General features: G+C 35.4%; 1 protein-coding gene and 1 pseudogene across 1 annotated transcript; one reads left to right on the top strand and one right to left on the bottom strand.

The window, feature by feature from the left end:
* Nucleotides 1–5,042: 5,042 nt before the first annotated feature.
* On the bottom strand, nt 5,043–100,937 carry LOC140847837 (serine/threonine-protein kinase TAO1-like). The gene is made up of 15 exons (XM_073229226.1): nt 100,818–100,937; nt 95,983–96,072; nt 85,305–85,376; nt 82,593–82,694; nt 81,278–81,322; nt 80,627–80,723; nt 78,967–79,080; nt 76,445–76,536; nt 61,016–61,109; nt 59,404–59,485; nt 56,831–56,998; nt 54,774–54,977; nt 51,046–51,282; nt 5,749–5,829; nt 5,043–5,142 (listed from the first exon to the last, which is right to left on the bottom strand). The coding sequence occupies exons 4-14, from the start codon at nt 82,594–82,596 to the stop codon at nt 5,785–5,787; spliced, it is 1,182 nt and encodes a 393-aa protein (XP_073085327.1). The 5' UTR covers nt 82,597–82,694; nt 85,305–85,376; nt 95,983–96,072; nt 100,818–100,937; the 3' UTR covers nt 5,043–5,142; nt 5,749–5,784.
* On the top strand, nt 23,483–45,754 carry LOC140845198 (signal transducing adapter molecule 1-like; annotated as a pseudogene).
* Nucleotides 100,938–101,939: the final 1,002 nt, after the last annotated feature.

Here is a 101,939-nt window from a genome sequence, read left to right as displayed (position 1 = left end):
CTTATATATTTTAGTTACGTTCCCACAATTGCCTCTCTTCATCTGCTCTAGTATATAAATAAGCACTAAGATTTTACCACTCCTGTGGGTCTTCGTTGTCCTATGGAGCTCCCTTGTTTGTGTGAAAATCCCTTACCTTTCCTCCTGTTAATCTGTCTTCTGTCCTTTTAACTGTCATGCCCAGCTGGACACCCAAACAGGGTAGAACTGAAGTTTTGTTTCCCCTACAACATGAAGATATTAATGGCATGGTTGTTGTTTATGATATTAGAAAGAGTAAATAAAGGCAATCTAAAAAAACAATGATAGGGAAATGGTTAATTATGTTTGAGTCACTGGACAGAATATATTCAGCCAATAAAAAGTAACTATGAAGTGTGGAATAGAATAATACGTTGTAATTTTTAAATAAAAACAGGGGATGTAGAGGTATATCTAGTATATTCAGAGTTATGAATTTAAGAGATTTCATAGGAAAAAGATGATATCAATGAATTAAAGTGTCTCCATGTGGTCAGACTTTAGGTATTAATTTTTTTTACTTATATTTTATAATTTTTTAATTGTGAAGTGTTGAGCTTATATTACATTTATAGCACAAGGTAAAGTACGTTTAGTTTTAAAAAGGGAAAGAAGTTAGGGAGCAAGATGCCTGTAGTTGATAACTACCTCTGTTCTGCCTTATCAGACCCTTATCCCCAAATTAAGAAGGAAATACTGCTTTGTAGCACTGAAAGTAAAACAATACAGAAATGTCCTCTGGGGACTTGGTAAAAAATTTATTTTAATAACATTTTGGCACTAAAGTTTCAAAATATTATCAGTGGAAGCAATGGGGGCAAGGGTAGGGATTTAAAAAGGAGTATTGAAAATGTGTGTGTGTCTGTGTGTGTGCATGTGCATATGTGTGTTTTGGGGAAAATATTTCTAAAGGACTAAAATACATATTACAGAGATAATATATGTATATAAACATACATAATGAAGTATACACATTAAAAATTTAACAGTAACAGCTAGAAGTACTGAAAAGTGTCTTACAACTTTCAAACCACTAGAGGAAAAATTGTAGTACAACGAAAAGTCAATCAATCTATCAAATGGGAGGAAAATATGGAAACAACAGAAAAGCATAGTTGAAAGCATTAAGAAATAGAAAACTTCTATTAATGGAAAACCCAGCCAAATGTAGGTAATCACAATAAAAGTGATTACATTGCATTTTCCCATTGAAAGACAGAGACTCTCACTATTTTTAAAAGAGACACATCCAAAACAAGTTTAAAAATAAACAAATGGAGTTCTAGCTCCTGTAATATGATGCAATAAGTTATCGGGACCATTTTGATTAAGTAAAACAAAAAATGCTGACTAAAGTGCAAAAGAACATCTTGAGGCTTTGATGAATAAGATAGTAAAGAATTATTGGGCCAAATCTTGAGGAAATGAGAAGATAAGTGGGGGCCAGAAACTCCTTTTATGTTAAAGGTACTTTCCAAACAGGGAAATTTCAGTGTTCATGGACTTAATTGGTGCAAGGGAGAGGAATCAATGCCCAGAGCCCGATCCAAGGTAATTTAAAAGGAGACTTTTCACCATACAGTTCAACCACCAAAATACTTTCAGAATAAGGGTAAACCCACCCACCTCCTCAACACCCATGAGACCACAAGGGGGTTTTCCTTGGTATTGAGCAGGGCTGGGCATTAGGAGGGACTGTCTCTCAGAAGCTGTGACCACAAGCTGGCACTAAGACCAGTGGGCAACCGAGAATCACATCACTTGGATGGTCTGAAAATTAAACAAATATATTTAAACAGATAAACATCCCTTAGGTGTCTTGTTGAAAATGCAAATGCTCTCTGGAGAACTACACTTTTATCCCAGACTGCAGAGACTTCCCTCAAATAATTTTTCAAGGAAAATCACTGGCTCACACACAAAAAAACCAAGCAGATAAGGAAAGAAGCCACTGCTGGTAAGAGTCAGAAGACGTAATTGACAGAAAAAAACAGACCTGCAAAGATTTTGTCTGCATAATCAGACAGAAATGTTTACAATTGCTATGTCAAAAGAAATAAATGACAAGATGGAAAATATCTTCAGGAAGTATACAATTACAAAAAAATAAGCTTAACGGAGCAGATTTGAAAAAGAACTTAGAAGAATTTGTAGAAATGAAAAAAATACAGTAATTCAAATAGAAAACTCACTGCATGACTTTAAAAGATTAGATAAAGCCAAAGAAAGACAGTGAGTGAACAGGATGATAGTTGGAGAAATTAACCAGAATGTAGCATAGACATTCAGATTGGAAATAGAAGATGTGAAGGACTCTACAAGGTACAGCAAAAAGGTCTAACAAAAAGGAGAGGAAAGGGAATATGGGAAGGAAGCAATATTTAAAAAATAGCGACTGAGGACTTTCCAGAACTCAAGAAAGACATGAATCATCAAGCCCAACAGATCATTAAACCCAGCGAATCCAGAGCAGAACAAATAAAAAGCAATACACATAAAGACACATTACGTAAAACCAAAGAAACCAAGGACAAAGACAAAAATTCCAGAGTAGCCAGAGAGAAAAGACCTTAAAAGGAACAAGATTTATACTGACAGCTTCTCATATGCAACAGTAGACTGAGGAATAAATACCAGCATTGAAATCTACCCAGTGAAATACCTTTCAAGAATATGGGTGAAATAAAGATATTTTCAGTCAAAAGCAAAAAAAAAAAAAAAAAAAAGTTTGTGACTGAAAGATGCTCTCAAAGAAAGTCTAAAGGATTTACCTCAGGCCCAAGTAAGAAAAGTAAAATCTGAAATGGGAGAAGGAATACAAAGCAAAGAAAGTGGTAAATATGTGGGCGAATCTAAAACATTGTATATGACAACAATAAAAAAAAACATAAGGATCATAAATAGAATTTAATTATTCTAAGGTCTAAGAAAAGGGTATTGTGCAAGAAGAGCGTAAAGATTTGATTAAATTTGGATATGTTGTAGTATCTTGGATAATTGCTGTAAATGGAATTACATAATATGTGGTCATTCTGTCTGGCTTTTTTCACTTAGCATGCTTTCAAAATTCATCCATGGTGTACCACATATCATTATCATTCCTTTTTACTGCCAAATAGTATTCCCCTGTATGGATATACCACTTTTATTTATCTATTCACCAGATGATGAACATTTGAATTATTTCCACTTTTGCCCTTACAAATAATGCTGCTATGAATGTTTGTTTACAAATTTTGTGTGGATATACGTTCTCATTTCTTTGGGGTAATGAAGCATTTTTATTGTTCCTTTTTCCCTTATTCTATTTGAAAGCTAAACACTCCATTTCTATTTTTAGCAATTTTCCAAGATATTACTACATATCTAAATTTAATCAATATCTCTACACTTTTCTTGCAAAAGATAACCTAGGATATGAGGACAAACAGCACAGAAGTAAACACTATATCTAAACCCAACTATATGAGATATTGCATTGAATGTAATGGACTAAATTCTTCAAGTTAAAGACAAAAATAGAAAAAAAATCATAGTGTGTTTATAAAGGACACATAAAAAATGTGCGAACAATGAAGAATGTAAAGAATGTAAGAATGTAAAAAGTGGAAAAAGATATTCAAACACTAACCAAGAAAACTACATTAAAGTAGTAATTCTTTATTAATATTCAGTAATATTAATTGTAGTTCAATAGTGTTAATATTCAATAATACAAACTTTAAGGCAAAACCCCAGTTAACTTAGTTATTTTAAAATGGTAAAAAATGTTTGAATTCTGTAGGAACTGTAACAATTTAAAATTCACATGCTCTCAATAACATATTCTGAAAATAGATAAAGCAAAAATTGTCAGATAAAGAAATAATAGAAAAATCAACAATCATAAAGGGAAATTTTAATATATCTTTAAAAATAATCGGTACTCAAAATTCAAACTACACAATAAATGAGTTTGATGTAATGGAGATGCATATATCTCCATTGCATCCAATAATTCCAGAATACACATTCTTTTCAAGCATTCACAGAACATTTTTAAAAATTGACCGTATAGCAGAATATAAAGGATGTCTTAAGTATATAAAGAGAGAAATTATTTAGAGTATGTTCTCTGAACTTAATGAACCAAAAAAAATGTATTATATAATTAAAAATAAAATAAATAATAAAAAGTTAGACTATCCCCATATACTTGGAAGTGGTGGTGGTCCAGGTGAAAGGGTGAAAGGTAGAGGTAAAAAGGCCACTTTTTTGTTTTGCTTTATGTATTAGGGATTGTTTGAATCTTACTTACGGAAAAGATATTTAACAGTACTTAAGCAATAAAAAAGAGCTCCTTGCTGGCACAGCAGGATTCTGCTCAGACACTTTCCTTTCTCCATAAGGATGGATTTTTTAAAAATGCATTTGTTATTTTCAATCCAGGGATAAGCTGGAAGGAATTCATCTGCAGTCGTGCACAAACTTAGTTCAGGGTGTGTTCAAGCCCACCTCCAATTACTCTGAGGACTGAACTGACAAAACGGCGAAGAGGTCTGTAGCTGCTTTATGTGGAGCAGGTGTCTCCAGTCCGCAGGTGGGTCATTTCCTGCCCTGTGATAAAGCTGACCTGGGGTGCACTTCTCCGTCACTCCTGCGGGCAGTGGAGCAGCTTCCCGAGGGCATGGTAAGTGGCTACTGTACTCCTCGGGTACCGGCAGTGTTGCTTTTGCTCTTTATAGCAGGTTTTGACTCCGAATTTGGCCCTCTTCCCCACCAAACAATTCTTTACTTAATTCTTAATTACGTGAGAAGACAATTTGGTTCTTGCAATATCCATGTTGGGTGCAGATCTGGACAGGCTCTCCTCTATTCATCTTCACTTTTGCTGCTTTGGGAAAAAGTTGTTGATTTGAAGTTGTTCACGTAAATTGAAGGCTGAAGCGAGCACCTCTGCTTCCTTCAGTTTCTGTGCTTGTTTGAGACCTGGTGTGCTGATATTCCTATAGGAATCAATCGTTTCACTTTTAAAACATGCTTTTTAGAGTTTCTGGGGACTTCAGACACACGTTTCCATTGCTAAGCTCATAAATGCCTGGCAGGGTAAAGTGCAAGATCTTCTCTGTCCTCTCTGGAGTTCTTTGGGGACAATAATGACAATAGTTACTTACAGTGATTCTGTTTGGGGCACCTTTTAAGATCCACTGTCTCTTTAATCACTTATGTGTCAGTTACAGAAATGTTTAACATCTTAGAATTTTTAATTCTTAAATGGAAACCTTTCAAACTGCTTTTTCATCTTTGATCTTCTCACCCCATTGGACCCTCTCTTTGACATTGTAAGGACGTTTACGTTGTTTTGCTCTTAAAATTATGCTTTCCCACATGAGGGATGGAAATATCCTGTCTTAAGTGTATCAATGTCAGTATTATGGGTGTGATATTGTATTATAGTCTTGCAAGATATTTCCATTGGGGAAAATGGCTAAGGGGCACATGCTATCTTTTTGTACTATTTCTTACAACTGTGTATGAATTTGCAGTTCCTATTTATCTAAAAAAAAGTTAACTAGAAGATTATGCCTTCCTAGTAATTCAAAGAAGCTTTGTAGTAGCATTTATTAATGTGCTGTGAGTTACCAATGTTGATATTCAGTGGACATTTTACAGTCTTAGAGTGTGACTATTATTTTAACACATAGTTTGGAAAGGAGGGAAGAATAAGGTGAAGACAGCCTTCGGTACCTTGGAACAGAGTGATGTTGTAAGCTCAGTTGCTTCTCAAACCAGGAAGGGCAAAGTCGATTCTTCTTGGGCCAAGTATTCCTGCCAAATTAAAAAAAGGACAGTATCACTCCTCTGTCTGAACTACGTGGGTAGCAGATCACATGCAAAGCAGCAGTGGTTTTTTTATGTTGGTATTGTGAGCACATGGCATGTGTGCATCCCACACGACTGGGTGGTAAACAGCTGAGGAAGACTGCTGTGAGAGAAATCTACATGTACATGGTTTCAATGATGTAGAGACACAAAATGCCCCCTAACCTTTAAATTTTTACCTACATCTAGGGATTTAGGTGAGTCTGATCTGTTTACAGTAGCTTACAATGTACTGAGATCATTTTAAGTCCCACAGGTGAAAGGAATGAAACTGTTCTTTGCAGATAGGGGTGGTAGAAAGCTGTTTATGATGGAATGTATTGTTTTGATTTTTATGTGCCAGGTAAAGGTGGGAGTATTGATTGGTACTAAGTGCATTGCAAATTGAGTTCACAATCACATGAGAGACTGATAATTGCAGAGAAGTAGAACAAGAGGGAAGCTCTGCTCAAGTAATGAACATGAATTCTTCAAAGAGGAGAGAGAGCTGCGTTGTGCCTTGAGAATCAAGGAGACTAAGTACAAGGTTTGACGGGGCTGAGCAGGAAGAGAGTCCAAGTCAGATTGCAGGGGTGTGACCAGCCAGAGCTCCCTCCCACCTGCGACTGGTAGGCTTTTTGTAGCTGAAGCTCAGACCTTGGGAAAAGGGGGTAGGGTTACCTAGCACATCAACAGGCAAACCTCCTGAAGGGCCCTGATGATGCAGAAAATGGCCTTCTCGCTCTCTAAGACCTCCTGTGTAGATTTGTTCCATGACCCTTGCAATCAAAGCTCAATGATATTAAAGTCAGTGATTGTAATCCCTTTAGATTTTCAGGATTTAACTTTTCCTTTCCCTCTCTTAGATGTCTACTAAAACTGTGTATGTTTAAATAACAAAAAGAGTTGTTTGCTCTTTTAAAAAATGTGGATAGTGATTTAAAAGTGGGATAGGAGATGTGGGGTCTGATATGGGTGAAAGAAAACAGTGAAGTTTAAACCAAAAAGACCACTTACTACCCAGATATAACTAGAGTTAATACTTTGCAATTTTTTCATTAAGGTATCATTGATACACATAAAGGTTTCACATGAGCAACATTGTGGTTACTACATTCACCCATATTATCAAGTCCCCCCCCGCCAATACTTCACATTTTTCAAGACAGTTTTCAATGCTTAGTTTTAAATGTATTTGACATACTTTATATACAATCAACAAAAAGCTTATATACTCTGTACTTAGTATGTTATGAGCATTTCCCACTTCATACCTTTTTGGGGGTAAATATTTAAGATAATATTAATTAAGGTATTATTAAGGGTAATAAATGCACAACATACTACTGTATTGATGATCTTCCTTTAAATGCCCAGCAGTAGGTGAATGATTAAGTTGATGTTTTCACTCATTTAGTTAATAAATCTGTGAATGCCATTGTGCCTAAACTTTGTGTTTTAGATTCTTTCTTTCTTTTGTAATTCATTTGTTTATGTCGTTTGCCTGTTTATCTAGTAGATGTTGCAAGTGTTTCTTTTGTAACTGATGAACATAAAACTGGTTTATATATAACCCTTATATATGAAAGGCTGTATATAAATCAATTTTTGTATGCATCGGTATTTATTATGGTATAGAATTTTTACATTTGGAGTTGTCAAATCTATTGCATGTTTCCTTGGTGAAATTTTCACTACTTTTAAAAATCTTTTTTTTTTAATTTTGACATCATTAATATACAACCACATGAGCAACATTGTGGTTACTAGATTCCCCCCCCCCCAATTAATTTTTCACTACTTTTAAGCTTAGGCCATCCTTCCTTATCTAGAGCATATATGAACAGTAAATGTAAAAATCTTAAGATATGAAAAGGTAACATCTTTAATTTATCTGTAGTGGGTTTTAAACTGTGTCAAGGCTATACATTGATTTTGGTTTTATACCTTTCCAATAACTAGCTAATTTTTGGGGGGATTAAAACAGCTTGATTTTATACATATATGGTATATAATATATATATAGTCTTAACTTGTTCTTAGCCCATTACACAATAGGTGCGTAGTTTATGTTGTTGAAACTTTGAATGGAATTGTTGTCTTTAATTCAACTGTTCTTGTACCCTGGCTTTTGGTTTCCATGAGACACCTTTAATCAGCCTTATAACACATTTCACCAAGGCTAGCTCGGTGTCTGAATGCTGAGTGATGAAGCTCATGTTATCTGAGAAGGCCTACTCAATGCTAACTTACTATGGCTTATTTCAGAGGGAGTGCCTTTCCATTCGTATTGGCCAAGCTGGCATCCAGAGTGGGGATGCTTGCTGGGAACTCTATTGTCTGGAACATGGAATTCAGCCGGATGGCACTGTTCTCAACAGTAAAAAGGATCAGTTGGAAAGTGCTAGAATGGATCATATGGATGCATCTTTTGATACCTTCTTTTGTGAGAGAAGAGCTGGGAAGCATGTGCCCAGAGCACTCTTCATGGACCTGGAGCCAACTGTTATAGGTAATATAAGTTTACGTTCCAGTGCACTTTTCAGGCCCACAATCAAAACAAACACACCAAGTATCCAATGGTGGGGTTATCAGATTATACAAATCTATCGAAATGGCGTCATGTGGACCTTTTCCAAATTTAGAGGATCACTCGATGGCACTTATGCTGAGCAGTATGGCAAACACACCCAGAGGGAAGACTGGTGTAGCCTTTTTGTGTGGCAAAGCAAATTAATTCTTAATTTCTCAACACACATCTATCATAGCAAAACTTTTAATTTTCTCCTGAATTTGAAAGCCAATTGCCAGAAGCTTCTGACAAACAACCTGAAATTTTACATTAGCTGCTTATAAAGGATAGAATATTTGAAAATGATCCCACAGAGGCAAGGAGCCAAATAAATCTAATTGTGGGGAAAATCAATACAATTCTATTATGAATAATGGCTGCCTTTGTAGTATCTTGTGCAAAAAACACTTGAAGTGAAGCTGGAGCAATCCTGGGTTGAGAAGTGGCCACAGTATGGAGAGGAGGGTGGATTTGGGTTTGGGACTATGTATTAATTAGTTATTGCTGTGTAATAAACTAGCTCCAAGCTGAGTGGTTTAAAACAATAATGATCATTATTTTGTCCATGAATCTGCAATTTGGACAGGGCTCAGAGGGGACAACTTCTCTCTGTTCCATGTGGTATCAGCTAGGAAGGCTCAAGTGGGACCTGGAGGATCTGCTTTGAAAATGGCTCATCTACTTGGTGGCCAGCTGTTTCAGGCTGTTGGCTGAGAGCCAGGCCAGGGCTGTGGGGGACATGGGCCTCTCTGTGGGCTGCATGGGCTTCCTCACAGCATTGCGCTGGATGCCAAGAGCAAGCATTCCCGTGAGAACAAATCAGAGGTTCATTGTACTGTAATAACCTAGCATTGGAAGTCACACGATGTCACTTCAGATATTTTTACATGGTCAAGGTGGTTACAAAGATCTACCCTGGAAGGGGTATAAGCCTCACCTCTCGATGTGGAAATAGATAGGTTCTAGAAGCACATGAGAGATGAAAAATCTTGTTGTGGCCTCCTTTGGAAAATGCAATCTGTACATACTGGACTGATTGGAGTCCATTTCCCTGTCAGAACAAAGTCAGTCCACCAGAACAGTGGATTGATGTCAACATGAAGGAAAAGTTAGAAGGTTTTATTGAAAACGGAAGTTACAAATTGTCGAGGCCAAGATGCTTCAATGAAGATATAGTGTTTACTCTGCTGGATGCTGTGAAAGAATTAAAAATAAGGGGACATTGATAACTTCAAGAACAGAGGACACTGGTACAGAGGTGAGGAGGAGCAATTGCGGTATGTTCTGATTTGAGTTATCAGTATCCTCAGAGAGTATCTGAGTTTTTGTTTCAGACACATGGGAGTTAGCTGGAGTCTGCTGTCCTAGGAACCTCAGCAGGGTGGAATATACAAATCAAGTATAGTTTTTGAATATTCCATTGAATATTCATTTCAGTTCTGATCCCTTTCATATTTTATATTAGAGTTTCTTTATAGTTAGTGTAATGCCTTTATACTTTGGAAAGGCATCCCCTAAATTAGACTCCTCTCAATATTTAAGGAGGTCTTTGCTATCTGTTAATAGGGTAAATATATTTTTGTTAACTCAGCAAAGATTTGAGTTCCTATATCTTTTAATGTGTGACTGCTAGGTACTCGCATATACTTAGACTTATAAAAATGATGCATACACATTTACCCCCTCATATAGATATACATAAGTACTTGAATGTAAATTGCAGTAAAGCACTTTTTATAGCTTGTACAATGAAAACGTAAAGTTCTAATCACTCTAAAATAGCTTTAAAAGTGAAAGTTGTAAAAGTAACTTGATAGAAGAATAAGATATATCTGTGCTTTGTTGTAGAAACATTGTTGAATGTCTCTAAATCCCAGGCATGATTCTAGGAATATTGTAATAATATACTGATAAGGAAGCATTGAACTCTCCTTTTAAGATGAGGTCTGTCAAGCTTTAGATATTTTTCTTCTCTATCACAGTGGTGCTTTTGTCTAGCCCTGGTGGTATTGTTCTATTAAGGATGGTTTTGGTTATCACAGTGACAGGGGTTATTAATGACACTGATTGAGTGGGGACCAGGGGTGTGATTGTCTTACACTACAAAGAATTATTCTACCCTGAACACCCAGTGGTGCCCCTGTTTAGAAACAAACTGCTAGTGTCTTTGTACTTTTTCATTCTTTCTTTATAGGTGTTTAGAGGTTAACTATGCAAGTATATTCATTAACTGTTCTTTATATGCTTATTACTATTAGTTTTTGTTTGTTTGTTTATACTGTTTTTCTTTTATATTTGCAGTAATTTAAGGAAAATGTCCTATTATTCTTCTCTCAAGCCCCATGAGGGAAGTAATTAAGAGGAGGTATCCTCATTTTTATTGATCTAAAATCATTGATGGATTTGAGTAGTAGATAAAATAATTAGAATTTAAATTTTCTCTTTTCAATAGTAATAATTTCCTTAAAAGTATAAAACTTATCACAGTTTAACCTGTCATTTTTATGATACAAAAGTACTTTTCAAATGAGATATAGCAATCAGATGTATTTGAAACAAACTTTTACAAAGTTTTATAAGGCATAAGATACCGCAAATCTTGACTCATTCAGAATCATTAAATATTTTTGGTTTTCTCTTCATATATTAATAGAAAGACTCAGGTAGTCTCATTGACTGGTGATTAGAGATTAGTGTTGTCATAACTACAACATACCTAAAAGTAGGTAAACATTTATAAATAATGTGATGATGATTTTAGAAATTTACTTGGGGGCTATTCAGAGATCTGAAATTTCATTATAGTAACTCTGGGGGGTAAATCTGCCTCCCAGCCTGGGGCAAATTACCTTTGAACCAAAATCAGTCAAAGGTAGAAATAAAGTGGGAGAAACCCATTTATTGCTTATAAGCAGTCTTCCACTTCTGCACACCCAAGAATGTCTCTCGCATCCCGGTTGCAAAAAGGGATACCACCCAACCTCTCAGGTCCAGGTATGCCCTCTCACTCCCCTATGTGATCACCTATTGATAATCACCTGTTGATGTGGCGATGGATTACTTCTCTCCACCCCTTGGAAACAGCTATTGGATATGGAGATGTACTAAGGCCAGGTAAGAGATTCTGGAACTACTGCAATTTTACCCACAATTATTCTTTGAAAAGAGAATTGCAGGAATGCAAAATCAGTCTTAGTTTTCTGTATATTCTGAGTATAGATTTGAGCTGTTATATGCATGTTTAACTTGTTGAATTTACCTGCATTCTTTTGCAGCCCCTCAAATTGTATTTCTCCTAAAAACTTGTTCCTGCTCTTCACTTAGTGAGCTTGTATGTGCTGCCTCACAGTTACAGCTGCCATGAGTGTAATTCTTGCTCTGAGTATGCATGTTTAAAGCAACATGGCCCTATATGCAAACACACTGTGTTAGAGGTGAGTCTAGTGACCTATTGCTACCTAACACACCATCCTAAGACTTAGTGGCTTAAAAGAGCAAGTTATTATGTTCACAGTTCTGTGGTTAACAGATGGGCATTTCTTGCTTGGGTTCTGTCATGAAGTAATCAGATAGTGGCTGGGACTGGAGTCATCTGAAGGCCTGACTGGAATGTGTGCTCATTATGGCTGGCAATTGATGGCTGGTTATCACCTAGGACCCTAGCTGAGTCCATCATTTAAAATGTTTACTGAGGCCTCCGCATGTGACTTGAGTTTCTCACAGAGTAGTGACTGGGTTCCCAGAGGGAGCATCCTAGGAGCAAATGTTCTAAGTGATGTACGTGTAGTCTGCATGGCTTCTTATGAACTAATAGTCTCGGAATGTCACTTCCTACATTCTTGTGGTCAAGCAGGTCCCTGAGATCTGCCCAGATTCAAGGGGAGAATTATTAGACTTTATCTCTCTTTGGGAAGTGGCAGGGTCATATCATAGAAGAACATGTGGGAATGGACTTATCATGGTTATCTTTGGAATATATAATTTGCCACAGAGGCCTATTAGTTCTGTAAATATTGTATCAGAACTTTGAACTATATAGCAAAACAATGAAATATCTATTTAGAACAAAGCAGTAGATCTTAATAAAATAGTAAATTCCATTTTTGATACTTGAGACACATAAGAATTTGAATGTAATGTAAAGGTTTACTTTCACCTAACACTTATTTATGACTTTTCACAGAAAAATATTATTCCATGTTGAAAGAGTTTTTCCCATGTGTACATATTTATAAACAGGGACAGCCAACATATGAAATCTTAACTTATTTGGTAGTCATGAAGATTTACATTAATGGTGTCCTTTTATGGTTTTGCTTTGTATGCATGATGTAATAAAACTTTCAGTGTATGAAAAGTCATAAAAGGCAAAGTGAAGATAATGGCATAACATTAGTTTATGAAACCATTATCAACCGAGTCATTTGCAACTGTTGAATATTTTTTTGCAATGTAATTTTAATTTACATGGAGCAGGTGATTCACTCTGATGTTATTGGTAACCAAACTGGATTTATCATAAGGGTCAATATTCTTTAGCACTGACATAAACATATACCACTATATGTGGAGGACTTTTGCTTTCTGGGTACTTTTCCAGTGGAGTGAGTGAGCAAGAGTGAGATGTTTTCTTTATTCATTTTTAGATCAGAGGAATGACTGCTGATAAAATTCATTTAAAGAATATATTCTTTCCACAGTTGCCATAGAGCTTTACGTTCTTCAGCGTCGGTGTTTTGTATGGGATATTGGAAAAGTCTGAATTGCAGATTAAAGCACAGTAGCATGGCTCTGTGATATTTGGGTCTGAAGATTAAGGAGGGTTCACACCTTAATTTTAATTTATCTTTGAGCATGAGGTAGCTTATTTCTAGTAGCTATGACTTCTCACAGAAACTGAATGGCTAAGAGTGGTATGACGGGAGGGAAGTGGGAATAGAGAGGGTTTGATAGAGAAAGAGCCCCCTCTTAAAGCTCTGTTTCCTTTAAAGCCCACAGTACAGTTTGTTGAAGGGGATTGGAGTAACTCTTTGAATAATGGAGTTGACTTTGATGCTTTAGTTCATCAGAGTTGACATATGCAAAGGCAGTATGTAGATTCCGGAAATGTCTATTTTCTGTCCTCTGATTAGAGAAGACATTAGAAACCAAAACTACATGAAAGTACAGGTGTCCCCTGCCTTTTGAAAGTTCATGTTATGCCATTCCCTTTAGGAAAGAACTACATGAGTACCTGTTTACACTTTATGAAAAAAGGTGGAAAGTGAAAATAGCATTCAGCATTTGTTTTGCAGTGAGTTGTTAGAGAGGCAGCTGTGCACCCCCAGCAGTAAGAGTGGCCCCACCTAGCTCATTCCCTGGGAGCAACACTCAGCACCTCACATCAAGCACTGGAGCTTTGAATTGTGTCTGTGAGCATCTGTGCTTTATCTCGTCTTAGTTTATGTATCCCTCAGCAAGATCTGTCAAAAAAGCTAAGTTGAGGTTAATTTGGGGGTCTGGAAATGCTCAAAAAATTTTCCATATAAATGAACGGTAGTTGCTTCTTTGCTTCATGCCATTTCAACTTCCTAAACGTTTCATAGGAACATGCTACTTCGGACAGTGGGGGAAACCTGCACTAGCTTTTTATTCTCACCCTCTTATGAACTACATTTCCCGGATCTATGCATAAAAAAGATGGTTTTGTGGGTGATCATAGTTTTGGCTGGTGTGACCATAACACTCAGTTTGCTTTGGATAATTTCACTTCATGCCTGCTGTTATCTGTATTATGCCCAGGTAACAACCCGTTTCACTCTCAAAAAGGTACTTGTACAGATAAGTTATATAGACACTGTGTTTGTAGTCAACTTCCATTTGTCATTGACGTGATGATATCCATACTAACCTTTGAATATACTTAGTCCTAAACCTTTTAAAAAACAATGCTCTGACCATAATCTTCATTAAGTTACAAGACTTAATAACAATGTATATATATTACTTCAGGTTCACTTCTGTGTTTTGTGGAAATACTGAAACACTGAATTGAAAAAAATGCATGGAGCAGAATGAGATAGTTAATAGATTTTTGTGTATCACTTCTGCTGTTGAGTAGTGCCGGTTTTGTACACAATTCTGAAGGGGTTTTTGGCTTATGTGAGATATTGCTGTGCTAGGATATGTAAAGTGTTCATCAGCACTTATAAGTATTCTAATTGGCTTTTTATGGCATTATCCTTTTTTATAGTGCTATAGCCAACTTTGTTTTGGTGCCAAAGATATCTTTGCCTTATCCATGAGCACGGGATGTGTTTCCATTTATTGGTATCTTCTTTAATTTCTCAGAGTAATTTCTACCTGTATTTTTCAGAGTATAGGTCTTTCAGTTACTTGGTTAGGTTTATTCCTAGGTATTTTATTCTTTTTGTTGCAATTGTGAATGGCATTGGTTTCCTGATTTCTCTCTCTGCTAGTTCATTCTTAGTATATAGGAGTGCCACAGATTTCTGCATGTTAATTTTGTATCCTGCAACTTTGCTGAATTCAAATATTAAATGTAGTAGTTTTGGAGTGGATTCTTTACGTTTTTTTGTGTACAATATCATGTCATCTGCAAACAGGGACTGTTTGACTTCTTTCTTGCCAATCTGGATTCCTTTTATTTCTTTGTGTTGTCTGATTGCCAAGGCTAGGACCTCCAGTACTATGTTGAATAGAAGTGGAAGAGTGCTTGTCTTGTTCCCGATCTTAAAGGAAAAGCTTTCAGCTTCTCACTGTTAAGTATAATGTTGGCTGTGGGTTTGTCATATATGGCCTTTATTATGAGGTATTTTGAGGTATATTGAGGTATTTGCCCTCTATACCCATTTTGTTGAGAGTTTTTATCATGAATAGATGTTGAATTTTGTCAAATGCCTTTTCAGCATCTATGGAGATAATCATGTGGTTTTTGTCATTTTTGTTGATGTTGTTTATGATGCTGATGGATTTTTGGATGTTGTACCATCCTTCCATCCCTGGAATAAATCCTACTTGATCATGATGGATGATCTTTTTGATGTATTGTTGAATTCGGTTTGCTAATATTTTGTTGAGTATTTTTGCATGTATGTTCAGCAGGGATATTGGTCTGTAATTTTCTTTTTTTTGTAGTGTCTTAGCCTGGTTTTGGTATTAGAGTGATGCTGGCTTCATAGAATGAGTTTGGAAGTATTCCCTTTTCTTCTACTCTTTGGAAAACTCTAAGGAGGATGGTCTTCACTAAATGTTTGATCAAATTCAGCAGTGAAATCATCTGGTACAGGAATTTTTTTCTTAGGTAGTTTTTCGATTACCATTTCAATTTCCTTGCTGGTAATTGGTCTGTTCAGGTTTTCTGTTCCTTTCTGGTTATCCTTGGAAGGTTGTATTTTTCTAGAAAGTTGTCAATTTCTTCTAGGTTATCCAGTTTGTTGGCATATAATTTTTCATAGTATTCTCTAATAATTCTTTATATTTCTGTGTTGTCCATAGTGATTTTTCCTATCTTAGTTCTGATTATGTTTATGTGAGCAGACTCTTTTTTTCTTGGTAAGTCTGGCTATGGGTTTATTTATTTTGTTTATTTTCTTGAAGTACCAACTCTTGCTTTCATTGATTCTTTCTATTGTTTTATACTTCTAGATTTCATTTGTTTCTGTTCTAATCTTTATTATGTCCCTCCTTCTACTGACTTTGGGCCTCATTTGTTCTTCTTTTTCTAGTTTCATTAATTGTGAGTTTAGACTGTTCATATGGGATTGTTCTTTCCTGAGGTAGGCCTGAATTGCAATATATTTTTCTCTTAGCCTGGCCTTCACTGTGTCCCACAGATTTTTGTGGTGTTGAATTATTGTTGTCATTGTTCTCCATATATTGATTGATCTCTGTGTTTATTTGGTCATTGATCCATTGGTTATTTAGGAGCTTGTTGTGAAGCCTCCATGTGTTTGTGGGATTTTTCATTTTCTTCGCATAATTTATTTTTAGTTTCATACGTTTGTGGTCTGAGAAACTGGTTGGTACAATTTAAATCTTTCTGAATTTACCGAGGCTCTTTTTGTGGCCTAGTATTTGATCTATTCTTGAAAATGTTGCACGTGCACTTGAGAAGAGTGTGTATTCTGCTGCCTTTGGGTGTAGAGTTCTGTAGATGTCTGTTAGGTCCATCTCTTCTAATGTGCTGTTCTGTGCCTAAGTCTCTTTACTTATTTTTTGTCTGGTTGATCTGTCCTTTTGTGTGAGTGGAGTGTTGAAGTCTAGAATGAATGCATTGCATTCTATTTCCCCTTTTAATTCTGTTAGTACTTGTTTCACATATGTAGGTGCTCCTGTGTTGGGTGCATAGATATTTATAATGGTTATATCTTCTTGTTGGATTAACCCCTGTATCATTATGTAATGTCCTCCTTTGTCTCTTGTGACTTTGTTTTGAAGTCTATCTTGTCTGATACAAGTACTGCAACTCCTGCTTTTTTCTCCCTATTAGTTGCATGAAATATCTTTTTCTATCCCTTCACTTTTAGTCTGTGTATGGCTTTGGGTTTAAAGTGAGTCTCTTGTAGGCAGCATATAGAAGGGTCTTGTTTTTTTATCCATACCGTGACTCTATGTCTTTCGATTGGTGCATTCAGTCCATGTACATGTAGGGTGATTATCGATAGGTTTGTATTTATGGCCATTGCAGGCTTTGGATTCCTATTTACCAAAGGTTCAAGGTTAACTTCCTTACTATCTAAGAGTCTAACTTAATTCATGTAATATGCTATTACAAACATAATCTAAAGGTTCTTTTTTTCTCCTCCTTTTTCTTCCTCCTCCATTCTTTATATATTAGGTATCATATTCTGTACTCTTTGTCTATCCCTTGATTGGCTTTAGGGATCATTGATTTAATTTTGCATTTGCTTAGTAATGAACTGTTCCACTTTCTTTACTCTGGTTTTATTACCTCTGGTGACAGCTATTAAACCTTAGGAACACTTCCATCTATAGCAGTCCCTCCAAAATAGACTGTAGGGATGGATTTTGGGAAGTAAATTCTCTTTGTTTTGCTTATTTGGAAATTGTTTAATCCCTCCTTCAAATTTAAGTGATAATCTTGCCAGATTAAGTATTCTTGGTTCCAGACCATTCTGCTTCAGTGCATTAAATACATCATGCCACTCCCTTGTGGCCTGTAAGGTTTCTGCTGAGAAGTCTGATGATAGCCTTGTGGGCTTCTCTTTGTATGTGATCTTATTTCTCTCTCTGGCTGCTTTTAATAATCTGTCCTTATCCTTGATCTTTGCCATTTTAATTGCTATGTGTCTTGGTTTTGTCTATCCTTGGGATATCTGTGCACTTCCATGGCTTGAGAGACTCTCTCCTTCCCCAGATTGGGGAAGTTTTCAGCAATTACCTCCTCAAAGATACTTTCTATTCTTTCTTCTCTCTTCTTCTTCTTCTGGTACCCCTATAATGCAAATATTGTTCCATTTGGATTGGTCACACAGTTCTCTCAATATTCTTTCATTCTTAAAGATCCTTTTTTCTCTGTGCCTCAGCTTCTTTGTATTCTTCGTCTCTAATTTCTATTTCATTCATCGTCTCCTCCACTATATCTAATCTGCTTTTAAAACTTTACATTGTATGTTTCATTTCTGATACTGTGTTCTGTATCTCAGAACCTGGATTCAGTTCTGGATTTCAGACTGCAATTCATCCCTGAGTTCTTGAATATTTTTTTGTACCTCTATGAGCATGTTAATGATTTTTATTTTGAAAGCCTTTCAGGAAGATTCATGAGGTCGATGTCATTTGAATCTTTCTCAGGGGTTATATTCATAATTTTACTTTGAACCAGGTTCCTTTGGCATTTCATATTTGTACATGGTGCCCTCTAGTGTCCAGAAGCTCTACTCTCTGGAACTGCTCAGCGCCTGCAGCAATGTCAGGGGTCTCAGAGGAGTGGTATTAGTGCCTGCGGGGAGGAAAGAGCTGTTTCCTGCTTTCCAGCTGCTGTGGACCGAGCACACAGCTATAAGCCTCTATGCTTTGTGTTTTCTTTTTTTTTTGCTGTATACAGGTCTTTTCTCTGGCTGCCCTAACGCCAGGGTAGGGTTTGCTTATTTGCGAGCCAGGTGGGGCTGGCTGGGGGAAAGTTGCAGTAGGCTGTGTATCACGGCAGGGGGTCCTTGGAGCTGTGTGGCCAGCCAGGGAGCAGGAGCACCTGAAGATCGTGAAAGTTCCCAACATGCTGGGCAGATTGCTACCCAGAAATTTTGTCTACCTGTCCATTCTCCTGAGCAGTAAGCTCTGTGCAGTCTTTGCCCCTTAGCAGCCCTCTTGCTGTTAGTAAATCTCTCAGACTGCCCGCCTTTCTTTTGTCCCAGAGCAGTTGGATATGGATCACTGCTTCTCATAAGCAGCTGGAACCTCAGTCTCTCCAGGAATTCTGTGTGTCTTAGCTTTCCAACCCCCAAATCACGAGAGTACCATGCAAGCACCATGAAATGTAGGTTTGTGCTCCCAGAGCAGATCTCCAGAGTTAGGTATTCAGCAGTCCAGGCCTCCACTCCCTCCCCGCTCTGTTTCTCTTCCTCCTGCCAGTGAGCTGGGGGGGGGGGGGAGGTCTTGGGATCTGCCCGGCCAGGTACATTACCCTGTTCCGTGAGGTTTATTCTTTTCTCCAGATATATGCAGTTTGGAGCAGTCCTTTTTCCTGTTGCTTTTTCAGGATTAGTTGTATTAATTATATTTTCATATTATATGCAGTTTTAGGAGGAAGCCTCTATCTCACCTCTTATGCTGCCATCTTAACCCTCTAGATCCATACGTCAATTTTATGTTTAACTTTTTGTGGAATTCCCAAACTTTTCCTTAGTGGCTACACCATTTTACATTCCCACCAAAAATGTATAAGGCTTCCAATTTCTCCACATCTCCAATACTTGATATTTTCCTCTTCTTTTTTCTTTTCTTAAAATAATAACCCATTCTAATGGGTGTGAAATGGTATCTTATTGTGGTTTGATTTGCATTTCCCTAATGAGTGGTGATGTTGATCATCTTTTCCTGTGCTTATTGGCTATTATGTATGTTCTTTAGAGAATGTCTGTTCAAGTCCTTTGCTCATTTTTGAATTGTGCAGTTCTTGCTGAGATGTAGGAGTCCTTTATTCTAGACATTAATCCCTTATCAGATACATGATTTTTAGCTATTTTCTCCTGTGTTTTCTTTTCACGTTTGATGGTGTCCTTTGGTGCACAAAAGTGTTCAATGTTGATTAAGTCCAGTTTGTGTATTTTTTATCTTTTAGTAATTCAGCATTTGTACTTATTATGTAGGTGTGTTCCAATTTTTGTTTTTTCTGAGAGTTGCAAGTGTTTCTTTGAGGAAATTATCCAGTTCATCTAGGTTATCTGATTGGTTGGCACAGAATTGTTCATAATGCTTTTTTCAAAGTCCTTTTTTACTTCAGTAAGGTTGGGAGTATTGTTCCCTGTTTTCTGATTTTAGTAATGAGGGTCATCTTTTTTTCTTGGTCATACTAACTAAAGGTTTGTCAATTTTGTTGACTGTTTTAATGAATGAACTTCTAATTACATTGATTTTGCTTTGATTTTTCTATTCTCGATTTCATTTTTCTCTAATATTTGTTTTTTCCTACTTTCTTTGGGTTAGTTTGCTCTTTTACTAGTTTTTAAAGGTAAAAGTTTAGAGTATTAATTTGAAATCTTTTTTTAACATAGGTATTTATGGGTCAGTAACCTTTATGCTCCTCTTTTACTTCATGCCATAAATTTTGGTGTGTTTTATTTTCCTTTTTTTGTTAATCTCAAAGTATTTTTTGAGTTCCCTTGTGATTTTTTTCTTTGACCCATTGGTTATTTAAGACTGTTTAATTTTCTTATGTTTCTGAACTTTCCTAATGTCCTTATGTTACTGATTTTTAATTTCATCAATTGTGGTTGAAGAATACAGTTTCTTTGACATGTATCCTTTTACATTTATAGACATTTGTTTTATGGTCTAACATATTGTTAGTCCTGTATAATGTTCCATGTGCCTTGAGAAGAGTGCATACTGCTATTTTAGGTGGAGTATTATATAAATGTTGGTGATGTTTTTAATATTAAGTAAAGTAAATATATATCATTTCAATCTCATCAATTAATATTTTGAGGCTTTCTTCCTTTGGCTTATATGAAGAACATTTAGCTTGTAATATCTTACTATGTTTTAAGGCAGTAATGAGGTCAGAACATAGAGTATTAAGAGTCAGCCACACCTGGTTTGAATCTTGTTTGTACCAGTTACTACCTGGTAACTGATATGGGCAAGTCTGAATTTACTGTGTATGCTTTGAATATTGAACGAGTTCCTTATCATATAATATTTAGAGAACCTAAACACAGGTGTTCCATGGTTGTAGTTACTTCCTCTTATTATTACTGTTAATTATATAACATCCCCAAGAAATACATGTTTACCACATGCATGGCCTGCTATTTAAAAAAATCTGTTTTACTGATTTATCTATTGTAAAATGCATTCCTTTTCAATATACAGTTAGCTAATTTGGTTGATTTGAACAGATATGAACGCTATGTAAGTACCGTGTATATCAAGACAGAGAGCATTTAATCACTCTTAAAACTTCCCTCTGCTCTGAACAACTGCTGATCTGCTTTCTGCCATTATAGATTAATTTTCCTTTTTCTTGAATTTCATAAAATGAAATCATGTAGTATGTACTCTTGCATCTAGCATAGAATGTTTTGAGATAAATCCAAATTTTTGAGTGTATAATAATACTGTTTAATGCCAAGAGATATTCCATTATATGACTATCTTACAATTTGTTTATCCATCAACCTGCTGATGGACATTTGATTTGTATCCAGTTTTTAGCTGGCCTTCTTCATGTACAAGAGTGAACATTCTTGTATAGGATAACTGACAGTGTGCTTTCTTTTTCATTTCTTTAAGTGAAGTTATGTTTCTGTGATTTCATTTGATGCAAGAGTTATTCAGATATGTGTTGTTTCAATTCTGGATTTGTCTATTTCTCTTTTCAGTTTTAACCATGTATTTTGAAGCTCTGTTTTTAGAGAAGAATACACACTTATGACTGTTGGGTCTGCATGGAGAATAGATCCCCTTATTATTATGTAACTTTCCTGTTTGTCCCTGGTAATATTACACAAAGTATACTTCGTCTGATATTAATATAGGTACTCCGACTTTCTTGTTCGAGCTCGTATGACGTTATATTTGTTTCCCTATCCTTTTACATTTGAGTTTTATATGTGTGATATTAATATAGCTAGCTATTCAAGCTTCCTTGAAGTTCATGTTTGCATGATATATATTTGTTTTCCCCCACCCTTTTGCCTTTAAGTTATATGTCTTTATACTTAAAAATTTCTTGTAGAGAGCATTTAGGTGGGTCCTGCTTTAAAAACTTTATTTGTATCCAATCTAGCATTCTCTGTCTTTTATTTGGTATGGTTAGACCATTTGTATTTAATATATATTGATATGGTTGGAATAAAATATTAAAATCTTTTTTTTTTACATATTTGTTTCTTCTGTTTAACTTTTGTTTATTTCCAATTGTTTGGAAAATCTTTTTTAGGATTTTTAAAATTTCCATATCGCTTTAAAAAATATTTTTAGTGACAGCCCTGTATTAAAGTTTGTTAGTCTTTTTTTGTCTGTAGTTAAGTTCAGGTACTTGAAGCATGTCTTCAGATTTACTAATCTTGCATTCTTATCTGATTACTTCCATCCAATTAATTTTTCATTTTATATGTTCTTTGTTTCTTGATGTTTTATCTAGTTCTTTATTATATACCATTTCTTTCCTCATTATGCTGATGATATCTTTTGCAGGATTGAGCATACTTAAAATAGCTTATTAACTAGATTGCTAATGCCATTATTTCTGCCATTTCTGCATTTTCAATTGACTGAATTTTATCCTAGTTATGTTACTTTTTCCTGCTCCATATTATACCTAGTAATTTTTTATTGAATGCTCAATGTTATGAAGTTGTATTGTTGAGTGCCAGGTTTTTTGTATTCTTGTTAGTAGTATTGTAGTTTATCTGTCAGAAATGAAGTTACATTTGAATCAACTTTATTCTTCAGTGGCTTGCATCTAACTTTTATAGGATGGATTTAGAGTAGTCTTTTGGGAGAGTTAGTACCCTTACCAAGGTTTAAATCATCTGGAGTACCCACTGAATGCTGTAGATATTCCACAAGAATCTCTAACATTGGTATGAGGGCTGAAAACTGTGTGAGCTTTGAGAAGTCTTCAGTATAGAGCTCTCTGTCACTTTTTGCCCAGCCTTGGGGCATTTTTAATCTATTCTTGTGTGGCTTTTTCCACAACAGACTTGTGGATCCCTATGCAGGTGTCTAGAACTCTTCTTTGTCAAGCTCCTTGTAGTCTGTCTTGCAAATTCTAGCTCTCAGACTTCCTGAATTCTGATTCCTTTCCCCTCAACTCAGTGAGACCACCATTGTCTTGGGATCATCTTTGCACTAAGATCCGGAAAGCCTGTACTGATGTGTGGAAAAGTACCTCCAGGTAGAAAGTTGAGGCAAATATCTGGCTTACCTAATTTGTATTCCTTCTTTGGCATTACCATTCAGCACTGCTCATGGCCTAATATCCCATGCAGTTACCTCAATATATACTCTAAATATATTTTTCTGATTGTTTATAGCAGGAATCTGTTTCCAGTTTTTCCATCATAACTGGAAGTGGAAGTCTTGGTCTACCATTTTATTTTCAAAACTTTTCTTCACCCAGAATTATCCCAGAATACCTAATCTATAACTGCCAAGAGAGCCCATTAATATTGTTTGAAAGTTTTAAGTAAACTTGTTAGTGTACAGTTTAATTGAATCACTAAAAAATAATTAAAATAAAAATTAAATTTTTCTACAGTATTCTCCTTTGTGTAGTAGTGCACCTATTACAGTTAAGCCAAAAAATAAGAAGCTGAATATACTACTAACTGATTGTTAGATTTCTTATTTTTTAGACCTAAAGATTGTCTTTGGTCTATTATGAGGAGGGTGAACCATAAAGATCCTCATGTTGCTATGCAAGCTCTGACTGTGAGTGATTTCATTTTAGGTTCTACCACAAAATTGTCTGCTGAAATTGAGCCCTTTTAACGTCTGGTTTTGTGCTTTTAGCTTCTAGGAGCATGTGTATCAAACTGTGGCAAAATTTTTCATTTAGAAGTATGTTCAAGAGATTTTGCTAGTGAAGTAAGCAATGTATTAAACAAGGTAAGGAACATTATTTTCAGAAGTGAATTAAGACAGCCTTCTTGTATTTTATTGTTCAGTTCTTCACATTTCAAATCCCAAAGGACTCTAGTCTGTGCTTTTTAAAAAAAAAAAAACTTTCTAGGTTACATCTATCCATTATCTAAGTAAATGTTACATTTTGCTTGAATAGACTACAAATGTTTAACTATGAGAGTTGGGTTTTTTACAAGCCAAATTAGAGTACATACAAGCTTTTCTTCAGCACTCCTTTCATTTGATACAAAAACATGTGATTTCTTTATTTGATTAAATAATGCCAGTCCATTTTAGGCAGTTTTTGTAACAATTTTTGTAGGCACAGAGGTATTTCCCATTGTAGAACTATTCAGAAATAATGCCAAAATGTGGCATTGTTAAGATTTCATCTTACCATGAATGAAAAAGGACACTACCTAACCATCACAGGGTTTTAATACTGTACTTATTATCTGCTTAACTGAATGTAGAATTCAAATCCTATAATTTCAGAAATTTAAAACAAATTAAATTATGAAATAGCATGTGAGTTTTCTCAGTAAGAATTAATGCAGTCTGTTCTAAAGGAAATCATTTCTGGCTTTTTTGGGGAGGGTGGTATTATATATCAAGAAAACATTTTAAAGTGTTGAAAGGGAAACTGCCTCATGTTCAGTGAGAAAAATAAGTATTTCCAGGTTTTAGTAGAAAACAGTATAGAAATGAAATAAGAATTTAAAATTCTGTAGTTCTTTTCAAACATAATTATGTGATAACTTTTTCTGTTTTTCATTCTGTTATATTTAGTTATTTCTTACTTAATAACCACTCTTTCAATGTTCTTTAAGTCCGTCAAAATGTACAACTATTTATGAAGGGATTCTAATAATGGTTTCTCTAATTTACTTAAAGATAATGGTACTCAAAAGCTTGTATTTAGTGACATGAGCAGCTATTATGAAAAGTAAACAGCTGTATATTGGAGAAAGGACTTCTCTTTTTTCCAAATGTTTTACAGTTTACATATCAATTTTGTGCTTAATGGGGACATGTTATTTTGAAGAATTAAGTTTCCAGGAATATTGACATGCAGTGGACCTCAAACTGGGCCTCAGATAATTAAATAGCTTGAGGAAAACACAGTCATGCATATTAGAAGACAGGTATTAGGCATAAAGGAACTGTACCATTTATTCTCTTTTACCTTATTTTTATTGGTTTGCAAAAACCAAAGTAAAAAAAATGCTTTCCTGATGTACAAAGATTGCTTAATTGCAGAATGCTCTGTAAGGTGTTGTCTTTCTGACCTCCAAAATAACAAATTAAAATTACATATTTTATCTGTTTGAATTTGCTGTGAGATATATATTATGGTATCTCCCATTGTTATTTTCATAGTGTAAAAATAAAATTAGTGTATTTCTAATAACCAACTATATTATGTGTCATCTATAGCTAGGAGTAATACATAATTCAAAAAGAGATCTATAACACTATTATATTTAAGGTATCTGTGTTAAATTGTTAGCCAGCAAACAAGCACTTTTTTTTTCTCTATATTTTAGGGTCATCCTAAGGTGTGTGAAAAATTAAAAGCTCTTTTGGTTGAATGGACAGATGAATTTAAGAATGATCCACAGCTTAGTCTGATATCAGCAATGATTAAGAACCTTAAGGAGTAAGGAGTTACATTTCCAGCTATTGGCTCTCAGGTGTTTTGCATTCTTGTGTGTGTGCTACAGTTTGTTTCTCTAAAGTAGCCATGTTTATTTGAATTTTTCTTTTTTTCCTTTAAATGCAGCTAGTTTTTACTCCAGAGGAAATTTTATTAATAATTTTGCATTCAGATGTGCCCCAAAAAATGTAGTGGAATATTGATGTGTTCCAGCTTCTTCTTCTTTGTAAATGAATTGGTTTAACGTTTTGCATTAAAATTTTGTTTTCTGGTTTTTATAATACAAAATTGCTTATTATATCAAGTAATACTGGCAGTCTTATTAAATTGTCTTACTGCTGTAATTCTGTCAAAGAATGACAGCTCAAAAATCAGGATATTCTTAAAGCTAAATGGTGAGTTTAGAGTTTCTTTTGTGAAATTATGACTACTTATATTAAAAATGCAAAGGGGATGTAAGGGCATCCGTGGAAAGAAAAGCACACAGTGCATTTCTCCCCTTAATAGGAGCTGAGCAGTGTGTAAGTCTTCTTCCTCGCTACTAGTAAATAAGTTGATTGAAAGGCTTAGCTTCCCTCACCCCAAAATTTTTTATGTAATTGATGTCATATAGAAAAAAAATGAAAGGTATCTTTTTTTCTTTTTCTATTCTGGGTAACCATCCTTTAGGATGCCCCGCTAATCAAGGGCACTTAAAATGTGTTGTAATCTACTGTACTGTCTTTCCCCACTGTGTGGATGAGGGTACAATATAATGAGTAGAGTGAAAGCATGAGCACAGCTGTGGAGGCTTCATTCACGGTTGTGACCAGTTCAGGGAATCATGAAGTGAATCGTCGAGACTTACCTAGATTTTCCTCCCAAGGCACTTCTAGTTTATCTGAATATTCCTGAGATGTGGAGTTCTAGAAATATATTCAGGGGATGAAGGTAGGATAGGTATTTTTCCTCTTTCTTGAAAAAAATTGGTTTATGAATAGTTTTACGATGATAAATTATGTCTTTGAGGAGTATTCATTCATAATTGATGACTGGCCTTTAATACTCTTAGAATAATTTCCAAAATCTGAATAATTAAGGAATAATTTTATGCAGAATAATCCACGATATTTAAAAGTTCTTTGACAGCAGCAATGTTTAATTTTCAAAGAGTAGACTCACTACAGAGAACCAAAGAGTGTAGATGCTCAATTTGCAGTTTCTGTACTGCGAACCTGTACTAGAGCTTGTTACTTAAAATGTGGTTTGTTTCCCGTCATCGTCATCATCACCACCAGCTGGAAGCCTAGATAGAAATGCAGCATCTCAGGTCCCATTCCAGACCTATTGATTCATTATCTCCATTTTTGCAAGCTCCCTGGTTAATTCTTTATGCTCGTTAAAGTTTGAGAAGCACTGCTGATGAGTACAGCTTGCAGTGCAAGTAAAAACTGCATTTCAGTGCATGAGAGGACTTGTTCTAATAACGAAGGAAGAAGAAGAATGATCTGATAAACTTTGTTTGGTTAACCTAGAATCTCAGATAGCTGTGGGAACAACTTATAGGAATTCTCTAATACAACCCCCTCATTTTACAGATGAGGAAACAGAGACCCAGAAGGGTTAAGTGACTTGCCCAGGGCCACAGCTAGTAGTTGACAGAGCTGGAACTAGAACACAGGCCTCCTGATTCTCAATCCAGTGTTCTTTCCACTACACGATCCTGCCTTCCGTTTGATATAGAGGTTAGTGGATATGTGTTTGTCCAGACTAGGTTTCAAAGGACAAGAGTGGAGTGAACACTGGCAAGAGCATTTACTTACTGACTGGCATAGAAATTTGGTTACTGTCCTGTTCAAAAGATTTAGGACATAGATCAGCCATAGTAAAATTCATAGTTACTTTCCTTTTTATCAAGATGTTATAAAATAAGTGAAAGGTAATTTTGAGCTATTTTCCAGCCCCAATAAATATTTTAAATTCGTATAAAGTAAATATGAGGTAGAATGACAGTTTTTTATACTGCTTTCTGAAAAGCTTGTTATCAAAAGCCCTGTTTGCAAAGAGCATCATGTTTAATGAAAAATGTATTATCTAGGATCAATTGCACAAGTTCATCTAGCAGTTAAGTCATTACCACATTTTACTCAAAGTAGGTCTTTGTTAGCATACTTAACAAAAGCCTTGAAAATGTGAAGATTACTTTTTTTATTAAAGTGTCATTAATATACAATCTTATGTTGGTTTCAAATGAACATCACAGTGGTTCAACAGTCCCCATGATAAACTTACATTGTGACCTTGAATTATTGTGCCCCTTCATTCCCCCTCTCCCCACCCCAACCCAACCCTTCCCCCTTGGTAACCACTAGTCACTCTTAGTGTTTGAGTCTACTGCTATTTTACTCCTTCTGTTTTGCTTTGTTTTTATATTCTACAACTAAGTGAAATCATACAGTATTTGTCTTTCTATGCCCTACTTATTTCACTCAGCACAATACCCTCTACATCCATTCATGTTGTTGCAAATGGCAGGATTTCTTTTTCTTTTTATGGCTGAATAATATTCCATTGTGTCTATGTACCACGTCTTCTTTGTCCATTCATCTATTGATGGACACATAGGTTGCTTCCATATCTGGACTGTTGTAGATGGTGTGGTGATAAATAAAGAGGTACATATGTCTTTTCAATCAGGAATTTCATTATCTTCAGGTAGATTTCTAGGAGTGGATTACTGGGTTAAGTGGTATTTCTATTTTTAGTTTTTGAGGAACCTCCATACTGCCTTCCACAACATTGGCACTAGTTTTCATTCCCAACAACAGTGTAGGAGGGTTTCTCTTTTTCCCACATCCTTGTCAGCATTTGTTGTTTCAGGTCTTTTGGATAGTGGCCATTCTAACTGGTGTGTGGTGATATTTCATGGTGATTTTAATTATTATTTCCCTGATGATTAGCAAGGTGAAACATCTTTTCATGTGCCTGTTGTCCATTTGCATTTTTTCTTTGGAGAAGTGTCTGTTCAGGTCTACCACCCATTTTTTGAAGAGGATTTTTGTTTTTTGGGTGTTGTGACATATGAGTTCTTTGTATATTTTGGATGTTAACCCCTTAATCAGATGAGTCACTTACAAACATTCTCCCTTTTTTGTTCTGCTGATGGTGTCCTTTGCTGTACAGAAGCTTTTCAGTTTGCTGAGGTCCCGTTTGTTCATTTTTTATTTTTCCCTTGTGCAAGGAGATGTGTCCAGGAAAAAAATTGCTCATGCTTACATTCAAGAGTTTTTTGCCTGTGTTTTCTTCTAAGAGTTTTATGGTTTCATTACTTACACTCAGGTCTATGATCCATTTTGAGTTTACTTTTGTGTATGGAGTTGGACAGTAATCCAGTTTCATTCTCTTACATGTAGCCAACATCAGTTGTTGCCAACATCAGTTGTTGAAGAGGCTATCTTTTCCATATTGTATATTCATGACTCCTTTATTGTGTATTAATTGATCATCAATTTGTGAGTTTATATCTGGGCCCTCTATTCTGTTCCATTGATTTATGGGTCTGTTCTTGTGCCAGTACCAATTTTTTTTGATTACTGTGGCTTTGTAGCAGAGTTTGAAGTTAAGGAATGTAATTCCCTCAGCTTTGTTACTCTTTCTCAGGATTGCTTTGGCTATTTGGGGTTTTTGGTGGTTCCATATGAATTATAGAACTGTTTGTTCCAGTTTGTTGAAGAATGCTGTTGGTATTCTGATAGGAATTGCCTTGAATCTGTAAATTGCTTTGGGCAGGACGACCATTTTGACAATATTAATTCTTCCTACCCATAACCATGGGATGTATTTCCATTTATTGGTGTCTAATTTCCTTCATGAGTGTCTTATAGTTTTTAGAGTATATGTCTTTCACTTCCTTGGTTAGGTTTATTCCTAAATATTTTATTTTTTTTGGTGGATTTGTAAGTGGAGTTGTTTTCCTGATTTCTCCTTCTTCTAGTTCATTGGTCGTATATAGGAAAGCCACAGATTTCTGTGTATTAATTTTGTATCCTGCAACTTTGCTGAATTCATGTATATGTTCTAGTAGCTTTTTTGTGGATTCCTTATGGTTTTCTATATATAATATCAAGTCATCTGCAAAGAGTGATTGTTTAACTTCTTCCTTACCCATCTTTTGTTTTCATCTGATTTGTTACCCTCTTTGTTTTCATCTGATTGCTGTGTCTAGGACCTCTAGGACTATGTTGGATAAAAGTTGTGAGCATGGACATCTTTGTTTTGTTCCCGATATTAAAGGAAGAGCTTTCAGCTTTTCGCTATTAAGTGTGATGTTGGCTGTGGGTTTGTCATATATGGCCTTTATTATGTTGAGGTACTTACCCTCTATACCCATTTTGATGAGAGTTTTTATCATGAATGGATGTTGAATTTTGTCACATGCTTTTTCAGCATCTATGGAGATGGTCTTGTTGTTTTTAATCCTTGTTTTTGTTAATGTGATGCATGATATTGATGGATGTAGAATATTGTACCGTCCTTGCATCTCTGGAATAAATCCCACTTGGTCATGATGGATGATCTTTTTGATGTATTTTTGAATTTGGCTTGCTAATATTTTGTTGAGGATTTTTGCATCTTTGTTCTCCTGGGATATTGGTTTATAATTTTTTTGTGTGGTGTCTTTGTCTGATATTGGTAGTAGAGTGATCCTGGCCTTATAGGATGAGTTTGGAAGTATTCCCTCCTCTTCTAATTTTTGGAATACTTCAAGAAGGATGGGTATTAGCTCTTCTTTAAATGTTTGGTAGAATTTGACTGTGAAGCCATCTACCTGGAGTTTTGTTTTTGGGGTTTTTTGATTACCAATTTCATTTCATTCCTGGTAATTGGTCTATTCAGGTTTTCTATTTCATCCTGTGTTAGTCTTGGGAGGTTGTACTTTTCCAGGAAGTTTTCCATTTCTGCTAGGTTGTCCAATTTATTGGCATATAATTTTTCATTGTATTTTCTAATAATTCTTTGTATTTCTCTGATATCTTTTGTGATTATTCCTTCTTCATTTTTTGATTCTTTTTATGTGTGTACATTCTCTTTTTTTCTTGATATATCTGGCTAGAGGTTTATCTATTTTGTTTATTTCTCAAAAGAATCAGCTCCTGGTTTCATTGATTTCTTTTTCCTATTGTTTTATTCTCTACTTTATTTATTTATTCTCTTATCTTTATTATGTCCCTCCTTTTACTAACTTTGGGATTCATTTGTATTTTTCTGGTTTCTTTAATTTTGATTTTAGACTGTTTATTTGGGATTGTTCTTGTTTCTTGAGGTGAGCTTGTATTGCTATGTACTTTCCTCTTAGTATTGACTTTGCTGCCTTCCACAGATTTTGGGCTGTTGTGTTTTTGTTTTCATTTGTCTCCATGTATTGCTTGGTTTTTGTTTTAATGTGTTCACTGATCCATTGATTATTTAGAAGCATGTTACTTAGCCTCCATTTGTTCGTAGGCTTTTTTGTTTTCTTTGTGTAATTTATTTCTAGTTTCATATTATTGTGGTCTGAGCAGCTGCTTGATACAATTTCAGTCTTTTTTAATTTATTGATTTGTGGCATAGTATGTGATCTATTCTGGAAAATGTTCCATGTACACTCAGAAGAATGTGTGTCCTGTTGCATTTTGGTGGAATGTTCTGTAGATATCTGTTAAGTCCATTCTATCTAATATATGGTTCAGTGCCTCTGTTTCCTTACTTATTTTCTGTCTTATTGATCTGTCTACTGATGTGAGTGGTGTGTTAAAAGTCTCCTAAAACGAATGTGTTGCCATCTGTTTCCCCCTTTAATTCTATTAGTACTTGTTTTACATATTTAGGTTCTCCTGTGTTGGGTGCATAGATATTTATAATGATTATATCTCTTGTTGGACTGATCCCTTTATCATTATGTAATGTCCTCCTTTTTTCTCCCTATTAGTTGCATAGAATATCTTTTTCCATCCTTTCACTTTTAGTCTGTGTATGTCTTTGGGTCTGAAATGAATCTCTTGTAGGCAGCATGTAGATGGGTCTGGTTTCTGTATTCATTTTGCTGCTTTTTGTCTTTTGATTGGAGCAACATTTAAGGTAATTATTAATAGATACATACCTCTTGCCATTTTATTAATTGTTTTCTGGCTGTTTCTTACAGGTCTTCTCTGTTCCTTTCTTTCTCTCATACACTTTTGTTATTGATGGTTGTCTTTAGTATTGTAATTGGATTTCTTTCTTTTAAAAAAGTATTTTTATTTGTGTGTATTTATTGTAAGCTTTACTTTTGTGGTTTACAAAAGTTCAAGCATAGCTTCCTTACTATATAATAGTCTCTCTTAAATTGCTGATTAGTCTATTTCAAACACAATCTAAGAGTACTTTTTTCCTTCTTCCTTCTCCACATTTTTCATATTAGATGTCATAATCTGCATTTTTTTTGTGTATTCCTTGACTGATTTTGTGTATAAATTGATTTTGCTCTTTTGTTTTGTTTCAATTTTGTACTTGCTTGGCAGTTAGTTCTACTACCTTTAGTGTGGGTTTATTGTCACTAGTGAAAGCTATTTAGCCTTTGAGTCACTTCCATCTATAGCATTGTCTTTAACATACCCTCTAAGGCTGGCCTAGTGGTGGTGTATTCCTTCAGCTTTTGTTTATGTGGAAATTGTTTAATACCTGCTTCAAATTTAAATGATAATGTTGCTAGGTAGAGGATTCTTGGTTGAAGGTCCTTCTGTTTCAGTACATTAAGTACATCATGCCACTCTCTGCTGGCCTGCAGAGTTTGTGTTAAGTAGTCTCCTGATAGCCTGATGGGATTTCCTTTATAAATCATCTTTTTTCTCTCTGTGACTGCTTTCAGCACTCTCTGTTTATCCTTGATCTTTGCCATTTTTATTATTATATGTCTTGGTGTTTTCTTCCTAGGTGTGGGTAAAATTGTAATACCTCCAGAATATCACGCCTGGTTTTAGTATATTTGCATATCAATGGGAGCTCAAGGGTGGAGAGAAGTATGGTTTTAGTGGATTTGCATAAGGGGTGGAGAGAAGTTCACCTCCATATCAATGGGTATTACCTGGGCAACTGAGGGACTTATCTGTACCCGAGAGGAGAGAGGGGTGCCTGTTTTGCTGCTCCTGGAGCAAGAGAGAGAGATAGGCTGGACTGCAGTGTGTAAGAATAAACAGATTTTTAACTTTATTTCTCCCTTTGGCTGATTTTGTATTTAGAGGTATTTTGCCCTGGGATTTCCTCCCCCCAGACTTACATTAGGGTTATTTTTGTTAGGGGATCTCTGTGCTTCCATCACCTGAGTATCTATTTCCTTTCCCCAGATTGGGGAAGTTTTCAAAAATTACTTCCTTTAAGAAACTTTCTAACTCTTTTTCTTTCCCTTCTCCTTTTGGTACCCTATTTATGCAAGTATTGTTTCATTTGGATTGGTTACATAACTCTCATCATTTTTTCATTCCTAGAGATCCTCTCTTCTCTGTGTTCTTCAGCTTCTTTGTTTTCGTATTCTCTAATTTCTATCTTTTCACCATCTCCTCTACCTCCTCTACTAATCTAGTCTTAAATCCCTACATTGTATGTTTCATTTCAGATACTGTATTCTTCAGCTCTTAGTAGCTCTTTTTCAGGTCTTCTGTCTCTTTGTTGAAGTCCTCCCTGAGGTTTTGAATAGCTTTTTGTAAATCCATGAGCATGTTATGACTTTTTCTTTGATATGCTTATCTAGAAGATTGGTGATCTGTTTTGTTTAATCGTCTTTCTGGGATTCTGTCTTGTAGTTTTGTTTGATCATATTCCTATGCCTACTCATTTTGTCAAGGTTTCTGTGTTTCTTTCTTTGTATTAGATGTCTCTGCTATGCTTCCTGGCCTCTGGAGTAACAGTTTTATGAAGAAGACATCTTATGGTGTTTAGAAGCTCAAGATTCTTTACTCTCTAGGATCTGGTTCTATTTCTTGGGTCTCCAGTTCTTGGCATGCAGTGGGTGGAGTCTGTCTGTTTTGACAGTTTGCTTCAGCCACTGCTTTTGTTATCAGCTCAAGAGTCTCTGCTGAGCTCACTGTGGGCATAGCCTCCGTCTGCCTGGCTTACAGAAATGGCAGGGCTGCAGGGATGATGGGGTGGGCAGGGTGAAGTGCAGCTCTGCACAGGCTGGTCATGCAGCACCGTGATTGTACACCCACAGGGAGGAAGGAGCTCTTGGGGCTGGCTTATGCAGGCACCTCCCTAGTTGGGCTGAAATGAAGCCAAGGAAGCTAGGAGAGTCTCCCTCTGCCTGCCAGACAGCAAAGTCTGACGCTGCTGCTGTGCCAAGTGGGTTTTCTACAAGCAGCACTTGCAGGGAAGAGCCTTGGGGCTGCATTGCCAGCAAGGGGAATGGAGTGTGGGGCTCCCGAGAGTTCCCAATCTTTTGGTCCAAGGAACGGCTGGGGAGGTATCCTCCACCTTCCCTTTCTCCTGAGGAAAGAGCTCCATCCAACCCTCACCCCTCTGGTACCCCTCCTGCTGCTGGCAAGTCTTTCAAACTGCTTCCTCTGTTTTGAGTCTCAGGACTGACAACGGAGCATGCCTGTCCTCCACAGTGGCTGGAGTCCTAGCTTCCCAGAGTGTTCCACCTGTCCCTGGTGTCCAGCCCAGCTAATCATCGGAACCCAGTATAATTGGCTTGTGTTCCCAGAGCATATCTCCAGGGCCAGGTGTGCAGTGTTCTGGGTTCCTACCCCTCCCTGATCCATTCCTCTGTTTCCCACCTGTTGGCTGAATAGTGGGAAGGGCTTGGGTCCCATTCTATCTTGGTTCTTTCACTTTACCCTTTTCTGTGTGGTCGTATCTTCTTCCTCAGGTGTAAGTAGTCTGTTCTGCAGTCTTCAGGTCGTTTTCAGGTTTAGTTGTATTTGCTGTATTTTCTTTTATGAGCTTTTGGGAGGAGGTTTCTGCCTTGCCTTCCTATACTGCCATCTTTTTCCACACATCAAGGATTATTTTAAGGTATATTTTTTCATCCAAGTACAGAAGAAAATAATATAAAAATTTGAGAAAATTCATACTTTTGTCACCTAACTCAGGTTGTTGCAGTTCTTTTAGTACTAATTTTTGTATGTGTGTGAATTATTTGCTATTTATTCTCTTGGTATCCTGTAAGACTACTTGGAAAGCTTGTTATATCAGCATTGACACACCTTTTAGCACTAACTTTTGACATAAGATATGCTCTCCCTGCTATTGCATTTGACATTAAGAAGAAAAGTATCATTGCCATTTGTAGAACCTGATGATAGAAGAGAACTTTGAAGAGTGTGTAGTTCAGGAATGTACATCTTACTATAGCTTGTTTCTGCACTTCCTTCATTTTTTTATTGAAGAATAATTGAGATAGATTATGTTATATTAGTTTTAGGTATAAAGCATAGTGATTTGAAATTTATATACATGACAAAATGGCCACCACAATAGGTCTATTTACTGTCTATCACAATGCAAAGTTATGACAATACTGATTATATCCTCTGTATTGTACATTACATCCCTGTGTCTTATTTATTTTATAACTGGAAGATTGTACCTCTTAATCCCCTTCATCTACCAATGAAAAAAAATAGGTATGTCGACTCAGGTACTCTGTCCAATTGCCCAATTTTTTTTTTTTTGCTATGAAGTCCATCAAGTCTCATGTGTTGTTTAAGGCTAATGTTTATTCACTAGGTTTTTGAGGTCCATCTATAGTATTTTCCATTGCAATTGCACTAATTTACATTCCTAGCAAAGGTGCACAAGGGTACCCCTTTCTCCTCATCTTTGCCAACACTTGTCTTGTTTGTACAAGCCATTCTGACAGGTGTGGGTTTATATTTTTGTGGTTTTGATTCACATCACCCTGATGATTAGTGATACGTGATATTGGGCATCTTTTCATGAGCCTGTTGTACATCTGTATGTCTTCTTTAGTCCATTTATGTTAAAGTAATTATTGATAGGTATGTATTTATTGCCATTTTCTTCGTTGTTTTGTGTTTTTTTATAGTTCTTCTCTGTTCCTTTCTTCTTCTCTTGGTCTCTCCCCTTGTGAATAGATGACTTTCTTTAGTGTTATGTTTGGATTCTTTTGTCCTTGTTTTTTGTATGTCTCCTGTAAGTCTTTGGTGTGTAATTACCATGAGGTTCATATGTAACAACCTATGTATATAGCAGTCTCTACTAAGTTGGTTACTTAAGTTCAAATGCATTCTAAAAGAACTACAGTTTTGCTTCCCCTCTTCTACATGTTTTGGTTTTTATCTTTTTTTGTGTATTCCTAATTATGATACATATAGCTAATTTTACTACTCTTGTCTTTTAACCTTCATACTAGCTTTATAAGTGGTTGATACAGTATTTTTACTATATGTCTGCCTTTACCTGTGAGTTTTTTTGGTCCTGTATTTTGTTATTTCTAGTTATGGCCTTTTCTTTTCCACTTAATCCCTTTATTATTTCTTGTACAGGCAGTTTAGTGGTGATGATCACATTTAGCTTTTATCTGGGGAACGAATTCTTGATCTCCCCTTCAATTCTGGATGATAACCTTGCTGGATAGAGTGTATGTGGTTGTAGGTTTTTTCCTTTTAATACTTTGAGTATATTGTCTCTACTTCCTTTCTAACCAGTAGAGATTCCTTCACAGACCACAAAAGATCAATGTCTGTTTTGTGAAATTAACCATATTGTGAAAAAAATTCATGTATAATGAAAAACTGCCTCTGATGAAGCATTTCAGATATGAATGATAATTAAAACATTATCTGAAGATGATTACAACTAGTGATGGATCAGAATTGAGAATGCTTAAAGGTGTATTCAGTGAACTACAAAGAGCTTTTTTCTAATCAGCTTTACTCAATATAAATGCCATGCTCATTTGCTTGCAATTAGAATGTAATGAGTGAAGAATATAGAACTGTATTTTACTATAATGTTGAATATTTTGCCTTTTATTACTCAATAATCTTCTATGGATTGTTTGTAATTAATATTTAGGCACATACACCTTCAAGGCATATACAGCCTGGTTATGGAGTCAGACATGTAAGCAGATAATTTTAATAGAAACTGAGATTTACTGTCTGTCACTTTGTGTAAGGCATTATTCTAGATGTTGTACATGGTAGTTTAAGTATTTTTTAGAATTCCAGTTTTTATTTATTGGTTATTCTGGAATTTATAATATACTTGCAAGTATATTATACTTGTAAGTGTGTTTTGAGGTAGTATTCACGTAAAATGTAGAAACCTCACAACTGTACAGGATTTACTTCCCATTTCAGCATTCTTTATGCTATAGTTATTATATGTATGACATGCATTAATTCTACATATATTATAAATATCAGGAAATAATGTTCTTCTTCTGAATGGGTCCCCCACCCCTCCCCCACCCCAACCATTCCACCTGATCTTGGAGGCTGCATGTTAATTTAATCCCCTCAACGTCTATCCTTGATTTGTAGATGAACTTAAGGCACAAAAAGGTCAACATACCAAGCCAATACTTTAGAAAGTGGTGGATCTGGGATTTGAATCCATGTTTCCCTGACGCCACAATTTGCATTTTTAACTACCCATATTATAGTACCTTGTGGAAGTGTTATTAACAGAACACAGAGGAGGGGATCCTTATTGAGCAAGTATTATTTTAGCTGTTTACTGACCAGTGAATTGAAACTCAGTCAGAAAAATGTGGATGGAATAAAAGGAGCCAGAGAAGATATTATAAGTAGAAGCAAGTGTGTGTTAGAGGTGTTGAAGTGCCAGTAGATATATATATATATGCTGCAGTTTCCAGTAACTGACAGAATGGTTGATGGTGAGGCTAGAGTCTGATTTGTCTTGATAGCCCTGCAAAAAACCTCAGAGGCCATTGAGGCTTAGAAGCTTGTAATTGTATAAGTGTGAATCAATTCATGTACATATTTACTTGTATACAACTTTGTCTACAAAATATGCTTAAGAAAGGAATATATTGTCAGAATTAAGTACTTGTGTTTGGTTTACAAATGGTATTTTATGAGCACTGATATTGTTACATATAGATTGGGGTTCCTAAAGGTAACAACCTGATTTTTAACCTGGAAGGAGGCAATAAAATGTAACTCTTCAATAGGTACTTTAAATTTTCCAAAATTTTGTTTTTAAAATACCCTCTCCTTCCCTTGCTCACCCACTTTTTTGATTTTAGAATTTTCTAAAAATTTGTAAATCTTCCTTTAGTTAGTGTCTTCTCTGTTTTGCCTACTGTCTGCTTTTAGTTTATCAACTTCACAGATCTGGAGGGTGTGATTAGGCTATCATCCCTCATTATCCAATTGTCTCAGTTTGTTTTCTCCAATTCTAACTCTTCCCCTCCTTTCAAAGTGGAGGCTGCTCCAGTTTGTAATTTTTTCTTATTCAGAAGTCTATGATAGATTGATAAGTAGGATCTTGCAAGTTCTCAGATTAGGTGGGAGAAGGAAAATTTGAGAACAACCCTCAAGTACTGTGTTCTTTTTTTGTGTTAGGCTGCAGAACAAGCGAAAGCAAGCGCAGCTCTGGTAGCCAAAGATCCTCGTACTGTGGCCAATAAAAAAGAAGAAGAAGATTTAGCAAAAGGTAAGTTTTTAAGTCTCTGATAGTGGGAAGAAATTAGGACTCTTGCTTAATATTTTTTTCCCAGAGATTTTTACAAGTAAAAGAATAAGACTTTACAGCTAAAACTCACATCTATTTTGTCCTCTCTTCAATATCACTTCTTTCCTCTTCTGAGACTACTATTATATGTGTCCTTTTTTCAGCCTATATTTATAATATTTTTACTACACTGTATATCCATAAACAAAACCAAATACTTCTTTATGTTCAATAAATTCTTTTTCTGTAAGTAGTACACCCTAATTACCATCTATAGTGCAACAATATGTGTTTTTTGTGTGTGGTAATATGCTTGAGATCTGTTCATGAGACATATATATCAAGTTCCATTTGTTTTAACTGCTGTATAATATTCCAGTGTGTGAGCAAATATATACTGTAATTTATCCACCTAGTGATGGACATTTGAGTTTTCTGACCATTTTTTACTATAGTAAGTGTGTATTCAGTATCCCCTGTACCTTTTCTTTCTTGTGTGTGTGTGTGTCTGTGTGTGTTTGTGTATGACTATTTTGTGTGACTAAAAGCAATATTGGTGGCTCATGGGAGGTATATCTTCAGCTTTCCTAAATAGTTGTGTCATTTTCTTTTCCATCAACAATGTATGAAAGCTCTTAACTATTTTTATTTTTAATCTGACATGTGGTATTGTCATTTGAACTTAAATCTGATAGGCTTAAAATGATGTAGAACTTTTTAAAATTTTTATTTCCTTGATTAATAGTGAGGCTGAGTCCCTTTTTTGAATGTTTATTAGCTATTCTTTCTATTGAGTCTTTTTTTTCTAATAATTATATGTAGAAAGTCTTTATTTTGGATGTTATCTTTTGCCTGTTGTATTTATTATTGATGTCTACTGTTGTTTTTTGGCTTATACTTTTAACTTTTAAATTGTATGTTGTTTTGTTAGGATTTTTGCTTTTTTTGTGTCTTCATATATTTTTCCCTACCCCAAGTTTCCTAAAAGATATTTTCTATATTTTCTAATGATAGTTTTAAGGTTTTGCTTTCCCATCAGGTCTCTTATTGATCTAGAACAGAGATGGAAGGGAAGGAGTTATGGTTTGAGTTGAAATCAGGGTTATCAAGATTGTTTACATTAAGGTTACATTGCAGAGCCTGAGTGACACATGGTAATGACTCTCATTAGGGGAGGAGTGGTAGAGAGAGAGGAGGCACATTTGGAATCCATTTTATTTTGGTGGATTTGTTATGTGTGGGACTAGTTATTTCCAAATTCCAATTCCCAGACTGATTATGTAAGAATTACCTTTGGAGCAATAAAATAAAGGTTCTCAGATACTACCTTTGAGGCCCTGATTTAGTTAAGTCCTTAATGAGATTTGGTACTCTTGACTTCCCAAGTGATTTTGATTATCATTTTGGATACTTGAGCTCCAGAAATATACTGAAAAGATAAAATACAAAATATCTGCAGCAAAAATTTTTTTTTAATGGATCTGAGAATTTGTCGTTTTATTACACAGAAAAATTTAAATTTTATCTGTTCAGGAGAAATGTCACTGTGCTGTTCAATTTTTTTTGTTATTTTTAAACTTTTAGTTGTGAATGAATGAGTAAAATTGATGAAATGATTTTTGTTCAGTATAATATCAGGCTATGTTGTAGTTTACAGTCACACTAGTGAAATGATACTTTTTACTTTCAGGTGTCTTTCTGTACTTCTTTGGATTATTGGATATATTAATATTTTGGGTCTTTTAAAACCCATTATTTTCTAGCCATTGAGTTATCCCTGAAGGAACAAAGGCAACAGACAACCACTCTTTCCACTTTGTATCCAAGCACATCCAATCTCCTAACTAACCACCAACACGGAGGCTGAAAAGTTCGTGCTTTATACGACTTTGAAGCTGCTGAAGATAATGAACTTACTTTTAAAGCTGGAGAAATTATTACAGTCCTTGATGACAGGTGATGGTTAATATTATATTGAACATTCATAAAATATGTGACATAGTACTTCTGTTTCATATTATTCCTGTTGAATGCCATTACCAAATGTATTAAAAAATATTAACACAGATACTTTTCTCTGTATGATGGTTGCTTTGCTTGTGTCATACTGTTTGGATTCTTATTTTGTAGTTTAATTTTTTTCTCATCTGTTTATTTTGGCAGCCTAGTTTAGTCTATTCATTTGTGGTTCTATCTAATAATATAGATTATTAAATTAGAAAAAGTTCAGATTTTAGAAAATAGTTTGAATATGTATATATATTTAAGGAATTTATAAGAAATACATAATCTATTTATTTACACAGGATAGTATATCTGTGAAACAAATGAATTTTACATGGAATTATATACATTTACATTTTAGGGGAGGCAATACATCTGTTTTTTACTGTGGCTTAATGTTTACTTGAATATTATTACTGATTATTGTTAATGATAAGTACTAAAATTTGCAAGTAATTAAAAAATTTCAAATAGATTTAAAGTTATTCCTATACTGTCACACTTACGGTAATATGTTTTCTTGAGTGTAAGAAAATGATGTGAAGTTTGAGCTGGAAATCACACAAAACCTTGATTATTCATTCATTCACAAGTATTTATTTAGAGCTTGCCAGCTTTCCTTATACTGGGCACAAGGGACACAATGGTGAACCATGGGTATGTACCTGGGTGTGTGATCCTTGTGAACATTTTGTGCTATAAACAGTGTCATCTGTCATACGTGGTGTTGTCGTGTGGGGGAAAATTTGCTAATATGTGTTAGAGAAAGCATTAGTTTAGAAATGGAAATTTGGATTAAAAGCTACCATTTATCTTATTATAATGAAAGGATTCTATACTGGCACCCATGAACTACCTGAAGTTGACAATTTTTAAGTGTTGGAGACGTCTTTTTTAAAGAGTGATTCGGAGCCTTATATTAAATCCTGAAAGCATTCACCAGACTTCCAAAATATAAAGAACTGTGTGTTTCATAGCTTATTAACTTCTCTGAGGCCTCATCTCTTATTTCTAACAATGTTACATTTCATTTTTCACCTCCACTGGATTATTGTGGGATTCAAATATGGTAATGATGTAAGTTAAACACTTAACATTTATAAAAGGTAAAGATTTATAGAAATAAGTATCTTAATTATAGTAAAGCATTCTTTTTTGTTCCTCATAGTCATCCCAACTGGTGGAAAGGTGAAACCCTTCAAGGCATGGGGTTATTTTCCTCAAATTTTGTGACTGCAGATCTCACTGCTGAACCAGAAATGAGTAAGTATTTTCCATTCTGTCAGTGGATGACAATACATAATCTTCTTCTTAATGTAAATTGAGTAAATTCAACTTTCTGCAACAGGGACTCTGAAATGTTAGTGCTTCCAGTGTGTTCATTAAACATGCAACTCCCTACCAGTAAATTGTCTAATCGTCCAAGAATTGAAATGATCTACCAAGATTATCTATAGACAGGCTGTGGATTTTTCTAAATATAAATATATATATATATTTTTCTAAATAAATAAGTATACATATATATTGTAAAAATGGAGAATAAAAAGTGTTATGGAATTTATGCATTACATTTTTCATTATCAGTTGATAAAAGTGTGACAAATGAGCAAACTCATTGAGAATGCTTCCTAATCAAAAGTTGAGACATTTCTCTAGTGGCTAGCCCCAAACTTGAAAGCAGTGACCTCTAAGCAACTTAATGGCTTTCCTAAGTCCCCATGTCAGATATTCAGAAAGAGCCATAACTAGTCATATAAATAGCTTTTTGTTTGATTTACTGACTAGGAGAAATAAAATAGAAAGTGGGGCCAAGGAGGTGAAGTGATATCACTGGCAGGCACAACAGTGGCAGATTTCAATTGCTGGCAGCCTATTAGAATGTTGGTATGACAGTTCACTATATATTTCTACATAATAATGTACTTTAATGCATCTTTATAATGATGTGTTCACGTCGTCAGGATTAAGTCATAATCTCCTATTTAAGGAAACACATATGTTCTAGTCTAGAAAGATTTCTGTTAGCAATTGAAAAGTTTAGAATTTTAAGAGTGTTTGTCTATAAGTTGATAAGCTACACTTGTCTGGCAAAATACTTAACTCATCTTGGTAAGTATTTTGGGGTTAGAGGAAAGTTGAAAGCTGCAAGATATTTGGGTCTTTAGTTTACAAGAATTTTAGGAGAGGATTTTCATCTTTGTCATCTTTTCATTTCCAGCAGCACCTAGTACTGAATACTTTCCAGAATACAGACTACATAAATATTTATACAATAAATGATTAATAAGTGTGTGTTTGTCTATGTATCACTTCAAGAAAAGGCGATTTTACAAGAAACCAAACATTAATGTTCATCTTAGGTAAAGTAGTGCCCTTCATAGTTACTGCCACGTTGTCTTTGCCATTTTTATAGAGACAGATTCCTGATACCCATTCATTTAATGGAGTTCTTTTTGTTGGAACTCAAAAACATATTATAGAACCTTGTTTAAGTGGCGTATATAACATGCCTACTTTGTAACCTAGGCTGACGGTGGTGGGTTTATTGTTTGTTTTTTGGCTTTGAGTTTTGATTTTTTTTTTTCCTGAATCACCTGTTGGAGAGCATTGAACTGCCTCGGACTTCTATTGAGGATGAGATCCAAAAATCTCATGTAGCTAATGTAGCCATCTCTCATGTTTTTTCCCATCATATAGCATGCAGCATTGATATAAATGTTCAAACTCTTCTCATATGTTTCACTATCGACCACCTAAGAGAAACATCATAGTTTATGTAATAGAGTTGAATTCTTAAGCTTGGAAAAGGAGTGTTAGTGTGATTCTTGTAGCATCACTTTTCATGAGGAAACAGGAACCCACTTTACTTACTGTGTCAAGTAGAAAGACCTGCCCTATTTACCTTGTTGTTGTTTTGGAGATGCAGTAAGATAGTGTGAAAGCACATTATCATATACATATATAAATATTTTTATACACACACACAATGCGCACACACTTACTCGTACGTACATAGTAATTGTATTAGTCTCTATGAGAAAAAAACACTGTAAATTTGTGCATGGTCAGGGTATTATGTCTACCATGTGATCTCTTATGGACAGCAACAATGTGCTGTGCCAGCTTTCTGTTATGAAAGGCAAAAACATCTAAATCAGATGTCTCTTTACCCCATGGGAAAATGAAGCTAGTTGGAACTATTTTTTTGTATGTAGAATTTTGCTTTATGATGACTTGAATGGGATGAATATATTTCTTATGTTGGACATTAAACTATTTTTATTTTTTAGAGAAGCACATAACACAGACTACATATGTGATACGATGTCTTGATTTGAGAGTAAAATCGCAGGCCAGATTCCAGTAGTGTGGGCTAGTAGAGTCAGAGAATTGCTATCCAAAACCAAGCTTTGCCATTTATTAGCTTTCTCCTGAAAGAAAATTAATTTTCTAAGCTACCGTTAACCTCAATTATAAAATGGGCACATCTCATACGTTTGTATTGAAGTTTCATTGGGGGAAACGTAGTATTTCATTAAGCACATTTAATAGTTTAATAAATACTATTTCCCCTCCTTAATTCTACCCCTTTTTCAGTTCCCTTTCCATCTTGATTTTTAATATTTTTATGAATACTGATTGACCACATTGATAAAAGATTAATAATCCAGAAAAGAATATCAGTCTTTTAAAGCTGTATGTGCCTTTCAGTGTTATTTCCAAGAAAACTCATTGCCATGTAAATCATAATCTTATGTTGACTAGTTGATGTTCTATCGAGTAGTTTTACAGGATTGCTTTCTTGAGCAAGAGAAGTATGGCTTCTAGCCAATGGTTTACAGATCCCTTAATGGTTATTTTTTCATTGCAAAGAGTCATGTAATTAAAAATACGGATTGATTTAGTGAAGAATTCAGATCCCTGTCAATACCACTTGAAAAATTCTCCAGTGGCCTGGTTGTCATTCTCCTAGGAAAAAGTCTAGTGAAAAAACTCTGAGTGGCATGCTGAAAACATACAGCTACTTTCCAATTCATTACACTGAAACAGCATGGTGTACCAAATGAGATTTTTCTTCGTAAGGTCTGATAATTTAAAAAGAGGGTTTATTTTAAATTGCCAAGTTCATTTATGCTATGTAAAACTTGCTTTTTGTTCACTAGTTTACTAAATTCTCATAAGTAGTAGGTGATTAATTATCCTTTCAGAAATACATCTCCTAATTTTAGTGAAGTATTTTTTATGAAAACTAAAATGTTTATAAGAGAAAATAAATACAATTTCACAAAGTAATGTTCTATCATTATTGGTTAAATCTACAACCTGGTTCTTAAATTGAGTCTCTCAGCTTGAGAGGAATATAAGAAGAAACCAAATTCTCTCCTGGAACTAAGGATGCTTTAAAATAGATTTTCAAATTTATTATAAGGAAAAGATAAATGTAACATGTTGCAGTTAAAACGGAGAAGAAGACGGTACAATTTAGTGATGATGTTCAGGTAGAAACAATAGAGCCAGAGCCAGAACAAGCCTTCATTGATGAGGTAAGTGATTTTGTCCGTGACACTGGTTCAGACTTGGTATTGAAGTTGAAATGCTTTTCTTTGTTGAAAAAAATTGATTACTTGATTACTGCATGTATTTTGTTGTTCTAAAAAGTCAACCAACATAGACAAAGCCAAGATTTTCCTTGAAACTCCCTCTCTTGTCCCATTCTTACTGTACCTATATATATAGTTGTACCTCATTACTTCAAATTCCTGTCTAATATTCTGTGCAATGATTTCCTCATGATTTAATTCTGTTTTTGGATGCTTAGGTTTTTTCCATTTTTTCTGAGTTTTTTTTTGCAATTACACAATTGCAGTGAGTTTTTTTAAAGGACCTATTTGAAATAATGTGTGACTGTTTTATTTTAAAATGTCAGTATTTAATGCCCTGAAAGTATATACTTTGTAACATTCTAAATATGAAAAATGAGATGTTTAAAATATGTGGAAGGATTTATAAGGTTTTAGCTGCCTTTTGGGGAGAGTCAGAAGCAGAAAGTTTGAAGACCATTCTCTTTTTGTTGTTTGTTTTGTTTTGTTGTTGTTTCAGATTTTTAATGACAAATGTTGGAAAACTTGCCAATATTTTTGATTACAGAAGTAACATTCAAAAAGAATCCTTAGAGGATGGAAAATAGATTAAAACCCTCCAAACTAATGAACCACTATGCATTTGGATTACCTTAGATAAAATAAAAGAAGCAATTGCAAGGACTTAAAATGTGATGAACCTTATTTGTCAGAAATTCATGTGAAAAAGACCTGACATTTCTAGTTAACTGTGAACATAATATAAATCAACAATATAATGCATTTGCACAACAAAGGCTAATACAGCACTAAGTTACATTATTGGCTGTTGTGGGATGAGCACATACGAAGAGCATTTTATTTTATTTTTATTTATTTTTTACTGAAATTCTTTTTTTTTAAATTAAGGTATCACTGATAGACACTCTGATGAAGGTTTCACATGAAAAACAATGTGGTTACTACATTCACCCATATTATCAAGTCCCCCACCCATACCCCATTGCAGTCACTGTCCATCAGTGTAGCAAGATGCCACAGAGTGCCTACTTGTCTTCTCTGTGCAACACAGTCTTCCCCATGATGCCACACACACCCCGTGCACTGACCATGATACCCCACAATATCCCTCTCCCTCCCTCCCCACCAGCCCTCCACCACCCTTCCCCTTTGGTAACTGCTAGTTCCTTCTTGGAGTCTGTGAGTCTGCTGCTGTTTTGTTCCTTCAGTTTTGCTTTGTTGTTATATTGCACAAATGAGGAAAATCATTTGGTATTTGTCTTTCTCTGCCTGACTTATTTCACTGAGCACAATAATCTCTAACTCCATCCATGTTGTTGCAAATGGTAGGAATTGTTTCTTTCTTATGGCTGAATAGTATTCCATTGTGTATATGTACCACATCTTTATCCATTCATCTACTGATGGACACTTAGGTTGCTTGCATATCTAGGCTATTCTAAATAGTGCTGCAATAAACATAGGGATGCATATGTCCTTCTGAATCTGAGAACTTGTGTTCTTTGTATTAATTCCTAGGAGTGGAATTCCTGGGTCAAATGGTATTTCTATTTTTAGTTTTTTGAGGAACCTCCATATTGCTTTCCACAATGGTTGAACTAGTTTACATTCCCACCAGCAATATAGGAGGGTTCCTCTTTCTCCACATCACCAGCATTTGTTGTTCCTAGTCTTTTCGATGTTGGCCATCCTAACTGGTGTGAGGTGATATCTCATTATGGTTTTAATCTGCATTTTCCTGATAATTAGCAATGTGGAGCATATTTTCATTTGCTGGTTGGCCATCTGAATTTCTTCTTTGGAGAACTGTTTGTTCATATCCTCTGCCCATTTTATAATAGGGTTTTTGCTTTTTGGGTGTTGAGGAGTGTGAGTTCTTTATATTTTTGCATGTTAACCCCTTGTCGGATATGTCATTTACAAATGTATTCTCCCATACTGTAGGATGCCATTTTGTTCTGTTGATGGTGTCCTTTGCTGTACAGAAGTTTTTTAGCTTGATGTAGTCCCATTTGTTCATTTTTGCTTTTGTTTCCCTTGCTCAGGGAGATGTGTGCAGGAAAAAATTGTTCATGTTTATATTCAAGAGATTTTTGCCTATGTTTTCTTCTAAGAGTTTTATGGTTTCCTGACTTAACATTTAGGACTTTGATCCATTTTGAGTTTACTTTTGGTATGGGGTTAGACAGTAATCCAGTTTCATTCTCTTATATGAAGGTGTCCAGTTTTGCCAACACCAGCTATTGAAGAGGCTGTTATTTCCTCATTGTATATCCATGTGTCCTTTATCGTATATTAATTGACCATATATGCTTGAGTTAGTATCTGGGCTCTCTATTCAGTTCCATTGGTCTATGGGTCTGTTCTTGTGCCCGTACCAAATTGTCTTGATTACTGTGGCTTTGTAGTAGAGCTTGAAGTCAGGGAGCGTAATCCCCTCTACTTTATTCTTCCTTCTCAGGATTGCTTTAGCTATTCGGGGTCTTTTGTGGTTCCATATGAATTTTAGAATGATTTTCTCTAGTTCATTGAAGAATGCTATTGGTATTTTGATAGGGATTCCATTGAATCTACAGATTGCTTTAGGCAGGATGGCCATTTTAACAATATTAATTCTTCCTACCCATGAGAATGGGATGTATTTCCATTTTTGGGTATCTTCTCTCATTTCTCTCATGAGTGTCTTGTAGTTTTCAGGGTATAGGTCTTTTACTTCCTTCATTAGGTTTATTCCTAGGTATTTTATTGTTTTTGATGCAATTGTGAATGGAATTGTTTTCTGATTTCTCTCTATGCTACTTTATTGTTAGTGTATAGGAATGCAACAGATTTCTGTGTATTAATTTTGTATCCTGCAACTTTGCTGAATTCAGATATTAGATCTAGTAGTTTTGGAGTGGATTCTTTAGGGATTTTTATGTTCAGTATCATGTTATCTGCAAAAAAGGGACAGTTAACTTCTTCCTTCCCAATCTAAATGCCTTTTATTTTGTAGTGTTGTCTGATTGCCATGACTATGACCTCCAGTACTATGTGGATTATAAGTGGGAAGAGTGGGCATCCTTGTCTTGTTTCCAATCTTAAAGGAAGAGCTTTCAGCTTATGGCTGTTAAGTATGATGTCGGCTCTGGGTTTGTCATATATGGCCTTTAGTATGTTGATATCGGATTTTTCTTCTTTCCTGAGGCAGGCCTGTATTGCAGTATACTTCCCTCTTAGCACAGCTGTAGCTGCATCCAATAGATTTTGCATTGCTTGATCTGTTTTTATTTGGTCATTGATCCATTGATTATTTAGGAGCATGTTGTAAAGCCTCCATGGGTTTGTGGGTCCTTTCATTTTCTTTAAGTAATTTATTTCTAGTTTCATACCTTTGTGGTCTGAGAAGCTGGTTGGTTCAATTTCAATATTTTTGTATTTACTAACGTTCTTTTTTGTAGTCTAGTATATAATGTATTCTTGAAAACGTTCCATGTGCACCTGAGAAGAATGTGTATACTGCGGCTTTTGGGTGGAGCATTCTGCAGATATCTATTAGGTCCATCTGTTCTAATGTGTTGTTCAGTGCCTCTGTTTCCTTAGTTATTTTCTGTCTGGTTGATCTGTACTTTGGAGTGAGTGGTGTGTTGAAGTCTCCTAAAATGAATGCATTGCATTCTATTTCCTCTTTTAATTCCATTAGTATTTGTTTCACATATGTAGGTGCTCCTGTGTTGGGTGCAGAGATATTTATAATGGTTATATCCTCTTGTTGGACTGACCCCTTTATCATTATGTAATATCCTCCTTTGCTCTTGTGGCTTTCTTTGTTTTGAAGTCTACTTTGTCTGATACAAGTACTGTAACTCCTGCTTTTTTCTCCCTATTGTTTTCATGAAATATCTTTTTCTATCCCTTCACTTTTAGTCTGTGTATGTCTTTGGGATTGAGGTGAGTCTCTTTTAAGTGGCATATAGATGGGTCTTGCTTTTTTATCCATTCTATTGTCCTGTGTCTTTTGATTGGTGCATTCAGTCCATTTACATTTAGGGTGATTATCAATAGGTATGTACTTATTGCCATTGCAGGCTTTAGATTCGTGGTTACCAAAGGTTCAAGGAAAACTTCCGTACTATCTAAGAGTCTAAGCTCACTTAGTGTGCTATTACAAACACAATCTAAAGATTCTTTCTTTTCTCCTCCTTTTTCTTCCTCCTCCATTGTTTATATATTAAGTATCATATTCTGTACTCTTTGCCTATCCCTTAAGCTACTTTGGGATAGTTGATTTAATTTTGCATTTGCTTAGTAATTAATTGTTCTGCTTTTTTAATGTGGTTTTATTACCTCTGGTGACAGCTATTTAGCCTTAGGAACACTTCCATCTATAGCAGTCCATCCAAGATACACTGCAGAGACAGTTTGTGGGAGGTAAATACTCTCAGCTTTTGCTTATCTAGAAATTGTTTGATCCCTCCTTCAATGTTAAGTGATAATCTTGCCAGGTAGAGTATTCTTGCTTCTGCTTCATTGCATTAAATACATCATGCCACTCCTTTCTGGCCTATAAATTTTCTGCTGAGAAGTCTGATGATAGCCTGATGGGTTTTCGTCTGTATGTGATCTTTTCTCTCTCTCTCTGGCTTCTTTTAATACTTTGTCCTTATCCTTGATCTTTGCCATTTTAATTATTATATGTTTCGGTGTTGTCTTCCTTGGGTCCCTTGTGTTGGGAGATCTGTGCACCTCCATGGCCTGAGAGACTGTCTCCTTCCCCAGATTGGGGAAGTTTTCAGCAATTACCTCCTCAAAGACACTTTCCCTTTTCCTCTCTCTTCTTCTTCTGATACCCCCATAATATGAATATTGTTCCAGTTGGATTGGTCACACAGTTCTCTCAATATTCTTTCATCCCTAGAGATCTTTTTTTCTGTGCCTCAGCTTCTTTGCATTCCTCTTCTTCAATTTTTTTTTCATTTATCATCTCCTCCACCATATCTAATCTGCTTTTAAATCCCCACATTGTATTCCATAATGGATCTCTGTTCTGGATTCGTTCCTGCATTCTTGAGTATTTTCCTATACCTACATGGATGTGTTTATGATTTTTAAAAAATCTCTTTTAGGAAGATTGATGAGTTCATTTTCACTTGACCTCTTTTCTGGTGTTTGGGGAATTTTGGTTTGAACCAGGTTCCTTTGGCATTTCATATTTGTATATGGCACCCTCTAGGACTCTGAAGGCATACTCCCTGGAGTTTCTTAGCCCGTGGAGTGATGTCAGGGTCTCAGTGGAGCGGCACTGGTGACTGGGGGTTGGGAAGAGCTGTTTCCTGCTTCCCGGCTACTGTGCATCTCTCCACAGCCAGACTAGTCAGCCGAACACACAGGTGTAACCCTCTATGCCTTTCATTTGTAGCTGCTGTAGGCAGGACCTCCCTCTGGATGGACTGACGCCAGGGCAGGGGCAGCTGGTGTGCAAGCCAGTGCCAGCCTGCTGGAAGGTGCAGCAGGCTGCATATCATGATGGAAGGCCTCGGAGCTGTATAGCCAGCCAGGGGGATTGAGTGCCTGAAGTTCCTGAAAAGTTCCCAACCCTCTGGGCAGAGTGCACCTAGACAATTTTGTCTACCTGTCCTTTTTCCTGAGCAGCAAGCCCTGTGAAATCCTTGCCCATTTAGTAGCCCTCTCACTGTTAGTAAGTCTCTCATACTGCCTGCCTTTCTTTTATCCCAGAGCAGCTGGATGTGAATCCCTGTTTTCCACAACAGCTGGAATCTCAGTCTGTCCAAGTGTTCCTCCTGTCTTAGCTTTCCAACCCCACTAATCTCGAGCACCATGCAATATAGGTTCTTGGTCCCACAGCAGATCTCCAGGGCTGGGTGTTCAGCAGTCCTAGGCCTCCACTCTGTATCCACTCCATTTCTCTTCCTTCTGCCAGTGAGCTGGGGTGGGAGAAGAGTGTGGGTCCCCCCAGATCATGGCTTTGGTATGTTACATTTTTTGAAGTCTATTCTTTTCTCCAGGTGTAAGCAGTCTGGTGCTGCCTTCTTTCCTGTTGATCTTTTAGGGTTAGTTGTATTAACAATATTTTCATATTATATGTGGTTTTGGGAGGAGGCCACTGTCTCACCTCTCACATCATCATCTTTAATCTGATCTACCTGACTTTAACCACTGTTACATGATAAAACTATCAAGTTATCAGGACATAATTCCATATCTACTGGTTCCCAACTCAGCACTTGATATTTTACCTATTATATAAATATTTCTCCCTTTCCCCAATTGACTTGCTAGTTCTGGAGAACAGATACCCTAACATCAAAATGCCATCTTTGTTAATTTTGAAATAGTCACAAGTGAGAATAAACACATTAGTAATACTGGTCAGCTACCTCTTTTTCCACTGCAGCCTGATGTTTCTTGATAAGTTTCTTCATTTTTGCAGCAAAGGTGTTACACTGAGTTTCAAGATCTTTCTCTAATCTGAGGTGATGCTCATCCATCTTAGCCTTTAACTTTTTTTCCAGATTCACCAGCTGTTTCTGATGTTGCTGTGTCATTCTCTTACAGCCAGACATTTGTTCTCCGAGCTGAGTTTCCTGCTCATGTTCTGGCATTTCCCTTGTAATCTACAGCAATGGAGAGGAAAGAGTGAAGTAAAGCAAAACATTTTTCTTTCAAAACCATCTTAGACCAGTCTACTATCAACTAAGTCGGTAATTCATGTAGGAGATCCCAGTCAACAGCTTCAAATAAAATTTCATCTGAAAAAGCAGACAAGCTAGCTGGTTCTAAAATTTAAATGGGAATGAAAAGAACCTAGAATAGCCAATGTTTTGAGGGGTATGAAAAGTTGGTAGATGTAAACTTCAGTAATCAAAACAGTGTGGTATTGGTATAAGGACAGGCTGAATAGAGCAAGGAACACAGTAAAATATGGAAACAGGCCCACATATATTCAGTGAATTGATTTGCTACCAAAATGTCAAGTTAATTCAAAGAGGAAAGGAAAGTTTTTTTTAACAAATCCTATTGTAACAACTGGTTTTCTGTATTCAAAATAAATAAATGCTTAATCATGCTACACACAGAAATTAATTTGAAAAGAGTCACTTGACCTAAACCTAAAATCCCAAATCATAGAGCAGAGGAAAACACAGAATATTGTCATGACCTTGGGGTCAGCAAATATTTCTTGGGTATGACACAAAAAACACTGATTATAATGAAAAAAATGTACAAACTGGATTCTTGAATAGAGGCAAAATTCAGATAATGTAAGCTTAATCATTTAAAGTGAACAATTCAGTAGTATTTAGTATATTCATGATATTCTGCAACCACTGCCCCATTGTAAAGAAAAAAATGTACAAACTGGATTCTTAGAGACAAAATTCACATAATGTATGATTAATCATTTAAAGTAAACAATTCAGTAGTATTTAGTATATTCATGATATTCTACAAGACTGCCCATATCTGGTTACAAAACATATATAATACTTCAGAAGAAAACCCTGTATGTTTTAAGCAGTTGCTCCCCCATTTCCCCTTCTGGTAACCACCAATCTATTTTCTGTCTATGGATTTACCTATTTTGGATGTTTCATATAACATGTGACCTGTTGTGTCTGGCTTCTTTCACCTAGCATGTTTCCAAGGTTCATCCATATTGTATAGGATGTAACAGTACTTCATTTCTTTTTATAGCTGAATAATATTCCACTGTATGCATATACCCTCATTTGTTTATCCATTTATTTGTTGCTGGACCTCTGTGTTGTTTCCATCTTTTGGCTATTGTGAATACTGCTTTTATGAACATTTGTATATATGTGTTTGCTTAAGTACCTGCTTTCCATTGTTTTGGGTATATATCTAGGAGTAGAATTGCTGAGTCACGGGGAAATGCTGTTTAACTTTTTGAGAAATCATCAACTGTTTACCACAGCAGCTGACATTTTACATTCTCACCAGCAATATACAGCAGGAGTTCCAATTTCTCCATGTGCTCCCTAGTTGTTATTTTCCATCTTTGTTTTTGTTTTTCTTTTTTAGTAGCTAGCCATCTAACAAAACAGCAGCAGACGCACAGAGTCCAAGAAGGGACTAGCAGTTACCAAAGGGAAAGGGGTGGGAAGGGTGGTTGGGAAGGGAGGGAGAAGAGGATTAAGGGGCATTATGATTAGTACACATAGTGTAGAGGGGGGAGACGGGGAAGGCAGTAATAGCACAGAGAAGACAAGCAGTGATTCTATAGCATCTTACTACGCTGATGGACAGTGACTTCAATGGGGTGTTAGGTGGGAACTCAATAGAATGGGTAAATGTAGTAACCGGTGTTGCTCATGTGAAACCTTTATAAGATTGTATATCAATGATACCTTACCAACAACAACAAAAAATAGCTGGCCATCCTAGTGGCTGTAAGGTGGTACTCATTGTAGTTTTGATTTGTGTTTCCCTAGTGACTAATTATATTGAGCATTTTTTCATGTGCTGTTGGCCATTTGTATATATTCTTTGGATAAGTGTCTATTCAAGTCTTTAACACATTTTTAAACATTGAGGTATAGTTTGTATATGAATTTGAATAGTTTTTTGGTAGAGTCTTTAGGGCTTTTTTTATGTATTATCAGGTCATCTCCAAACAATGACAATTTCACTTCTTCCTTACCAGTGTGGGTGCCTTTATTTCTTTTTCTTGCCTGATAATGTAGCTAGGACTTCCAATACTCTGTTGAATAAAAGTGTTGTGAGTAGGCATCCTTGTCTTATTCCTGATTTTAGAGGAAAAGTTTTTAGCTTTTTCATGGCCTTTACTCATTTTTAGTGGGTTGCTTGAATTGGATTTTAAAACTAAAAATTTTAATTTATCACAGATGGAGAAAAAATATTTGCAGGACATATCTGAGATAAAATACCTATATGTTTCTTATGAAAGTCAAACATACATACACTCTATGACTCAGCCATTTTATCCTATGTATTTGTCACAGAAATGAAAACATCATGTTCAAAGACATGTACAAGTTTGTAGCATCTTAGTATGCTGATGGACAGCGACTGTCCTGGGGTATGTGGTGGGGACTTGGTAATAGGGGGAGTCTAGTAACCATAGTGTTGCTCATGTAATTGTACATTAATGACACCAAAATAATAAAATAAATAAATAAATAAAAGTATTTCATCTTCCACTTGCCCCTTAGCAACCTCTAATCTACTTCCTATGAATTTGCCTATTTTAGATATTTCATATAAGTGGAATTCTAATAATATTTTTCCTTTTGTGTCTGGCTTATATCATTTAGCATTTTTTCAAGGTTCACTCACATTGTAGCATATATTAGAACTCCGTTCCTTTTCACAGCTGAATAATATTGCATTGTGTGTGTGTGTGTGTGTATATATATATATATATATATATATATATATATATATACACACTATGGTTTGTTTATCCATTCATGTGTTGATGAACACTTGGGTTGTTTCCATCTTTTAGCTATTGTGCCTACTAACTTTTGGTAATACTGAAAGCAGTGAGGTTAAAAAGGAAGCATTCCTATCAATTGTGAAAAGGAGTTACCTGACCTTCCAATGTTTTCAAGAAAATTTAAAATCTTACACGTGAAAGTGTAGCAAACATCCACATTTCCTAAACTGAGAAGTTGTAATTTTCTACAATTACACCGTTTTATTTTTTAAATGTAAACATTATGGAAAACGCAAAAATCACTTTTCATTATCACCCACCTTAAACCTTTCTCCATGTCCCAAAGGCAACCGTTATCATTAATATGATGTTGTATACTTACTATTTTTAAATACCTTTGTTTTCATCTAAGTAACTTCAAATAATACATTATATGGTATTTATGTATTTATTTATTCTAAGATTTTAAAAATATTCTTTTTGCATTCTCAAAACATGCTTCCTAAATGCAGACATTAAACTGGGAATTAAAAAGCCTTTTGCCATTTTAAAATAAGTTGCCTAAAATTATGTTCCAAACTTCTGATACATCAAAGGAAAAAAAACCCCAAACTCTTAAACTAACCAGACTAGGAAAATTAGTTACCAAAGTTGAAATTTTTTTACTGAAATCCAAATACTCACAGGCTTTGAACGGATGGCAGAATTATTAGACATGACTGTGTGGATTCCCTCCATCACATGTAGCTCATTCTTGTTATCTGAGGCATCTGGAAGAATGTTAACCCTACCACTTTGACTCCTGGTCCTGTTGGACATACGGGGAATAGAGTGGTGACTTCCAATATTATGCACTGCTCCTGTCTGTCCAGTGCCGTGGTCTTGGTCCTGAGGGAAAAGAGTATTAGATTCAAATATCTTTATCTCCTGAATTCTTGATTATTAGCACCTAGCACACTGCTTGGCACACACAGTCTTCAGAATGTTAGTGGTCTATTGTGAGAAATTCCTTGTATTTGCCAAGACCAGAAAGTTTATCAGTTGTTAGTTGACAGATTAAAAAAATGACCAATAAGTAAATACCAAAAAGCCCAACCAACTATGTGAAAAAGTTAATCAATTCAGAGTTATTTCCAAAGTGTAGTCTTTTCTCTAAAAATTTTGACATTACTTTGAAATCCATTTCTCCTACACATCTCATGGGGTATACACAGAGATGCTGCTCATTTCTCAATGATTCCAATGGTGAAAACAAACCCCAACCTTTTTTTAATCCTATAAACATCCCTTTCAGTTATTTTTTATTGAAGTCTTTTATATTTCTTTTCTTCTCAGAATATAGTCTTTAGCCTAAACTTCTTCCACTAAGTAATTTAATATTAATTCCTATTTATTTTTATGTAAAATTAAAAATTGTATATATATTTAACCATAATTAGAAGACTGTTCTTCCCAAGAAACCCGGCAAACTTTGGTATCTGGGCACCAATATTACAGTCTTACCATACCAAAACTCTTTAAGATATGCAGAATAATAAATACAGACCCATGGTATATAGAGGATCTTTTCTTACATCCACAGCCTTAAAAAGTTGCTGTTATTCTAATGTTTAATGACATTAGAATTTTATTAATTTCACTTTACTAAAGCATTTCATATACCTAAAATAGCCCCAATATTCTAGTGACTACTGTTAGAACTAAAAAACAATATCAAAAATGCCAAAACTGTATATAAGAAAGTCTTCTATTTTATAGTTCATTAATTATGTAGTGTTATTAAAAAGAAAAGTAACTACTACTGTTTTCAGAATGCAGGGATTTTTCTCAATAGAGAGCAATAAAAAAGAATCAAAGCTTTGGCATTGGGACATGAGCAAAGAAGAAAACAGAAAATACTTAGACTAAAAAAGATAGCTCCACAAATCATAAGCTTTATATTTTCCTTTGAGGAAGTTCTGTAACATTTCTACTGCAAATTTGGAAACATGGCAACATGGAAACAACTTGGTCTCAAGAGTAACATATGAATCCAAACCCATATGCTTCTACAGTAAGTTAGTTAACCACTCTGAGCCTTACTTTACTCACCTATAAAATGAATATTTTAGAACCATGTAGAGGAATGAATCCCTATACACAACTGAAAAGAATGAAGTGTTCTTAGTAACAGAATAAGAATGCTTGGTAATTCTTTTCCCCCAGGATAAATTTAGCTAAGTCACATGTTTATTTTATTTATTTATTTACTTATTTTTAAAAAAGCAAGAAATTTCCAATTTAATAAACATTTATCAAACATTACACAAAAGGCACTGGGGGAAAGGTTTATACAATAAACAAGATAAGGAGAATGGTTGGTAATTCTAATGACTTCTCTGTGAGCACCATCAACTTCCAAAGCCTGTAATTTCAAATACTTCCAAAAGCGTGTCCTATGCCATCAGACATTCAGGCAAAAAAGTGTTAGTAGACCAGAATTTTGAGAGGGACTAGATTAAATAAAAGTTGAACAGGTTTCTCTAATAAAAGACTTCACAGAGCTTTACTATGCTAATGTACACTACCAAGAGGTTGGTTTAAAGAATGCAAAACCTTTTTCTCCACCTGGGACCTTAGAGAATCACTGTGAAGACACAATCTGGAAACCACTGATATAAAAGATTCCTGGCAAGAGAAGTTCCATAAGGAAAGAAGCCAGTAAAGAGACCCCAATACTTGAGCCATTTCTAAGTTATTACCTTTTCTTCCTGTGCTTCTGCTGCTGGCCCTTTATGTGCCTCCTGGGAAAGGACCTTCTTCGTCTTTCGATTGCGCAGCTTGTCCAGCACTCTTTTTTTTTCTTCCTTTGCCCTTTGAAGGAGATCTGTTACCACTGTTGTAGGGCGCTCCCGAAGAAGAAATGGGTGCTGGTTAAGAGTAGAAGGCAAAAGTCCGGTTGAGACCTATGTATTTTTTCATTCGGAACAAATGAATCCCTTCTTGGACCCTAGAGTTACTACTCTAAATAATTATAGATAATGCATGTAATCTATAGTTATCTAATTCTGCTATGCTTTTTACTTCTTATATTTATAAAATTTAATTTACATGTATACACTCTGTGCCTACATAACTTCCCCTATACTTTTTATGAAAACTTTGAACATGACACCTTTGTTGGCCAAATGAAAATGCAGAGTTGAAATAATCAGTGTCTAAGTAAACATTAAGAATTAAGTCCAAATAGAGCCCTAAGTAAATGCTTACAAATTCTTAGAACTGGTTTCATAGAGGAGACACTATCAGTTCTGAATTACATTAGATTTCAACAGGAATGTATTTACTGATGGTGAATTATGTAACATACTACGTGGGTATAATGGGTTCTTTATGTTGCGTAAATGAAACTTCATAAAACACTAGCAGTTGATTAAAAGATGTTATGTATTAGTATTTTTACCATTAATATTTAATAAAGCTTAACATTATCAAATACAGAAAAGTAGAACAATTCTACTATAAGATTATCATTGTTACATTTAGTATTTTTTGGATATTTTTTTCTTCTCAGAAATTTTCTGTGTATAGATTTTGTTTTGTAGTTAGCACACAGATTGAAGAAAGATGACTTGTGCACTGGAGTTCATGAGATGATCTTGAATTCTTTTAAGACTTTTACCTCCTTTATTAGCTCAAATTTATTTATTCTCTGAAGAGTTGTAACTATATATTATTCTCTTTTTATTGGTGTATTATGTTATTTCAACTCATAATGCCTACAGACTATTTCATCAAATGTTCATGCCAAAATTACATAACCATTATTCTAATTCTGGATAATTATTTTCAATTTTTCATTCTGAGATAAATAGCTTCATACAGTAAGTCACTTTTTTCCATTTTATTTTTTTTCCTTATGACAGACTGCAACAGAAATGTGATTAGGCCAAAGGGAAGGATGCACTTGACAGATTCTTCCTATCACTTCCAATAATGTCAATATACAAAATGGACCAGGTACATGAATACATATGCAGGTTTAGGATCACCCAAGGTCAAGTACCCATTCCTGGTGGGTTGGGTTATTACCAAAAGAGCTTCTTTTGCCTTCATTAGGCAAATGTAAGAAGCCTGTCACATTCTTCCGTTTCCTGAGCCTTAGCTTGGTATGTAGCACTATTTATAATATTCGGTCTTTTTTATCCGAAAATAATATATCTTGTAATTCTAAGTTATTTAATAGTTTTCTACAAATGGATCCTGCTTATTTTTCACTTACATAAATTCATAGCTGTACTAAACCTTTTGTTGCTACTGTGAATACCTAGTTTTTGGGCTTTCATTTGAGACTGTAAGTGTGCTTAGGGCCTAGAATTCCCTAAGTGTTACTGAAACTTTATACTGCTCTTTTACATACTGTAGTTGCAAATAACCCTACTGAATATGTACATGATCCTTTCAATATCCTTGCATATTGAACTGCGTGTTGGTGAGAATAAACTGAACTTCTTTGAAATTCTAAAACATTCATGCTGAAAGTCTAATTATCTAGTGAAAAATCCACAAAATTCCTTAGGGTCACAAAAAGATAGTGAACTGCTACTCACTAATGCCTTATCTAGATGTTTTAAGAACTATATTAAATTGAACAATACTATTATTGCTATTAATAAGATGTCAACCTCTAAATGAAAATATTTTTGAGAACAGAAAGCATATACTAATAATTTAAATTAGAAAACCAAACCTATTGAAAAATGAATAGAATTCACATTACTTTTAAAATATTTTCATTGCTAAGTTAGAAAAACATTTCTCAAAAGGAAACAAAAATGTGATATCCATTTTTAACAGTTCTTTTGAAATCTCTTTTCTCCCACAGTATTTATGTAAATGTATTATACATCATTTCTCTTCCTTTCATATTACTTTATATAGGACAGATTGCTGTATAAAGTATGGTAGATACAAAAATTAAATCCAAAGTTAAACTATGCTTTGTCACCTCTGAAATGACATTGTTCCACATGAGTTAAAATTTCTAGTTGTAACTCATGAATATATTCTTACACATATAAAAATTAAGTCATTTAGTACTACTATATTGAATATTTAACTATATATTCTTTTCAGACATGGTAAAAGCAGTTAATTTTGAAAAACAAATGAAAAACTTAGCAACTAAGAAAATTTCCAAGAAAGAATGGTATTATAAAATTAGTATTTTAGCAAAACCCAGTACAGCGTACTTAATACTGATTCAGAATCAGAGAAGAATAAAACACATTCTTTCAAATAATTTCTTAGGTGTACAAAACAGAGTATAACTGACCTTTAAAAGTTTCTTTGATGTAGGGCGATCTTTAGGGTTTTTCTGGAGGCAAGACTCTACAAAGTTGCAAAAAGAACTGGACCTATTGTAAAGGAAAGTATTAAGTGAACCTATTGCTATTTCCTTTAAAAACACATCCACAAATCAAGGCATGTCCCTATGGGTGCGAGGGAGAATAGAAATCATAAAAAAAAAGCAGACACAATACACTATATATTTCATCATTAAGTCTATAAAAAGCTATTCAAAGCAACTAAAGAATCTTTACCATTTTCCAAAAATAGATTTGTACAAATTATTTTAAAATCCTGCTCTCACATACTTAAGTATCACAACTCATTCTACGTTGCGGTAAATTAGGGAAGTCAATCATTTTCCTTTTTGCATTCAAATCTAAGATAATATTCTTCTTAGTATTTTTTTTCTTTTCTCTAGCCACGTCTCTTTCTTGCTTGACCCTTGGATCATCTTCCATATAGCATGTTTCAGAACATCACGCTATTTGTTTTGGAAATAACGATTTTTATACCTAAGTATTTAGTGTCCTTGAGCAAATGGACAAAAGTTCCAGAAAACAGTAAAATTTTTTTTAAAAAGTAGAATTCTGTAACATACTATTATACAGTGTTATTGATGAGAGTTCAGTAAGGCAGTAAGTAAAAAATATTCCATCAATATTCAAATAAGATTTAATTCTTTTATACAAGAATTCTTTTTTGAATCCCCAAAGTATCAACCAGTGTAGACAGCCTGTGTTTCGTGTATTTATTATTCAGATGTACCATAATAAACTCTGAGCCAAGATTTCTTCAAAACATCTCTACAGAAGCAGCAAAGACCTGTGAACTTGCCTTAATAATGTAATGATAAAAAATAAATTATTGCTAATTTATGCATCTTATTTGTGAATTTTAAAGTATTTGTTAAGTACGGTAGGCAGTCCCCTAGAATGTTTCAAATGCTAGATACACCTGAAGATTTTCCCATTAAAATTTTCTATCACTGATAAAAATCCTTCTTTCCTAAAATTGTCCATCTGTTCTCAATAAACTTCTTTACATGAATAACAGTATTATCAAAGAAGCACTAGGAGATGCAACATCAAAGCACATTCTGAATAATAAATAATAACAATTAGAATCATCCAAAAATTATTAATTATCTGATAATTCTGATAAATTATCAAATCATTTTTACCTATGTTTTATACCATATCAGTTATAAACCATTGCCCAATTAGACATCTGTACAGGTTGTGGCAATCTATATACTGCAGTTTTAAAATATGAATGTTTAAATCACGCTATTTATTATATAATCAGGGTTGTATGTGTCGCTAAGGTACAAAAAATGTATTACTTTTTATACAAAAGTCATACTTTTTGCTCCCATGTAGCATCACCTATCTTTTATTTCTGAACTGAGTTACATACATGCTATGAAAAGTAGAGATAATAAAGGATAAACATGATGTAAGGATAAAATAAAGCTATTTTAATATTTCTTCAGGTTATATACACTTCACCTAATTGAAATGAAATCATTTTGATAACATTATGAAAATGTATTTAAATTTTACCATGTGAACAATATATCTCTCAGCCATACTCACCATTCATTAGACTGTAGTGTAGGGGGGTTATTTCTGCTAATGTGATATAAGGCATGCTTTGCATTCATAGCAAATAAAGGAGGATCCCTTTCCGCTATAAAAGAAAGAAAACTTCCTGTTAAATATGTGCCTGTTATATAGGAGCATGGAAGCACTGTTATTTTTTTTTTTAAATAAACCCCAACTTAGGAAAAAAGTTGCAAGTAGAGTTCAGAGAACTTAGTTAAGTGAGTCAATAGAGAGGAAATTGCAGCCCTGATGCACAACATCTCTAAATAGTGTATTTTTCCAATAAACAAGAACATCCTAAGAGAACCTAATACAGTCATTAAATCAGACCATTAATATGAATACATGACTATTATCTAATCCTCAAGATCCATTGTAGTTTCAATCAAATGTCCCAATAATGTCCTTTGTAGCAAAAATGACCTTCAATCATCTGCATCCTTAAAGGAAATTGTCCATTTATTCTGTTTTAAACTTACATAAAATTGTTCATAAAATATCCCTATAATCCTTCCAATATGTGTAAAATCTGGAGTCATGTCCCCTGTCATTCCTGATATTGGTTGTTTGTGTCTTCTTTCTGTTTGATCTAGCCAGAGGTTTATTAATTTCATTAATTTTCCCAAAGAACTAATTTGTGATCTCATTGATTTTCTCTATTGTTTTCATTTTCTATTTAATTGATTTCTGTTTTGATCTTTTCTGGGTCTCTTTGTTCTGTTTACTGTGGATTGAATTTGCCCTTCTTTTTCTAGTCTTAAGGTGACAGTTGAAGTCATAACCTTGACAATTCACAAGTATACAATTTTGACTCTTGAAGATCCCTCAGTATGGCTTTGTGCTGTTATTAAATTTAGCTTCCACATCTCTGGCAGGAATATCACAGAAGCAAGTGTCACGCTTTTCTCAGTGTATTCCATGATGATCCTATAGAACAGGTCCATGGTTTCAGATCACCTTGTCATTGATGGTGTTCACTTTGATCACTTAAGACCATTCCACAAGGTTTCATGGTGAAGTTTCACTTTTTTCCTTTGTAATTATTAAGTATTTGTAAAAAGGTACTTGAGTCTATATAAATATTCTCTTTTGCATAAAGATCATTTTATTCTCTTATTGTATAGATTTAGATTCTTCATTTAATAATTTATAACCTGCTACTATCATTTATTTTGATGTTGAAATTGTTTCATTTTTGAGCAGTTGAGAATCTTTTTAAGCCGACTTCTGCCTTTCCGGCATGGCTCCATCATTCCCTGCTCAGTTCCTTGCTCTCTGGCACACTAAGATGTTCCAGGATCATCTTATGCTTTCCCTACTGTAGACATGGCTCCAAGGAGCTGTGGCAGGCAGTGTGCTCACTGCTACTGCCTGTGTCACTTCTCTTAGATCCTGTCAGTGGATAAAGGAAGGGAACACACATGTCCCTCATATATTTGTATTCATACTTGCACATTAAATATCTTTAGTTGTTTATTGTAAACAACTGAGTTCACTACAATATCTCAAATCCAATGCTATAGTACTATTTATTCGAGCCTTCTCTTTCCCTTATTTGTAGCACCCTTCTCTGACAGTAAGAAACCTCACTCTCATTATCCTTAATATATTTGATGAATCGCCCCTGTACATAACCAGTCTCCCATCTTGGCCACCACCCTTTCCCATTTTCCCATCAAGTTTTCAAACCCCATTCCAAGCCAGTCTTCTGTGTGAATGTCCTCTTCACCCACTCAGTTTCTGACACCCCATCCAAACTGGATCACTTTCTGCAGTGAGGCCCTCCTCATCAGCTCTCAGGAGGGAAGCCCCCTTCCTTTCAATCAGGCACTGCCACTGTGTCAGATGACTCACCCCCAAATTGGACGTGCTCCTTGGCCTCTAACACCCCATGCTGGGCTACTTCCAGGTCTGAATGCTTTGGTTACTCCACCAGGACTCTGAATCTCCAAACTTGACTGCTGCCCTCCCTGCACAGGTTCTGCTTCCACATACAAGGCATTCTGTCTGTGGGAACTCCCTCCTCTCCTCACAGGACTCTGACACGCCACGCCAGGCTACCATGGCTCAGCAGGTGACATGGACACCTACTTTATACTGTCCTCCCAACAGCTTTAAGAATGGGTAGTTTGATCCAGGAAGGGGAAGGGATTACTGAAGAAATTCTTAATGAATAAAATTACTTGTGTTTCTACTGTGATTTATTAAAGTATTCAAAAATTCTAAGTGGTGTACCGTCAATATATCAAACCAGAGTATGATTTTTGATCTGTCATTTACTATAAAGCTGAACATCTCTATTTAGTTAAAGAACACTGAACTTAGCTAAAAAACCATAGAGATTTACTAAATCTAGACTGCGGTAGCCTTCAGTGGATTCAAAGGATATTTTCCATTTCAAATATTTTTTTAATTGAAGTATCATTGATATTCAATCTTATATTGGTTTCAAGTATACAACACAGTGGTTCTACAGTCACCCATATTAAATCCTCACCCCCACTACTTCAGTTACTGTCAAATTAGGAAAATGTTACAGAAGCAGTGCTTATATTTCCCTTGCTATTCTACTATCCCGGTGACCCACTTATGACTGAAAATTTTTGTGCCCTTTTATTGCCCTCACCCTCAACTACTCACCCCAATCCTTCCTGCACAGTAACCACCAGTCACTACTCAGTGTCTATAAGTCTACTGCTATTGTGTTCCTTTTGTTTTGTGTTTAGATTCCATAAATAAGTGAAATCATATGGTATTTTGTCTCTGCCTGGCTTATTTCACTTAGCATAATACCCTCTAGGTTGATCCATGTTGTTGCAAATGGCAGGATTTCTTTTCTTCTTATGGCTGAATAATATTCCATTGTGTATATGTACCACCTCTTCTTTATCCACTTATCTACTGATGGACAGGCTGTTTCCATAACTTGGCTACTGTAATACAACAATAAACAGAGGCCTGCATCTATCTTTTTGAATCAGGGATTTTGTTTTCTTCAGGTAAATTCCTAGAAGTGGAATTATTGGGTCATATGGCATTTCTATTTTTAGTTTTTTTAGTATCCTATGCACTGCTTTCCACAGTGGCTGCTCCAATTTACATTCCCACCAAGAGGGTAGAAGGGTTCCCCTTTCCCCACATTGTTTTTCCTTTTCTCTTGGACAGAGGCCATTGTAACTGGTCTGAGGTGATATATTATTGTTGTTTTAAGTTGCATTTCCCTGATGATTAGTGATGTGGAGCGTCTTTTCAGGTGCCTGTTGGCCATCTGTATTTCTACTTTGGAAAAATGTCTGTTCTGGTCTTCTGCCCATTTTTTGTTGGTTTTTTTTTTTTTGGTGTTTAGTAGTATGAGTCCTTTATATATTTTGGATGTTAACACTTAATAGGACAAATCATTTACAAGTATACTCTCCCATACTGTAGGTTACATTTTCGTTCTGCTGATGGTGTCATTTGCTGTACAGAAGCATTTTGGTTTGGTATATACTCCCACTTGTTCATTTGTTATTTTGTTTCCATTTCCTGAGCAGTTGTGTACAGGAAAAACTGCTCACACTTATGTTTGAGAGATCTTTGCTTATGTTTTCTTCTAAGAGTTTTATGGTTTCATGTCTTACATCTAGATCTTTGATCTATTTTGAGTTTACTTTTGTGTGTAGGAGTTATAGACAGTAATCTAGCTTCTTTTTCTTGCATGTAGCTGTCCAGTTTTGCCAACATCAGTTGTTGGAAGAGTCTGTCCTTTCACCATTGTATACTCATGGCTCCTTTATTACATATTAAGTGACCATATATGCATGGGTTTATATCTGGGCTATTTTGTTCCACTGATCTAAGGGTCTGTTCCTGTGCCAGTACCATATTGTTTTGATTAGAGTTACTTTGCCTGAAGTCAGGGAACATAGTATCCCCCATTTCAAATTCTTCTAAGCTATGACTACTAAACTAATGTGATTTAAATAAAATTTAATTTTTAAAAAGTTAGAGATCCTATTCCTTATTATCTTGTATACATGTTTCCCAAATATGTCTATCTATAAATGTGGATTGCTTCCAGTTTCATTCTCTTACATGGACTTGTCCAGTTTTCCCAAATGAGCTGTTGAAGATGCTATCTTTTCCCCACTATATATTCATAGCTTCTTTATATTATTGTATTAGTTGAACTTGAATAGAATAGAGCTTGAAGTCAGGGAGTATAATCACCGCAGCTTTGTTCTTTCTCAGAATTGCTTTGGCTATATGGGGTCTTCTGTGGTTCCACATGAATTTTAGAACAATTTGTTCTAGCTCATTGAAAAATACCATTGATAATTTTTATAGGGACTGCACTGACTCTGTAAATTGCTTTGGGCAGGATGGCCATTTTGACAATATTAATTCTTCCTATCCATGAACAGGGCATTATTTCCATTTATTGGTTAATTTCTCTCATGAAGAAAGTATAGGTCTTTCACCACCTTGGCTAGGTTTATTTCTAGGTATTTCATTCTTTTTGATGCAGTTTTAAATAGAATTGTTTTCCTGATTTGTTTCTGCTAGTTTGTTGTTAGAATATAGGAATGCAACAGATTTCTGTGTATTAATTTTATATCCTGCAACTTTGCTGAATTCAATTAGTTCTAACCATTATTTTGATGGAGTCTTTAGGGTTTTCTATATGTAATAATATCATGTCATCTGTAGACAGTGATAGTTTTACTTCCTCTTCCTGATCTGGATGCCTTTTGTTTCTTTTTCTTGTCTAATTGCCTTGGATGGTATTTCCAATACTATGTTGAATAAAAGTGGTGAGGGAATATCCTTGTCTTGTTCCCAATCTTAGAGTAAAGCCTTTTAGCTTTTAGCTACTTGGTAGGATATTAGCAGTGGGCTTTCCATATATGGACTTTATTATGTTGAGCTATCTTCCCTTCACACTTATGCTAAGAGTTTTTATCACAAATGGATGCTGAATTTAGTCAAATGTTTTTCTGTGTCTAATGACATAATCATGATTTTCAGCCTTCATTTTGTTAATGTGGTGGATCACACTCATCTGCAGACATTGATCCCATATTAGCATCCCTGGGATATGTCACAGTTAATCATGGTGTATTATTCTCTTAATGTATTGTTGAATTATGTTTGCCAGTGCTTCACTGAAAATTTTTGCACCTACGTTCCTCAGGGACATTGGCCTGTAACTTTCTTTTCTTGTAGTGTCCCTGTCTGGTTCTGGTTATCAAGGTAATGCTGGCTTCATAAAATGAGTTTGGAAGTACTCCCTCCTCTTCAGTTTTTTGGAAGAGTTTGAGGAGGACTGGTATTACTTCTTTACATGTGTGTTAGACTGCAATAGTGAAGCCATCTGGTCCTGGATTTTGTTTTCTGGGAGGTTTTTGATTACTGATTCGATCTCTTTACTAGTAATCAGTCTGTTTAGATTTTTTATATCTTCATTATTCAGTCTTAATAGGTTGTATGTTTCCAACAATTTATCCATTTCTTCTATGATGTCCAATATGTTGGCATATTAATTGTTAATAGTAGTCTCTTGTGATTCTTTATATTTCTGCAATATCAGTTGTAATGCCTCTTCTTTCATTTCTGATTTTCAGTCCTTTTTATCATGGTTAGTTCTAACTAGAGATTTGTCTATTCTTTTATCTTTTCAAAACACCAGCTCTTAGTTTCATTGATCTGTTCTGTTAACTTTTTAGTATTTTATTTCATTTATTTCTGCTCTCATCTTTGTTATTTCCTTCCTTCTCCTAACTTTGGGACTGGTTAATTCTTATTTTTTCTCATTTCCTGAGGTTTTAACTAAGGTTGTTTATTTGAGAAACTTCCTAGTGTTTTAATGTAGGCATTTATTGCTACAAACTTCCCTCTTAGAACTGCTCTTGGTGCATCCCATGTGTTTCGGTATGTTGTATTTCCATTATCTGTCTCCTTATATATTTTTATTTCTTCTTTGATGCATTGGTTGTTACAATAGCATGTTGTTTGATCTCACATAGTTGTGAATTTCCCATTTTTCTTCTTGTAACTGATTACAAGTTTCATACCATTGTGTCTGGAAATATGTTTGATATAATTTCCATTTTCTTAAATTTATTAAGATCTGTTTTGTGTCCTAAGATATGATCTATCCTGGAGAATGTTCCATGGGTGCTTCAGAAGAATGTACATTTTGTTGTTTTGGGATGGCATGCTCTGTATATGTCTGTTAAGTTCCTCTGGTCCAGTGTGTTATTAAAGGACAGTGTTTCCATATTGACTGTTTTGTCTGAATAATCTATGCATTGATGAAAGCGGGATGTTAAAGTCCCCTACTATTATTGTATTGCTGTCTATTTTTCCCTTTAGGTCTATTAATATTGCTTTATAATCTTAGGTGCTACCATGTTGGGTGCATCAATATTTACACATTTTATATCCTCTTGTTGGACTGACCTCTTTATCAATACATAATGTCCTTGTCTCTTACTAGTCTGTTTTAAAGTCTATTTTGTCTTTTGTAAGTACAGCTACCCCAGCTTTCTTTTGGTTTCCATTTGCATGGAATACCTTTTTCTATCCTTTCACTTTCAGTGTGTATGTATCCTTACATCTAAAGTGCACCTCTTGTAGGTATCATATACATGGGTCTTATTATTTTTAATCCATTCAGCCACTCTGTCTTTTGACTGGAGAATTTAGTCCATTTATAATTAAAGTAACTTTACATAAGTATGTACTTATTGCCATTTTGTTCATTGCCTTCTGGTTGTTTTGTAATTCCTTTGTTCCTTCCTTTTTCCTCTTGCTCTCTTTCTTTCTGATTTGATTTTTTTGGTAGTGGTATGCTTAGATTCCTTTTTATTGTTTGTATATCTACTATAGCTTTTAACATTGTGGTTACCATGAAGCTTACATAAGACTAATATTTATAATTATCTATTTTAAATTGCTGATTTGGAAAGCATTTTGAAGTTCTACATTGTTATTGTTTTACATTTTTGATGTCATAATTTACATCTTTTTATTTTGTGTATCCTTTAATAAGTGACTGTAGTTATTTTTACACCATTTATATTTTGAAATTTTATACTCTCAACATGTACTTTTATAATCAGAAAAAATGACACATTTTATTTTTATAAACACAACTGTGCAATCATGCACATAGCCTGAAAAGCAACAAAATTGGGATCTTTTTCATGAAATTGTGAACAAACACATAAAGTCATCTATGAAAAAATTCAAGTTATTTCAACCTCTATGATAATAGGGAATGAAAGTCATATTTATTTATAACTGTATTTATCAAAACCAAAGACAGTACAATTGACTTAAGTTTTGTTCTTTTACCTACCCTGTAAGAAAAGTTTGCTTTAATTCATTATCCTTAATTATTTTAAAGTAGAATAGCATATTACATATATTTCCCAAGACAGCAAATCTAATTTGCATTAAAAAAAATCAGGCCTCTATACCTGTTTTGTCTAAAAGGGCAGCTACATGTTACTATTTAAATGCAAACTTATTTTTTATACATTTTTCTTTATTAAGGTATTATTGATATATGCTCTTATGAAGGTTTCACATGAAAAACAATGTGGTTACTATACCCATATTATCAAGTCTCCTCCATATCCCATAAATGCAAACTTATTTAAATGAAATAAAATTTAAAATTCAGTTCCTCAGTTGTACTAGCCACATTGCAAGTGCTCAAAAGACATGCAAATACAGAATATCTCTATCACTACAGAACATTTTATTGGCCTGTGCTACTCTAGACTTTCCCCTGGAACCAGAGTCAGGTTCTGGTTCATGACATTACAGAATTCAAAATATCTGTAAATAAAAATTTAAAAAGTGATCATGAAAGAGTTTCTAAAAGTTGAAGATGCCACATGAATGCCTAAAACTCTAAGAACTTCTTTGAAATATCTCACTCCTTTAAAATGTAGGCAGTCACATCTGAAGTTGCTTTATTCTATGTGTAAAAACTCTCATTGTGAAGGAAGTCTGTTTTATGAACTATAATAAGAAATGAGAAAACATGGAAAAAATAAGAATCCATCCCATAGAAACTCTGGAGTTTATACATTTCTTTCCGAGCAGTATAATTAGCCAAGGAATACTTTCTAATCAAATGAATATCAAAATACATCAATGATATCTAAAAGGATCATTAATGCAATTTCACCAACCCAAAGGGGCACATATATGCATCAAACACATACCCCATAAAAATACCCCATAGCCAGAGTATATTAACCAGCTTCTGTACATTTACACCCAAGTTTCTTAAGAAATTAATTAGGATGTACTGCTAGGAAGAAGAATCAGGAATAAAGAAACAAGAGTTTAAGATACCTAAAGATATTTTCAAATAGAAGAAACACTTTGAAAACCTCAAATTTAGACCAAAATATCAGAAAAGGATGACATGGTCATCTCCAAATCTCTCTTTGCTGATGTCAAGCTTTAAAATATATATGATGATACAGAGCTTGAAGGGAATGATTAATGTAGGAATTGTAACAAAAGTGAAAAAATCTAAAGGTTATATTATTTTGGAAAAATATTAGATTGCAAGATAGAAACAGCCTGGTTATAATGGAAATTAGAGTATTTATTTTGTAATGATAAGGAAGTTTTTACTTTTATTTTACCTCAATTTCCCTATCTGCTTTTTTTACTACTGACAAACCCAGGTTGATGATTTATCCAAATGACACATGGATTTTACTTTAAATGTGTTATTTTCAATCTTTGGTCACTTCTAGAATGGATCAATTAAATATTCCCAGTATTTCTTAATAGTAAATAAAGCTTAAAGAAAAACATGTGAAGGGTATTATAGGCTGGTGCAGAGAATCAAGAGCAAGAAGATGGCCATCATCTTCAATTATAGTGACAGTTCAATTACTCACCTGGCTCACTTACAATGGGAGTATTAGCAAAGCTTTGATGATCCACTGCCTTAAGCATAGTTCCACTTAGGGCAACAGAATAAAATGTGTGCATAAAATCAAACTGTACAGAGACTGACAAGATGGCAGCATGAGTAGAGCAGTGGAAATCTCCTCCCAAAACCACATATATTTTTGAAAATACAACAAATACAACTATTCCTAAAAGAGAGACCAGAAGACACAGGACAACAGCCAGACTACATCCACACCTGTGAGAACTGAGCGCCTTGTGAAAGGGGAAAGATACAAGCCATGGCCCGGCGGGACCCAAGCTCATGGCGGGAGGAGAGGAGTCAGAGCGGGGAGGGAGAGGGAGCCCAGGATGGCTAAATAGCCAGCCCTAGCCATCCACACCAGAGTGCAGACACAGTGCATGGGGTGCTGGAAACTACAGAAACAGGACAGTAAAACCTGTGAGCAGGTCCCTGCAGCCAGTGCCCCTGGGGCAAAGAAAAGTGAGCACTTTTTGAAAGACTTAAAGGGACAAGAACCCCACCACTGGATGGAAGCATCCCGGGACACTTAGCTCAGCAGCTAGGAATCCCGGGGAACTATGGGCACCCTAACCCCCTGGACAGCAGGGCAGGTTGGAGGCCCCTCATGGAGATAAACAGTCTCCTGGCTGTTTCCCCTCTGATGCAGCTCTGCCATATCAGAGCAGCAGCCCAAGGGAGGCCATGCTCATCGCAACCGCGGAGCTAAAATCCAGAGAGAAGGGCAAGAATCAGAAGCCCCATCTGCTTGCAGCTGCCCAGCACAAGCCGCTAGAGGTAGCTGTTCTCCCAGGAGAGGAAGGGCACAAACCAACAAGAAGGGACATTCTCCCAGCCATCATTTGTGCCAGCTCTGCAAACTATCTCTATTGCCATGAAAAGGCAGAATTTGAGAAAGACCAAAATCACAGAGTCAACCCCTGAGAAGGAGATAGACCTAACCAGTCTTCCTGAAAAAGAATTCAAAATAAAAATCATAAACATGCTGATGGAGCTGCAGAGAAATATGTAAGAGCTAAGGGATGACATCCGGAGGGAGATTACAGAAGTGAAACAATCTCTGGAAGGATTTATAAGCAGAATGGATAAGATGCAAGAGGCCATAGATGTAATAGAAAGCAGAGAACAGGAATGCATAGAAGCTGATGCAGAGAGAGATAAAAGTATCTCCAGGAATGAAACAATATTAAGAGAACTGTGTGAACAATCCAAAAGGAACAATATCCACATTATAGGGTTATCAGAAGAAGAAGAGAGAGAAAAAGGGATAGAAAGTGTCTTTGAAGAAATAATTGCTGAGAACTTCCCCAAACCGGGGGAGGAAATAGATGCTCAGACTACAGAGGTGCATAGAACTCCTGAGAGATGGGTCCCAAAGAGGACACCAAGACACATAATAATTAAAATGGCAAAGATCAAGGACAAGGACAGAGTATTACAGGCAGTCAGAGAGAGAAAAAAGGTCACCTACAAAGGAAAACCCATCAGGCATTCATCAGACTTCTCAACAGAAACCTTACAGGCCAGAAGAGAATGGCATGATATATTTAATGCAATGAAAAAGAACCAAGGATACGGTATCCAGCACAATTGTCATTTAAATATGAAGGAGGGATTAAACAATTCCCAGACAAGCAAAAGTTGAGGGAATTTGCATCCCACAAACCACCTCTACAGGGCATCCTACAGGAACTGCTCTAGATGGGAGCACTCCTAAAAAGAGCACAGAACAAAACACCCAATATATGAAGAAGGGAGGAGGAGGAATAAGAAGGGAGAGAAATAATCACCAGACTGTGTTTATAATAGCTCAATAAGCAAGTTAAGTTAGAAAGTAAGGTAGCAAAGAAGGTAACTTTGAACCTTTGGTAACCACGAATCTAAAGCCTGCAATGGCAATAAGTACATATCTTTCAATAATCACCCTAAATGTAAATGGACTGAATGCGCCAATCAAAAGACACAGAGTAATAGAATGGATAAAAAAGCAAGACCCATCTATATGCTGCTTACAAGAGACTCACCTCAAACCCAAAGATATGCACAGATTAAAGTCAAGGGATGGAAAAAGATATTTCATGCAAACAACAGAGAGAAAAAAGCAGGTGTTGCAATACTAGTATCAGACAAAACAGACTTCAAAACAAAGAAAGTAAAGAGATAAAGAAGGACACTACATAATGATAAAGGGTTCAGTCCAACAGGAGGATATAACCATTATAAACATATATGCACACAATACAGGAGCACCAACATATGTAAAACAAATACTAACAGAATTAAATGAGGAATAGAATGCAATGCATTATTTTGGGAGACTTTAACACACCACTCACTCCAAAGGACAGATCCACCAGACAGAAAATAAGGACGGACACAGAGGCACTGAACAACACACTAGAACAGATGGACCTAATAGACATTATTGGAACTCTACATCCAAAAGCAACAGGATATACATTCTTCTCAAGTGCACATGGAACATTCTGCAGAATAGACCACATACTAGGCCACAAAAAGAGCCTCAGTAAATTCCAAAAGATTGAAATACTACCAACAAACTTTTCAGACCACAAGGTATAAAACTAGAAATAAATTGTACAAAGAAAGCAAAAAGGCTCACAAACACATGGAGGCTTAACAACATACTCCTAAATAATCAATGGATCAATGACCAAATTAAAATGGAGATCCAGCAATATATGGAAACAAATGACAACAACAACACAAAGCCCCAACTTCTGAGGGACACAGCAAAAGCAGTCTTAAGAGGCAAGTATATAGCAATCTAGGCATATTCAAAGAAGGAAGAAAAATCCCAAATGAATAGCCTAATGTCACAATTATCTAAATTGGAAAAAGTAGAACAAATGAGGCCTAAGGTCAGCAGATGGAGGGACAGAATAAAGATCAGAGAAGAAATAAATAAAATTGAGAAGAATAAAAAAATAGAAAAACTCAATGAAACCAAGAGAAAATAAACAAAATAGATAAGCCTCTAGGCAGACTTATTAAAAGAAAAAGAAAGTCAACACACATCAACAGAATCAGAAACGAGAAAGGAAACATCACAATGAACCCCACAGACATACAAAGAATTATTAGAGAATACGATGAAAACCTATATGCTAAGAAGCTGGAAAACCTGGGAGAAATGGACAACTTCCTAGGAAAATACAGCCTTCCAAGACTGACCCAGAAAGAATTAGAAAATCTAAGCAGACCAAATACCAGCAACGAAATTGAAGTGGTAATCAAAAAACTACCCAAAAACAAAACCCCTGGGTCACATGAATTTACCTCGGAATCTTATCAGACATACAGAGAAGACATAATACCCATTCTCCTTAAAGTTTTCCAAAAAATAGAAGAGGAGGGAATATTCCCCAACTCTTTCTATGAAGCCAACATCACCCTAATACCAAAACCAGGCAAAGACCTCACCAAAAAAGAAAACTATAGACCAATATCCCTGATAAACATAGATGCAAAAATACTCAACAAAATATTAGCAAACCGAATTCAAAAATACATCAAGAGGATCATACACCATGAACAAGTGGGATTCATCCCAGGGATGCAAGGATGGTACAACATTCAAAAATGCATCAACATCATCCACCACATCAACAAAAAGAAGGACAAAAACCACATGATCATCTCCATAGATGCTGAAAAAGCATTCAACAAAATTCAACATCCATTCATGACAAAAACTCTCAACAAAATGGGTATAGTGGGCAAGTCCCTCAACATAAAAAAGGCCATATATGACAAGCTCACAGCCAACATCATACTGAACAGCGAGAAGCTGAAAGCTTTTCCTCTGCGATTGGAAACAAGACAGGGATGCCCACTCTCCCCACTGTTATTCAACATAGTACTGGAGGTCCTAGCCGCAGCAATTAGACAAAACAAAGAAATACAAGGAATCCAGATTGGTAAAGAAGAAGTTAAACTGTCACTATTTGCAGATGACATGATATTGTACCTAAAAAACCCTAAAGACTCCACTCCAAAACTACTAGAGCTAATATTGGAATTCAGCAAAGTTGCAGGATACAAAATTAACACACAGAAATCTGTGGCTTTCCTATACACTAACAATGAACTAATAGAAAGAGAAATCAGGAAGACAATTCTATTCACAATAGCATCAAAAAGAATGAAATACTTAGGAATAAACCTAACCAAGGAAGTGAAGACCTATACTCTGAAAACTATAAGACACTCTTAAGAGAAATTAAAGAGGTCACTAACAAATGGAAACTCATCCCATGCTCCTGGCTAGGAAGAATTAATATTGTAAAATGGCCATCCTACCCAAAGCAATATACAGATTCGATGCAATCCCTATCAACTTACCAACAGCATTCTTCAATAAACTGGAACTAATAGTTCAAAAATACATATGGAAACACCAAAGACCCCGAATAGCTCAAGCAACCCTGAGAAGGAAGAATAAAGTGGGGGGGGGGATCTCACTCCCCAACTTCAACCTCTACTATAAAGCCATAGTAATCAAGACAATTTGGTACTGGCACAAGAACAGAGCCACAGACCAATGGAACAGAATAGAGACTCCAAACATTAACCCAAACATACATGGTCAACTAATATTTGATAAAGGGGCCATGAACATACAATGGCAAAATGACAGTCTCTTTAACAGATGGTGCTGGCAAAACTGGACAGCTACATGTAAGAGAATGAAACTCAATCACTATCTAACCCCATACACCAAAGTATATTCGAAATGGATAAAATACCTGAATGTAAGTCATGAAACCATACAACTCCTAGAAAAAATCATAGGCAAAAATCTCATGGACATAAAAATGAGTGACTTCTTCATGAACATATCTCCCCGGGCAAGGGAAACAAAAGCAAAAATGAACAAGTGGGAATCTATCAAGCGAAAAAGCTTCTGTACAGCAAAGGACACCATCAATAGAACAAAAAGGTACCCTACAGTATGGGAGAATATATTTATAAGTGACAGATCTGATAAAGGGTTGACAACCAAAATATATAAAGAGCTCACACACCTCAACAAACAAAAAGCAAATAATCCAATTAAAAAATGGGCAGAGGAGCTGAATAGACAGTTCTCTAAAGAAGAAATTCAGATGGAAAACAGACAGATGAAAAGATGCTCCACATCGCTTGTCATCAGAGAAATGCAAATTAAAACCACAATGAGATATCATCTCACACCAGTAAGGATGGCTATCATCCAAAAGACAAACAACAACAAATGTTGGCGAGGTTGTGGATAAAGGGGAACCCTCCTACCCTGCTGGTGGGAATGTAAATTAGTTCAACCATTGTGGAAAGCAGTATGGAGGTTCCTCAAAATGCTCAAAATAGAAATAGCATTTGACCCAGGAATTCCACTTCTAGGAATTTACCCTAAGAATGCAGCCCTCCAGTTTGAAAAAGACAGATGCACCCCTATGTTTATTGCAGCACTATTTACAATAGCCAAGACATGGAAGCAACCTAAATGTCCATCAGTAGATGAATGGATAAAGAAGATGTGGTACATATCCACAATGGAATATTACTCAGCCATAAGGAAAAAACAGATCCTACCATTTGCAACAACATGGATGGAGCTAGAGGGTATTATGCTCAGTGAAATAAGCCAGGTGGAGGAAAACAAGTACCAAATGATTTCACTCATCTCTGGAGTATAAGAACAAAGGAAAACTGAAGGGGCAAAACAGCAGCAGAATCACAGAACCCAAGAATGGACTAATAGTTACCAAAGGGAAAGGGACTTGGGAGGATAGGAGGGAAGGGAGGGATAAGGGCGGAGAAAAAGTAAGGAGGCATTACGATTAGCATGCAGAGTGTGGGGGGCACGGGGAAGGCTGTGCAACAGAGAGCAGACAAGTAGTGATTTTACAGCATCTTACTGCGGTGACGGACAGTGATTGTGAAGGGGTGTGGGGGGGGGACTTGGTGAAGGGGGAGCCTAGTAAACATAATGTTCATGTAATTGTAGATTAATGATATCAAAATAAAAAAATCATACTGTACAATAAGGTATGGAAACTGATAATCTAATTCTCATACCTAACACGAAGTATTAAGTAACCTTAGTAGTGGTACTACTACTCTAAAGCATTTATGAATGTTTTAGAGACCCTTCATAGATGGTAAATCTATAACCATAGACATATTCTAGGTGTTTAACAAATACTCATTAAATTTTAGACACAGATACCTCAAAATTAATACCACAGTAGAAACTATTTTAGACCTAATTTAATACAGCAAATCTAATATACCTAAACTAACATATATATATTTATACACAAATTGCCAAATAACCAAAGTGACAACCTTGATAGATTTATTGCTCCCCTTAAACACTGACATAAAAATAAAAAACTGTAATTTCGTACAGAAATTGAGGTGAAACATTGATCAAAACTTACTACACAGTAATAAAGAGCAATGCTTACCTATTTCAATACATGTTATTCCAAGAGACCATACATCTACTTTGTTATCATATTGTTCTTCATTCCTGCCTAAAATTATTTCTGGGGCGATCCTAAAACATAAAATGTTACTTAAAGTTAAAAAGGAAAAGAAAAGTACAGTATTCTTTAAAAATGTAATGACCATCCACATGGGGGATACCTGTGTGAATTCCAGATGATATGTCTGGGCATAAGAATTCTTATAATGGGAAATAAATTTATTACAGGTTGTGAGGTAAATATTTACCATTGCGTACACAGTGTTAGACTTATTCTCACCATTTATCATGATCACGTACCAGCATCCTGGAGGAAAGACTCCCCAGAGCAGGGTTGTATTCTGCGTCAATTCAAGTTTGCAGATTGTAATATTGTATATCCTTTATGCCAGCGGTTCTCAAATATTTTGGTTTCAGCATCTTATTACAAAAGTCTAAATTTTTATCACTGGCACTTGTTTTCTTGAAGTAAACAAACTCACTACATTTAGCTGAGAAAATATCTGCCACAATAAGCAACAATGAATAAGCAGTTTGTCAGTCATTTTGCAAATAGGAGTAGTGTTCTGTGATAAAAGTGGCTAGGACAGCCACTCATAACTAAATTAATCATACAATTATTAAGTTTGGAGGCATCTTGGCTATAAAATGAAACGCTAATTTGCATCTTCAGCTAGACTCTAATGTTCTCACTGGTGCTTCACCTTATACTTCCTTTGTACTTGTTAAGCACAGACAAACATTTAGAACAGTTTCTGACTGCTTAACAAGATTGTCACCAGGCGTATGTGTGTTCCTGTGTGTAAAAATATGTAAATATGTACATAGTGCTGTGTTCCTAATATATCATATACAAATTAATACATATGTAACTTTCAATTGCCTATAATATAGGGCTTCTAATCTGTTAAGATGTTGAAGTAAGCTTGGGGAGTCACTAAATTCAACAAAGTTAAAAAGGTAGTTTTGTTTTTAATGCACAACTTTCTAGCTCCTTTCTAGTATCTAATATTGATCACTGATTTGTAAAGAGGGGGACCATTAAGAAGCATTATTTGTCCAAAGAACCCTTTTTTTATACAGGGGAAGAGGATTCTATCTAAACTAGGGTTCTACATAAGAAATTTTTGGTCATACAGAACAGTGGTCTTCAAACTTTTTATTTTCTTACTTCCAATGAATTTATTTTAAAAATGTATCCACTTGTACATTTTTGAGTTGGTATCTAAATTTTATAAACTTAATAGTTGCAAAGGATATAATGCACACATATGTATATACATTATTTTGTATATGTGCTTTACAGGTATTTACAACTTGGAGCTGAGGACCTCGCTCATTCAATTTATTAAAAACACTGCTGTGTAATAACCTAATTAGCAAACCCAGTCTGCACGGTCATATGAACCATTCAAATCAGAATTATTTTCTGTCAGGAAATGCCAAACCTCATTTTACATTGTAAATAATATTTAATGTGTCCTCACGACAATTGTCCCAGTTATAAATGAGATAATTTGTGATTCACTAGAAAAGAAGATGGGAGGAAAGATAATTGGGGAAAAGAAAGAGCAAGGAATAAAAGGAACTGAAGAGAGATGACTGTGAAGGCAGAAGGCCCATTGCCAAAATTTGGTGTCCTAACTCTTCAAGATTTCTGATGCCATATATTCTAGATGTTACGTGTTCTCAGACTGTCCCTCTGGTGATGGTTTGAGGCTTTTAATTCTCAGAACAATGCATCACTCTACTCTTCAGGATGGGTGAAAAGCCTTTCTTTAACAAACCTGGAGTTGGGAGATTTGAAAGGCAGGTGGAAAAGAAGATGCAGTAGACCTTAGACACTTCTCAACATATACGGAGAGAGGACATCTATGGAAGTTGAAGATGTGGAAAATTATTCCCTTCAGACTTGCTGACATTAATATGGAATTATTTATGAATAAAATTAGATGATGTCTAGAAGTCGCTTCAGATAAGTGGAGGTGGGAGGGAGGGCAAGAAGGTCAAGTACACAGGGCAGCCAGGCCCTGGGGTAGTGCTGTTAGGCTGAGCTGACCGCTGTGTGAGCCTTTGTTATATTTTTGTCTATTTCCCTGTATACTTGAAATTCTCCACAATAAAAAATGAAAACAAAAAGTTCCTAATCAGCTACCAGTCTTCAGGTACGCTTATTCAGAAGATACTGACACACAGTAAGTATAAATCTAAAGAAAATTTCCACTTAGCATTTCTGTCCTCTCCCTTAAAGATTTAAATTTTTTCACTCCTACCCCCAGTACATCATGTAGATGATAACAGGAAAGAACCGTAGGGGGGACAAATGATACAGTAGGAGATACAAGGGCAGCACTCCAAACCTGTATCTGAAACTACAGTGCTTAGAGTAATAGCTAAAGCAGCACTGTACTTCCAAGAGAACCATAAAGCACCTGATAAAAGTACAACCACACACTGCCTATTCCAATTATGAGGATCAATACCAGATGGGACTATGCTTACCAATGCGGCGTTCCCACAAAAGACTTGGCAGAAGAGGCCATGGAAGCAAATCCAAAGTCAGCAAGTTTCGCCTGGCCTCCTGGTGTCAGAAGGATATTTCCTGCTTTGATGTCTCTGCGTTTAAGGAACACAGAAAATTATTTTTCTTTCCTTTGTAAGATTATACTGAAAATGATAAAGATCATATAAAAATTTATAAAATAGGGAAGGAGAAATCAGAATAATTAAGGCCTTGAATAATCTTTCAATTGGGATAATGAGAATTAAGATCCTCTCAGTTGGGATAATGAGAATTAAGATCCAAACTAAGAAATGAGAATTCCTATAAGTATATAGTAACAATTTTCTAAAAGAGAAGATAAAATAGCAGTAGAAACAGAAGAAAAAAATAAGGTAATTAATAGCACAGACTCGATATTTGAGTGCCTGTTTATTGGTACAAATAATGGTTTTAAAAATTTAGCTGAACATTCTTATATGACTGTAAGATTTCTGAGTATACCCTTAACAATAAAATGGAAAAAAAAGAACCTGATGCCCCAAATTTGTTTTTTTTTAATTACTCATATCATTCCAAATTTTACCATAGTTCTACCTAAATATGAAATGAAAACTGAAACACATGGGTAAGGTAATATCAATGATCCCAAATTTACTTTTAAGCTCTTTTCTAAATCAGCAATGTACATGTGAACTAAGAAAATTATAATGGGATTGTATGCCCAATGGGCACCATAACATTCAAAAAGAAAGAAATTTCTAAGCACTTGTCAATTCATACTATACAGTATTATAATGGATATAATATTAAGTCAATCTATTTTCTTCCATTTGTTTTTTAAAAAATGGAAGGTTCTTTGAAGTTGAGAAGACCTTAGGTTCTGCTTCCAACTCTTTCATTATCTTATTTACTATGTATGTGGATTTCTCTTGGACCTTACTGTCCTCATCTAAAAAACTGGTAACTCATTAATTTGCAATGATTCAACTATGTAAGTTTACTATGTATTGTCTGGTTCACATAGATAACTTTAAAAATGCTAGCTTCCTTCTAAAAACAGGCAAAACCAATACCAATGCTAAAAATGTAGTTTAAGATGGTTTAATCTTTAAATTAATATCCATTATCAAGGATTATCAAGGCATATCTCAAAAGCATAGAGTGTTAAGTAGCTTTTACTTGTCTCTGTCATGGAATCAATGGAACAAATCCCGCATTATGAGTCACCAGGAGGACAAAAGATCTAGCTTAGTTCTAGTCTAATCTATCTTGCTTCATAAGCTTTGAGAAGTGAGTCACAAATTGGGGCATCAGTTTCTTCATCTGTAAAATGAAACAAGTAAGAATACATAATCCCTATCATCTTTTCCACTTCACAAATTAAACTTTTCTATAATTAAATTTCTATCACAAATCTATAAAGTGCACATACTTCGGAAAGCCCAGCAGCATGTGTAGAAAAAGATAAAAATTATTCTCAACAAAGAGATCAAATAAATTAGTATATTCATTTTAAGACATGGATAACCTAAAAAAATATGAGTTTGTAGAACTCCAGAATACTTTTATTTAGCTAAAACCAACAAAGCTTTCAGGATTAATAAATTCTAGGTCTGATAAATTTGCTTATTAATATATGGTAACTTTTAAAGGACTTACCTATGGATCATGGCACGAGAATGTAAGTAGGCTAATCCCTGAAGAGCACCGTGTATAATTGCTGATATTTCCATTTCTTGTAATGGCATTTTGTGAACTTAAAATAAGATTTTATTTGAAAATAATTATCCTATAGAACATTTCTATTTTAAAATATATATACACATATCTAACATATGGGCAAATTTTAAAAAACTAACATTTAGCAAGAAGGAATTTTTTGCTTTCCAAGATAAAACAAAGCAATTGAACTTAATAAGTGTGCAGTTGTGCCTAGTTATTATAGTTCACAGCCAATTTTCCTCTAAGTTAACATTTAACAATTATTTCATGATTATAAAAACAATGAAAGAGAAGCTTTTCCTTTTTATATTCCTACATATCTTCATTCTGAACAGAAGGAACAAATCAAGTTTAATGATAAAGAATGCAGAAAAATGCCTGTTAAATCATAATGAAAGAAAACTCATCTGTTATGCTAAAACGTAGTATTTGATGAGGACAGTGCATACCACACTGAGACTCTAGAAAACACAAAGGTTTTTACTCTTCCTGGAAAGTTTTAACATTATTTTAAAAATCTCTTAGTGAATGAATTCTCATTTTATTATACTAATACTTTTCTTTTCTCAATAAATAAAGGAAACTTACATTTCAGCAAATCTGAAACAGATCCTGAACAATATTCCATTAGAGCTACAGGGGAAAAATGTTAAAAACATTAAAACACACTATTAAAATAAAAAGATTCTATATGAGATAAAATAAATTCACCAAGGAGATCGAGAAGATAGTTTGAAGTGAAACAAACTCTAGTTATCAATTACCTTTAAATATAAGTATACATTTTGGAACTTGTTGAATGTATACATGAAGTTAAGCCAATGCTACATTAATCTTTTATAATGCCAACATGTAACTGCTTGTAGAAGATGTGTGTTTCATATAATTACTAACTAAAGCTATAAAGGAATATACATATTCCATTAATGTTAACCTATAGTAGCAATACTGGCATTGTCAGAAAGCAGAAAATCGTCCTCTGGTACTATATATACACAAAGTTTAGGTTACAGTTTAAATCTTTCCTATAAAGCAAACAAAGAGCACCTCGTATGTGCCAGGTATTTTATATATATTAACTAATTTAATCCTCATAACCACCTTTGGAAGTAGACCCTATTATCATCTTTGTTTTACAGATGGAGAAACTTGAAAGACAGAGAGGCAGCCTACCCTCTCTGCCACTGTTTTTTCTTTTACCACAGCCTCAAATTTAGGAGTACCATCACCATCAAATTAAATCAAACATTACAAATCTAAGTAAATCTAAGTTCTGTATACTAAAATGATAATCAGCTGTAGCTTATTAAAAATAAAAGGTCATTCCTGTTTAAAGAAAATTTAGCCTTTCTCTGAAAAGACATAATTACTATGCCTATACCGTTGTAAGATTACTACCTTATCTTAGTTTCAACAATGGGGCAAAATTAATTTCCATTTCCTGCAATAAAATGTCCCAATTTTCTACCTTTAGTATTATTCAGCCAAAGAATCACAATCAGTTCAGATTTCACCAGGATTCACCACCAATATTCCAACCAAGATCCTTGTGGTTAAATAGCTTACAATACATTTCTGTCAAAAATAAATGCTGATTTTCATCCTTTGATAGGATTGTTCTCAACAAATGTTTGATAAAGCATTTGAAGAATGATACCGCTAACATACATCAGAACATTTTCCCGTGCACGTAATGGTCAGCTGAATCTCTGTAGTCAACTGGCAAAAGTTCTATTATCTCTTAGTGCCTAAGAGTTACAGGAAAAGCTGCTACTCTTTTCTCAGTATGAACTAACATTTCAAGGTGTTTGTGCATGGCTTTACACAACTATTTTGAGACATTTTTGAATTAATTATAAACTAAACCTACCAAAATTACAGCAAGGGGAGAGCAGATACCTACCCATACTCTGTGCTCACGTAAATAGCAGCCTTTGTATTCTACAATGTTGGGATGTTTTAATGTTCGTAGCAACCTGACTTCTTTAATAATACCCTGCCATCTCTGTGGGGAGAAAAAAAAAAGAATAAAGGAGAGAATTAGGAACAGTTGCCTTTCCTTAGAAAACTATATAAGTACAAAAGTAATTATTAGATTAAAAAGTTAACAAGAACATACAACTTTGCTTTATTTGTAATATTTAAATGTCAAACTAATATATTTTAAGGAAATTACATTCATACAGTTTATAACTCAATAACATAAAATTCATTCCAGGTAGGACACATTTTTACTTTCATAAAATTTATTATCAATGAGTCTTATAAAAATTTTACAACCACACACCAAGCCTGTTGAAAACTATGTACTAAATTTAGTGGTTTTTCTTCAAAAGTTCAACCTCCGCCTTCTTTTTGGCAGCTTTACTGTTGTATGATTTACATACCTTAAAGTTCAGTTGTTGTGTTTTTTGGCTTATATTGTCTACCAAATGTTAAGTTTTTTCTGCTGTTTAAACTCAAATCAAGTAATTACCTAAATTCCTAAATGCACATATTCTAAAATGCTAGTGAACACTTAGGTTATAACAGAGGGAAGTTCACAGAAAAACCAAGCAGCATGGAAACATTTTCCTACAGGATTTCCTGAAGAGCCTTCCCATTAACGCCTACTAGTAAATAACAGATAAACCTTCAGCAATAAAAGCTATTCTATGACAACTTCAGAAACTTAGGCCATATCCTAAATAGAGTTACTTGTCAGAAGCAATCAGGGAACTGAAAATACAGGTACTTGGGTCCATACCCAGAGACTCTGGAGGCTTAGGAGATGTGGGATGGGAACTTGGAATCTGTTTTTTGTTCTTGTTTCAGTTTTTCCAAGCTTTACCGCTGACTTGTATCATATTTCTAAAGGTAGGGGAACTAGAATACAGAACTTTAAAAAATGTTTTGCACTGGAATTTGAGATCCTATATCTCCTATGTTATTTCATAAGCCCTCAAGAAAATAGAAGAAGATATTCACAGTGTAAAATGTGTAAGCTGTAAGATGCTAACTTCAGAAAGTGTTTTTTGGGCTTTACATTTCAAATTTGAGTGCTCTGGGAGGCAAACTCTCAAAACAAAACCAAGCTAAAACCTATATTCTTAAATGTAAAAAAAACTTCTAGGAAGGATATTAGATGAGAGAAGATAATGCACTAGGTGAAACTTTTTGTATTGGGCATGACTAATTAAACAGACTCCAACACAAGTCTGCTATGAAAGCTGGTTTTAAAGTTATACTGTAGAATAGCAAATTAAATTAAACTTGTAAAAAATGGAGGTTTTTTTAGGGGGTTTAGAAATTAAGAGTTTATTTTAGGTATCGACATAATGGAACAGTGATCAATCACAACAGTGTTATCATACCCATAAGTATGATTATCACAAAAAACAACATTTACCACAAAACAGAGATTACAGAAATGTAGAAAGCCAAAACCTTTAAAAATTAAAGACTGATCAAGCAATTCTACCTCTGGGCATACACCCTAAAGTTTAAAAGCGGGAACTCAAAGAAATACTTGTATACCTATGTGCATAGCAGCATTATTCACAATAACCAAGGGGTAGAAGCAACTAAGTGTCCATTTCAGATGGTAGATGGACAAAATGTGGTGTTTTTACATACACACACACACACGGGAATATTATTCAGCTTTAAAAAGAAAGGTAATTCTGACACACTACAACATAGATGAACTTTGAGGACACTATATTAAGTGAAACGAGTCAGTCACAAAAGGACAAATAGTGCATAATTTCAATTATATGAGATACCTAAAGTAGTCAAATTGATAGAGACAGAAAGTGAAGAGGTGATTTCCAAGGGCTGTGGGGAGGAGGGAATGAGGTGTTATTGTTTGATGGGTGTAGAATATCACTTTTGCAAAATGAAAGAATTCTGGAGATGAATGGTGGTGATGGTTGCACAGCAATGTGAATGTCCTTAACACCACTGAACTCAACACTTAAAGTGGTTAAGATGGTAAATTTGTTTTGTGTACTTTAACACAATTAAAAGTAAATAAATTTTTTAAAGAATTAAAGAAAGACAAAGAGAACAGACTTAGAAAGTAATTTTATAAACTTATGCAATTAAGGAAGAACTAATCAGAACACTGATGAACTAAAGTACATGCAACACAGTATCAGTAATTTTATTTTTCAGATTACCCACTGCCTTATTTTTCAGACTAGATATATTGCTGCTCATGATTATTTGAAACAGCCATTAAATAATTTCTTAACCATTAAAAATTTATATCCAGTATACTTTCTACTGTCAAATGTACCTTATTCTAGTTTACTTTCTCAGACATGATAATCCCTCTATTATAGAATAATCTGCTGAACAACAATTTAAAAAATTAAACTCGTGTCAGCAGCACATATCTAAAAAAATTAAAAGTAAGGGATGCAGTTGGGAGGTTTCTGGATGTCAGGAATGTTGTTTATGGCTCTAGGTACAGGTTAAATGAGCACATTGAGTCTATGGAAGAAAATTCACTGAGATAAACCTTAGTATTTGTATATTTTCAACATTTTTTGAAAAAATTTCCACCTATCCCCAATTAAAAATGGTATGGCTTTCTTTAACATGCCAATACAAACATATATATTTCACCTACCTCCATAGCCTTCTTTCCACTATAAGGTATTCTCTTGATAGCCACCGCATCATTGGTGTGCACATGTCGTGCCTAAAAAAGACAAGACCACTGTAAAAATTAACATTTATAAACTACCATGTCCAAAAAGATACCAAAACTGCTTTTAAACATAAAAACATAAGTAAATGGACAGCAAAAAGCGTATCAAATTGTCAAGGAGCTGGTACTTCAGAAATAAAAATAATGCATGTTTATCTTTGAATGAGCTAGTTGAGAGGAAAAATATAGAAATTTGAATAGAACTATAAACAAACAAAAAATGACTAGTACAAGTCTATGCTAGGCCTATAAATGTCAAAATTTCAATGAAATGGACAATTCTCTAGGAAAGAACTACTAAAATTGATCTAGAGAAGAAAATTTGAGTAAAACAGTGGTGGAAGATTGAAAAGAATACTAATCATCTTTAAAATAGTTCTGAGTGGAGCAGTTTCACCAGGGGAACTTCCCAGGATAAAAGGAGAGGAAAAGGAAAGCTACCCCATTAACTGTATGGAGGCAGTCTAACCCAACAACTAAACCCTCACAAGCAGTGCAAAATAGAAAGTTAGGTACCGATCTGACTTATAAATGTAGACAAGGGAACTCTAAATAAAATTTTAAAACCAAATATTACAGGGCATTAAAAGAATATTTCATTTGGATAAAATATATTACCACAGAAATACAAAATTTTGATACAGGAAAACATTTCATAATTTGCCATATTTTTTTACAAATCAAAGGGGGAAAATATATACTTATACATATAAATGCTTAATAAATGCTGAAAATGCAGAAAGAGCCCAACTCTAAATGTATTTAATGCAGGGAAGACCAAACTCTTAGAAAACCCACATGGGAAAGGTAATTCCTCAACATGATAAATCATGTCTATTGTAAACAACTATTAACTAGAATTAAGACAAGACAGCTAAAATGCTATCACCATTACTATTTACCACTGCTGTGGAATTTTGATAAAAAAATAAAAGCATAACAGAAACATAAAAGTTAACTCTTTAGAAAGTAAGAGCCAAATTCTCATTATGTGTTAAAAAAAAAGATGATATATAAAGAAGGCACAAGAGGATAGCTGCAAAACATTTCAAATGAGTTCAGTAAGAAGGGTTAATCATCTCTAGTCATCTATGGAAGAATTCATCTTCAATTCAGTCTTTAATGAATTCCCAAAGATAAAATGTTTTAAAATTAGATTATGGTGATGGCTACAAAAATCTGACTTACTAAAAATCTATGAAATGCACACTTAAAATTGGTGAACTGAGAATATGTAACTTAAATCTCAAAAAAGCTGTTAAAAAATTAGACAAGCAGGTATGTAAATTATACCTAAATAGAGTTCCTTAAAATATATATATATATATATATATATTCTTTTAAGTGGGTCCTTGGAACAACTAACGACCTTCCAATTTCAATCACTAGCAGACTGGTTAAGGAAAACGTGCACCACTTAACATAATGGGTGAAGTGGATCTATCTGCATAAGATCTTAAATATGAATTTATTTTTCCAAAATGTTCTCTACTAATCAATTTGTGAGCCCCTTGATTTCAGTCAATAGGTCTAACCAGCTATATTCTTTTCTAACAGTTTTAATGAGATATAATTTACATACCACACATTTCACCCATTTGAATGTGTGTAATTCTACAGCTTTTAGTACACTGACAGATGCATGGCAATGCTGATTGATATGACAGATATGTGCAATTTACCTATAACTACAATTTTAGAACTTTCATCACCTTAAAGAGAAACTCCAAATGGTTTCATTTAAAAATGGTTAAAATGGTAAATTTTATATTACGTGTACCTTACCTCAAATTTTTTCCCCATTAAAAAAAAAAAGAAACCCCACACCCTTTAGCTATCACTCTCCTATCCCTATTCCTCACCCCTTCAGCCCTAAGGAACAACTGATCTACTTTCTGTGTCTCTGGAGATGTGTCCATTCTGTACACTTTGGAACCATATAATAAATGGTCTTCTGTGACTGCTTTCTGTCACTTAGTAAAATGTTTTCAAGATTTGAGACCAGTGAATGTTGAAAATCTTTCTATGTGCTTTTTGGCCATTTGTACATCTTTGGAGAAATGTAAATTCAGATTCTTTGCCTGTTTAAAAATTGGGCTGCCTTTTTTTATTGAGTTGTAAGAGTTCTTTATATATTCTGGACACAAGTCCCTTAGCAGACATATGATTTACAAATAATTTCTCCTATTCTATTGTTGTCTTTTCAGTTTTGAAGCATAGAAGTTTTACATTTTGATCAAATCCAATATCTATGATTTTCTTTTGTTCATGCTTTTGTTGTCATTTCTAAGAATACTTTGACAAAACCAAGGTCATGCAGTTTTACCCTAAGAGTTTTATAATTTTAATGTTCATATATGGTATGAGGTAAGGATCCAATTTCATTGTTCCGCTAAAGAGCTACATTGCTAACTAGCACAAGATAAAGGTCAAAAGTGAGTATACTAAATGCAGTGTAGTCACCTGGAGTAGATTCCAGAACAGAAAAGAGCACAAAGACTGGGAAAATCTGAATAAAGTGTGCTGTTTAGTTAATAGTATCAGTGTATCAATGTTGATTTCTTAGTTTTGATAAAGGTTCTGTGGTTATAAAACTTGTAAACTTTAAAGGATCTGGGAGAAGATTATAGGGTAAACTATTATTATTGCAAAATCTGCAGCTCTAGTATTACTTTAAAATAGTAAGTTAAAGTGACTGCATTTATTAAAATCCAAACTCATTAGTAATGACGATTACATTAAAATTAAATCAGATTAAAATGAGATTACTTTTGCCTATCACACACACAAAAAAAAACCAACAGAAAAATATTTAATGTCCACAGTCATGTTTCTCTGTCCCTTCAGGATTACGAGTTGTGCTTACTTATCATTTCTTATTCATCTCCTCTAATCTGGAACAGTTTCCTCAACTCTTCCTTATCTTTTATGACACTGGCATTTTTTGAGACTACACAACAGTACTTACCTTACTAAATTTGTGTTTGTCTGAAGCTTCTTCAGGACTAGATTTTGGTTACATATCTCTGGCTGAAATACTACATGAGTAATATTGTGTCCTTTTCAGGGTATCATATCTGGATGCATACAATGTCTGTTCATCACTGGTTACAAATTTTCATCACCCACTCAAGGTGTTTGACTGTTTCTTTCCAATGTATATAGTTATAACCACTGTTTCCTACTTTGTATCTAACAAACAATCTGTGGAGAGATACTTTTAAACTATATAAATATTCTGCTCATCAAACTTTCCCCCTAGTTTTAGCAACCACTGAAGATTCTAGCCCCAAACAATCTTTGCATTGATGATTTCAAAATGCTGGTTTTTCCCAACTCTACCATTCCTTTCACATTTATCAGTCAGCATTCTATTATAAAGAAAAGCCCTCCCTTCCTAACTATCTATCCATACTATATCTGTCATGGAAATTAGGAATTCCTATTTTATTCAATGGGTTATAATCAATAGATGTCTATATTGAAGCTCAAATTGTTCCAGATGTGGCCAGTGGCATCTTCAAGCTGATTCTAGCATCCTCTTGAAAGGTCCTATTTTTCATTTTAAAAGCATTTTTAAAATCTCTGGTTCAAGTTATTCTAAAGCTTATCTTTTATGATCCTTGTCCCCACAATAGAATGAACCATTACTGCAAGAGCTCTTGATCCATGCAGTGAGGAATCCAAGATCTGAGTGCTACGTGTGCTGCTTGCTACTAGGATATCAACACAACTAGAATCTTACAGAAGAGAGAGCTGGGAAATATATATGTCATGTAATTAGTTCATATTAATGCCACAAATTCCTATCCAATACCTATCTATTCCCACGTGGTTCTTCCTTACATTTGCCAATTTCCTATTTCTACCATTCTTTTCAGTTAGGATCTGAGTCCAAAATGACATCAAAATTATTCACTGCTCAATCTTTTAACACACAGTTTCAGAACTGTCACACTCATACCAATATGAAACAAGTTTACGGAGAAGAGTTCAAGATTTACTTGCAGTCTCCTCTTCCCAACCAGACAGAGGGTATACACTTAAAATACTGTGTACGAAAGTTACTCGTATTAGTTTTGGTTTTTACTCCAATGTGGTTATAGCCCAAATACAGTTGGATTCATTGTTCCTGCTTGCCTATTAGTGACTCCCCCCATACATAATGACTTAATTTTAACTTTCAAATATACTAAATACTTATTATCAAAAGAGGTAAAACAAGTTATCATTCTATCCTCTCTTTCTACTTCTTTCTATTCCCCACAACTATCACCATTCTGTATCTTGAATTGTTGGTTGTATGGCATATAACTTGTCTAATTTCATCAAACTATACATTTAATATATCTGTATTTACTGTATATAAATTATACTTAATAAAATAAGTCAACTAAAAAATACTACTGACACACATTGAATGGCTACATGACAGGGATTTTTTCAACAGGATTCTCTTATTGGGCCCATTTCTAAGAGTCTGTATATTTTTTTCCTTTTCTATTCTATATTTCTCCAGAGTAGTATTAAGGAGAACAATGGGAAAAGCTTACATTCAGACAAAACTGTAACACAGAAAAAAGGTTGTTTATGAAATACCTGTTTTCTGAGTGCCTCTTCCCTTATTCTGTGTCCAATCCAGAAATCAAACAAATATAACCTACATCACACACACACACATAAAGCATGCGTAGACAAAAAGATTCTGCAAGGATGTTTATCTAAATGTTAACAGCAGCTGTCTTTGGGTAGGAAAGTTGCAGAGGGAGTTTCTACTACCTTATTTTTACCTCTAATTTACAAATGAGAAATAAGTGAAAAGTTCAAATTGTCAAGAATTTGGAACACATTTTCTCTTTTATTCTTAAGGTACCCATTAAAATGAAAAAACTAAATCTGTAATACTACCAAAATATTAAACATCTATACAAAACTTGTTGCTGAGAAAAAAAAAGCAATCTTAATAGCAAGAAATAATGAATGACTAATAATGAAATGTGTGCACGGGACTTTACGTAAGTCAGTGTTTTGCAATATTTGATTCAATAACAATGTAAATCATAAAACTGCTAAAGTAGTGTAAACAACATGGAAATTAAAGCCAAATATCTTTCCCATTTTTTCAATAATCTAAGAAGCTCAATAAATAAAATGATCTCATTTTATATACACCTAATGTAAGTGACTATAAAATAGACTATTGCCTATGTTTTTTTGTATTACTGATTTTTACTCTGCCAGGACTGGATATTAAATAAATGCTGGTCACTGACATTAAGCCTTTAACACTTACAAAAAACACTGCCCCAAAGCCTCCCTGGCCAACTTTTCTGAGATCTGTGAAGCGCTTCTCTGGATCTTCTTTGGAGAAGAGTTCTGCAATCTCAGGGTCCTTCAGGCTCTGTGCTTGGATAGTTGACGACATCCTGCTGGGCAATCAGCTGGCTGATTCTAATTTTATGCTGCTATCCCAATCCTTGGTAAATCAGTATGAATGAAGCCACATTGGCATAAACAATTGTAGAGAAATAAGAAAAGAAAAAAGGAAAAGCAAAAGTTGTTAAGAATAATTAGTATATCATTTTCTGACTACATATATAAAATTATCTTAGATGTGGAATTTCACTGAAAAAGTGTTGCCTACTAGTGCAGGGGTCTTAAACCCAGCTCATCATCACAATCACCTGTGCTGCTTTTAAAAAGAAATTCCCACTATACATAGTATGCAAGTACATACTATACATACACTTCTAAAAATTAGATAAATCTTTATGTACTGGAAGGCTTTCTGTATCAGTGCTTAAAGATTTATCTAACTCTGATGCAATAAGCTCATCAGCAAAAGAGATAATATAGTAGGAAGACCACTAAAAACATGCCCAACAACTCAAAAGGTACCCATAATATGTTCCTACCAACAGGAAGATTCCCATCTATTAATGACCTTCAAATGCAAGAAAATAGATAATAGATTTAATTCAGTAAGATTTCTTTTCCTTTCAGATACCACTTGGCAGTGTTTAATCAACTCTAACACAGACATTCCTAAGAAAAATGCAATGGGAGAAAATAATGAATTTAACACAGATAGATAACTGTTTCCTCCATAACCTGATTCACATTAAAATATGACCTTATCGAATCTGCTTCATTATGTAAGTAGATACACTACAGAATTCCCTGGTGGTTCTGGTATCAGTTCCTTTATATCAGATTATGAGATTTCAAAAATGGCTGCTATAAATGAGAGGCTTCAGAACCTGGTTCTAGAATGACACTGCCTAGATAGGAATCCTGACAACAATTATTTACCAACTATGAACTTGGGTAACCTCATTTTCCAAATCTATAAAATGAAAGAAATAACCTACCTCCCAGAGTAGCTGTGAGGGTTAAATGAGTTAATAAATGTTAAGTGTAGACTAGTACTCAGGAGCAGTAAACAGTACACTAAATGTTAGTTATCATGACCTCCTTAAATTTACCAATTAAAATTAAAAACTCCAAAAATTGATTTCATTAAACTCATAAGGGAAAATAAAGCTCTAGCCAGTTTTTTCCATGCCCAGAGCATATTTTAAAAATTTTTTAATGCTTCTAATGTTATTAATTTCAAAAATTTTTTAAATGACAGAGAATTTTTTTAAGCCTGTCTCATTTTTAGTGAAGTCAACTGAACAAATTTTAATGTTTGTTTTTAAATTTCTAACTACAAAAAACACATTTACATATCTTTTGCACTTCTCTAAATTAATACTACATTGCAGTAAAAATTCAAATTACTAGTTTGTATTCCTTTTCTAACATTTTCGAGGCTGCACCATATTCTTCGCTTTTACCAATCACTCTGCTCTGGAAGTTAGTTCCCTGGAACAATGCTTCAATTACAATTCTTCCAAGAATATGTGACCAGAGGAAAGTCATTTAACTTATCACTCCTCAAATGAGGAGATCGAACTAAATTCTATATAAAGTGTTCCTATTCAATTTACACACCTGCGAAAAACAAAACGCCTTCTATGTACCTAAGACCTTATTTAAGAACTCTGAATTATCAAATTATAGTACTGTTATTACAAGCAATGACTTTATATAAGATTTTGTAAAAATTTTGAAAAGAGAGAAAAAAATTGCAAAAAATGAATACATCCTTAGAAACTTGTGGGACAGTATCAAATTGCCTAAATTTCACATTAAGTTGTTATATAAAGGAAAAGAAAATTTAACTTTTTTAGAAAAAGAATTCTTACTAAAAGCAGAAAAGATCCTATATTTGACAAAAACATAAATTTAGAGATTCAAGATGCTCAGCAAGCCCCAAACAGAGCAAATTCAAAGAGTTTAGGCCTAATAAGGCCAAAATTTTAAATCAATAACAAACACTTAGGTCTGATAAGGCCAAAATATGTCATAATGCTAAAAAACAAAGATAAGCTAAAACTTGAATGATCACAGAATTCTTATAAAATACAATGGAGGCCACAGAATGTTCAATAATATCTTTGAAGTGAGGAAAGAAAGGAAATGCCAACCCAGAAGAGAATCCTTTATCTAAGCAAAAGTTTTGTGGAATGAATGCAAAAGTAACAGAGAGGGAGAGAGACAGAGAGAGAGAGAGTTATATGATGGAAAGCTAAGAGAATCTGACCTCCATTAAGGGGAATGTAAAATATTAAACAAAAGAAAGCTAAAGGCTATATTACTACCACACAAAGTATTCAGAGCTTCAGAGTAAGAAAATTATAAGGAGTAAAGAGGGACATTACATAATGTTATGATTTCATTCATCAAATTCTAAATGTATACTCACCTGACAAAAGAGCTTAAAATTACACACAACAAAAACTGATACAACTGAAAAGAGAAAAGTCTGTAACTGGAACACCACCACCATAGACCAACACTACCAAACAACAGGTCCTAATGACATTCCAGTATGTAGCCTAGCCACAGAATGTACAGTCTTCTCAAGTGCATTATGACATACACTGTGAGATCATATACTGGGTCATAAACCTAATCTTAACAAGTGAAACAATTTCAATTCATACAAAATGTTTTCTGATAAGAGGGTAATAAACTTAAAATCAGTAACAAAACAGTTAAAAAAAACAGGACCTCAAGTGTGGAAATTATATACACCTCGAGAATTAAAATCCATTGGTGATAAAAACTCTCAACAAAATGGGTATAGAGGGCAAGTACCTCAACATAATAAAGGCCATATACAACAATCCCAGAGCCAACATCACACTTAATAGTGAAAAGCTGAAAGCTTTTCTTCTAAGATTGGGAACAAGACAAGGATGCCCACTCCCTTCTTTTATTCAACATAGTCCTAGCCATAGCAATCAGACAACACAAAGAAATAAAAGGCATTCAGATTGATAAGGAAGAAGTCAAATTGTCACTGTTTGCAGATGACACAGTATTGTACTTAACAAACCCTAAATAATCTACTCCCAAACTCCTAGAACTAATATCTGAATTCAGCAAAGTTGCAGGATACAAAATTAATACACAGAAATCTGTTGCATTCATATCCACTAATGATGAACTAGCAGAAGGAGAAATCAGGAAAACAATTCTATTCACAATTGCATCAAAAAGAATAAAATACCTAAGAATAAACCTAACCAAGGAAGTGAAAGACCTACACCCTGAAAACTACAGGACACTCACAACAGAAATTAAAGGGGACACTAACAAATGGAAATTCACCTGATGCTCTTAGCTAGGAAGAATTAATATTGTCAAAATGGCCATCCTGCTTAAAGCAATATACAGATTCAATGCAATCCCTATCAAAAGACCAAGAGCATTCTTCAACAAACTGGAACAAACAGTTCTAAAATTCATACAGACCACAAAAGACCCCAAATAGCCAAAGCAATCCTGAGAAGGAAGAATAAATCAGGGGGGATTACATTCCCCGACTTCAAGCTCTACTACAAAGCCCCAGTAATCAAAATAACTTGGTACTGGTACAAGAACAGACCCATAGATCAATGGAACAGAATAGAGAGCCCAGATATAAACCCAAGCATATATGGCCAATTAATATATGATAAAGGAGCCATGAACATAAAATGGAGAAATGACAGCCTCTTCAACAGGTGGCATTGGCAAAACTAGACAGCTACATGTTGGCAAAACAGGACAGCTACATGTAAGAGAATGAAACTGGGTTACTGTCAAACTCCATATACAAAAGTAAACTCAAAATGGATCAAAGACCTAAATGTAAGTCGTGAAGCCATAAAACTCTTAGAAGAAAACATGGGCAAAACTCTCTTGAATATAAACATGAGCACATTTTTATGAACATGTCTCCTTGGGCAAGGGAAACAAAAGCAAAAATGAACAAGTATGACTATATCAAACTAAAAAGCTTCTGTACAGCAAAGGACACCATCAGCAGAACAAAAAGGCATACTACAGTATGGGATAAAATATTGATAGATGACATATCTGATAAGAGGTTGACATTCAAAATATTTAAAGAGCTTGCAAGCCTCAACAACCAAAAAGCAAATAACCTGATTAAAAAATGGGCAGAGGATCTGAACAGCCACTTCTCCAAAGAAGAAATTCAGTGGGCCAACAGACACATGAGAAGATGCTCCACATGGCTAATCATCAGGAAAATGCAAATTAAACCACAATGAGATGTTACCTCACAGCAGTTAGGATGGCCAACATCCAAAAGACAAACAACAACAAATGCTGGTGAGAAGTGGAGAAAGGAGAACCCACCTCCTACACTGCTGGTGGGAATGAATAAATTAGTTCAACCATTGTGGAAAGCAGTATGGAGGTGCCTCAAAAAACTCAAAATAGAAATACCATTTGACCCAGGAATTCCACTCCTAGGAATTTACCCTAAGAATACAGGGTGACAGATTCAAAAAGACTTATGCATCCCTATGTTTATCACAGCACTATTTACAAATGCCAAGAAATGGAAGCAACCTACATGTCCATCAGATTATTAATGAATAAAGAAGATGTGGTACATAGACACAATGGAATATTATTCAGCCATAAAAGGTATTAGAGGTAAGTGATCTAGCGCTAGACCAAAGTTGAGCTCAGGACACAATACACACTCTAAAAAGGAGCCACTATTATTAATGGTCCCTGCCCCATTACCTCGGGTTCACTCTACAGACCCCACAGGGTAGTCTTAACATTGGCATCTCAAGAGCGTTAGCAGCACCTTTGTTTTCTAGCCATCTTTGGTGCCTGTAGACACTTCAGTGCTTATAACTGAGCAGCAGTTTCACCTGGCCGGCCAGTGAACTTGAGAAGGGTTCTTGCTATATTGTGAATGCCAGTGAAGGTATCACCTAATTGTTTATTTTAAAACATCATCAAGTCGCTCTCAGCAAAGAGAAGCAAATGGAGTTGCTAAAAGTCTGGATATACCAGCTCTGAATGTCCTGATTATGCAGAAGCCCACAGAGGGAAATGGGCCAGTGCACACAGGCTGGGTTGGATTTCTGCCAGAGACACATGCATGTGTCATAAAGACAGTGTGCATGCGAGAGGCCCAGGGTCCACACCAACGTCCATCAGAGGAGCTGGTATCACTTACTTTTGAGAGGCGGCTCATTCTCTCTTCATTGTCTTCCAGGACACGCAAACTCGGAGGGACATACCAGCAGCACATATTCATGTGCTGAGGCTACAAAGAGGAAAGTAAGATTCACATTCAGCCAAAACTGACAATTCCAAAAGTTCCAAGGATGTTCCAAATCTATTATGCAGCCTCTGAATACAATTCCTACTTTTCAGTCTGTAATCACTTTTGGAGTGCCTGACTTTCAGCCAGGACTGAATCCCTTGCTGCTGTCTCCATTTTTACTGCATATCCACCTGCTCAGGCTGCTTTCCTTGGGATGATAGTGCCCTAATTACCCTCCAAGAAATTTATTCTCTCCTTTTTTTTTCTTTGTCTTTTTGTTTGATTTCGATTATGATTTCAGCACAGAAATGCTACCCATCATCCCAGCATCTCTTTTGTAATGGCCCCACATACTGGACAGTACATTACTGACATCAAGAAATATCAGTGGTAAGAACTGGAATCGACTAAACTTATTGGGATCATAGAAGTCAGAATACATATCTTTACATCAAACACCATTTCATATCCTTCTCGGTTTTTTATGATATTGTATAAATACTCTGCCAGCTCCAAACACTTATCAATATGTGCTTCAAAGCCACTTGTGCCCTAAGTAAGAGAGGAAGAAAGCTTATCGGGAAGGCTGACAAAGGTGGGTGAACTCTGAGGCTGACATGAGGATGAACCCTTCTGGAAGCTGATGGTCTTTCTGCCTCTTCCAGCTCAGCTGGGCTCTGCGCACATTCCTTCCACGCGTCTGTGTTTCTAGAAGGTTTTTGGCAGTTATTTCTCCTCTAATGCTCTCCCCCTCAGGTGCTTTGTTTGTTTCATGTCATCACAGCTCTCTACAGTGGATTCCTTTTCTTCCCCAGCCTCCATCCCTAGGCAATTATTTTGATTACTTGAGAGGAAGATTTGCCTCTGCCATTCAGAGGAGTAATTATGGAAGTCAGTAATGACAGGAGGGCTGGCCTATTCCTGTGGATAAGCAGCAGCCTCAGAGAGACCCCAGATGCCTGCTCAGCCCCTGCCCATCATGTACATTTACCATGGCCAGACCCCACTTTGGTTCACCGATATACCCTCATTATAGAACAAATAAGGTGGGTGCCTAATGAATATTGGTAGAACAAATGAATGAGTGAATCTTCAGGTGCACACAGAGGCTTTGCTAGCCTGTCGTTCTGCAGAGCTCATTAGATTTCTCCTCTGGGGATAAATGACTCATGTGTCTGTAATGGGCGAACATTACGAACAAGGTCTTTTAGTTTCCAGCTCTGGAAGCCTAGGATCTGGACTTGTGAAAACCAGCATAACAGCCTCGGATGGGAGCTGTTAAAGCCACCTTGTGACACTTGAGGGAATTATTTTTTGAAATGACTTTCCTCCTACCTCTGTCAGCATTTATGGAGTACTAATGCAAGGTTAGGAAACAGCCAATGCTCATCCAGGAGCACCGAGAACAGGCCGACCAGTGATGACAGTGGGGACGTGAGGGAGAAGCTGCAGCAGAGCCGAGATGGGACCCCTTTCCTGTTTACACACAGTCTCACCATCTCAGCTAAACGGGGGACACAGCATAGCCAACGACTTTTAACATCTGAAGCATTAAAGAAATCTGAGGGGTTCCGAAATTCCTTTCTTTGGAGATCGCCCCCCTAGCTGATGGGTTCAAGGAGGCTGACTTCCTGATGACCCCAAGGAAGGGCCTGGGATGATGTCTGAATGCCAGGCCAGTATCTACACCATGCACCCTACAAGTCTATGGGTGCCAAGGATTTAGAGTGAGTGTGGACTAACCTGGCAGTTTGGGGCCACTTGGGATGGACCCTAGAATTAACTTTCAGAAGTTAACTGTTCTCCAAACTGGATCCTTTGGATCAGTGATAGTTGGATTTAAGCTTGCACATACCTGATCTAGGATATGCCCAAGACCAGTATGACTCTGACCCTGTCCAAAGCTATATGGCCTTGGCTAATCTCTCTGGTCTGGGAACGATGGTGCCTAACTGATTTCCATACAGAGACAGGAAGATAACATGAATGCTCTGAAAATGAGTTTAACTGTATTACAAAGGGAGTGGGGGTCCTCTGGCCATGGGAAATCTAGGACTTCACTCTGGAGACAGACAGGAGCAATCTGACTGCCCCTTTAGTTGAAGGCTAAAGAGATGCAAGGGGAGTGACACAAGAAACTCCAGTGTGCTCCCAGGAGCCTGGCATCCCTCCTTTCATGTTGGATATTTATGGGAGTAAGATCCCTATTTTATTTTCAGTATTTGGAAAGATTTTAGGAGATTCTCCAAACTCCATTCATTCATCAAATTACCTGTTGAGTCATTTTCATACACCACACAGTTCTTATTGAGGGGATTACAGGCATGTGGGAGACATGGCCAGACGTGGCATCACCAAGACCTGAAGGAGGCCGAAGGCGGCTCAGAGGCACATGCCTGTGACACACCCAGCGGCAGAGTTCCACTCCACTGAGGAGCTACAGGAGAAAGATGGTCTTTCTCCTCACTGCCCACACACTTAGGACTGGCTTGCACAGACCTGGCTAAAATGTGTACTCCACAAGGGCACAGAGTTGTGCTTCTTTTGTTCACTGTTAACACCCTTATACCAGCATTGCTGGTATACACTAGGTCCTCCATGCATATTTGCTGAATGAATGGATGAATGAATGAAAATATAACTTTTAGTCCCAGAGGCAGTGTTTTTACTAAATATGTTCTAAGGACCTATCTGTATCAGAACAAGATTAATTGTATTAAAAATGTAGATTCTCGGGCCCCACCACAGTCTCCTAAGCCAGAATTTCAGGAAGATGAACAGTATTCTCTCATTAAGGGATCTCACCATCTGCAGCATTCAGCTACTGGCTCTGTAGAAGAAAGAGCCTGATGTCTCCAGCGCTGCTCATGACCTTTATCTGCATAGCAAACCCCTCAGCTAACACGCTCAGCCTCAGAGATGCAGCTTCTGAAACAATCACTGAAGCCCTTGCTGCTGTCTCCATTTTTCCTGAATATCTACCTGCTGAGGCTGCTTTTGCTGGGGATGACAGCACCCTAATTACCCTCCTGGCAATTTAGACTCTCCTTCCTCCTGGAATGTCCTCCTCCCAACTCTGCCCATTGAAATCCTATTTCTACCATTCTGCTCAAGATCCAACTGAGAAGACATCTTTTAGTGAACCATTACTGACTCTCACACTAGGAATGAGCTCTCCATCCTTTAGCTTCTCAAGGTGTGTCTGTGTTTCTTTTGTATCTGAGCACAGATCTTATCCTATCTGGAAAACTGTAGCCACCTTACCCCATTCAGCATCAGGCACAATAAGAGATGCACAACATCTACTTACTGAAATAAATTAACATTTTAGAGAGAAAGTGAACATTCATTCAGTCACTCAGCAAAGGGTGCCAGGTATCACCTTCTGTTTAGTAGCTTTTTCCTCTTCTATTTCTTTTCCCCAGCCATTTGCCAGTTTCTTTGTTATCTATGTTTTTATTTTGGGAGGGAATCATAGAAAACTATATGCATAACCATATATAAACAGAGAGATATCCTGGAAAACTTGATAGTTATATAGGAAGCCACTCCTGCAGGCCAAAAAAAAGGGGACTAATTTTTAGGGGTTTCTTTTTCCTGTCCACCACTCACTTTCAACCACTGAGGAAATCTGTCAAGATCAAGTCCAAGGATTCTCAACAAAACACAGACAAAATAAGAGCTCTACCCAGTAAGAATGGAGTTGAGGGCAGACACTGTGCTTTTGCTACTGATAGGCCTGCACAGTGCACCATCTAGAGCACCTCCTAGCATCCCACATCGGGAAGCTCATATTTTAAACATATATTTGCTCTGAGTTATATTGGACTTTATAAGATGGCCATGACCAGTGCATTTAGCCCCACTATCATTAATGGATTAAAGAATAGTAATTTGTACTTAGGTTATTATTTCTCAGGTAGTTTATCTTTTGAAGGAGAAAATTGGGTCTGTTCTCCAGGTGTATCTGATAACAGGGAGCTTACTGATGAACATAGTACTCCCCCCTCTTCATTACTCTTTTTACAGATTATCTCTTCATTCCTGAGGGAATACAAGTAGAATTTCATGGCCAGCTCTTCCATGGTTCTTCCTAGGAGAGGATGACTTCTTTCCAGCTTGGATTTCCTAGAGCACTTCGGATGTGGGAAGGTAACTAGCCTCACCTCTGATCCCAATGGCAGCACTGAACTTATTACTTTGGTGACTATTATTATTTCACTTTGCAAAAAAACACATAGCTTTAAGTCGAAGACCAAAAGTAAGTTTTTGCCCATTTACATGCCTATATACTTGAGGTTATACATAAGGAACCAAAAGAATATGTGTCCATAGGTTACGTGACTGCTATGATGTTCCTTTTTCTTTTTATCCTCCATTCTGGTGCATTTACTGCAGCACTTTAGAAATTTGATTCTCTGCCTTTACTTCAGGATCCATTAGGTCCTGCTGTGTAATTCACACCTGGTGTCCTCCAATTTATTTCTCTAAGAACCAACTGGCTGCCCCATGCTGGTGAGGAGGCTTTGGATGGCAAAGGAGCAGCAGGAGCTGATGAACCAGGAGGAAAACATTTTTGTGCAGATCTAGTTAACAATTGTCATCTGAGTAAAAGCACCACAGGAAAAAGAGACAAAGGAATGATACTGAACAATATTTAGGGATCAAGCTTTCCTTAACTTAAGAGCTGATATTTACATTTGTCATTTTATAATTCCCACCCATCAATGAAATGAAAAACTTACTTTTAAAAAGCTGCTTGAGAGTACACCAATAATTCACCTTCTTGATTTATTTATTTTTGCCAAATGAAAGTGAGTCTCGTAGTGGGTGGTGAGGACCTGGTGTATGTTCGGTCCTGCCAATACCGCTCACCAGGAGTTACAGGGTTTCCGTTTCTGAGAGGAGTGATCAACTATAGTTAATTTCGGAGATAAATATAGAAAAGGAGGCTACTGGGTAGTTCTGGAGCTTTTAAAAGACTTTAAAACTAGAGGTTGCCCTTCAAAATATCAAAAATAAGCTGTCATGGTAGGTTTTTTTCCTTTTTGTTCTCCAAATGAAAAGACTGCATTAACCTATCCAGGGCTCAGTTACTGCCTAAGGACCAGGAGGTGGGACAACTACTACAAGAAAATGCGCCTGAAGAATCCAGATAGTTCTGCCCAATAAAGCAGCATGGATTTGTTTTCTACATGAGTGAGCATTACAAGCAATTTGGCTTAAGTGGGAAAAAACTAAAACAATGGGTTTCACTGTATTCCCACCCACACGGAATCTGGAATGCAGGTAAGTATAGTATTAAAGAAAATCTTTAGCAAGTAATTTTCAATTTGGAAATCAATTTTCAACCTATCATAATAAGGGTCACCAGATACAGTTTCTGTTTTTAGTGAACATTCAGCCGATCCACACATGCTCACCTTTGTCCTCCACATTAGCCATAACTTAAAAATATCCACATGGTGTCCGCACTGTAAGGCCTTGTCTCCAGTGTCGTAGGACAGGTAGTAGTGTTTATCTTGCTGAAAGAGGTAGGAGGCATGTATCTGATTGCAGCTCTGCATCAGTCCCTAGAAAAGAAGAGAAAACAGGAAATTTACTGATTTTATCAGTTATTCTATTAGATTTATGCTGTGGCAAAAATTATTTAGAAAAAATTAAAGAGACATTGAATATCCTAGAGAAAGAAAACAGTGAGAATAACTGAAAAATAAATAGGGCCAATATCTAGACAGGATGGGCCATTATGATAGGTCAGCTCTGTGGCATAAAAGGCCAGGGGTCAAATGTTACCAGAGGTCAATCACAAGCATGACCTTCTTAAGAGAAGACATTTATTTAAAAAAATCATAATCAGAGTATAT

This window comes from Manis javanica, chromosome 2 (genome assembly GCF_040802235.1).
Source record: "Manis javanica isolate MJ-LG chromosome 2, MJ_LKY, whole genome shotgun sequence".
Lineage (NCBI taxonomy): Eukaryota > Metazoa > Chordata > Mammalia > Pholidota > Manidae > Manis > Manis javanica.
The sequence above is the reverse complement of the archived record's forward strand: the minus strand, read 5'-3'. Positions and strand labels throughout refer to the sequence as shown.

Excerpts from the sequence above, each read along its gene's own strand:
- LOC140847837 (XM_073229226.1), bottom strand. Across the intron at positions 80,724-81,277 it reads TGTTTCAGATTTGCTGAAAT|TTCACAAAATGCCATTACAA; the intron begins GTAAGTTTCCTT and ends TCTTATTTTAAG. Across the intron at positions 61,110-76,444 it reads AATAACATGTATTGAAATAG|CGGAAAGGGATCCTCCTTTA; the intron begins GTAAGCATTGCT and ends TTTCTTTTATAG.